Here is a 144,179-nt window from a genome sequence, read left to right as displayed (position 1 = left end):
AAGCAGGATTTAAACCTACCCTTTCTCTTCAGAAATACGCTCAGAGATTAATTTCTGCCGTAATGCCATTGTTGCTTCTCTTATTGGTTGGAAAAATCTATTTGGTTTAACAAGATTATTTTTTTATTGCAGTATCTTTCATTTTATTCTAAGTGTGTTTTACTCCGTGTACTTGGAAAAATCTTCTAATTTTTTCTTAAGTTCATTAAATTAAGATGAGAAAGCTACCGCTGAACTGCTCTTCCTCCCAAAATACTGTTCTCTACAGAGTTGAAAGCCCAGTCTACATAGTTTCTCTCTGAAAAGGAGGACTTTACTAATTATTATTAACTTCAAAACCTTTTTTCTCACTTGAAAGCCACATTGAGTATCTTATTCCACAATATAATAAGAACTGAAAAGAAAACATTCCATAGGGACTACGGCACATATGGTTTGAATACTGGTTACCTTAACATTCTTCCTGTCTCCTCAAACTTTTAAGTAATATGTTCTTATAAGATAGAGAGTCAAATCTCACTCAGCTCCCTTTATACTTTGATATTCTGAAAGTCTTGCACTTCGAAGCTGTAAGTATGAAGTAAATCTGATTTGATCTGGGTGCCAGTATTATACCTGCGATATAAGGCATCCTCTCCTTTCAGAAGTGCTAAGCACTTGCATTTTAAGTCAACAGAAGTTATGAATGCTCCATGCATCTGAAAAGCAATCCCTTGATTTCGTGAGCATATTCAGCACCATCCATTAGAAAATTAAGTAAATACATCATCACATTATTGTTCTTCTTGCACTTTTGAGGCCTGATAATGCCCTATGTCAGGGGTTAGGATTTCTTCCTACCATTATGATTATAACTTTAATATTACTGTAGCATTCAAGGGTCCTGATCTTGCATAAACACAGAAGGACTCATTTTGTGTAAAAAATTCATGAATTAACTCCTAGCAGTGCTATAAAAATCTCAGCCAATACTTTCTCTGCTGTCACCTTCACCAGCAGTATCCAGGGTCATTATCACTCAAGTAAAAAGGTTGTCATAGCAATAGCAGGTCCAGCCTAGAGTAGGGCATGACATATTAAGCTAGCAAATTAAACACGGTCCAAGTCAAGAGGTTTTCTCATATTCAGGAATGCCAAATCAGGTTATCAGTGTGATAAAGTATATTGAAGCCCCACAAATTCAGTTTGCTATAAGACCTCATGCATTTTGTCATTTGGAGTATCTTCTGTCATTAATGTTCTATCCAGTACCTTGTCTGTCAGAGTGTCTGCCTGGCAAATAGTGATGGCTCTTCAGTGTGGATCTAGAGACACAAGTTACAGCATAATCATAGTAACAGGAGTTCTAAAGATGGCATGCACGTGCAAAAGTTCTGATAACTGTCCATCCTGGAGGGGAAACATGGCCTTTATCTAATGTGCCTGATAAAGAAGCTCAGAAAAGAACTGTTTCTCTTCCATTGTAACCAGCATGATCTGCAGGCCGTTGCAATGATTTATACATTGAATTGGGAAACTACATCAAGATAAGCTTTCCAGCCCTCTGTTCAGTTTCCTGAGTAACATTTCAAAGAGGTCAAACCATATCTGCAGGGCATGTAGTTAACAGCCCTCTTAAAACTGCCTCTGCAGTGGAACAAAACCAGAAACAAATACAAAAGAGAATCTGTGTGAAGACAGCACTTTTTTCTGTATTGATTTGCTTTCAGTGAAACCCCTGACTTCCATGGTCTTGAAGAGGCCAGAAGTTTGCACTAAGTCTGGTCTCTCAGGAACAAAACAGAAATAAGAGTAAAAATGAAAATAAAGTTAAAAGGTCTTTCACTTTTTCTTTCTTTCTTTTTTTTTTTTTTTTTTGGCTATGAACACAAGGGTTTTTCTATCTCAACCTATTATGTCTATAAACTACTATGTTACCTTTTTTTCTAATTTTTTCCAGCAGGAAAAAAGAAAAAATCAGTCAACAACTACCTTTGAGTTGTTTCTAGTATTCTAACAAGCTTCACTTGTCTGTGAGAAATATAATTAATAATAATACCATACATTTATCTAAGTCCATTCAGCTTCTGACACTTCCTTCTGCTTTGGAAAGTTTACAACTTGTAATTCAGAGCTACCAAATACATCAGAGATAGACATATGACAACTTCCCAGAAAAGTGGAACATTTATATATTTATAACTATATAGTAGTAATAAACATATCTATTACTAATTATGCGTATGATGCTTAAATATGTACAAGGCCTCCAAAGAAATTGTACTTGACAGATGGAGAGAAACACACCTGTTTGTACCGGGAATGAAAATAGGAACATGATTTTATGGAACTCTAGAAGTGAACTATGCATCATCACACAACTAGACTTATCTGTTTTTCCTTGCACTTTCACTACATAATTTTTTACACATCTTGCTGTCAGTCGTTGCTGGACTGTTTTCTGTCATTCATTCCTGCTATCAGATTAAGAAACAGTTTTGATTGTCTAAATTCTTTGGCTAAATACCCATTAATTCTTAGATCAGCAGTTGCTGTTAAACGTTCCAAAAAATGGCTGATCACTGCAAATAAAAACACACTTACTGCAAGACATGAAAGTCTTTTCTTCATACAAAACGGATTTAATCAGTTGTGCAGCTATATTCACAGGCCTAAGCAAATTCTTAGTATTGAAATATAGCACAAAGACATATTATACTTTAGAAACTGAAAATTCTAAGTTTAAAGACAAAGTCACCATTTAATTTATTTCTGAATATTACTCCCAAAAATATCTTGGAGCCCAATGGAGCTTAACTTTGGCATGCAAACAGTGAACTGAAGTTGACACTAAGAATCCAGAAGATAATGTTGATAGGATTTTGAAATATATGCATATGCATACACTGCCCTTGCAACATGCTCTAGTAGATCTTGTTAATTCCACCTACAATTCAGGAATGCTGCTGGATTCCATACTGACATAATGTTTTGCATAGCTACAATTAATTACTAATAAGTTATCCTTTCTAATATTCCTGTTGGTTTGGAGATAGTACTATCCTAGTGACTGATGATCCTTGTTTACTCATACCTCTATCTTCTTCCATCTGGATTACAGAAGTTCAACAAATCAAAATAAGGCACAAATAATCCTTAAGAAATTCTATCCAGGAAAACTGTCATCCTCCTCTGTCAGGCAAGCTGCACAACCACGTCAGACATATCCTGAATCTTTTTATATACTCTACACAAATATTCATAAAACATAGATTCAACTTCAAAGCCTAGTCATATCTTCAGATTATTCAACAGCCTGGACCAAATGCATCCATGAATCAGCTGCTTGTGGCTGAAGGCTGTGACAAATCTATCTGACCTTCAGCCACCATAAACAAAGCAGGAGACCGAATTTTCGCAGGAGTCACATCAAAGCTGTAGTACCAGCTTCTACAAAGCCATGTATGATATGGTTGATCGGAAAGCTGCCCCCCACCAATTTTCTTATCTAACACAAAACAGTGTGCATACCTACAAAAAAAAATCCCTTGCTCTCAAAAGATGAGCCAAAAAGCAAAACCCTCTAAAAAACCCTTTTGTATTACAGAAGCTTTTCTCCCCTGTAGAAAAGCAGTGAAAAAATAAACTACCTGTGGCAGATCTTCATTCTTTTGTTTCATCAGTGACTTATGGAAGTCATCCCAAATGCTGTAGAGATGAAGCAGTCAGAATGTGAGAAGAGGAGAAAATATTGTGAGGAAAGACTGAGGAAAGACTCTCCTCAGACAGTGTTTTGTTTCAAGGCCTTGCTCAAACTAGGAAATTATTAACAGACAACATTCATCTAATTAACCCATCTTTCAGTACATACAATAATGAAGTCTGGGTACAAGAAGAAAAATAAATTAATGAAGTCAAAAGTGATTATGAAACTTAACACAGTGTCTTCTAGTTTCAAACACTCTCTCTCAATTTCATGACCTATCCAGAGATGTTCATCTCATTCCTTGATCCATCTCCAAATTTCTGCCAGAGGGTATCACATATTTCTGTTTTGATTCATTTTACCATGTGCAATTGAAAAGACTAAAATTACCTGTACTTTCTCAAGCACCCAGGACAGATTTTCCTCATTTACATAAAGCTGAATGTAGTCTTTGGGAACTGACAGAGAAGCCAACAAATACGGAATAACTCACCCCAACCATCAAGAGTCAAGAGGAGCTAATAATGAGCCACACTCACTGTTCCCTTTACAGATGTATATGAAGTCCATTTTAACATATATGTTATATGGGGTTAGAAAAGAGTTTAAATCTCAGTACTACCTGTCTGCAGGAAATAGTTCATTTATCATGGCTAAGTGATTTGATTAAGAAATTTGTTTACAGTCATTTTAAGTATGATATCCATCAGTAGCTGTTATATTCATCTTTGGTAAAAGATTGTTTACTGTCTTGGCAGACGAAAACTCTGTCTAGCTATGCCTATGGGACATCAGAATTTCAAAAGCATCTGTGTATGTCAAGAGAAGGCAAAATTGTAGTAGCTAACAGTGTTCTAGAGGCATTAGAAACTGATGATAATTATCAAGTTGCAAAATTACACGAAAAATGGAAATAAAATACAAATAGTTCCATTTCAAAATAATTTGTCTTTCTAATGTATTTTGGCCTTGCTCTGCTACAGGAACAGCTTTTAGGACACTACTGAACACTGTGAGCATGAGAACACAGTTCAGAAGAGCCCTGATTGCCCAACATTATCTATATTCTTTGTGCACTGGGCAGGAGCTTTGTATTTCATACATTATTCACAACTGGCTGCAGTCACTCAGCAAGGTCAGTACACGCATATCCCTACCATACAGTAATGGAAAAAGATGACATATATTTAGGGAATAAGACAATACAATACAAAAATGTGAGCTGTTCTTCTCTGTATCAGTTTCAAAACCTCAAGTTGCTTTTGAAGCCTGGTTCTGTGTTTAGTTAGAATAGATACTCAACAACCAGCCGCAAGTGACAGGTGGATTCAGTGGGTTGATCTGACTGACGGGGGTTACTATTTGTATCCCCTATCAGCTCCAGGCAGTTAATAACAAGAATAACCAAATATAGCCCAGTTATAAATCAAGATTCACTTACTTACCAGGTTATAACTTCACAACATGCCATATGTTTATTTATACTTTAATCCACTTTTACCTGATTTTGCTCTCCAATATCCTTTGCTATTTATTGTAGGGCTCATTCTAACCTGAAGCACTCTTTCCTTCTTCTCCTTTCAGTGTAAATTTATGCATATTCTACTCAGGGATCACCAAAGTATTCTTTATTATCGTCCCAAGTTCAAGAGTATTCCGATCTGCCCCTCACAGTTTCTTCCAAGTCTCTTTCTGCCATGGCTAACAGGAATACAATTTTCTTTACCTGCCACCACATCTCAGCTTTGACTTAGATGGAAAATCCTTAGGGGTGAAAGGATAACCTGATCTCACTGGTAGTTTCAGAGTGAGGATTCTGCTACCGAAGGAACCAATTGCCACCATTTTCTAGTGCAGTTTCACTGTGATGAGAAATAACAAGAGGAAGATGGCTGCCGGGGAAACGACCAATTACATAACATGGGTGGAACAGGAAATGTTCCCATTCCCTCACTTCTAACATTAATACGTTTTGTTAAAGTATCTTTTCAGTACTTCTTTAAGAAATTACAAAGCATAAAAGAGGACAGAGACTTTTACATGGCTTAACCAGCATGTTTACCGCAGGCTGTGCATTACCATTTAATAATAAGCCACTTGAGCTTATCTGAGGTTTCAGTGGAAGGTTGAAGTGAGCCAGAAGTACTACAAAAGCATTCTGCAGACTATACCAGAAAGCATTTTTATTCAGGGGTTTCTGGGATTATCACATGAGCCATCTCTTAACTGATAAGCAAACTTTTAAAATAAATGAGAGAATAAGTTTACTAAAGAGTTAGCATGACAACAGAAAGAAGCAAGAAAAAGAAACCACATCCTCCACTTAAGCTGCCTCATGTCTTTTTCTTCAGGGTAAACTTCTGGTGAATGCGATTTTACAGAACATTGTACTATATGAATTCCTCCAAGACTGATTTAGAGATGGTATACTAATGCTTTGCAGTTTGTAGGAAGAGTACAAAAGAACTGAGACACTTTAGACTTCGGAGCATTAAGTTTTTTGTTTGACCTAACATTGGCTATTATTCTGAACTAACTTTTTCATAGGAAATATGCTAGTTGCGTATTTTAAGTTTTAAAACAAAACAAAACTTTGATTGCAAGCCTACTACCACCACCGAATTTTCCATTAGATTGTTTTCTAGTGTTTTTTACAGACCTGCGCAGAATTTAATTCTTAAAAGACTTCAAAACATAGTTTCCACTAAAACTTCTCTTGATGTAGCAATGATGTTCAGGGATTTCCCTCCTATTTGTCTCCCAAATTTAATTCTTCATTTTTATATAAAAAATTATATTTTCCTAATAAACCTTGCAGAGCTAACTCTTCAGGCATTATACCACCAAATAATCCATAAGGGCATATTCTAGTTCTAGATAAACTGACAAATCTAGAAGGAGTTTACTGACAGCCTTTACTTATATTTTGTACCTTTTTACCCTACTATAATAATTTTAAAAGCCTTCTTAGATATACTAAATCATTCTGGTTTTATCACAAGTGCATTTCTTTGAAACAATAGAGTTTGTATTCAAGGTTCATGTGCAAGTAGAACGGATATTTTATATATATATATATATACACACACACTCAACAGTCCATTTTATTTTCTCTTTCTGTTCTCAGAGATTCAAAGATCAATGGTAATACCTACACATTGTTTATAACATAGTCAAAATTAGTTCCACTGCAATAAAAACAAGAACAAAAAAAACCCCAAACAATTCAAGAAATGAGAAATAATATTTTTGCAGATCCAAACAATGTGCTGAAATTAGATGAGGCAAATAAATGCCAGTGCAATTCCAAATACAATAAGCATCAAGCAAAAGGAGAAAATAAAAATAATTAGAAGTTTCTTCAGATTGCCCCTTTACTTTTATATTATTATTCCCTACTATTATTAGTCCTGCAAGTTTAATTAGGAAAGGCATGTTGGTATCAGTGCAAGCTTTTGAGAATATGACATAACTTGATATCAAATCTTCAAAAATACAATCCTTGTTTTTCAGGCCAGTTATTTCTCTGCAACCAAAATAATTTTTGTTGTCAAAGAAATGGATACTGGCTGAGATAATTAAAACACTGCCGGATTATAGTGCAGTAGAACTGCTCTTACAAATAGAGTGGATACTAGCTTAACAATTAACAGGTTATTTTTCTAAGCCTTCTAAATGACATGTGTTGTCCTAAAAAGTGGTCAGTACATTAAAATTTTATTTCCTGGGATATAGGCATTTAAATGTAGGTAGAGTCAGTGTTCTGGACGGCAATAGAGCACTATTAATTAACCTGACCAATTTGGATTAACTTCTTGGACAAAAAAATAGCTTTTCTCTATTTTCTTCACTTTTACTCATTTCTACATTTTTTCTGTACTATGAAAAAGCATTGCTCCCAGACAGGTACAGTACCACAAAGTACTCTCCCTCTGTCCATGGGCTTCTGGGCCCAGTTCCAACCTAGTTCCTGCTGCGATAATTAGTGCAGCTTTCACATAGTTGTGGTCTTCGGTGTTGACAGAGAGAACCAACTATAGAGAGAACTAGTTCTCAGCATCTTTGAGGGGGTTCATTACTGTTGCTTTCAAATTATTAGACATGTTATACAGGAAATTGAGGCATTATAAAGATTTTTTAAGTCAGGTTTGCTATGCTGTTATATGTTATACAAGGAAGACCTGGAGCACGTTGAAGTGCGCTGTTTGAGTCAACGCTAACAGGAGTTGCACGTACCTTTCTGCAACACATAAAGGGTAGCTTGTTTTATGGGAGTTAGAGAACAGATTCTTTAGCACATTTTCTTTTCTCTTTTAAAAGAACACAGGAAAAACCACTTATAGAAGGAGGATAAAAAAGAATTTCACAGCTCATCCTGCAGTTCTACTGCATTTTATGTTTATATTTTATCGGCAATTCCACTGCAATTTTGAAGTAATAGTAAAACAAAGAGAAGCATTTAACATTTAAAATAAAAAACGAAGTTTGTTTCAAGTATTTCCCTTAATTTCTGCTTGCTTGTTTTACCCTTATTTGTGCTCTATATGTAGACACTGAAATGTACAACTGAAATATTACCTACAGGACAACAGTCAAAATATCACTATATGCATTCTAATGCATACGTGTATCTTTTATCACATATTTTAAAAGGGCTTCCTACAAAGACTCCTAAAGACTGAATAAGAATACATTTTTCTAAAATTCAAAATCATCCCCAGTACTAGTATGTTGCTTTTAAAATTGAGTATAGAATTTATTTCATTAAAATGAATAGTGACACTAAAAGACAAATGTTTCATTTTATATAATTTGGTAGATAACATCAAAAGAATACTAAGCTGTCACTGCATGATCTTCTCCAGCTGATATATCAAATAAGTAAACAAGTTTATAAATGAGTAAACAGGTTTATTTTCAAAGCAGGGTACACTGATGTTGCGACTATATTCTTTCTTAATCATTTTATTTCTACTATATACAATGACTTATGTTGATCTTACCATTTCTTTAATGAATAAAGGCTGGAGCAGTGAAGCGCTCACTGCTGTCTTGTGTCCTGAATGACGTACAGAATGCAAACATAATGGGTGTTTCAGCCTTTTGTATTCTACCTGATTCAAAAAATTACTTTTTAAATTCCTTGTGTACTGTTGCAATGTGCTTACTCTGCCTAGATGAAGTTGGGGACAGGGGGCAGTTCTTTTAATTCTTTACCCCAAATGCAGACCAGCTCTCCAAAAGTTTGGTGGATTAGATAAATGTCTTTTGGTGAACTAAAGTTCACGATCGTCTTCAAGCAGTAAGCTCATGATTTCTTTAGAAAAGAGAGGAGAGGGTAAAGATGTAAATGTCAATGACTGCAGGTTAAAAATGCTGATGTCTGCAAAAGTAATTTCTACATTTAGTTCTTCCATCAGTGCTGCAGATATTTTATTAACTTGGGGAAATATCTTTAGAAAATCTCTACAACTAACCAAATAAATGGTATATACATGAAATCACGAACCTCACCTATGATAGCATGCTACTTTTCCAGACAGGAGACTCCTGAATAATGGACAATGTGAGAAAGATTGACCGATAAGAGTTATGTATGTCACTGAAGAAAAAAACAACAACAAAAAAAATCAGAAGGACAGGTGAAAGGTTATTAGCTTAGTATGGACCTAATCAAGAACTGAGGTGCAGCAGAGGATTTACTAAACAGCATTTTCTTTCATGATTTTTTAATTGAGAGTTCTCCACAGTAGCTTTTTCTGTCAGGTACACAGGGAGAGAAGAGGTCCAAGATAAATTCCTAGCAAGCAGGGCTCACTGGCTCTCTCATGCACCAGAATCACCCAGGAGGTGGTGAAGACATCACCTCTGCATTCTAACTTCAACTTCTGAGGACAGCACTGATCATAATGTGCCAGATACCGTTACTGTGCCACACAACCGTCTGACTCCAAACAGTAATACCCCGTTCCCTAGAATTTCCATTCAAATCTTAAGCAAATTTCTAGTTAGAATAACAAAATCAGCTTTGCTTTTCTGGGATTCCAACTTCAGCCTAACCAAAGTCTAAATAAGCACTTCACTTACATAAAATAAAATGCTTCATAAAACATAACAAGTTTACTTGTAAGTAAACAAGCACAGTTTACTATGACTGGCCCTCCCTGATTCATATAATTTGAATATTTGCAATTAAAGAGGCTCATTTACAAAAATGGTTTTACAATGCTTCACTGACTCCAGTGACATTGTCACAATATTCTAAAATAAACAAAAACCATCACACACACATATACACATGGCTAGATATAATACAACATAATATAGTGGGAAATATACTTGTAAGATAAATTGTATCATAAGCTGACACATTTGGCCTTGTGACACTGTTGGTTATCACCCTAAATTACTTGCTATTTCAAGGCATTTAACAACTCATTCTTTATTGACACCATTATTCCTCTAAAAGGAATAAATCTGTGATTGTAAAAGGTGCTTCAGGTGAACAGACCACTGATTCCAGTAACATGAGTGAGCCCTCAGGAAGGAGGAAAAAGCAGGTATGTATCTTTTGTATTTTGACATATTTAACTTTTTGCTAAAATGCTCTTTCTCTTGGAGACCACACAAATTTGGGGAAATTTATTTTAGCTTTTGATTGGTAACATTCATGTATTCATTCCCTTTTTTTTAGGCTAAAATAAGCATTATTTTAAACAACAATAACACACTATGACAACAAAAAAGAACCAAGACATTTGGGAAAGCTGCTATTCAAAGGACAGTGATATAAAGCACAGTCTTGAAACAGCCCAGTTAAGAAAAAGAAAAATGACCAATAATTATGGGGGCAGGTAAGAAAACTAAAAGCTGGGAGGAAAAAATAATGCTACAAGGATTAGTCATAGGAAGTACTGAGGTGAAGAGCTAAAAATATATTTGCTGTGCTTAGACACAAAATTTGTGTCCGAAGGTGATATCAAAGCTGTGTTTGCTCTAGATCTCATTTAGCAATCGTCAAGCAAAAGGAATATAAAATGATTTCATTTTAAAATGTGACAGAGTTCAGGATGCTTCACGGTTTAAAGGAGCTTTCAGTTGGATACAGAGGAACAAGTCTAAGCAGATAAAAAGTAATCCTACTTCTTTGCAGAACAGCCCCTTCCCCTTCCCCATGTCTTTACCATACCTTTCTATGTGAGTATCTTTACAATATGCTTTAGGAGAGGCCGTGATTAAAACAAACCAAGCAGAGTCAAAACAGCTACAATCTTGCCAGCATACAACACAATTAAGTAAAACAAGTGATGAGCATAAGGCTAGTGATTTGTATTTATTAAATAAGAGCACTGCATGGGAGATACAATGAAAAAAGCAGTAAGAGAAACAGAATATTGTTTCAGAGTACTAAAATATTCAGTTAGAGGTGATGTTTTGACACATCTGTATTAGAAATATACAAAGGTCAAACAACCACCTGGTTCTGAATTTTATCTCTGTATCCATAAATATGTACTTGCTTCATGGGAAGCCCGTTTTGTATGGATCCAGGCAGGGCTTTTGCTAGCTATCAAACATAGACTAGAGCAGTTTCTATTATTATTCATCTAGGGTGTAAAGTAGCTGTTTGTTCTGTAAGGAAGTAGGAGGCTGATTCAGATACCAACAGACCAGCCCATGGTGAAATCATAGCGCCTGACACGCTCAGATACCCATACACAAGCAAGTTAAAGACCCCATATAGTCCAAACCGTCAGTAGTGTAAGGCACTAAGTAGCACAAGCCTATAGAAAGTAAAAATGAAACACTTCATACTTTAATGAGATCATGAAAGGTAGGAAATATGCAGGAAGAGAAGACAAACTGGCCGTTCTTTTCTTGTGACCTAATGAACAAGAAGGTCTAGAATTCAAATTACAATGAGAAGTTAGCAGCACACAGTGATTCGCAAGGCCTGAGTTTTCTCTTTTGCCCTCCCCAGTCAGCATATCTGAACAGCCTCTGTTTGACAGGGGGTAGAAAGGAGGGGAAATATTTTTTTCCTCAGGAATGAAGCTCTTTCTCTGCTTGAACCCAGGGAATCCATTTAGGCTTTCCATGAGGTTTCCCCCTCAATTATTACAGAGAATCCTTTAGCAATCTCTGCTCTTCCCAGGCACTGACATGAACTGAGTATGTACCATTTTTTAAAGAACAAGTACCTAAAAGTTTTACATTAGAAAAGTTTACATTGAGGAAAAATAAAAAATTTCTCACGGACTACATTTGCTAGCTATGAAAATACATGAAGAAAAAGATGTTACAATGCTGTAGCAAGAGCGGAGGCCTGTTGTACCCATAAAGTAGAAATATATTAAACAGGATACAAATAATATTTGCTTTTCTTGAATTCAGGCATAGGTATTCTAAATTTACATAAACATATACTGTCATTGTATATAAGCATTTTGTAATACAGCTAAGTGTAATACATAGCAACAAAAGGGGCAAGGAATATAGAAACACCAACAGCATGAGAGGAAAAATAGGGAAGGAAGGCTTTACCCACAATGGTTCCATCTTCCCTTGTTGAAGAGCTCAACAGCCTGCTCATCTCAACCTCAGTGACTAAGACCAAGGACCATATCCATCAGCACTAACTACACAACCCTGTGGTACTACCATTAATTTAGGATAAGCTTGTTAATAAGAATTGACTGCTTTGAGGTGGTGATGACAATTAATAATGTTTAAGAACTAACCACTGGCAATATGTATTGTTACTAAATGTCAGCCTAGTACAGTTCTGTTTTGAAGCTTCAAACTGGCCTGATTTATCAGATTCTAAATACTCTCATTGCTGCAACCTCTCACTCTCTTATTCTCTAACTTGGATATACTCACATTCACTTGCAGCTAAGCAAATAAGAAAAACATTGCTGCAAAATAAACTGTGAAAATCTTGAAGCTGCAGGCTTGGAAACAAATTTTTATCTCGCCAAAGTTTACAAGTTTGCATTTCTAGAATTTAGAAGGAAAATACTGATGTTTTTTACCAGCAGTTCTGTCAAGTCTCAAGCTGTCAGTAAGAGACCTTTACTGAGCTCTGATCTTCTACCTGCAATATTGGCATCAACTGAATCTATAATAGGGTGCAGCAGTGTCTCTCCTGCTTTGGGACTCCACGCAACAGCAACAGCCACAGCCCAGAGCCACAGTACTGTGCAGCCCACTAGGGTCTGTGCCCAGAGGGGCTTTGCTGGAAAGCACACCCCTTTCCCATCAAACAGCCGTATCTCCTTCCTCAGGCGTTTCTCTATCACACTCCAGGGCACCTCTGCCTCCCTCCACACCTCCCCCCAGAACACAGAGTCTAAAGGATTCACAATATTCAAGCATCTGTGCTGTTATTCCCCACAGGTATTGCCTTATGGCTTGGCATAAAGTGGAAATTTTATATAATAGTCCATCTTGTTTCAGGAAAGTATTAATAACATTGTGGGAACAGATTTTTTTTTTACCAGGTGGGTCCAAGGAATTTAAAAAGAGGAAAAATATTATTGCTGATAGGTGTGTGTTAATTTAATCTCTAAAGGTCAGGTTAAGCCTGCAGGATATAGGTTATCTGCTGCCCTATACAGCAGCTTACTTTGCTGCTGAACTTCTCATAGAGCATTTACCATGAGAAAAAGGAGAATGTATGTGCATCTGTGGCAACATAGAGGAGTTTCCTTGAAGAATGAAGTTAGACCCCAGACTTGTTCTGTGTTACACCACCAGTACACGCTTGCTGTAAAACTCTGGAAATAATTAGCAAGTACTGTGACCCTCGCCTCTCCATTTCGTGAGCATGCTCCTTCAACGTACAGCAGGCATAACCCTTTCTACAGCAATCACTCAATTTGCTACAGTGGTAGCAAAAAAGAGAAAGGGCAAGCTGACTTATTACTCCTGTCTTGGGCTACACGGTACAGCCATTTGTGGCTCAGACACAGTGTTCTGACAAGGGTGGCCTCTGGATACCTCCAGCATAGTGAAGGAAGAACATATGAAGCAGTAAAGAGTTCAAGGACATATGGCTTTAAAAAGTTTGCACTACTGCTGATGCCGGTTCCTGTGCAGCCTGTATTTGATCATGATACTGTTTACCCTTCTGTGCAAATGATATTTCAATGACAACGTTATGAATATTAAGAGTCATTAGAAGAAGAGAGAATAAATGAATAAAACAAATTAATGAAAAAGCAAAGGCAAGAGAGAATTTCAGTGGAGAAAAAGCAGAGCTTTGCTTACTGATGCTTTTCTAGGTGCAGGGAGCTGCTACATCACTTGATTCATTTTTACATGGCCCCCAAAAGACTGAAGAAAAAAACATAGAAAAGCTTTACCCTGGAAATATAGTGGACTAGTTGAACAGATGATATTTATTTCTCGCACCTGCTCTTCTCTAAAATGTTTCTTACATGTAATGTACTCAATCAGTGCTGTTTACAGAATGCTATTGTTTTATTTTTGATAAACCTGCAAAGAAATTCTGTTTAATCCTAATGCCAGTACAGAGCTCAGCAGTTTCTGCATTCTGTATTCCTTCAGCATTAGGTTTTCTATTTGAAGCAGAGGAAAAACTGTTAAAGAGAACGCGTGTTTCCTGCTTTTAGAGGTAGTCCTCCCCATGCAAGGCAGCAGCAATTAAACAACAAAACTCAAACAGGCGTAAGGAACTGTGGTTCCAATTAAAATTGCATCAGAGTGGCATTGAGAGAGAGTGAGATAGCATGGAGAGCCCAAGGATATAGGAGGTCAGCTTATACATAATTAATTTGTTAATCTTCCATGGCATTTTACTGAAATGTGTTATTTTCTCAAATACATGCAGAAGGATGACAAGCTGTCTTTTCAAGTGGTTTCATATGCATGTGCTCTGCATTCCATATTTCGATAATAAATACAATAGGATGACAATGTTTTAACCACTTTTTAATATCTCTCCTAGCACTCTGGGATTTGTTTACTTTGCCATATGTTACTTAGTGGCACATTTATGATCAATCAGAATGTTCAATTCCAAGAATCTAAAAATACCACATGGCATTTTTTTTCTTCACAAAGAAATCACAGGAAACTGACTCTTCAGAAGTAATTAAGTGTGATCCTTTATGTTTGATGTTACAGGTATTTTCATTGTTTGGAGTTTAATTCAAAGTTCAGGGATAAGAATGGAAGTCTTTTGATTCATTTGACAGATCTGCATTTTTTGTTTTACTAATTATAAACTGAAATGTGTTCTAGGTGTGCCTTAAAATGTAGAATTCGATAATTCCTTAGCACAGCAGAGTGTTAAAACTATTTTGTGTATTGAATACTGTAAGGGAATCATCACTTATAGTGAGACAGATTTTATGAGGAGCACTTCAATAAATGCATGCACTCCTGGACTACTTTGTTATTTTGTGTGACACTTTGCTGCATTCTATTTCTCCAAACCTCTCTGAGAAAAGAATAATTATCAAGATGCTTTAAAAAAAAATCTCTGAGGAAGAGCTATATTATAAAGTGGTTTTACTGAGGTTGCAAATGGTAAAACACATGTTTAACTGAAATGATACTCCAGCACACAAGGCTCTTGGTCTGTGTGTCGTGTCGCAAGAAAAATCTTGCTACAAATGCAAGGAGCAAAGCCAGTGCCTGACTGAATACTGTGAACAATATTAATAGGAAGAACTTGATGCTGACCTTGAACACATAAAAATATCCAGTGCTGTATGTCAGTGCTGACTAGTGGGATGATGTGGACCTACATTAACATTTGATTACCTTTTGGCACTGTTTTTAAGCTGAGCCAAGGTAACATTCTGTCATTACTAATTTCTTTATTGTGCCTGTTTAAAATAGAGCCATCCAGGTGAAAATCAGGCAAAGGAAGAAGAAATGAAATAAACAACAAAATGTGCTTAAATTTAGACTGAAGAGATATGTTAAATATTCATCATGGAGTATTTATTTATGATAATAGCACATTTTTCTATTCTCAGCTACTGTGATCTTTTGTTATGCAAAATGTGATGTTACATAAGGTTTTTATTAAACTCCTTACCAAGTAGCTATTTTCAATACTCCCTATAGCTAATACTAGAAGATGGAGGTAGTACAATTTCAAAGACATATATATAGTTTCAGGATCACTTAGTAAATTACCTCCTTCCAAGGCATAACATTTTGGATTCTGAAGCATCTCTAACTAGTTTAGTAAATTACCAAATGACTTCATACCTAGCATGACAATTGCATTACTGCCAGACTGTCAAGAAAGTGAAGAGCTTCAGGAAGCCAGAAGTCAATGTCCTTAGAAGCATACAGGCATTTAAGCAAAAGAGGGAGTCTAGAGGGCATAATCTGGCCATTGTCATACTCTGAGCCTAATGGTTTCCTCAGCCTTCACTCCAATGTCAACAGCAGAAAACTGTGGTCTGGAGACCTTTCCTCCTTCCTCACTGAGCTTGCCATCAAATATTCGTATCATTCTAGATTCAGAAAACAAAGAGGAGACTCAAGGAGCAAACTAAATAATAGTGACTAGGGAAAGTATATCCACCAGACATAGAATCCTAACCTGAAACCCCAAAATACTCAACACTCGGTTTCAACAGCCAACTGTCAGATCCCCTGTTCTTTTAGTATAGCTTTAGCCCCTTCAGTATTGAAACCATTTTTGTTCTGCTACATTTAGGCCTGCTTATTTAGGAGATATATGGTTCCAATGCAAGAGCGGGAACTTCATCTGTAAACGATACTTTATAAGCCTTTTAAAGCCTTTGTACAGAAGGAAAAAGGAACAAATGCTTACAGTGAGAAACTATGTTTTGCAAATGGAAGAGACAGTTTGAAATTAACATTATTACATCCATAAATACATGAGGAATTACAACAATAAAGCTTTATAAAGCTTCTGTGATTGATGAAGAAAACCACTACTACACTACTGCAAACATATAATTGGAAGGGAATTTTTCTCTTTTTTTCCTTTTTTATCTAAAATTAATTTTATAAGCAAATGGAGTGTATTTGGAATGGAAATAGAGTAAATGTAGAACTACCTTTGAGTACCAAAGATTTTTAGTCTTTGTTAATGAAAGAGGAAAGAAGGCAGGAGACAAGAAGAAGAGTCAGGAGAGAGAAGAGGAAAAGACTAGGTTTATGTTATAATAAATGAACTTTCAGACACAATAATTTAAGCTGATAGCTGTTGAATTTAAATATAGGCAAACACATTGCTTGGAGCCCTATGATCATCTTCCAAATGATATGGTAGAATGCTAGGGTGAAATAGATACCAAAAACAATGCTCGGAGAGAGAAAAATCAATTCCCCTATAAGGACAGACCTATTACTTAGAAAACTTTCTTTTAAAGCCCTAGAGAGTAAAAAATGATAGTTCTTAAATTGCTGGATAATAAAAATCAACATTTCAGTAGAGAATACAGCACTTTACAAAATGTAACTATTTCGAAGCTCATTCTTTGTTTTAGTCTAGTCTTGAAATTTGTAACCAAGCTGTTCCTTTTTTCTTTTCACGGCTACAAAAATATTTAATTTGTGAGCAATAGTTTATGTTATTGTAAGGGTGCTAAGAAGCTTTTTCAGTTGGCCTTTCCTACTGATGATACTACATAAAAAGTAAATTTCAACAGTCCCCTAAGTAGACTTGAACTAGGTTGTGGAAGATTAAACAACTCTAATAAAGCAGATTGAAGACTATTTCTTCCAGATTTTAGAGAAAATTACCTGTCTTTACCAGGTATTCCCTTCTCTCAAATTTACCACAGCTGCTGTGCTTGTTCAGCAATGTCAGAGGAGCTGAACCAGAGATAAAAATGGTAGGCAATGGAAAGGGAAAAAGACTGACTATGCTAGATAGCTCTCAACTGCTCACACAACTACAGGACATAAATTGTAGGAGATTTTTCTCTTCTATGAACAATGAGAAGTCTCTAACATAAATGAAATCTCTCTGATTCTTCTTGAGCATTCCAACTGATAACCATTCAAGGAGTAGTAATATTAGCTTCTAGCAATAATTTCTTTGGAACCATATGAGAAAGTAAGAGTAGCTAAACGTATCTATTTCAGCACAACTTTTAACACCGTACTATTCATCCCAAGTTCATTCAATTCCTTTATTCCTCAACAAAGTTGAAGGATAAGACTGGAATAAAGTATGTCTTTGAAATACCATGGGGCCTTCAAATACTGAGTGGTTAAAATGACATCCTTATAATAAAGGCTGGGAAACAGTGGCATTATAGAACTTCCAAATCTGGGCAAAAGCTGCCAGGAAACCATAGTCAGAGCTGTCAAAATGAAGGGATGTGCCAAGTATCCACTTACCCTGGGTCTGAACTGGCATACTGTGCCCTTTTTGGAGCAGCACAGTTTAAGATATATATGTATCTTGGATCCAAAATAAAATGCAAAAATTATCACTGGGAAAGTTGGATGATGACACAATCATTAGGAAAACTGTAAATAACAAAGACACAGGTTAATCAATATGAAATCATCTGCATCACAAACAAAAGGTCCTACATCTAGAAATCACAGAATAAATGCCAGTTGATGAAAAAAAATACTTATTCTGGAAAGCACTGATTTTGAAAAGAAATTGGCGTTCAGGATGAACAATCAGCTGTATAAACCATCATGCCCTGTGTCAAATGGACTAACACAGTTCTAGTATCTGCAAAAAAAAGAGACTCATGTAGGACTAGGCAAGTCTTATTCCTCTACTACAAGCAGAAGGAGCATGTATGTACATCAAGAGAAGTGTATGTGAGAGAAAAGAGGGGCCAGTCCAAAAGTGCACTTTCCCATAATCTAATTTTCTTTTATTTTATAGATGCTAACAGGAAAGTATGTAGGAAGATCTGTATTCAGAGTCGGTTCTAGTCCAATTTACAATAAGTCGATATTGTAAAGCAAAGTAGTCTTGCTGTATGTAAAACCCTACGGTATGTTCTTCAAAAAGGCACACAAGGGAAGGAATAAAATTCCTTCATCAAGCAGAAAGATTCAAAAGCTTAACAACTAGCTAATGGCCATCATTCCTGGATTTTCAATTACAAGGTCAAATCCAAATTCAGCCTTTCATCTTCTTCATAAACTCTACTTTCTATGAATTCTAACCCTCCTTCAGTAAAACACAAAACTTGAAAGCTCTGGATTACTATCAGTACCACAATACTCCAATTTGCTAGAAAAGCAGGAAATTTATAAATTATGACAAGGAGCCACAGAATGTTGGCACTAGTTCTCTAGGGAAGCAAAACAGGGTGCCCTGTTCCTGCTTTCATTAACATCCGTCAGGAGCTCTATTTGCTTGCTAGTTGCCAATGTCAGAGTCTGGTTTTCCTCTCCACATCAGAGTAGCAATTTTTCCTCATCATCCTACATACAGTGAAGCATCTAGCTGCTACATCTAGCAGCTTTTTAATTCATTTACTGTATTTTGAGATACCTACAAAGCTTGTTTAGTATCCACATTCTCTTCTTGTAATACACTACAGTTACAATCTTTGATCTTTACTACAGCACTGGAGTTGCTATAGGGGGTTGGTTCAGAGCGTGCAACGTAAGTACCCTTTGAGTCTTTTTAAACTGGTCCTCAAACTGTGCCTATGTTTACAATTTTGAGCACTGGAATTGATGCTCCCTTCAAACAAGCTCACTTCTAGTCCTGTGTTCCTATCAAGTACAAAGAAATAACTGAATACAATAAAAACAGTGATGTATGATTTTATTCCATCCATCTTCTATCCAGGTTACAACTATGATTTCATTTCTTCCTTTCAAAGTTCAAAAATTATTTTAATAATTGTAAATGATGATGGGAGAAAAGTAGGAATTGGAAACAATTTGCACCCCAGAAAGTCCTCCCAGCTGAGATAATCAGTAGTCAATATTTAAATTATAGAAGAGATGTATTGCATATACAAACTAATTAAATGATCAACACAGAACTAAGTTACAATGAAATCATGAGAAACATAGAAGTAAAAAATCAAACCAAGAGGAAAAGAACAGCATTTAATAAAAAGAACATTCTTCGTACTTATCCAATCATTTTTCAAGCTCAGAGACAACTGTCCTGCCATGTATATTATAGTTCAGAAGTCTGGTATATCAGAGGCCAAATGAGAAGGAAAACATCAAAGCACGGACACCACAGTCAGTTGCTGTGACTGGAAACTGCCAGAGACAAAAACTTGGAAATACTTGGACAAAGCAAACGAGCCAGGGAGATACAGCAGGGGCATAGACTGAGAAATGAAGGGATGATTGACAGACTTTGTAGACTATAGTATATATAGAAATTGCCTAGGGTGACCTCAGGTATTCCTGAACCCCACAACGTTGTTCCTACAGGAAAATAAGCTGCATGGTGGTATGCACCTTGTGGAGGTCACTGTAAAGTATATAGCATCCCAGTCTTACATATGCTGGGAATAGACCTTCTTTTCCCTAATGGCTGAGTTGCTCCAGAGCTAGTACAGAGAATGCCCCTCAAGCAAACAGCCCTGGCCTCAGGCCTGGCTTTGCATCTATACACACTGCCATTGTAAATGACTCATCAAGGATCCAGGGAGATGGTGGGATGGGAAACCAGAGCAGACAGGGAACCTGGCACTGAAGAAAGACTAGAACTCAGGCACTAGTAAGTGAAAGAAATGTAGTTAGCCAAGAAGACTGAGCCCAGGAGTCGACAGAACTTAGGCAGCAGTCAAGGAAAGAGAATAAATCTAGGGGGTGACTGTAATTCTGGAACAATGGATTACACCTGTGGGTAGAGCTCCTATGCGAGAATGTGCAAGTCACTTAAAACAGACTGTCACATGGCTAATAATTGCATACTTTGTATATTCTGGGTATCTAAATCCCCTGTCTTGAGATCTGCAGAAGTGCCAAATTCCCACAGCTGCAACTGAAATTAATGGGAATTATGCTTTAAGCATACTAAGTGATCATATAATAAGAAGTCTGAAAATTAAGACTCTAGACATTCAAATTAGGCACCTACAGTAAGTGAATTTTTTTTACTTTCAAATTTCTGTATTCTCTCTTCGTACTTCTACAAAAATGAGGTTAACAGTGCTACCCCACTCTGCAAGCACATTGTGGAAATGTATGTATTTTTTAAAGCACTCATATTTTAGTTACGAACATCATTTAGAAGCTCATAAATAAATTACTAATAAAAATGTCATGTTTAAGTAGTGTGCATGTATGTATTTGGGGGAAAAAGAGATGCCAGAAATATTAGAGAAAATATGACATAGATGTTCAGTGAGTACTATCCATCTTGCACCTTAAACAAGAAATGTGCTCTGCAGCTGGGTAAAGGAGCATAATGGGCAGGTATATCATACAATCATACAGTTCGGGTCATGCCACTTTTGTTAAGGTTTGTCAGGTAGCAATACTGACATTTCCCGACTTCTGGACACTAAATAGTTGCAGTCTTAGTCTTCTTTTAATGTAATTTCTGGGGTGTATCTGCAAATCATTCATATTACACAGTGCTTCTTCCTTATGATAAACACTACCAGTCACTTCAAGAAAGGATCTCTTCACATCCATCTCTGATACGCAGAGATATACCTCTCCAAAGCACTTCTAACCTCCATCATTTCCCATGATATGTAACAATTTTTAAAAATAATGTATTCAAGGAGGCACTGCCAACAGAAATGATGATTCAGAACACTGAATAACAAGAAACACAAAACTTCCCTGGAAGAGAAAATCAGGAACAGTACTGTGCATGATACCATACCTCTGGAGAGACTGGGACTTTTTTTTTAATCTATTAAACTGTAGGAATAAAAATTTAATTAATTATGCATTTCTGAATGGGTCATACAGGCAAAGAATCAAATGCCTTGTTGCTTTTCATTTCTTTAATTGTCATGAATTAGTGGGGTTAGATATCCAGTTAGAAAGATAGGACTTCTTTTGCATCAATGAACTGTCTGCAGAGAAAAAAATATACAAAGGACTATGTATTTCATTTTACAAGTTGCCCTAAAAAAAACAGAAAAAAACAACCCACCACACGTTTATCACATGAAGATATTAAGGCAATTTCTCACAGGAGAAATTTTCTACCACCATCTACCCCTACACACAACTCCATGCAAACAGCCCTTATGAAGAAAGTGGTATAAGTCTGCACAAAAGCAGAACTGAGAAGTAAAAAAAATATGCAACAGACATATATACATATTGATACGGCATTGGTTCTTCCATGTAAGACTGAATTAGCACAGCTTTAAAGAATTCTTAAAGACTCTACCACGCAGTGTATCAGAAATGTCAAAGAATATCAATGACAGAAGTAAATGGAAGGAGGGTAATTTTTGTTAGCAGGTAGAATTTTAGAAATGACCAGTAGTCAGTACCAGGAGTATTAGCATATAGTAGTATTAGTAGCAGCGATAGCAGCAGTAGCACAATATTAGTATATAGTAGCAGACAATCTCAGTCAGATCACTAGCATTTTCATCATGGGTGGATTTCAACTTGAACTACCACATCGCAACCAAGCTAAAGAACTGTATTGCACTCAGATTCTGCAACATAAGATTTCTAGAGTAAATGATGTTCAGCACTTGCTCACAGCTACTTAAATCAACGTGGAGGCTGCTATTTGCTTCTTGGCACCCTTCGGTTGACCTCTTAAGCATAACTGTGATCACTCTAATCAACAAATATAAAAAGCACTTTCAACACCTTAATATGCATTTGCAGACATTAGGCAGAGAGCTTAGCTAGCAAGCACACAGTATGGTCCTTAAGAAACAAAGCCTTAATGTTGAAATACAGAAATGATGAAGCAGTTTTAAATTAAAAAAAATGAACACTAAATGATAAAAAAACTACCAGAAATAATACAGCTTACTTCATTATTTAAACCCTTTCTCTAATTGCATTCAGTGTAGCAACCATATATCAGGAACTGAATTTCTTCTGCAAGATCGATCCAAAACAACTGAATATTTGACTGGAGAAGATCAAGACTTTAGTCAGGCATTACTTGCATTGTATACCAGATGCATTTTCATAAGAATTAAATAAAAGTTCATGAATCGAAAGTAAGAGTGTACTTAACACTACTAGAAAAAACACACGTTAATTCATATGAGATCTCAGCATTTAATGGTGTATTTGGTCAATGGATACTTAGGGAAGCGGGGATAGTTGCACTGCCTAATTTTACATACTTAAATTGCATACCCAGTTTAGCAGGCTAGCCTCCAAAGTTCATGTATATATTTATCCAATACAAAAAGGCTCCCACAGAGGACTGTACAAAAAACACTATAGAGGCTCCAAATCATCCACGCAGATGTCTGGATTCCTTAAAGCGATGTTACACCAAATTGTTTGCTAAAGTCCTGTGCAAGTTCCTCTTTCCATTAGTAGGTTGGGGTTTTTTCTGATCTATCAGCTGGTCTGCTTGAAGTCCGACTAGAAACTGATATTGAACCATGCTTAAGGTAGTGAAGACAGGAACAGGAAGCAGAAAACAGTGCTATAAGGTCTACTGTGTGAGATACTGTTAGGTAGAATGAACAGAATTAATAACGACTGGCCATCAGGGGAATGTATAGCTAAAAATCAACTCTAGTGGCAGCTTGGGTATCTTTTATAGCTAGACTGTTTAATGTGCTGCAAGATTCTGATGTCTAAGTTTTGACCAAGGGAACACACTTTGAATATATATGTCAGATAACGTGAATACCTTTTTCTCACCCTTGGCAAAAATAAGAATGTTGTTATTGTGGGGGGATTCTTACAAACACTCATAAAATATAAAATTTTCATTACAGAGGGCAGTCAAAGATTTCTTCTTCCGTCTGTCATGAATGTCAAGCATTCCAGAGTCCTTACCAGAACCAACAATATCCTGTAGAAAAGGCACCTAGTGTGTTAATCACACCACCTCCCTCTCTCAGTGCCTCTTGATCCTTTCAGAGATACCATTCAATTAGGTTTTTTTGGTTGGTGGTTTGTTTTGGTTTTTTTTTTTGGAGAGGCATTGTTGTGCCTGTTGCTGGAATAATTAAGTGTTGAGGGAAGAGCACCTGAACTCAAAAGCCATTCTTTCAGTTGAAAAGGAGGCAGCTGGTACATGGTAACTAGGTAACTAAGAATGCATGAACGTTCATTTCAATGACTCCATCATTTTGGGTAACATAAAACATATTGCTTTAAAGCAAACTGTCACTGTAATCTCTTCCTTATTTCAACCTAAAAAATGTTACTACCTGAATCACTTCTGTTTAGTCATTCTTTTTACATTCTCGTTGTATGTGTACTTATGATATGCTTCAGATATATTTCCTTGCAGACAAGCAGAAAAACTGTGTAATTTTTTTCATAAAAGTGTATGCAAATCACTTTTAAGCTTCTCAAAAATTTATCTTAGAGCTGTCTTATATCTGGACCTCTGATTAAAATTGGTCTTGCACTTTGGGGAATAATTTTAATGATGATAAGCTGCTTTAATTTTTGCAGTATGTTCCTTCTTTGCTTGGGAACTTTTTTTTCTTTCTGCAGAAGAAGAGAGATGGGGATGAAGGGAGCAACATGATTATATTTAAATAATTGTTTGTATAAAATACTGTTAATGTTTATGGAAATATAACAAAGGGGATTTTCTGAATAATTAAGCTACTCAATTAAAAATAAGTTAATGTGCTGGATTAGCAGGGTGTTGGGAAAAGACTGAAACAGTTACCTGGCAATTGATCAAGGAGCCTTGTCTTATAGAACAACACTAGCATAAAAATAGCTCATAAATCTGAAAGGCTGATTACTAAAGCTGTTGTGGGAGCTTTATTTTTTAGAAGAATATTGAACTAATGAGAAATAATACAAAGGGGGAGTTTAATTATTCTGAATAGAATAATTTTCTACCCTAGCCTCTCAGGACGGGTATGATTATGTAGGTCACATATCTAAAATGACTTTTATGCATATTTCATTAAAAGCCACATCTTTTCATGAAGGATAGTAAGCAATAAGCCCTCTTCAGATAGTGCCTCTCTCTCTAGTGCTTTAAATGAAAGCTGTTTCCTTTGTGGTTATGGAGCTGTTAAGATGAACAGTCAATAAATACAAAACCAGGCGTATCTTATTTTTAGGTTATTGTTTTCACATAATAATAAGTAAGTTGTTTTCTTTCTCACTCTCTCCAAAGCCCCACCATCATTTTGAATGTATAGCAATTAGACATTGGACAGGATTCCTAGTGTGCTTGTACTTCTGGAGGGTTACTATCAAACTGCTGAGAATACTAGATAAGCATTTTCGTGTTCATGCAAACAATGAGATTTTGGTTCCGAGCTGTTTTGTAAGATTCTCAATGAAATTTTACAAATGCAAATGAAACTAAGGAACATCAATAATGAAATTATTGATCAAAGATACTGAATTTTCTTAGTTGGCACCCACTTTTGCTGTTTTCAGACAGAAAACATTTTTACATCCCGTTTTAGGTTTTTTCTGCTTTAATTTTTAACTGAATTACAGATTTTTTTTTTTATTGCAATAAAACATTCCTCACCAGATTTACACACATAAATGTTTTCAGTGAAATATGTGCTCAGCCTTTTAATCATTGTTGTCACCTTTTCTTAGCTGCAAGACTGAGATTTAGTGTATTCCACATACAAGAAATGATGAAAATGTTTGGTCCATTAAGCATCAGAAAGACTAATTACAATTTAAATGATCATTTTCTGCTTAACCTTAAAAAGCTAATGTACATAGTACAGGATCAGAGAGTTTGTCAGGTACTATCATACATAATACTAAAACTTGGATCTCAGCTCAGAAATTGAACGTGTATAAAGTCTTAGTTTATCCAACATATTCTACTGGTGAACTGAACTGTACTTCATTACGTGTCTTCAGAACTGAAGGTCTATGTATTGACATACTATACTACCATGTCCACTCAGAGTACTAAATAATTGCTTGTAATATTTAAGTTTAGGAGAAATAAATTCCTGGACATTCCTGTACTCCTGCTTTCATATACACTCAAGCCTAGATATAAATAACAATAAAGATAAAACTGTGTTCTTGTTAAATTATGAAGACACAATTTCTATCACATTTTGGTATAAGTCTTGGCTGTGGTACTTTTGTGTGTGAAATGTTTGATGGAGCTTCTGAAGTATTCTTCCAAAATTCAAATAATATCAAAATTAATTCCATGGCTGTTTCCATAGCTGAGCTCTTTTAATCTTCAATGAGTACTACTTTAAAGAAAGGGTAGTTGGGGTTAAATTGTTAACCAGACATGAGGAAAGAAGGACAACATGCAAAGGATATAATTTAGCTAAGCCGAAACATTATTAATTAATCGGGGAACTACTCAGCACTGCCTCACACAGCACAGATCGTTTCCCTTGGTTAGAGAACTGCCGTCAGTCCCTTTACCCACTGCTGAGATTGCACGGCCCTCCCACTGCAACCTTTTACCCAATTCCTTCCCTCAGTGTACTGACTCTACTTATCATCATCTTTAATGCCATTGTGCTCTGGCTTATCAAGGCTCCAGATCCCTTCTGACCAAAGCGTGTCAGCCATCTGTTACCTGATGAACTGTGGCATTCTGAACTATCTTCTCACCAGACAAGATAGTGCTTTGTTGCCAACCTGCACTGAACTGGCCACGAGGGGAAAAGCTTCCCATTCGCCAGAGGGGCTAACACACTTGCAGCTGACAAAAAACCAAGACACGTACTACATCAAAAGGAGGAAGGGTGGAAGCTACGCTCTTAGTGTGGGATAGAGCTCAAGCTAGAGTGTGTACCGGTTTTGTACACACTTCATCTTGTGTATAGAAACTTGCTGGCTATATCATCAATGTTATTCTGCTTCCCCACACTACCAAATCCTGCCAACTCAAGAGAAAAAAAGATGGAGAAAATGTTCCTTATCTACCCTTTACATCAATGACCTTTATATTCTTCTTCCTACAGAAGCATGCTAAAATCTTCGTATGTCTGCAAGTGTAAGAGCCCCTGGGACCGGTTCCCAAGCAAGAGGTGACATGTCTTCCAAAGGACCCTGGCTTCTTCCCACAAGAATACACAGGGCAAGAATAGGCAAGGTCTACAGTTGGGTCTAATACAACCAAGCGACACTGGATTCACCACTTCTCCTGACTTATTTTTTCCCACAGGAATTCATATTACTTAGCAGATCCCATACTAGCATAGCCCTACAGTGATTCATATACAACACAGCTGGAACAGGCAAGAAATACGAACTGCTTCAGAGTTGCAGGTGATTCATGAGCTAAAGCTTGGCTCTCCTAGGATCATTAAACATCTACAAGAGTGAAAAATTATATGGATTTTCACACGTCCACTAACACAAAGATCCTAATGCTATATGCTTAAGCTTATGGATATCTTCTGTGCTTAACTTTCCATTTGCTTGTGATTATAAGTGTCTTTTTTTTTTGCTTAGTTTTCATATGCTGTCTGTATTTAGGGTATTTAATCTGGCACAGAAATTACTCCTAGTCTGCACAAGACCATATGCCACACTTAGAGAGCAGAGCAAATACAAATAAGGAGCTTTCATTTAATCTCTTCTTTAATTTGCAATGATCTAGACCACTGTAATCTGAAGGAGTACCATATCAACATATAAAATCAGAAAAAGAGTGCAGAGAGCACACCTGTTACATCAACCAGATTGTGCCTGACATCACCCATATATAAATTGTGACTGGACATGATATGGGCAGCTTATCACAGGGCTCATAAGAAATTAACATTTTTCCAGCAATTAGTCCTCTGAAATGAACAGAGGAAACAAAATGGTACCCAGGATCTGTGCACCCCACTGTTTTTAACTGGGAAAAAATATCCCCAAGTTCTTATAAACAGTTAAACTCAGTCTCAATGTTCCCAAAGTATTAGCTTGACAGCTGTTAGTCTGAGCCTAGGAGAGAAACCAGAAGACAAACTGCACTAGCTCTTACGCACACAATTAAAAATGGAGAGATAAAATCATCAGCTTGGCACCACAGGTAAAAAGTAAGAATTAAGTAAACTTTGAATTGCCCAAATAGACATGGGTAAATTGCAGCTAGTTGTACTTATTCTTTGCTACACCTAACTGAGGTTCCATCTTTGACAGTTTAGCTCATACATATTTTCTAATGCTACTTTATGATAGCAATACAGTGGGTGTGTTTTTGTGCAGAGCACCTGCTTCTTCAAGACATCTTCTCAGACAGCATTTGTATCCTAAAAGACAGTCTTTGTTCAATTCTGACTATGACTCAAATGCTGAGATGTAACAGGGATGACAAAAACATTAACACTGGAATATTTTCCAGTATAAGGGATACTTAATCATCATCTGAGCAATTTAACTTTTAAGATTATTGTAGATTATGCAAGGAAAAAAAAACAAAAAACAAAACATATCCTAAAGGATTTTTTTCTTCTGCCTGAAAGTTAAGTGACATTAAAAATTTCTAAGGCTCTGTGTTACTTATACAATAGACAGATGTCTCTTAGCCATTTATGCATGTTACATATGTCATTTACACTGAATGACAGTGACTTAAACGTCAGCAATAGGTGTATGCATACAAGCAAACCAAGACACTTGGGAACATCATACCACTATCAAAAGGTTCCTAAATTTCAAGTCTGCTCACCACCTGTAATTATTAAATGCCTTATCTGTAGAAAAGTACTATGTCTATGCAACAGGGTTATGTCACAATACAGCAAGTCCTTGCTGATTAAGAGTTGATTAGAAATATTATAAATACAATGCTATGGGAGTATTTTTGCATTTTCAGTTTTAGTCATTGAAACTCAAAATGTATAACATAATTCAAAATAATATAAATTTAGTAAAGCATGTGTTTTTAGGATGTGCTTAAGGTTGGGGCTTTTTAGCGTAACTAGGTAATGCGAAGTTAAGAAAATTTTAAGTAATCATCTTGGATTTGTTTTGTTTTCTGTATTGACACTCAACGTTTTTGTTTTAGTCACTTTCCCTCTTTTTATACCTCTGTTCACAGTCCTTCCCCTTCTCTTACCTTCATTCCCCTTCCACTGCTACATGTATAATTAATAAGTATTTGCAGTGTAAACATTTTCTAAGCTACCACTCCAAACTTTCAAAAAAAATCTATAACTGACCAGGTCAGACAATATCAGGACCAATAGGAAAGATTTCCTTCTAGGTAATGTTCTCTTAATTACCAAACAAACACCATTTTTCCTCACAAAGATTGAAAATTGTTTACCAAAAGCATGAAAACTGTTCCATTTAGTCTTCTCTGTGTGTACATAAGTTCTATATATACAAAAATAAATTAATATAAGCAGTTTCATATGCAACTTTTCAACCAACCTATTATTCTGAAGACTAAGGTTTAAAGCTCTGAAATACAAATAGCAAAAGTTTACATAAGTGCTTCTAATATCTTCCTTTACTAGCCTGGATAGCTGTGCCGTCTTTACAAATCTTTGTTGTCTTATGCAAAGCTTCTTGAGAAAGCACCTACTGCTTATCTGTGATTTTTGTCTTATGTGAGTGCCTTTGATCCTGCTTTGATCTTCTTGTTTCAGTCTCACAGAATGAGACTCTCAAGTCACATTAAAATCCTTACCGTGTTTTTAACAGCTATCATTTAATACTTTGGAAAAAGCAAGACTGTTAAAAAACCTTTAGCAAGATTTCTGTAGAGTTTTGATTGAAAGAGGTAGTTTTTAACTTTTAGACTAATGTCAATATATTCCAAAGAATTAATTTTCTAAATCTATTTAGGTAAAACATTTTCTCAGTTTAGAAGACTGAATAATAAAATCAAGATCTTCTAGTTCAGTGTTTTCAAACAATCAAACCATGCAGAATGCCTGGTAATTTCATTTAGGTGAAGACAATTAATTGTGAAATTACATTTTAGAACATAGCTAACCACATTCCTATAGAATCTACCGGAGTAGGGGAACAATGTCGATATGCTAGACCAGTCAGGCTGCTGTTTCAAAGGTAATGTTACTCTTCTATGTGAAGCATAAGTCAAAAGTGTTTGAACATGAATAGGGGTCTATAAGGTAATAAAATTTAGTACTATATTCTAATATATTTTGTCAAAGACCTACATAGTATACATACAAGCATCTATCTGTTTGAAAATCATTAAATTCCAGATATTCTTTTTACAAGCATTTGTACATAGAAACTGGGTTATTTAACGAGGAACCATCAAACTGATATCAACTCCAACTGAAGATTTTCCTACCTGGAAACAGCATAGTAAAAGATTAAGAACCTTTCTCTTTCAAAGCATGCTCACCTCGTCCAAGGACTCCTCAATATCAGATGTGTACGAGATTCCTTTGGCCCATGACCGGTTCAGAAGTAAATATATGCTCATCACCTAGCTAGCAAGTCAAACAGAACAGTAAAATATAAGACCTTTTCTCTGAGGGCAGTGCTAATGTAGGTCTGTCCTCTGTACCACCACTAATACTTTTTTGCCCCAAAGACAGCATGAAATTAATTTCTTTGACACATCTATCCCTCTCTTAAATTTGGATGAAATTACCCAACAACTAATTTCAAAAAAATAATGGGAAGATGAAGGAGGGAGCAAACAAACAATGTGATTGCCTTTTTTCTCCCTGTAGGAAACAGGATCAAAACAAACAACAAGCTAGTCAACCCAAAGACTTCTCAACATAGTTCATCTCTTGTCAGTCTGTTACTGTCCAAGTAGTTCTCCAAAAAGCATCTTTTTTTTTTCTGGACAATTATTTTCAAGTATTTAATGTTCTGTTGAACTTAAGCCTCATACCTTAACAACAAAAGTCCTATACGTGTTCTTTGGCAGATGGAAACAGCATCTTCTCAACTAATGATTCAGGGTGTTATCTTAACCCCTGTCAGAACTTTGTCTGGAGCCATTGTATGCCTTCTCTGTGATTTCTAGCATCCAGTTATTAAATTAAACCAACAGATGCCCACAGCAAATATTTTATTAGCACAGTAAGGACTTCAGTAACTTCCCAAATAACTAATTCACATACAGAATTTGTAAGCCATTATAAATTTATAAGCTTTTATCATTCTCTTCCTGGTTAATCTCACAGTTCTGCCCAATCAGAAATTTTCCTTCTTTTTTATACTATGCCTAACTGCATTGAAGTATGAAATGTCTATGCACAAAAACTGACTATAATAATTTGGACCGTTTTGATCATTTCTATAAGGTGAACAGAATTTCCACTGCAATAGATTTATATGCAAAATATTCAGTACTATTGCCCTAGACAGTGCCAATAACCTATAATTTGATTGTAAGCATCTCAGCACAGCGGAGTGACAGCTATAATGGAATCAAATTGAAAGCTTACAGCAGTCCAAACTGTTGGTTTTCCTGGCTGAATGAATTAGCCAAAACTAATGTTTCAAGTCTGTCTGTGAAAAGACTTTAAGACTTCCTAGTCTACAGGCAATTGTTTTTCTTTCTTCAAATTATTCTTCTAATGTTACATTAATATTCTGAGCTGTAATTTTACACTGGCATTTATTTTGTAACAAGCTCAAACACGAGAAAGCAAATGTTTGCCTTTAAACACAAATAAAAGAAAAATAGAAGTTGTTATGTGAATAAAGCTTTCCTTTCTCTCTAGTCTTCTTTAATCAGTTAAGAAACTAATACACTTGTAGAAAGACAGGAACACTGATTTGTGCATTGTATTATCTAAATCCTGTCAAATATATCATAATAGTTTGTTCTTGACTTTTAGAGAAGATCCGACTGAACTCACACTCCATATTAACTGCAGAAATCAATTAGTTGGGGAAAAAAAACCCATTATATCCTATATGACAGAAGTTAAGTTCTCAAAGGATAGGTGTAGAAGGGAAGCCTCCACAATATGAAGCACAGAATGCAAACACAGCGTGATTCCTTTATGACTGTGCTGGTTTTACTGGAGGATGGCAAGAGGATTAAAAAAGAGGATGCCAGAAGGCTTGCCACTGAGCTTTGAATGTGTCTATCACCTAGGCTTAAAAGGTAAATTGTAGAATGCTCCCATTCCTGATGTGTCGTTCATCATGCGTGGGTTGGTTTGGTTTTTTTTCCTTTTGGGACTAACAGTTTTGAAATTCTGTATTTCTATTTCCAAATCATTTAATAAACAATTAGCAATGCTTCCTTAGCAGCGTGGGGAATATGAAGTCAGCAGAAATTACATTCTAGGGCTGCAAAACAAAGTACCACCAGAAGCGGAGCTAGCCCTTGTAAAATTTTCAGACTACTAGCCTAAGTGCTCATTTATTACACCATTCTATCTGACCTACTCAGCCACTGTGACTTACAGTACTGTTTCTGCTGTGAGAAATGCTTTCCATCTCCACATTCACCCTCCTGATCATTTGCCTGGAATGTTTCAAATATCCATTCAGGTCAGATCGAAGATTGCTTCACAGATCAGCTATGAAGCTCCAGGGCATCTACCTTTAATAAATCCTCCAGCTAGATTCAGGATGGAGCTTAATTGTCTTGCAAAAGGGTCACATGCAATACTGGGGCCAGGATTCAATGACCTTTCCACTCCCACATTCCTCTTGTAAACAAATATGTCACTGAAAATCTGTCATTGTCTATGTTATTAATTATTGATCTTTAAATACTCACTTTGAAAAATTTTGATCAGACTTCAGCTGTTTCACGTAACTTCAGGAACACCATACACTCTGGCTTGGGTGTCTTCTCCAGGAAATCAGAATATAAGTAATTTCCAACAGGTTTGGAGCTGAACAAAGGATCACACTAAAAGCACTAGCCAAGAGCAGTATCTAATTCCAGGCTTAGCTCTAGATATTAACCAGTAAAAAATAGTATTTAATGCATGTATGTTCAATGTGTACACAGATGGACATCACCAGTTCTGTACAACATCCCAAGAGCCTTAACTGCAGTAAGATACATTCACAAAGCATCATTGTTGATTTCAAAACCTAGCTGAAGGTTATACACATCCCTTTGAGAAGTTCTAGTCATTTCTCCATTACAAAAGCGTAAGGTGTAAAACAGTCCCATGTTATATTGACTCCACCAAACCAGCAAATATTTTAATATGACAACAAATAAAGCTTCAGAATAAAAAAATAATAAGTTCTCACAATATTTGTATTAGTTGATATCATTGTTCACAAAAATATGGCTGACGAAATATTCCTGCTGTTTATTTAAATGGCCTGTACATCTGCTAGAGCCAACCTAAGCATTAGACTGTCTGCTAGATAAGGAGAGATGTGAATCAATGAGCAAATTACTTGAGCCACTGCACTGCCCAATTGGAACCAAGAGTGCCCAAGTTGGAAAGTACATTATAGTTGCAAATATCTTCTGCATCCATACTTAACACAAAAAATCTGCAAGATGCAGGTGACTGCCAACACAAAGATGCAGGCAGTTCATGACAAAAAATGGTTGTCTCTACTAAAAACAAAACAAGAAACAAACAAACAAACAAAAAAACTATTTCTTTTTTGTAATACTGGGAGGAAATTCCAAAACAAATCAATATTATATCATTATTTGAACTGCAGTAGTGCTTAGGATCTTGCCATCGTTCTAAGTAGTATAAGGTACTACAGTGTTATCCCAGTTTTTGAATTGGTGAACTCCAAATTCAGTGTGTTTATCTTTCAAAGTTGGTTGAAATATAGGGAAAAATCATATGCATTTTAAAATGCATATTCAAATGAATTATTTAGCTTTTTTTTTTTTTTACAGTAATAATTTCCATTTTATAAACATGTTTTACTCAGGTACTTTTTGATTTTGTTTTGTTAGGGTTAAAAATGTCACTTAACAGAATTTCTAAATAAAATTTTTAAAATATGTCACAACTTGACTGAAATGAACAATCAAAATTATCAATACAAGAATCAAAATGTTCCACAATCTAGCAAGCCAAGATTAACAACAGAAAAACTTAAAAATAATCTGCTGACACACAAAGTAATTAATCCACTGAAAGCTTTCATTAAAATCTTTTAAGATGGAAAGTATTATTTTAATATTTTTTTAAAAAATAATCGTAAATCACGAAAAGGAGTGATTTTGACAAATTTCAGTCAATAGTAGCTCTTTCTCTCAAGTTCAACATATATATTTCTCAAAACTTTCATAAAGAATTTTAAAATACAATGTATATCATTACTTGTACTCACACTGTCAAATTAGCCTCAAATTTTTTTTTTTATATGATATTCCTTCCAAGGTCAGTATTTAAAACCACAGCATAATATAATAGCTGTTTTTTAAATCATTACAGAGAAGAACTGTTTCAGCTGTTCTTCATCTTTACACACAGAACTTTATCTGAGAAGCATTATTAAAATGACAAACTTCACTGGAAAATTAAGGAATTAAAAGGAAGTGCCTAATAATACAAATTCCATGAAAGCTATTCATCTTCAAAAATTCTCAGGAATATCAACTATAGTATAAAATTGTACCTATTTGCTGAAACATAGTTTTGAATGAAATGTTTTGCATAAATTTTGACCAATTCAGAATGAAATATATGTCAAAAATATCAATTCTCCACGAAACAGAAATTCAAAAAGTTTCAATTTGTTCTCATGTAAATGTCAATATTTAACGCATAGTGATAGCAGCAATGCAGTAACACACTGAGATTTTCATAGTGCTTTCAATTGCCTTTTCTTCACTATGAGGTCACTGGCAGATCAAAAATCCATGGATTACAAAAGTATCATTAAATATAATTATGTCTCCCATTTTAAAGTTGCATTTTTCGTACCAATTGCAGATACTGAAGTAGGATACAGCGTGATTTACAAAGGAGAGGATATTAAAGTTACACACACATACACAATTACAAACTTACAAAATCAATTTATATCCTGTTCATCAGGACTTCACCATCATTGTCCACATACTTCTTCATGAATATTGCAAGAAGCAACCATGCCTCAAAACAAGAGTAAGAGAGTCATTTTGGGGTAGTATTTTCTCCTGTAACATCTATCTTCTATTGCCATACTACAGAAAAAAAGTTGAGATGAGCAAGCGAACACAAAGTGGGTGTGAAATTCAAAATGTAATGTCAGTAAAATGAAGCTCTTCAGTAAATCATTCACCTGCTACCTTTCTTGTCTAACATGTTAAATTGGATTTAAGGGACATATTACTCTTTATAGATATTTAATGTTTAGAATAGGGATCTTATAGTCTGTCACCTTACACAGTTCCTCCTACATTTTGAGAGAAACCCTTACCATAGTAGGCTCGTATTTATCATCAAGCTCCTTAATCTTCTGGAGAAAGCCAGTTGTCAATATAAAGATGAAGCAAGCTAAACTTAAGTAGGAACTTAGTATGAGACAGGCATGACTTTATAAAAGTGTAGAAGAGTCTAGGACTAATATAAATCAAGATGCAAACAAATACCCTTTTTGTCTGAGACAAGAAAATTATTCAAAAGTGAGGGGAAAAAAGACAATTGAAACTTGCTTTTATGTTTAAGGAAAAGAAAGTATTGTGAAATTGAAGTTTACGTGGACTATTTTTTCGTAAGGTTCCACAAACAACATAGAACTAAGTGTGTTCAAGAGTCAGAAAAAACCCAAATTAAACGAAGACCCTATTTTTCCAAAGATCTACAAACACATTTCATTTGATATATAATAAATGCCACCACTTCACACTGATGGAAATATAGAGAGACAACATTCCTACCAACTTCGGTAGATTTTATCCATGTTTATAACTATGCATATAAATCTCTCCAGGATCAGGAACTTAGGCTGCTGCAGAAAGTGCTTAAATTGCAATGAACGTTTTTTTCAGCAAATTACTGAGCAAAATTAGCATTTTCCTATATTGCCAGTTATCTGTAACTAGATAATAAGATCTAGTCATTGGGAAATTTTCACAGAGTTTTCTGAACAAATTTTAGCTTTAAGATTTCTTGTGAGGTACACAGTATTTTATATTACTTAGTAATATGCACTAATAAATTAACAGTAGCCTGTGTGATTGTTTTTTTAGATCCCATGATAATGATCCTCTTTTGGTAGATGATGCAATATTTCATTAACCTTTCTTAAATAAATGCAAGATAGTAAGACACCAATTTCTCTTCACATTTACACAAATATCGTTAATAGGCCTTCAAATTCAGTTTCTACAAACTCACACAAACAGAAGAAATGCTGCTTGAATAGTTAGAAAGGAATAAAAACAAACACAAAATTGGACATAGAAAATAATGGTGAATTCCATTCTTACAATATGTTCAACTCTAAATAAAGTGCAAATTTCCAATATTCAGCAACAATCAAAAATCTGTCACATTTTTCACCCATGTTCACCTTAAGAGCCCTAGCCAAAATTCAGCATAGCTGAAAAATTCAGATAGCCTTCTAGATTTTGTCTTCAGTACCCCATTACTCCTGCTTCTGCAAGTCTGATAAGAACACTATGATGGAAAACACCATCCTTGCAATCTCCTGTGTAGATCAGAAAATTGAGGGTTTTTTCTACCTGACATGGCAATTTGTCTTACACGGTTATCGTATGCCTTCATCGCTCATATTCAAGGGTTTGATAATATGGCATCTACACCACATTTGATCTGATATTATACAAAAAACTGGCCAAATTCAAAGGACGTTAGTATTGCTATTGAAAAGTCACACATACATGTTTGCTTGGTCATGGCATTATTTGTTTTTATTGCATGACCTTTCATGACCTAGTCCCCAGGCCCTGATCCTGGTACCACTCAGAGATGCATGTGTAGAACTGTTAAATCTGTGCTTTCATGTTTAAAACACTGGGGTCCTGAACTGCATTCTACTGGTTTTATATGTTTTCCTTCTTCCAACACAGTTGTATTCTAGGAAGAAAGCGATATAATTCCACAATTAATTCCTACCTGCTGTGACAGTGCCCCCTCAGGGTAAAGATGATTTTTTACATTAATACACTGAAAGCTTCCACTGTGATTGACCTTAAAGACACTGACAAATTAATTACTTTGCTAGTCAATATGGCATGGCAGCTTAAAAATTTGAGCAGATACCCAGCCAGTTAACACGCATGCTGCCATCTGCTGAATATAACAGTAAGGGATTTGTACTACTCTCTCTGAAAGAAAAGCTGTGTAGAGCCTTCCAAGAAATATGTTACCAAACCCCTCATTCATAGCTTATTTCACAAGTCAGGTAAAGACTGTTCAGGTTCTGTAAGAGAACTGGTAGTATATCATGTTTCTTTGACTCACAGGTTTAAAATGAAAAAGGAGACTATCTAGAGAATTCATTAAAGCTTCGGGTTTGAGTCCACTGCTTAACAGCTGGAGCTAGGGTATATTCAAAAAGATCGTAAGATTTATACGAACACTCATGCAGTGCAGATGTGAGCAAGGGAGTTCATAGTTTATGTACCTCACTGTCAAGCCTCGGTGTTACCCTTATTTAAAGAGCTCTCCTCTGGCTTGAGATAAAAAAAGCAGCAATAACGTAAAAAAACTGAAGTTCCTGCAAAACAATGGTCAGGGGCCAGCACAGAAGAGTGACTTTTTTTAAAATATTAATTATGAGAAAGCTTGATACCATTCTTACAAAGACTACAGCTATCTTCTGAAAAAAGCGGAAGCGTACCAAAACTCCATACGTTTTTTTTTTTTATTTTCAATAAAACTGCATCAAATTAGAAAACTGAGTAATTTCTACACTACTGTTCCTATAAATAAAAATATACATCAAACTGGTCTAAAGCTATATATATACATAAATACATATATATACACACACAAAAAAACCTATATAATATACATCACATGGGTCCAAAAATATATACTGATGGGAAATGCAGCACCTATTTTTTCTCAGATATGGTGAGGGATAAGATAGGTGGCTCCAAGAAACACATACATCAGAAGAGGCAAGCCAGTTGGGCAGTTCACCACTGTTCACATTGATACGGGATCATAGGATAATTCAGGCTGGAGGAGACCTCAAACTGCTACTCAAAGCAGGGTCAACTGTGAAGTCAGACTTGATTACTCAGTTTTATTCAATCTGGTCTAGAAAACCTCCAAGGATATAGACTGTACCACCTTGCTGGGCAACCTGTTATGCTACTTGACGGTCCTAATAGTGAAAAAGCATCTCCTTATGTCTTGAAACATGTGGTATTTATAGCTTTTACGCTTCCTGAATACCAGATATTGTAGGTATGATTCACTTTTCAGACACATTAGTTGTAAATGAGGAATACCTGTCCAAAAGACCAACAAATTTACTGGAATGCAAACCACAGTATGAGGGAAAACAAGACCTTTTGCTTCAAAGCATAGTTTTATTACAATTATTTATTACGGATTATTTAATCCAATTATTCCCTCTAGAATTTACAAATGGACTGATATCCTACAGAAAATTGAAGAAAACCTTTATAAATTTTCTCTCTAAAGAAGAGATACTGTGTTTACTTTGACCAAGTATCATAGCCAAAGCTATGGAATAAATGGAATCATTTCATCTGTCCCTCTGTTGCTGCTATGCGACAGGATAGAAGTAAAATCAAAACAAAACTAGAGCCAACTGTAGTTGTTACCCTCTTTGGGGTAACACTGGGCAAATGGAATATGATTAAAAAAAAGGGATAATGTGTCCCACATGCAAGTTATAGTCTCTAAATTTTATACTGTAACAAGAAAATAGAAAACAAACAACACTGTGGAATACAGAATTTGCTGAGCTCTTAAGTCTACCCAGTGCAACTCTTAGTCAGTACACCAATACTGCTTCAACACTTGGATGGAGCTAGTTTGGAGGTCTCTTCACTCATGACAATTAGTATATAACCTGGACAATCTCCTCATAAATTAAGAAAAGCAAATACCATTTGCTAATTGTGAAGAAAAACACCAACTTATTTTTTAGAAAGACTTACTTTAGAACCTAACCGAAATACGTTTTTTAAATATTTCTCTTCCTAACATTTACTTTTTAAAAAGCTGTCTCCCTGCTTCAACTGATCTCAGAGATAATACTGACACATACCTTTCACAGCCACCATCCTACATCAGTATTCAAAATCTAATCCTACAGAAGCACCAGAGGAACGCCAGTAAGCATCAGCTTAGATGATTACTGTTTTTCAGATTAGTTATATTCTAGCATCCAACTGGAATTAAAATATCAAATATGTGTCAACTAACAAAAAATTATCACAGCAGTGCCTGAGTTTATGTCACCAGCTGTAACAAGCATCCTTCTTGGCTATATAGGACAGAACCATGAATATTGCAGTGGTACCACAAATAGCACCATACTACTAGGTTCTTTTAAAAACTGAAACTAATTAAAAATCAAAGCAATGAACTACTGTATTACAGAAAACACCCACCTCTTAAGCTCATTTATCTTTGTGACAAGTTCTTACGCAAACTTTTCTTTCTCCATTCCAACAGAAGTTTCTGCACAGAAGACAGACGTGAGATGCTAGATACACTGATGCTTCATTTGGGGAAAAATATCAGGTATGAAGGTAACATTCACAACCTTAGAATAGAACAGAACATAAAATCCATCAGAGTGTTTGCATCATAATTTATAATCATGACCTAATCTTTCTTCGAAGTACTTGTGCCCTTAAGTGATTATGACAGAGACTGGTATTGCAACTGAACTTTTACTAGTGATTCCTTGTTATTATTTTTATTATTTTGAGAGCCAGTCCTATGGGATGCTGAGCCCCGGGAACTCCCCAATGATCAATAGTTGAGGATACGTTGGTCCCACAAACATCATGTTGTTACACAAGAATATTGCAAGCAGCCTCTTTACTATGACACTCTGGTCAATAAATATCCATATATATGCTATAAGACGCAAACTAGTTCCGCTTACGTATAAACATTTAGAGAATTAAAATTACTATCAAAACAAATTCATAAATGTATCATCACACAGCATACTGTTCTGTCTTTGTTACGTTTGCGGTATGTATTTGCAAAGTACGTTATGTTCTAAATTAGAAGAAATATTTAATACTAAAACATTCTACAGATTCCTAAGACTTAGCTGGCGAATTAATTTTCTGATCAACAGCTACTTAGCTCAACTTTAACCATGAATATTTTACTGATTAAAAATTATATTATTCCTACTCACATTGAGTAATCGTACCTTCTTTATTTTCAAAATCTATCAGCCAAACCAAATTTCTATTAAACAACTGATGAGATTTTGCTATCTGCACTAGAATTCTGAAATAAAACGTATTTCAACCTTAGTTCTTCAAGTGTCACTTATTCTATGTGATCGTGCAATTTTAACAACAGAGTCCATCAAGAATACATTTAGTGTCCTCATGATCTTTTGAAAGAGAATCTTAATCCTTAAGTTTTATGATACTTAAAATTATAAGAGTCACACATAACCAATAACATATTTAAAGGCCACCCTGATGGGATATGTTGTATTGTACTTGTCCATCTTGGAAGGGGAAAATATCCGAAAGATTGTGAGCAGAGTTCCATAATTTTCTAGGAAAAACACTTTTGGTAGATAAGCATTCTTCATATATCCTGTCACTTTCATGAAGAATGCCATTCCTACATTTCAAACAAGTGTAATTTTAATTACATGTTTTCATTTCTATTTATACAGTAATTTATATTTAAATATAACTGATTTGTAAATCTCAAAAGACTATAGCCATATGGTGCTCCAAAGTAAAGAGGATGTTAACTCCTAAAAGGCCAGAAAGAGAAAAAAGATTTATTTTACTAATTTGTTTTCAATGCATAAATGAAGTCCTGAATTAAAAAAAAAGCATAAATGATATCTGAAAGAAAAACAAAGTGAACAGAATCACTTTATAGAAATATTTACAAATATTGATATTCATATATTAACTTTATATACAACTTACATTTCCACAGAGTTATGTCTTTGTTGTACTTCATATGAACTCTAAATACCTGGGAATACTTTACTAGGGCAGTTTCTTCACCAATTAAAATTAAGGTCAAACTTAAACTTCAACAAAAGTAAATTCTAAATACAGATCAGTTTTAGAGAAAGAACTGGAGATCTGAAAGAGGCGCCTAACTCACTGGTTCTCTATTAAACCTGTCCACTTCATCCAGTACCTAAATATTTCTGTACATCTGTCACATGCAACTTTGTATACTTCAGAGAAGCCAGTAACAATTATGCTGATTCACAGCTACTTGCATCTACAGTAAGCTTCACACTGGCATTGACAGCAAGCTCACTGGGAAATAATATTAGTATTGCAGTTCTTCAGAAATTTGGATTTTAACTATTTCCAGTGCACTCTTACATAGATATATACAAAGGAACATAATTTTCACAGAAAAGTTCTTAAAAAAACTCTGAGCAAGAAAAATTTGTTTAAAAGATTCACTTTAAGAGAGCAGGGAGTAGGAAAAACATCAACTGCTAGATTTATTTTCAATAATTACTTCGTCACCTTTCAATTTTGATAATGTACAGAAAAACAAAATACATTTTTCAGGTATTAGTAGGATTTTAAAAAATAGTCAGCGTTGACCTAATTTTACAATTCTATTTAGTAAAGTAATCATCACTAGGACAGTTGTGCTGATAAAACTTGCTTCTAAAACCTCATTTCAATATTGTAACTAATATAGCAATGTGGATTAGGAAGTGAGGTTATAGTATCGACAGACTCCAAAAAAGATGACTCTCCTGACATGACGGATAACTATAAAGTATATTTCAATCTGATAGCAAAATCTAGCCAAATATAAGCAAATCTAATAATTTACAGTAGTCCTGAATTTTGTCCCATATCTGCGATATCTCTGTATTTTATTTAACATCTACATACTCTTCACTGGCTAAATTAAATGAATTCGTATTTTACTGATTTTTCTATTCACCTGATTTAACAACACTTCAAGCATTTTGCTTCTCTCATGTTCCTTACAAATTTAATCAAATATAACATCTATCATAAAAGTTTAGCTCTATACCACTGATAGCTTAATTTTGGTTTTATCTTTTTCTCTCTTTAGTCTCATTGAAATATCAAAATCTCTTCTCTAATGAAAGACACGTTTATGCCCTCCAAGGACATTTCAGCTCCATTAAAGTCAACAAAGGTCAGTATTCAACCCCTCTTCCCAATTCCCTAAACTTTCCATTCTCATAATAAATACAGAGAATGCCTAAAATTCCAAATCTGGACCACCTTCCTAACTTAGTAGAAAATTCAACACCCATGAAATATTAGGTGTAAGTATAAGACTGATTTCATGAAAAATTTTCTTGTCTAGAAAAAATATTTGATAGCACTGCAATTAAAAACACAGTTTTCAGATGTGACCTGCTATAAATAATTTAAAGATTGTCTTTCTACAGATGCATATGTATGCTGTCTTTTATCATAACTCCCGTCAGTACTTTCAAGCTGTCAAACTCAGATTGCAGCACTTGGAACTTATTTATATATAATTCAGTACCTATATCCAATTTATCAACTTCAGTTTCCAGTGTACGCAAGTGAACGAGTATCTGTCTTATTCCAACTGCTAGCAATACGTCTTGCAATATGGTGTGAAAAAAAAGTTGTTGTAACTTCAGCCACACACTGAGAATATCCTTCACTATGTAGACAAGCTGTATTCAGCATGCCTCCATTTTGCTAATACTCTGTCATTGATGCCTGCAGGAAAGCTTCTGATATCTCTTTTCTTCTCTCTCATGACTGAGTATTTTACCCTGACTGCAGCCATCTCCATACAAAGAATTCAAAAAGAAGTGTAATTCACATAGAATTTCATGGGGTTTAAGGATGATTAAAAGCTTTGTTAGAGAGAGATCTTCAGAATCAGGTACACCCTTGCCACTTCAGGGCACACAGCAGAAATAAAAACTTTTCATGTGGACTTGAGTTTTGTTTAATTTTTCAGACGCATTTTAACAAACCCAATTATTTCAGGTACTAATTGCTAGTGATTCTCACCTACTCTTAAGATAGTCGTTTCCGATAAAAATGACTTGTCAGGTTGCTAGAGGGTGGAAGAATAAGTCTATTAGGTATTTTCTTTTTCTTCTTAATGGATTGTTAAAATCCAAATTGGGTCACTTTATGCCATCCTTTTGAAACATGTTTTGGTACCTTTTCATATATCAAACAAATTATTAGTTTGTAACACATAAAAGTATCTGAGGAGTTCAGGAGATCTGAAGTCTCACTTTTTTCAGGGGCCTGGGGAACCATTTGTTTTATTTTTAACTTGTACTCTTCAATATTTTACTGATTTCAAAGACAGATATACCAAGCAGCATCAGGAAGTGGACAAACATACTACATTGCTGAAGCTCTTCAAAAAGTTTGCATTCTATGATTAATCTTATAGTTCAGACATTTTGTCAATTTTATCTATGATAGACTGAAGAAACGCAGGAAAGTGTGGGGAAAATAAAGGTGGGGAAAATAAAGGTAGGGAAAATAAAGAGAAGTAGTCACTGAAGTACTCTAAAAAAGACCTAAATACCTTCATACATGCCTTTGTGGCTTTAGAATCTTTGTTCTTTTATCATGAGAAATTGTTTCTTTTGAAAACACCATTCACTTTATCCTTTGGAGAACCTCAGATTTTCAGTGCTTTGGTACCGTTACTTTACTTATGATTGAATCCATATTAATATATGCAGCTGTCCCTTTTTATATTTTTTTATCATTATTTCATAGAAAATAGAGCTTTTACTTTTTTTTTTTACAAAGAAAAAAATTACCTACTCTCCCTTCTGTATCTTTTTCTGTTTTCTTTGTAGAAGGGAATTCAATAGAGTCTGTATCAGAGGGGATTCTCTTCCCATTGTAGACCCTGGAATGTCAATGGAAGCTCATTCATAAATTCTGTAATTCTTGTTATAAGGAACCATACTTTGTAGATCTACTTTCCACAGAAATGAAAGACTGTATCTTTATGAAAGATACTGCTGACCAAAAGGGGGCTTCTCTAAGCCATCTTAGCATAAAACATAAATTTTGATTCACTCACAGAAAAAAATCTAGTTATTTTAATCCTAGAAGAAATTCAGAACTCTGTAAGAAACCACTGCAGGAAAAAATGGTATTTTTGATCTGGGAACATTATGCCACAGATATGCAAACTTCCCAGATAGCATGTGGGCAGAACAGTTTCTGCTCCATTTGTCTTTCAGCAGTGGTCTTAGCTCTTGAAGACAGAAGACACCAATCTTGTAGACTTGGAGAAAGTACGTTAGAAAACCACGCCCTGTCCATACTCCTCCTAATAGACATTCAACCAAAACACCCTGCCCCAGTTTGGATTTTTGTTTTATTTTTTACACTGAAGTTTTGCTTCTTTAAGGATATTTTTATCCTATTTTTCTCTTTGTTAAGATTACATAGCACCTAAAAATCCACAACAACGTTGGCCCTTCTGTGCTAGCTGCTTAAAAGTACACAACGTAGATGCCAGAGAATCTAATCAAGACAAAAAAATTGCCAACTGTAAAGCTAATACATTTTTACCATGCAAAGATGAAAACCTCATTTATAATAAGCTTAGTTATAATCTTATAAATAAGGTTACCCTGACTGTAGGTCATGAGCTTGAGTCTTGTAAGGAAAAATAATTGAAACTTTAACATACTTGGCCCATGCTAACAGGATGGCGCTGTTGTATGATCTACATTTGGGCCATACTCAGCTGTGCTGAACGTGCAACCCTGAGGAAGCCAAATCGCCTCCCGGCCCGTACTTCCTCACCTGCAGCTGTGGGAGAGTGACCGTGAGCTGCTGCACAGGCAGAGCAGAGCCCACACAGAGCCTTGGCTGGCAAACCAGCGGTGTCCGACTACAAACACGCTCGGTGAAGTCGAGAAAAGGGAACTCCTGATAGCAGCTACAGCATGTCCTTGGGAGGGCTCCCAAAGGACTCTTCAAGCAATGACCTCCACCAGCCTTCACCTACACAGGCCTTCCCGCCACCGCTGCAGCCGAGGCAAGGAGACACGACGGTCCCTTGCTGGCCCGTGGTCCAGCTGGAAGGCAGAGCGGTGGCTTTCCCCTCACCTGGGCTCAGCCAAGCCCTGACTTCACCTTCTAGGCGGGGGAGTGAAAGGGTGGGATCCCCCAGAAGAAACCCCTCTCCTCTGACCGCCCTCTCCCTGCTGCGGCGCCCGCAGCCCCCCTCAACAGCCCGCCCTTGCCCCGTTCCCACCGCCGTGGTGCCAGGTGCTCCTCGCACGAGAGCCGCACCTACCCGCCTGCAGCCGACGGGGGAGCGGTACCGGGCTGCACGCTGCCCTCCACGGAGGATGAGCCTCCGCCAGCCACCGCCGGGGGCGGGGGGGAATAACGCAAAGTTGGGGTGAAGGGGCAGGGAGAGCCGCCCCGTCAGACAGGGCACGGCGCGCTTTGGCAGCCCGGGTCGCGCCTCGCCTCAGCCTGCGGCTGCCGGTGCCCCTCAGCAGCCCAGCCCAGCCCAGCCCAGCCCGGCACCGCATCCCCGGCCGCTCCCCACCGCCCGCCGGCGGCCCCCTCACGGCGGCGGTGATGTCACATCCGCCGCCCGCTCCCCGCGCCCGTCCCGCCGCGCCGCCGCCGCCCGGCCCGAAGTTGGGCGGTGGGCCGGCCGGGGCGGAGGGAGGGGCGGGGAGGGACGGGGCAGCGGAGCCGCTCCGGCACCACGGGCAGCGCCGGCCTCGCCCGCCCTCCCCGCGCCGAGGCTGCCCGCGGAATGAGCGTCCCCCGGGCGGCTGCCGCCTCCACTCGGGCTCCGGCGGGCGGGCAGAGAGCGCGGCTGCCGGCGCCGTCGCTGCAGCGGGAGCGGAGTGAATGACCGAGGGGAGCGGCGCCGAGAGGCAGCCCCGGGATCAGGATGCGGGCGCCCGCCGGCATCCTCAACCTCCTGCTGCTGTCCTTGCTGGCCGGCCTCGATCCCTCCAAGGTAGGAGCCGGCCGGGCGCCCCGCGGGCGGCCAAGTTCCCCCGGCCCCGCAGCGGCGAGGCAGGGCAGCGCAGGCGGTGCCGGCCCGCACACGGCGGCTGCGGCGGCGGGCGATGCGGCTCTGCCGGGCGGCGGGGTGGCTGCGGGGAGAGGCGGGTGCGTGTCCTTGGTCGTCCGACCGGCCGGGCGGGAGAGTTCGTGGCGGAACCGGCGGCCCCCCGTGCCGGGATTACCGGCTTCGCCGTGCGAGGCGGGCGGGGAGCGCGGATGCGAGCGGTCGGAGGGGCTGCGGGCACCCCCGCACCCCCAATCTCCTCACGACCCCCGGCACCCCCCCACGCTGCACGGAGCAGAGCGGGCAGCGGGACGGCTGGGCAGGGCAGGGCCGGGCAGGGCCGAGCGCGGCTCAGCCGCCGCTGTCCAGCCGAAACCAACCGCGGTTTACCCGACTGGAGGCAGGGAGGCATTTATAGCGCTCGGAGGCTGCGCCAGCTCCGGGGAAGCGGCTGGGCGCGGGACGCGGGGGTCGGCAGCCCCGAGCGGAGCCGGAGGCATCACATGGAGACCCCGATTTCAGTGCCTCCGCCACGCTCCGGCTGCTGCCCGGGTTCGGTGTTGTCAGGTGCGTTCAGGTCGCCAAAAGATCACATCTGATACATCTGATACTGAAATAACGGTAAAAGTAAGGAATATGTCTTAGCCATGCAACCTGGCTTGCGAAGGTGATTTTAGATTAAATCATTAAAAAAATCAGGATTGCACAATACCACTTCAGAGGAACGATGACTGAAACCCCCTAGGCCTGCAGATGTCTGTAGCGCTGTGTGTCGGAGGTGTAGAACTTGTCTCGTTTGTCTTTTTGTGTCACGCCGTCTTGTAACTGTGAGCATTATAAAAAAGTAACGAGAGAGAGAACGCTCTTATAGTATTGCAGTCCATTACCAGCAGTAGTTCATACCACGTTGCCAGAATTTATGTTTTATGTTGGTGAATGTCATTTTAACGATACCGTTCAGGTACCGGACAAGCGTATGAGGCAATGTTCAGCTCTTCAGGCAGGTTTTTTCCTTTAAAACAAAGGAATTGGACACATAAATTAATCATGTACACATATGTACTGAATTTCCAACAATATGAAAGGGATGTTCCTCTTTAAAAATATAAAGATAGAACTTAAAAAGCAATTCAGTGGAAATCTGATTCACAGCTGCAGTATTCTGACCGCTTTTTAATCAGTAAGGTACAGTGACAACTTAAAAAAGCAGCAAGTGATACAGGATTAATAACATTAGCTAAATAATTAACAATGTTATTAAATAGGAGCTATTCGAAAGCATCAGCTAGTGCTATATCTGCAAAGAGACTCATCAGGCAACACACAGGAGTTCCACATCTGTGTGAATAGCAGCACCTGGTCACACTATAATTACAGGTATCCACACACTCTTTTTTTTTTTTTTTTATTTTTCTATCTTCTGTTACACTTAGCAAGATCTATTGAAGTTAAGAGACTTAAAGAAACTGCACGAAAGCAGGAAAAGCAAAATTTGTATCACTGTCGAGCCACAGAAGAGTAAAACCACTAATGAAGCAAATGAGCTTCAGCTGGTAGAATTACTCTTTTAGTTCAGGTGTCAGAGTTATGTGCCAAAATAACAGTGGGAAGAAATACTCCATCCAGCACTAAAAAGTAGGATGAGCCACTGGAATAAAATGGCATAAATTAACTTTTGAAACTTTGCTTCTAGCCCTTTTTGCTGTGGTATACTGTGCAGAGGGCATAAAAGTGGCCTTTTATTCGTCACTCTGCATGACATTTTCAGGGATACTAAACTGTTCATTGAAGGCTCTTTTAACTTTGTGAAGGGGTCATGAGCCAGAATGCTCATAAGTCCTTAAGATTATGTAAAAATCAGAGCCTTTAATCAAAGTCTGGTGTTTATCAGAGCTAAATTGGGTTTTCGGAAATGAAAACATGAGATCAAATGGTTACTCAGATCCTTGGTTAAGATGTTACACCACATTAAGCATATAAAACATGCCACATGGCAGATAATCATTTAGTTTTGTTGACTATGAACAACAGATTTCATATTTCTGTGAAAAATTATATACGTAAAATGTTTACAGGTTTTTTTTAGCAAATAAGTACAAGTTATGATTGAAATCTCACTTTATAAATGGAAGTAGTGCTCAGTTATTTATCTTGCTTTATGAGAAATTGAAATAGAATAGTAATTTTCTGCCCTGCAGGTTGGGAAGCAAATATATCATATGAAATTAATTGTAGGAAACAAGGGGATGTTAAATTCTTTCTTTTCCAAAAAGAATTGTGCAATATGCTCATGACTAGACAGACAACTTTTTACATGCCCTTGACACTCACAAACTATTCAGCTTATGAAAATAAATCACATCAGATGTTTCAAAGTATACACAATACATTCCTGTTCATGTCCTACATAATTAATATTCAAGTGATAACTTATTTTACTGATCAACTACTTTAAAATAATGCCTGGGAAAAAAAGCTTTGGTTTAGTACCGGGCCATCACTGACTCAAGACTGCTGTCCACAGGCACTCTTATTGTGACAGGGCTTTTATGCTAAACTTGCTAGGTTATTTACTGACTGCAAAGTGTTTAAGTATCGCCATCTTATGGTAAAATATGCAACAAAAAACATATATAGTTTATTCTTGAATCTCTGGAACATTAAGATTTTATTTCAACCATAGTAATTTATTGCCCATGCTTTTGTATTTGTTTGTTTGGGTTTTTTTCCTGCTAAACATGATATATTGACCAGCTCTGTAAATTCTTCTTTAAGAAATGGAAGACAGCTCACTACTGATTAATTTTAAACACTCTTAGTGCTAATTACAGAATATCAATTTTAGGAGACATTAAATGTTTGTTAATTTGATTCTAATTTTTCTCTGTATTTACATAGAAAAATACAAGAAAATATAATTATTAAGGATAATATATTTCAGTAAAGTTTTATTTCCAGCAGGGTGGCTAGATATTCAGCAGGAAGACAGCTATGGGGAAAGGACTTGGAATGTAAAATCTTTCCTTTCTCCTACACTTAAGTGCAGTATCTTGAAAGAAGGAACTATTAAATATTAGGAAATTTCTAAGAGTTACTGCTAGATGGCATCTCTGTTCTGCTGTTCTACAAGCCTAGATTTTTTCTGTAATGACCTTCATAGTATCTAAAGTGGACTTCTTTTATGAGGGTTACTTTTGCTGGCCATCATTTGATAATCACAGTAGTATAACCAAGGAAGCATTTTAGAGGGATGTAATGCTGCTCCACATAGGAATCAAGCCCAGCAGGTTTCAAAGTCTAGGTGGCATTTTTTAAGGTTAATTTTGAAAATGTAAATAGATCTGAAAAATATGTTCATTTTTCTATGCAGTGAATGAACTTATGCCTTAACTTTTATAATGGCTGTATGCCCTCCATCTGTTGGGTTCCAATTACTTGAATTCGCAAAAAAATGTTTCAGAAGACGACTGGCAAGTACAATCCCAAACAGAAGCTCAGTATAGTATCATTAAGGACAGTTACAGAAAGAAACTTATCTATATTAGTTGCTTGGGATAATAGGATGTTTGGGAATATTAACATTAAAAAATAAAAGCAAATTTGAAACCAGTCATCTATTTTCAAATACTTAATTAAACTTTGCATTTTGATCTTTGGAATGGCTGTGTTTCTAGGTTTCAAAAATCTACAATTTTCACACGTAATCAGACTGCAAAACTAGCCACTAAAATATTTATTTTTCCCAGATTTCAAGAACTTGTCAGTAGGAAGAGTGCACTGCTTTAATGTTGCTTCGCAATACAAATTAGTTCATCCCTATTGTAAGATTTTATAACAAGAATACTATGTACAAACAAGGGTTACCACAATACACTATTTTTGTTGGAAATATGACTCATAGTACTACAATAGACTGCAAAATTAAATGGAAATCTCATTAGCTACTTGGAAATTAATTTACCCTGTTTCCTACAGTATTAGTAGTTAGTCACTATGAAAATCATATATGATTATTTAGCCTGCATGACTTAAGAATGCTCTAAATCATTAATTGCTGAATGTGGTAAACTCTCGCTTGGTGTCTGCTCTCCCATTTCTGAGCAACATGATTCAATAGCCGCTGAAGGATATCCTATTGCTATGCATACATCCTGGGCCCTCTCCCAGGTGTCATTCCAGTTAGTTACTCTCAACCTAGTAACTTCAGTCAATGAGTAAAGACCAAAGACTGTTGTTGACACTACTGGTTCTTCCTGCAGTAGTCAATACAATGCCTTCTACCTTTCAGTCCCGGAAAAAAAGATGCTTCATGTATTTCCTATTCATCCACACTCAATGATACACATCCACCATGTGTTATATAAAATCACAGAAAGGTATTCACTACATCATTTTAAGTAACATATATGAAGATATTAGAAGAGACTATGCAAAAAACACGCATGTGAGTGACATCTGTGTGACTGCTAACTCTTCTGGTGCTATCAGAATTTAAGGTCTTTAAGGGCTTTCTAAAACTGTTGATGCTATGTGAAGAGACCTTTTTTTACCTCTGGCTAAAAACAGATTCCTTTGTTGTTCACTACTAATATGACTGCTACTTCTTTGAATGCACTCATACTCTGATTATATACATTATATATAATCTAAAAAAAAAAAAAAAAAGTATATCTATCACAAACATATGTGTATACACGTACTAAGTAATTCTTTTCTCACAGGAAACCATTATTTTCCCATTAGATGCATACGGCCTTCAGGTAACCGGGCTTCCACCTTTCTTCTATATTTGGTCAAGTCATAAGCCAACAAGGGAAGAACAATTCACAAAATATGCAAATTAGAAAAAACTGAAGCAGAGAAGGTGACTGTCAGGACCAGGAAATGCAGTATAACAGCTATTAAAACAACATCCAGCTATAGCTCTAAAAATGGTGGTTCTAGTTGGCTACAGATTTAGCACAGTTATAAATTTCATGTTCTAATCCATGAAGTTCATAAGGGGCCTATTAAGAAATGAACAGGGAGTCCTCAGAGAGGCTCCAGTCTAGTTTGGGCACTGAAATCCCCTTTTTCAATACCATGGTATGACAAAAATGCTTCAGGGCATCACTTAGGCATTCTTACTGGATATTCACTGAAAACCAGGTAAAATTCAAAAGCCTTGTGTAAATCTTTGCAGCAGTAGTCTGGGAGGAGTCCTCTCAAAGACCATCTTTCACAAGAACAGCAATCTATCCTACTGCTTCACTCCACAAGGCAGTGCATTTCCTAAGATAAAACCTAGAGAAAGTGAGGACTTTGTGTGCCTGGGTTTGAATACAGAATTCTTTTCATGAGGGAGCATTCAGGAACAAGCAGAAAACTTCTCTTACTTATAGAAATGAACTGAAAATTTGAGAAATTCTTGCATTTAAGCCTAAGCGGCATAAAAACAGAAAGAAAGAACATACCTCAGAATTCCAGACCAGATCTATTTTTCACATATTTTTAAACCAAGATGTGTGACACAAGCATGTTTCTATCCACATGAATCACTCCACCTAAGAACCTAGCCAGCAGAATTCTTAGTCCTCCAAGCCAGTAAAAAAACAGAAATACAGTAGCAGTATATATTACTCTTAAAAATACTTTGAATGGTCTACAGCAAAACATTCAGGAGTTAAACATTTTAATGTGTTTCAGGAATTCTGAAAGAAGATCAAAGAGCTTAAATTGTACTTGTTTAAATATAAGGATACAGCGTGCACTACTTCCCACATGGTCAGCTAATATGTGTGCACTCAGTTCACCTGCAGAACAGAACAATTTACTGTTCACCTGATCTGACCTCATTTTTCAAAAAGGAGTTCTTTCACAAAAAAAAAAAAAAAAACAGCTCCAAAGCTGTCCCTCTTCAGTATTTTTACTCACCTTTTTTTACTAAGACGAAATGATCTTAATGCATTCACAGGGAGATCTCTTAAGAACATTTAAAGCACACAGCATCAATCTTCATGTACTTCGTCCTGGCATTAATGATGTTTTTGTTGAGTTTGCTAAAAAGAAAAAACAGGCGATAAATATCTTAACCATTTCTTTATTCAGTCACTGGGAAATTTTCCTAACACTAGAAAGAAAATAATTTTCTAGAGGACACAATTACTCTTACTTCAGTACTAAGTTGTCTTTACCACCAATTCAGAAAGTTGGTTCTTTTGTTGATCATATTTGCACTGGAACATTGAATATTAACCAGAAAGGACAGTACGTGTTATCCAAGAAGTAAGAATATAAATGAAACAGAAGTGTAAAGGTGGCTGGTTTGTAGCTGCATAGAACTCTAATTTAGAAATGGACAACAAGTTGGAAGGAGTTACCCTCATCTCAAGATGCAGGAATCAAACATGAGTAGTTCAGTTAAGGGAGCATTTGTCTCTGTTCATGAATTTAAGTTTCATATTACAATGTTTGGGTGATGGTGAAGCCCAACTAAAGACAATTCTGAGATTATTTCTTAATGTTGTACACAGCACAGTGTCAAGAAATGTATCTGGAAAAAAAAAAAAGGAGATTGAACTTGGACATAACCTCTTATGTCACTGCATTACTTCCAAGAACCAGTGACACTCCACTGCAAGCACGGACTGCAGCTTCAGATTTTTTCAGTAGTGACTCCAATCTCAAAGGCAACTGAACTTCTGTCAGCAGCATAATTTATCAGAACACTTGAAACTACTTCAAAAACATTACTATTTTTATTGTCATTGTTTTATTCCTGTCATTAAAGGATTTTAAAGTCTAGGCTTGGTTTTGTTATCGGAGAATTCATATTTCTGTCTGAAAGAGACACCAAGACACCAGAATGCAAAATAACAAGTCCCCCTGTATGGATTATCTTATCCCCGTTCATAAGACCATCTCATTGGGAATAGTACTAAAAGATTTTTTTTAATAAATAGGGAAATAACCTATCCTAAAGGATACCACACATAGCATATACTTTTTTTCATACTATCCTATGCCCTCTTCAACTTCATGACAGAGGTTTACTTATCAGGAAAGCAAATGAAACAACAAGGCGTATTTTTCATAAGTCAGTAAACAATCATAAATTGGAACTTGAGTTATAGCTAAAAGTAGGTTGAATAGGAAATACCAGGCCTATGGATATGGGATTTTGGAAACTCTTATCCAGCTGCTTCTGTATCTATGTCTTTTCACAAGAAAGAAAAACATACTATGTAATTATTCACAAAATATGCACTCCTATTTATTTAAAACTTTTTTCCTCAAGAGAAATTGAAGTAACTTTCATATTCTGACCCCTTCTGAGCCTTTCTCAGACTTTTAAATCACTTAAATAACTAACCTAAATCAGCCCCAGATACCACAAATGTAATTTTTTTCATCCTGCATTCCCCTCAAGAACAGTCATCTGTCTGCTGCACTGCCTTCTAACCAAATAAATCCTTGTAACTGTGAATGCAGATTTAATATTTCTATTTACTGATTTCACTAAAAAGCATATATCAGTCAGCATAACGGTGGCTTAAGCAAATTCTGAAAGCAAGTAGCCCTCTTCACGCCTGTGGTTTTGGGAAACAGTGTTTACATCCTCCTGAAGCTGTAAAGTAACCGATAAGGGGGGAGCCAGAACAACTGGAAGACTCACTCAATTCAGAGGACCACAGCTTCATGAACTCTCTTATCAAATGCCAATCACAACACTGTGAATAATATTACTATTATTTTAATATTACTATTAAATTATTGGTGCATGTTATTAAAAAACAGAGTTTTATAGAGATTTTCACGGACCTCCTTTTTTAGAACCACTCCTTTAGGAAAATACTTTAAAATGTGTTTCAGTATATCCCATTCAAGGAGATAACTAAGCACTTGAATAGTTTTCCATATATGAAATTGTAGATGTTATTTGAGTTTGGACTTCAGTTTTAAAATTGGATTTACAGAAATATGAACTTCAATACATTTAGAATACATTAATACCTGTGGTGACAGCAAATATTATTGATCTGAGATCTCATAAACACAAACCTGTCACACACTTGCTTACTCATATTAAATGGGGTTGTTCAGTCTCAGCCTCCCTACTGCAATTATATTTTTCCTCTTCATTTTGTATAATCTCTTACACATTATTCTAACAAATCTACCTTATAATAACATTCTGTGCATTTTCAATATATGGTATTGAGACTTTTCCAAGAAAATACATAGAAAACAGTGTAGTTGTAACACTAAGCTACTGTACAGAGTGACAAACAGTACATAGAATAGATGATGGCATGAAAAAATTAGATAGAGCTGTAGATACACGCACTCTCAGTTCTCAAAGCAAGTGTGGGACAGGTTTGAATTTATAATGAGCTCTCAGATCAATATTATTTGCTGTCATCAGGTATCTCTGGGCACTTGCATGAAGAATACAGAGGTGCATGTCAGGCAGAGCAGCAAATGAGCATGTTACAAATACGCTTTTTCTGAAGCATAAAGTAGGGAACTTCGACTATTTAGTAATTAATTCATATTTGCAGAAATCAGCTACTGATTATGTCTGGTGTCTTATTACAAAAAAAGTCAGATAAGCTCAGACATCACAAAGGTCCACAACTATATTAAATAAGAAAAATCACAGATATTAAGTAATATTCAAATTATTGCATCAATAAAATCACTGTAGAAATGAATGACAAAATACTGGTTAATGAAATCAGAATTTCTAAGTTCTTATGTTTTCTTGGAGACCTGTGGCCTCCTAAATTATTTATAATATGCCCTGCACATATTTTACTCAGAATGACAACGAACTGAAAGCTTTTTGGAAATACCTTATTCAGAGAAAAGGTTTCTGCAAAGCAAATATAAGTCTGAAAGTTACTTCTGTCACCTCAACTTAGCCAAGGAACTATTTTAAAATATATGTTTCAAAGAGTGTTCAAAATCATGGTTGTTTGCTTCAATGTAAAATTACACTTCCTATGGGATCAGCATCATTCAACAGATTATTTTCTTTTGAGTTAGCCTTTCTAATACACTCAGTGATTTACTTTTTAAATCAGTAGCTATTTTTCAGATACACAAAAAGCCTTGTTCAAGGTGTCAGTTACAACATTATATCCACTTTATTCAGCCTGGACATAATTTCTATTCTGATAACTGATTTATCTTGAACAGCAGTTACTTAACGTACTTTCAGGAATGAAATTACTAAGAGGAGTAAAAGGCTGCGCAGACTTCCCCCACTATCAGTCTCAGTGCATTCCCAGGATCTGTTCTGTGGCTCCGGCTCCCCAGTCAGGATGTCTTCATGACAACAGTACAGTGAAATCTGCCAAAATCAGAACCTTGAATAACTATTTTGGAGGTTACCCCTCCTGGTAATTATTTCAAGACACGCATATATAGAAATTAAATGAAAAAAAAAAAAATTAAGTGCAACTTAAAAAAAAATCATAGTGAAATGTAGTGTAATAAAACTTACTTTCCGGAGAAGAAACACAGGGAATATTAACCTTTCAGTCAGTCAATACCAAATTAAAATAATACTTGGTAGTTGCTCGTTCATGGCAAATACATCCTTAAATAGATGACAAAAACCTTTTCATGAACTCTTTAATAGTCTGAAGTTGTTTTATACAAAACAGGTCATGAAACTTTATCATCAGTGCAATCAGAGATCTGTGGAGGTCTTCTAGTCCATACCACCAACATTTCAGAGCCCCTCGGAACAGCAGCTCTGACCTTCAGCGATTTCCACTAATTTGGTGTCATTCTGCTCCATCATCCTGAAGATGTTAAACGGTATCAACTCCTCAACAATGCTTCTCACTACCAGCTGCAAGTTAGACTTCAAACCACCACCCTTTAGCAATCCAAACATTTTTATGCCTGCCTTGTAATCCACCCATCCAGTTCCTAACTCCCCAGTTTGACTACAACAAGGATGCTGTAGGATACCACGTCAAAAGGCTCAGTACATGACATCCTCTGCTTATGGCTCAGGTAATCTGAGATATCTAGTGGTTTCTTTGATTCTGTTCCTATTTTTCAATCAGGCTCTGTGGGTATGGTTAAAGTCCATTCCTAGAGGTAAAATAGATTTATCCAGTGTATACAAAGAGTAATTGTGAGCTCATACAATTTTGTTTAGGAGTTGGCTTTCATCGGGCCCTAAAAAAAAAAAATTCAGTAGATACTGAACTTTATAAAACTCTACGGCAAAAAGAAACACTGGTATTTTTATACAATGATGATTTATGTCTATATCATTTTCTATATATCTTCACAGTGCAATGTTATCCTGCATAATAGTTTTCAATTGAGAGATTGTGATAACATAATCTTATTATTTGTTTTCTTATCTTTTTTCATTGGAAGAGGAGATACTGATTTTTCCACATCACGGTTCTTATCCTAAGGCCATTAAGACTGAACTTATATTTCTCAAATTTTTCAGCAGCAAGCTAAGGGCCACAAGTACGGACTTTAGTGAAGCTCTTGGATTGGTCAATTCAAAATGACTGGAAAATTTAATTGTTTCATTAGTGAAATACTGAGGTATCTCCTGGGCATTTTTTTTTTCCCATGGGAGATGTAGAAATGTTGTACAATATACTGTGATCCATCTTCTTTACCACTTTGTCCACAACATCTCTTAGTTAACTGACAGCCATGACTCTTAGTTAAACTGAATTCTACCGAATGAGAGTGCTTTTGTATTATTTTTTACATTTCAGAAGTAAGTATTTATTGGTATAAATCTCTCCTTTTTTAGACATAGGATATAATATCCTTGCCAACTTGCACTACAAGTAAATTCAGTAGAATAAACAAATTTACTTTCTGTAAATATTTTATTATTCTTATACTTCTCAGTCTATCCCCTTTCTAAATAAATTTATTCTAGTTCTACTACTCTCCCAGTGCTCTAATACATTTTTCAGCAACTCTTTAGTCCTCACTGCTTGTTCTGCTTACTCCTTTTTGAGGTATTCTGAGAGAAACTTGTTAGATTTTTTGAGATATACATTACATCACATAGGGAGAATTAATCATATCTTTGTCCTATGCATATTCCTGGTCCACATGGAGGACATCTGGTTCATGGATAGGCTTGTTCTCTGACTTGCAGCAATAGTCAGTCCTGTTTGACTGTATCCTAAAAACAGCTCAAGATACAAATATTGCCACTGACCTGTTTTCCATCTTGTCTCTGAATACATGTGCAATTATTAAAACATTAAAAACATATGTGTTAACAATCTCCCATAAGGATCAGCTTTAGCCACAAGCAAAGAATATGGTCTCCTGCATTTCTGTCTTTTCAAAGCCTCAAGCTCTCCTCTGACTCTTTAACCTAAAGGCTAGTCCTACTTCCACCTCTGCCTGCCACGTAACAGGCAGGAATTTACTGACTCCCAGACACCTCCATGGTCCCCAACTCAAATTTTGCAAGTGCTCTCTTTTCTTTCTCTTGGTGATTAATATGTTGATATGAAAATGGTATGGACATTACCATTTAACAAGCTCAACAATACATATGTTAGTAACGCATGCGATTAAACTAGATATGCAAAAATGCAGCGCAAAGGCACATAGAATCATAGAATCAAAGAATCATAGAATGGTTTGAGTTGGAAGGGACCTTAAAGATCATCTAGTTCCAGCCCCCCTGCCATGAGACACCTTCCATTAGACCAGGTTGCTCAAAGCCCCATCCAACCTGGCCTTGAACACTTCCAGGGATGGGGCATCCACAACTTCTCTGGGCAACCTGTTCCAGTGCCTCACCACCCTCATGGTGAAGAATGTCTTCCTTATATCTAATCTAAATCTACCCTCTTTCAGTTTAAAGCTGTTACCCCTTGTCCTATCACTATGCTCCCTTGTAAAAAGTCCCTCTCCAGCTTTCTTGTAGGCCCCCTTCAGGTACTGGAAGGCGGCTATAAGGTCTCCCCACAGCCTTCTCTTCCTCAGGCTGAACAACCCCAACTCTCTCAGCCTGTCCTCATAGGAGAGGTGCTCCAGCCCTCTGATCATCTTTGTGGCCCTCCTTCTGGACTCGCTCCAACAGGTCCATGTCCTTCTTAAGTTGGGGGCCCCAGAGCTGAATGCAGTACTCCAGGTGGGGTCTCATGAGAGGGGAGTAAAGGGGGAGAATCACCTCTCTTGACCTGCTGGTCACGCTTCTTCTGATGCAGCCCAGGATATGGTTGGCTTTCTGGGCTGCAAGTGCACTTTGGCGGCTCATGTTGAGTTTCTCATCAACCAACATCCCCAAGTCCTTCTCCTCAGGGCTGCTCTCAATCCATTCTCTGCCCAGCCTGTTATTTGTGCTTGGGATTGCCCCGACCCCTGTGCAGGACCTTGCACTTGGCCTCGTTGAACTTCATGAGGTTCGCACAGGCCCGCCTCTCCAGCCTATCAAGGTCCCTCTGGATGGCATCCCTACCCTCCACCATGTCAACCGCACCACACAGCTTGGTGAGGGTGCACTCAATCCTACTGTCCATGTTGCCGACAAAGATGTTAAACAGCACCGGTCCCAATACCGACCCCTGAGGAACGCCACTCGTCACTGATCTCCACTTGGACATAGGGCCATTGACCGCAACTCTCTGAGTGCGACCATCCAGCCAATTCCTTATCCACCGAGTGGTCCATCTGTCAAATCAATGTCTCTCCAGTTTAGAGACAAGGATGTCATGCAGGACAGCGTCAAATGCTTTGCGCAAGTCCAGGTAGATGACATCTGTTGCTCTTCCCTTATCTACCAATGCTGTCGTAGAAGGCCACCAAATTTGTCAGGCACGACTTGCTCTTAGTGAAATCATGTTGGCTGTCACCAGTCACCTCCTTATTTTCCATGTGCCTTAGCATAGTTTCCAGGAGAATCTGCTCCATGGTCTTGCTGGACACAGAGGTGAGGCTGTCTGGCCTGTAGTTCCCCAGATGTTCCTTTTTTCCCTTTTTAACAATGGGGCTTATGTTTCCCCTTTTCCAGTCAGTTGGAACTTCACTCACATGAGTAAACTGGAAGGTATATTCCATACTATATCACACAAAAATTAAAGTTTCCAGTCTTACAGAAGTCCCTCCTGGCCCAGAAAACTATACTGAAACCAGAAGCAAAGAATAAGAGAAGTTCCTCTAAGGTAGGAAGGCATAAAAATAGTGAGATTGGCTCTATCTTTACCCGTCTACTGAATTTGCACATAAAACTTCTGGAGTTACGTACGCACCATATATCACATTCTGTGATATTACAGGTTCACTTACGACATCAAAAAATCTGTCAGTCATGGCTGTCACAAGGTTAAATAGCTGATTTGCATTCTAATCCTTTTTAATAAGAAGTTTATAAAAATAATTTTTAATGACTTTCTGCTATACTAGTCCTGCAGATACTGCTAAAATAAATACTTCCGTATTAGCAGATGGTGTAGCAACACATCTCTACCTCATTTCCCCTCCATACTTCCTGCTATGATCAGCAATCTACGCAGCACAATTCAAGGAGTTCAAATTTCTGTGCTGCAGTCGTCGTCTTTTGCTGATCTTTCTTTGCCCTCTGGACTTGCTTTCTTATAAACCCCTGTACATATTCTGTTCAAGTCAGCGAATGTGAATATCTTCACTGCAGTGACAGAGTAAAATCAGTGCATCCAAAGTTCCAATTATTGGCCTTACATTTACATATGGTACCCTAGTGGCTTTAAACAATTGCTGTTGTCCTTATCTAGAGTGAATTGCTATTGCAATTCTCTGAGATCTTTAGAGTTTCTTTCAATTTAAACAGCTTTTAGATATTTCTCAGCACCACAGCTGGAACATTCATTCAGGTGTCTCTTATAAAATAATTTTGTATGTAAGTCATTTTGGTTAGTGCTGGTCCCATGCATTTGAATGAGAAGTACTAGAAATTACAAAATACAAAGACCCCTACTACATCATTTTCATCATAAGCTCTTCAAAGTTTCAGAAAATCTACTTTTAAAGCAAATTTCAGCATCCAGAAAAAAATTAAAACTAGATATACTGTTGTTTATGCTCCCTATGATTATTTTTGTAGATCTAACTTCTGCTGAAATGTTACAAATTTATTATTAATTGTAACGATCTGAGACAGTAAATTGTTATTTTGGAGAGACAAGAAGCTTTTTACAGAGAAATGCTTATGAAAGAGTACCATCACAAATTCTCTTTAGAAAAGATACCTATCAGCCTATGGATTGTGATTCTTTGTAAGATTGTGATTTTATTACCAAAAAATGCAGTGACAAAAACGCTGACCCTTTCTCTGGAAAACGCTAGATATTTACTTAAGAAAAATAAGATCTCTATCTCATTTTACATTATCCACTCTATGCCACCAATTAATCTTTTTCATAATCTCTCATTTCCAGGGACAAGTTATCTTTATTATTTCTAATGTTTATTTCCTGCTCATTTATGAAACATGTTTAATTCACTATATCTATTTTTATTGATTTAAAGATATAGCTTCTATTTTAAATAATCATTTCTTATAAAATTATTTCTGTTGGGGCGTGTGAAGGATTAAGGACTAAGGGCAGAGGAAGCAGCTGGTTTATTTTGGTTTTATAACCTTTCTATAAATTAAACCTTGAGCATTTGTATCAGTCCTTTCAGTCAGAAGTCCACTATGGGAAACATTTATTTCAGAAGTGCAGCATCCTCCATTATGTCCACTGTGTTTGCTTTGGTGTAAACCATTGCTGAACAATAAATCATACTCACATTAGCAGCAATGTCCTGTCCTTTGTTTCAAGCAGCAAAATACAACTTTAGCCTGAGCATATATATGCTTGTTCTTCTCCTCTCTCTCAATGAAAAAGAGGATGCATTTGAAGAAAATTTTCAATGGAAATATTGACTGAAACAATGTTCTCAGAATGTCCCATTTATTTAGACCGTGGTGGTTATCTTTTTTAAATACTAAGCACTCCCTTCTCTAAGGTGGTCTTTCTCACCTCAAGGACTCAAGAATGAAAAACTGTATTGGCTGAAACACACAATCATTAAAAGCATTTCATGAAGCAGTAACTTTGCTTTTGTGAGTGCCAGCAGAGACTAGATTGTGGAATTTTGGAGTGGGCAGAGAAGTACAACTCCTCCTCCCAAAATGCCTGTATTTATACTGCAGTCAGCGGTAGCCTTCCTGCTCTTCCTCCTCCCGCTCTGAGCTACCAGCTCCAGAGAGCAGCACATGAGGAAGAACACAAACGCTACTTATCTGCTCTTCCAGCTCCTCCAACATCATCTGTGTGTGGAGGGATGTACAGGCAGATGTATTCCTCTACTGGTCAGACTAGACAATGAAATTTTCCCTGATGGATATGATGCACAAGGAGAGGGAAGGTATGTGTAGGCTTAATTTGTGTTTCCTCCGGCGTGAATGAGAAGAGACACTCTTCTTCCCTTGGAGATTTCAAAACACTCTCCAAAGACAGAATGACACGGCTTCCCTGATGTCTCTGATAAGGCCACTGTACAAGAAACCACCAGGAGATATTGAGAGCCTTGAATTTTAAATTTTTTGAGAAAATGAAAGGAAAGGGATTTTGATGCAGTACTGGCAGTAGCTGTAGTATTCAAATTTGCCCAGTTCTAGATTTGTCAAGTGAGAAAGCTACACTAATGGCTAAGGTTCACTGCTGTTGTTCATATAGAAGAAAAATTTACCCAGCTGCTACTAGCATTCATATTACATTCACTGGTGTCTGTCAGGACTAGAATGAATTGTTCTTGCTTATAGCGCTCTCCCATTTAGAAATGCCACAGAAATTAAATAAGGTTAAGGCTGGTTAGGTCATTGAGTCCATCTCTGTACAAGGGACATGACCAGTTCATGTTTTCTCATGTCGTTCCACAAATCACTTTCTAAATGGATGGCAATAGTGATGGTAGTTATTGAAAAAAAATCCTGAAAAGCCCTAACTGCCTAGTTCTTCTGTTAAATAGAAACAAGGCTTCAATTTTTTCTCCTTCAGAATTTTCCTGAACCATGTGCAACTAGATATTGTCTAACGCCTACTTTCCCCTCCTCATTAGTATTCTTGGACACATGCTTTTTGTATTTTGTGATTTTTCTGTTTTAATAGCCTCTAACACTTAAGAACAACTGATGTTATCATCTCACTTTCTAATTATTCTGGAGCCCTACCTCCAGAAACTAATCTCTTAGGCAAATTTTTTCATGTCAAAATACCACTCTCTTCTTACCCATTGTCATAAATGTCAATTACAGTTCTAAAGACGTACTGTATCATGTCATCGTTAGTTTCCCAAACATTTGCAGTTTTTAAGAAAGTGAACTAGTAAATGTGATATCTATCTTTTCTAATATTTTTGCTTCCTCTGCGGAAAATATGCTATTATTAGTTAATTTCATACCAAAGTCCTTAGGCTTCTTCTTTCTTCTCCCTCCAAAATGGTAATTGTTATTCTGTACCCGCACACTCTTTGTTTGCAATCTTGGAGTGCTTTCTGGCTGGCCACGTTCCTTACAGATCCCCTTAACTGCTAGGCATTTGCTTTCGCCATATTCAGTTGTCTTTAGAGGATGGCTTCTTTTTCCAGGAACTTTTTTTATATTTGTCAGTTTTGAGAGATTCTTAGGAGTTTTGCTAACCTTTGACATATTCCTCCAGTCCCCTCCATGTCACTTCATAGGCTGAATTTTGTTATTTCTGTTATTATTTTTAATAATAATTGAAACCAAATCCACTGAGCTACAAGTAAGTGCATTTCAAGCCAAATGCACTGTTAACCTAAGGAAAACATCCCAAGATTACAAGAATTCACATGATTATGGTTCATGCACCATATAGGTTTGATTTTACTTAGAAGTCTATAACAGACAGATCTAGTAACTTGTTCATTGGACTGGAAAGACTTTGAGCTATCCTTCCAAGGGCATATACCCAAATACTGGAACAGTTACTCCAATTAGTATCAGTTTAACCAAAATGTTTCATGACAGGCATTGGGGGGAAAAGAAAAAAAAAACACACCACAGCCTAAAGGTACCCTTTTTTTGTATATTGGTTGTTTTGGGGAGGCCATTTTTTAACACAAGTCTGCTCGAACAAAGCATTGACTGTAGCGGGAGGAACTAATGATCAACATACCTCCCACCATCAATTTAAACACAAGCTTAAGAAATATCTTAAATAATCTACTTGGTTATTTTAAACTTTAAAAAAAAATCTAGTCAGACAATTCACATTTGGAGATCAGGCCTGTTATTTCAGAGTCTTTGCTTTTTCTGCTGAACTCTTCTTTGAATTCAGAGCATTTTAAAATCAGCAACATCCTGTTAGAGACATCTTTACACTAAACAAGCACCTCCTCCCTATTTCCAGTCAGTAAGGCCTTGCACTTCTGTTTCCATTAGGACCAGCATGCTCAGACACACAGTCATTGATGCTGGGGGAATTCTTGCCTGACAAAATGACAAGGCTGATTCCATAGTATAAGTATTCCACAGTATCTATTCCATGGTGTCTATTCATTACAAGACTCTACTTGAAGATTAACTTCCTTGAAGAGTAACTGGCTGCAAGGCCAAAGATAACACTAGAAGTAATGGGAACTTCAGAATAAGCCCTTAAAAGCCTACCTGTGGATACAGGCTATGCCACTGCTGACTTTTAAAAGTGACCTCTAAATCCAATTCAAAGCTACCTTCTAGACCACCTGCACTGTTTACCTTGAGGCATGCCAGAGGAAAACCTCTCCAGCAAACCATTGTACAGTCATGTATGTACCCAGTGGCAGTATGGACATTCCCATAACCAGGCAGCTTAGGTGTAGGACAGAAGGAGCCATACAGGCTTAAGAACAGCTGCATATATATATATGTATTGGTGGCCTGTAGTCTTTTTTTGTTGAGAGGCAAGCACATAATCATTTTCACTGGGCCTTTCTTCCCATTAATTTTTTGCACCACTGATTCTGAAGTGAGAACCAGCACAACAGGTACAGTTTCTGGTACATTTCCCTTACAAAATCTGTTTTCTACAAGTGAAAGATCTCTTGGTGACATAGACTGCCTCTAGACTGAGCAGTAGGTACATGCTAGGGTACATCTGGAGGCTTGACTTGTTCATTGTCCAGTGAGGGTCAGTGGGCACTGGGACTTCTATGCAGCTCTCCTTCTTGAGTTTGTCTCCCATTGAAACCAAAGTACAGGGGAACCTGGTTAGATGCCCATTACTAGCCTTATGTGGGCTTATAACCAAAGCCTGTAGCCCGAGCTAATAGCTTGCAAGCACTCTCAAGAGCCCAAACTTAGAAAATGAGAATTGAGCAGATAAACGCATCCAAATGCTTTTTTTCGCTACTTCAGTTGTCACATGGCACAAAAATTGTTTCTTCTGAATTGTGTTGTTTGTAACAATGCCTGTATTATAAATGCTGAATGCATGAAATATCATTCTTATAGGATAAAATACAAAATCAATCTCAGATGAACAGACTGTGATACCATGATAGCTTGTGATGGGAAGAAGGATGGCAGTAATAAGGACTTAGCAGAATGTGCTAAATAGTGGGCACATTGTGAAAAATGTACGAGGTACTGTGAAAAGTGGAAAGAATAGGTTTGGGAAGGGAAGATAACAGTAAACCCAAATGATATGATGTAGGATTAAAATAAATAATTCTACTGGGAACATCCTGGAAACACTGAAAACAGAAATGTCTGAAAAAAACATGATAATATCTTGAGGAGTATTTTGTCTTTCATAAAGGTACTGACCTATTAATAAAAGAGCACATTAAAAATAAGACTAACAGTACCAAAGTAGATTGCGACTGAGATATATTTCATTTAAAAATACACTGCTGTTTGCCTAAAGAAAGCCCTACAGCTATACCGCCCTCTGCCTTCCACCGAGGACAAAACCAAGAGATCTCCAAAGAAAAAGTAATGGCCACAGCAGCAAAGCTAGGTTCATATCTCCTTTGCAACATCAATCAGTTGTGAATTGGAATGTTACCATACTTGTGACTAGGTCAGCAGGCCTATGCCCATCAAAGATTCTCCCTTACTGGACAAGAACATCAGTACAAGATGCCTATGAAGAAAATGAGGATGAAAAAGATTAAATGATTCAATATTTTTCTTTCCTAATACACTGTCCTTGGTAGATAGGAAAGAAAATAGAAATAAAATCTTCCACAAATAGTCATTCCAATTTTTAAACAAACATAGGTTAAACGTTGTTTGTACTCCCTTTCTAGCAAGCAAAATTGATGACAGAGGAGAACGTTAGGTGAACATTGTAATATATTTTTGAATATGAGTTTATAATTTGTACTTGCATTGTATAGGATAACAAATTTTGCCTACCCATTTAAGAAATACCAATATATTTTATGGCTTATCAATCCAAAGTAGCTCAAATTTTAGCATTCAGGTTTGTGAATTACTCATAAAATAGCTATACACCAGGAACTATTTATAGAAATGTTGCTGAAAATAGGACTCTGTCTGTAGACTGGTTCTAGTAAAAGAGGAAACTAATTTTGTTAAATTGTTTAGATCAAATTATCTGCTTAGCCTTATTATTGAGTATACAGCACAGACTATTTTTAACTATGCGATGGGGTGCTCAGCACTTCTCAGAAGAGTGTGATGCAGCGCAGCACATTCCACTGCTGCGGTTTTTTTCCCTCAGTTCTTCATACTCGGATTCAGTCCCTACCGTTGTTTGTAACAAAACCACCCAGAGTTAAGTAATGCTTACAAAGCAGTATCTGTTTTACTGATTACTGGGGAGAAGAAATACATGCTCCTGTTGTACTTTTTAGAAAGTAATTCCATACAATTATGAAAAATTAGAGAAAATCTCTGACTCATTGTATAGACCCAAGGATAAAAAGGGAAAAAAAGGCATCAGTCACTGAAGACTTACAGAAGAATATTAAATACTATTCAATGGCAGAGAAGAGTAAAGGACTAAAAGATGATTGATTTTCCTTCAACATGTGTCTGAGAAATGTGTCAGAAAGCAAACAAAGCAAGGAATAAGCTACTATATATTTGAAACAGAATCCTACACAATGTGATTTACAGCTGTTCCCAGGTTTTATCACTCTTTAGCTAGCCATCAGTCTCAAGTAGTTTGCAACAAAGAAAAAAGCTCTTTCTTACTAGTTTTATAGTTTCTTGCAACATCATTTACTAGATTTTGAAGTCATTTATTCATATGTTTAAATAATGAGCACAATTACATAAATGCATTTTAAAGGACAAGGGGGGAAATTACATGCTTGGATTTTAAAATACTTTTTCAGTTTTATTTGCTTATTTTTGCTTATTTAAATGTATAGATCTTTCCAAGATGGGTCTATATAGATAGGTAGATGGATGCGCGTGAATAGAAGTCATCTTATTAGTCATCATCATAAATGAAAATAGCAATACTATTCTAAGGTGAGATTGCATTTTCTATGCTGCTACCAAGAGAGGAAATAGCATTTCTAACTCTTAGTATTCTCTCACATTGTACTAAGACTTAAACAAATATTATCAGGATATTCCACTAAGATTAAAAAAAAAACCAACAAGCAAACTAGTATCCATACTTATGCTTTCACTTTGTTCATTTGCAAGACCATTTTTGGTATTAGATTTTCAATAGCATAGATATACATACAACTTCACAGTTGCGAGCTTAAGTGTTTTCAGAAATTCATGTTCTTAAATTCAGACAAGCATTTACACTAGAAATACTTGTCCTGTCAGGATTCAAAACTAAGCACATATGACTAATCTGACTGGTCAAAATTAACCATATAAACTGGAATGCTGGATGCTTTCAGAGACAGATTTGTAGTGAAACTTCAAGGCAAGGTTTCAGGTGGGTCAATACCACAGCTTTTGTCAAAAACAATTAAGGACATCAGTCTGGTATCAGTTACTTTGTGGTTAGACAACGAGACCGTGTGATATTTTCTGTGAATGGTCCACCCAGCTCCAACAGTTGTCTTTCTGACAGGTAACAGATACAGTATACAGAGAGACCAGAAGGTGCTTTCCAGAACTTCATGAGACCCAATAGCCTTTTAGTAATATAAAAAATGTTACTAAAACTTCTCAAGGTAACGTCCATGTTTTCTTGTCTACCTGGGAAACAAATGTGCTGTAGGCCTGCTATGAATATGTATTTATGAATGGATCCAGTGTATGGATTTGCTTTGAACTCTACTTTTCAAGTAAATCTTTCATTGTGTTCTTGGGAACTGCTAAGCCATCCTCTTCTGTTTCTGTCCAGATTTTTTTCTTTTGAGGAAATCATACAGTAGGCAGAAGAAACAACAGATAACTTCCATATGAGTAAGAGTAAACAGAGTAAACAAGATGACTGTTATTATGGGGTTCACAAGGGATTTGTATAGCACAATCTCAATGCACAAAACTTCTTTATTCTATAGCTAGAAAAGCAATGTGTTGGAATTAAGTTAGCCTGAGGTACAATTAAAAAACATCAGGACACCTAGGCCAGTGTTTCTGCCCAAGGATCAATGTAGCTGCAAACAATATCTGCACTGCAGCAGGGAAACAGAGGCAAAGGCTAAGGATTGACTTATGACCAAAGAACATCAGAGGGGCATCTGATCCTAAAAGTTCTGTCTTGCAGAACTGGTTTACAGTTTTTATTTATTCATGCTGCAGAGTTATAAAGACATTTTATCAGAAAAATACAATCAATCACATGCACTCCAAATCAAGCCCTTGGGGAAAAGAATGATTTTTTTTTTTCCTATTTCAGTACTCTTTTTCTTTTACTGCCTGAAAAAAACAAAACAAAACAAAACCCTTTTTGAAAGTTTCTCCAAGTTTGGATTTCTTAGCTATTTTTCTATTCTTGCTCTGCCATTTCCAAAGATTCATGAAAGGGAAAAAGAAACTTCTGAAGCTGAGAACTGTAAAAGCCAATGTATGAGCTGCAGGAAAGCGAGAATGGGAATTAAAGTTAATTTCTTCATTAATACCAGACAAAGTGATTGTATTTTAAGTGGACGAGCCATCCACAGCAGATCAATGCAGGCAGCATATTGCTTGGATGATTCTGTGGACTCCAGATATTTTGAATCAAGAAAACAGAATTATACTGAGGATGCCAGAACTTGTAACCCTTCTGATAAGCCATTTCGCTTTGGCCATTCAGGTTGTATACCGTGCACAAGGATAGCATAAAATTACTTTATCTCTGGTCTCTACTTCTACCTGAGGGATGCTGCAGCCCCTGAGCACTGTCAGAAGTCAGACAGGCAGAGTTATACCAGTTGAGGATCTGACCCTAACTAAATTCTTTATCATAATTTTGGGGTGTAACTGAGTCCTAGAGCGATCCTGCCATCCCCAAGCCAGTAATTACTGGCTGTGCCTGGGACTGACACCCACACAGCCCTAAAAAGCTAGGGAGATGAGACAGAATTAGGCCACCATTATTTAACAACCTTGCCCCCATTTTCCTCCTTCCCTCCTCCTCATTAAAGGAATCCTAAGCTGAAATATCAAGACATTTTTTAGAGCCATTTCTGTCACCAGAGGTTCTCAGAGAGGTCAGGCTGAGCCAGGAGCTGGACCCATTCTAGTGCTAAAAAGAAATCTAACTGCGTTGTGTACAGTGGAATCCTCAATTGCCTTTTCTCCTCTGCTTGAAAGATTTTTAACAAAGAAAATCATGCTGCTGCTATTTACTCCCTGTTCATCATTAGCTATGTAAAACTGCTGCATAAATATTTTATTCTAGTAAGACCTTAATATTCAAATAAATCAACACACTCCGACAAACACATCCATTATGACAGGTTGCTCCGAGTTGACCAGGCATGTACAAAGATTACTCCCCGCCCCCCCCCCCGCGCCCCCGACAATAAACAGAATTATTATGCTTTGGAAAGGATAGATCATCCTGAGTGTTTTCGTTCTATTTATCTGGTGAACCAATGAGCAAAAGCAATGTCCAGGGAACAAAATTCTGACATCCCTCAAACTTGTGTAAACAAGGTACTATCCTGAAGACAGTCACTTCAGGTTTACTCCTAGATATCAAAAGACACAACGGGGCTCAGTACTTTTCAAGACTACAGCTAAACTTGCATAATACGCTGACATTTAAGACTCAGAGTCACCACTAACAACCACCTTAAGGCAGGCTCAGAGTTGCATTTCGTACACAGAAAGGCCTATGGAGCTAAACATCATTTACACTTGGTAAGGATTTTTCTCGTCATTTTTCTATTAGTTACCATGCAGATGCTGTTTCATTATTTGCTAACACCAGGACTGGAAAACTACAGAACATAGATACGGTAGTTTTGAATTCATGTCTTTTTTTTTTAGCTCAATTTTCAGAGACTATTTTGAGAACAGTGCAATAGCAGAGTGTGAAAAACAGAATGGTATCTTTTGTTTCTGTACACAGTGGCAGACTACATGATTTCTTTTACCATGCACACTTGCAACCAAGGAATTATCCTTGGTGAACAGACAATACGGAGCAAAATCCTTAATCCTTAACCTGTCTAACTGAATAAGAATTTAGGGATTTAGCTCTGCATAACAATTGCTTCATATTATTAATATATGATTGCCTTTACCATGTTTAATGGTGAAATAGTATGTTGTTACCTAGTGTTTAGTATTTATTGTACATAATCTAGAAACAGAGTGCATTTATGTGATGTTGTCTCATGCATGCACATATATTCTCCATACATTGTGAAGTAGCATATAGACAGGCTACTGAGAGTCACTTAGAAGGTTTATTTATATCATATATAGGATATCCTTTTTATACCAAACCTACAGCTTAGGGACTAGATTTCATCACAGGAGTATTCAACTACAATCAAGAGACATTACATTCAGTTCTACCTCTATTGCAGTCACTCCGGGTTTTTAGGAATTTAACTGTAGTTTCATATCCATAACAAGCACACACACTGTTCATATCGTATGGGAGGTAACGGGATTTTAGAACTCCTCTTTTTTGCTGGGCTAGACTGACCCCGTTAAAATACTATAACATCCTTAGATTATCTGTCTAAATTAAAATCATTATTATTACCAAAGAGAAATTAAGGAGCCATTTGAAAGACAATGAAATGGAAAAGAGTTCAGTCAGACTTGCTCGGTACCTAAATACTTAATGTTTTTCTGTGAATTAAAATTTGGTTGAACAAAGAACCTGAGCTTGGATAACCTACAGTTAACCCATATGAAGTAGTTTTGTGGAGTCCCTCTGAGGAGCTCCTATGGCACCTGGGAGATGGCTGATTAACTGCGCTGCTGGGACAGCTTCCACCTCTGTGGAGTTTCCACAGCATGCCTATCGGGAAACCCTCGCTGCAAAATTAGTCTACTCTTTACTGACTGAACCCGAAAAGATGAAAGTGCAGTAGAATTATTTGCCAAGTGACAGAAATTGATCCCTTGTCCTTAATGAAAATTGTGTTCCAAATCCTTCGAGCTTTTCTAGTGTGGAGAGTACAATTCATTTCCAGGTGATCTAAGACCATTCTTCCTCTCTTTATGAGATTAAGCCTTTGGAAACTATATAGGTCGTCTACCTCCAAATTATGCCCTGGGGATACAATTCTTAATGAGCATTAGATTGGTTTACTATTACGTGAACAACACCGAGAAAGAATTGTTTCTCCCTTTCCTCCCAAAGATGTTAATTATTGCTATTAACATAAGAAAGTATTTACTATTCTCGTCACACTGGCTCATTTTCAGTAGCAGATATCTTGGGGAGAGAAGAGGCAAGCTTGTATCCGTTTTTGTATTCCTCCCTGCCCTGAAATTCTGTATAGCTCTCTGTGGGAAGAACAAAGAACAGGACTCATTCTTCCTTAGTTTCCTCAGCAGTCACACAGCTGATTTCACAATATAATGCTGAGTTCATAATGCTTCCAATGTTTACCAAAATAAGGCAGAGAATGCTGTTTGTGTGTTTGACTTCAAATTATGAGAGATGGCAGGAATGTATACGCCTGCATCAGCTGGAGGAGGGAGGGAGTGGTCCAGAGCTCAGTTTGGTTTTTAATGTGTCTTGATCTTCCCATTCCTATTCCATCCCTGTTTACTAAAGGAATTAACATACAAAAAATACTTGTAAAGGGACACAGGAGGGACCCTTGCTTTGTTCACTCTGACACATCCTTGGCATTTATTTTATCTCAGTTTGGCAAAATTACATTGCAGCTGTCTGGAAGTGTTATTTAGTCTGTTATGAACTCTGCATGAAGTATTTTTAGGTTTGATTTTGTTGAGCCTCCTCTGTTTTAGTAAGTTATTTATAATTCATATGAGTTACATGAACCTGAGAGCTCCATTAACCCTCATTATGCCATTTCTGCAGTTCATAGTCTGAGCTCACATACAAACACAAAGATACACATCCAGCAGTGTCTTAAAAAAAAGATTAAAAATTTATCAACTAACTACTGATTTAAGGAGAAGCTAAGAGGCACAGCTAGCTTATTTATACTAAGATAGCACAGGTCTGTTTGATTGGTTTTAGTAGACCAGAGCCTAGTCTATAGTTTCTGACTTTTCCGTCTTGGTTTCTTGTCAGCTGTATCAAGAAAGCTTGCTTTCTATCACTCTGCTCCCCTCTAAGAACATAGTTCATTTTAATGGTATTTTGGGGGATTTCCCCCCCCTTCAATCGCATATGAATAGAGGAAAAGTCTCTCAGATATTTCACAAACCCTTCTCCTTCCCAGTTCACTCCCTCTACCCAGAAACAAATCTTCTGCTCCCCACCTTCATCAGAACTATCACAGAATCACCGAAAATAAACTATAGACAAAACCTCAAACAGACATATATTCTATTCCTCCAAAACTGAACAATTTAACATACTTGCATGATAAATTCGTGGCCCTGCATCATCTTAGAAATACAGGTGAAACTGATTGCCTTTGAGTGCTTTATGCTGACGGAGGATGTCATAAGAACTTTTTCTTAAATGGGAAATGAACAAATTTGTCTCAAACTAACAAAGACTTCAGGCCATGCGGCTCTTCCCTTTGGCTCTAAAGTCTTCAAAATCACTTTCTGAATTTATCATCCAAGCATTACAAAGTTCTTACTCGTAACTATGCATTGGGCTATCTGATCAAATGTGTAGGTAGGATTGAGCAGATCTAAAATACTGTGCTATGGAAAAGAAAGGAAAAAAGTGATCAAGTCAGTACTGTGCAAAGTGTCATAAATTATGTGTGGCCTGAAGTTCAAGAATGTTATTCTGAACATAACTGGCATGCCTTATGTTCCCCTTAGGTTTTAAGTCACTTCCAGTTCATTAATTTCTTTGTTAGTGTTGCCTCAATTACAAAAGATGATAGCTTATACTGTATTTTTTAAAAAACATAGTACAAAGCAGTGAATTTCCCTCTGTTTCCCAAGAAAAGTTTCTTAGAGTACTTATATTTCAACTGATAGGATGTTACTTGTATTAAAACAACATCAGCCATTCTCACTAATATATCCTCCCTCCTACAGCACTGCAAGGTCTTGGTCGGAAAGTGTGGGTGTTGCTGTCCTCTGGAAGTGCTCTTCTCTTTTGCATGGGACAGGACACATTTGCCTGGAAAGGTTTACCTCAGTGCTCCTATTTCAGAAACCCACTAAAACACAATTAAATATCTTTGAAGTCAACGATATTTGATCACGTAACGATGCAAGTACCAAAGTACTGATGGAAATGATGACACATTTTTAGAAATTCATATTATATTTTACAAAACTCTTTAAAAAGTTGCAGTACAGTTTCCTCAATTCTAAGTGTTCTTTTCAATTCCTGTGAGTAACCAGTAATTTATATATTACTTCAAGAGCAAAGGCAGAACCCATGTTCGTATTCTTGGGCATATTCCTTTAATTACAGGATATCCATGAATCTGTATCACGGGCAGGAAAAAATAAGTGCTGAAGTAACAATCAGTGATTCTGTAAGGTGAAATAAGAGGTTTTCTTTCATAATTTCACTGATGAAATAGTCAATTTGTAGCAGGAAATTCTCTCCAGTTGTTGACTGGAATGAAAGACATTTCACTAGGTACTAGTCATAGGAATCATTATTCATAAGTACATTCCTTTGTGTTTCAGTAAAACTAAATCAGACTTGGGTAGTGTGATTAGTTCATGCATGGAATAAAAACCATCAAAAAACACCACTGTATACAAGATTTTTAGTGATATACGCACACTCCTTTACTATCGATAAGGAACTCAGAAGAAACAGTAATGCACCAGTCCTTTTCCTTTAAAACTGTATCTCGGTACTAGAGCCTGGCATTTCTGCTGCAATTTCCTAAAGATTACAGGTTCGTTCTTCAGGAACCGCTGACATGTATCCAGTAAAAGACCAGAGGAGAGGGGCTAACATGATCATAAATCACTTGCAGTACTGCAGTCGTGGTGTTGTCAGGAGAACCTGCTCATCACAACATAAATCAGAGCTGACTGAAGGCTATGATGCCAGCAAGTGATTGTCTCAGAGGTCCAGGAAGACAGCAAGCAAGAGTGTCATATAACCCAGAGATCTCTTCATGCCGAGACGTCCTTTCTCAGCCAGCACACGACAGCTAGAGAGTCCCAAAGCATCCTAACAGAAACCAGAAAGCGTCTGTTTCGTGAATTTTGTCAGCCTTAGCTCTAAATATTTTAAGCCCACCAGCAATCATCAGCCTCCTTATATTTAGAAGTGCCTGAAAAGAATATGTATTTCATTGTGTTCTTGGATCATTTCTCTATGGGACATTTTGAAAGTACTGATTGATTCAAATACGATTCAAAAAGTATAACCCTAATATGCTTTATTCAGCTATCTCTTGAATTATGTCAGCCTTAGTTCTTACTCTTTTGCTTCATCCTCCCTGTGAAAGAGCTCGATTTTCAGCTACAGTAGTTTTCTTTTGGTAGGTCGTTAGCATATTACCTAGTAGGAACACCATACTAGACTGAGGAAAACTCTTATTAAAAAGGGTCACTGTAGAATAAGGAATAAAGAATATTACCCCACTCAGCTTTCCATAATAACGTTCCAGACTGATTGTTGTAAACCCAAACACCCAGTGCCTCTCTGGTTTCTTTACTTTGACTGCCCCTAGTCTAAGGGAGATAATTATCCATTAAATCTCAGGTTATTCTGTTACTGCGTACATCTCCTTCTGTTTTAATCTGTTATTTTTATTTGTATAATTCTATTTTCCTTCTTCTTCCCTACTTTCTCATTTAATCTTGTATTAGCCTATGTAGTATTTTTGCTTTTTTCCTCTTTTACAATAGATTGCAGACAACTGTTTCCCAACCCAGAAGGCTTAAATTACAGTATGAATATAGATTGTGAATTGCCTTAGATTCTTCATAATTACTAAAGACTGACTTTGTGCAGTAACATAACTGTCTGTATACAGTGCTGGAAGGCTTTTATCCTAATGGTTACATTCATAATGCATAAACCAGTATACTATGTTATAGCTACATTGCAGTTCATATGCCTTTGGCGTAAGTAACGGCTTTAAGTAATACGGAATTTATCATCTGTCCTTCAACATCTGATAAACCTCATTCTCCTTCAGGGCTGCTTTTCTTTTCCAACATACTGATATTCCCAACTGTCAGCCCTTTCAATTTCTATTTCATTTTTAAAGGGTCTGTATGGTCATCGCAGCCACACTGTTTTCTCCAGATTGTCTCAGTGACGGTAATATGTTTGACTATCTTCTCTACAGCTATTTAATATTTAAAATTTGACGTTTCTCACATATAGATTGTAGGGCCAGTTTTCTCTCTTTTTCTATTTGGTAAGTTCCTGGAGAATTGTTTTGTCTAATGGAGCAGTACTTGCATTTTGTGCTCTGAAACAATGTTGTTTCCAGTTCATTACATAAGGAGAAATGAGGCATCTTGTGAAGTAAGCATTAGAATATGAAGTCAGAAAGTCTGCATTGCTGAGCCAGATTGGTCTTTGGGGAAATTGGATATTTCCACCCCACTAAAAAGCTGTTATAATCACATTCTTTTGACTGCCAAGCAAGCTGCACTAGAGACTCCATTTGCTCCCTCCTTAACACATCTGACTTCTTAATACCTCACTTTTGAGTCGAAGCAAGAGATTTCACCATTGTTCTTGCGAATCTCTTGCACCTCCTGATTCTCAACCTTCGTTCCCATACTTGTTTCACTAAATTCTAGTATGTTTGCCAAGTCCAGGACGATGTAAACTTGCAGCAAGGCAGGAATGATATCTTCCGAATTAAACACTAATTCCTCCAAGGCCCAAAGTGCACAGAGGAAGAGTAAAAACAATAAATGGTGTTTATACCTAGATAGTATTTGTAACCTTTATACATTCAACCTTAGCTTTCCAGCTTTATCTCTAGAGCACAATGCAACTGAGGTAAAATCTGAAGTTTCTCATCTATGTAAACCAGTCTTTTCCTATCTCCTCCACTCTGCCTCCTTGCTCTAATGTGTTCAGGGTAGAACTGTCGATGATTCCACATTTCAGGCTTGAGAGTACTTCAGTCAATGCTTCAGGAGTCAGACGTACTTTCTTCTGTACTCGTGATCAAGCCACTGTTATTTTAAACCACCTGAAGCAGTTTGCCTGGGCCTTCCTTACCTTTACCTCCATTTAATTTCCTGTATGTTTCAAGTTAACGATATGCATGGAGAAAGGATAGCATCACACAAATGAGCTCATTTCTGTATGATATCGTGTTATGTTTTGAAAGAAATATTTACAAATCCAATGTATTCTGTTTGCCTCTGGGACTGCTGATCAGCTCAAGGGATTTATAGCCATGACATTTCCCATACATCTAGGAATTCACAACAGGAATGAAAATCATCAAGGAACACTGCTTTGGGATACTGTGTTGTGTTTTGTTGTCTGTTCTAAACATACTGCACAGTCCAAAATTTATTTATAGGCAATTAATCATACCTGCAAGAAACTACTAGGAAGTCCATACTAGCAGGGCTTGGACTTCAGCAAATCTAAGTCTACAGTCTGATATCTCAATTTCTTAATAGAGGTTCCCTCAACCTACAACTCCTAGGAAAGCATTTGAGCCTGCAAGGAAAGATGGAAAATCTGGAGCCAGATTACAGAGTTCTTATGAAAAGAGATCCAGATCTGGGAATCTGATTCTGAAATCCATTGTTCTAAACCTAGAAAGCAAACTGTAGCACAGAAAACTAATACATGGTAAGGGAGTGTTCTACATTCGTGTATGTACATAAGCCATGTAAAATTTTTAGGAAGAGGTCATATCATTTATGAAACTAACTGATAGAGAAAGCAGTTTGCTAAGAGAAAAATTTGGCCATTTATTTCACTTAAGAAACCATAACCATGAGTTCTGAAGAATCAAAAGCACACAAGAACTGCAAACAGCTTCTTCTGCATAGCTCAGACATGTATCTTAACAATAAACAAACATGAAAGACTGCCAGCAGCAAGACATTCGGTTAGATTTCCGGATAAAAGAAGATTGCTTGAATGTCCCCAGTTCAGTGTGTTTTTGCAGTCTGCTTTCCCAGGCTCTAGATCATCCTCACAGGCTGTTTTGCTTTTAGAGTATGGCTATATCCAGTACCCTGTTAAACAACAAAGTACGTATTTTTCAAGTCTCTATCAATTTTTCAAAAGAATTAAAGTGTCTAAGCTGGTCTATATTCTAAACCCTTTGAAATGAGAATTTGTTGTTCAGCCCAAAATATCCATTCATGATACTAATGAACCATTGAATTTATGTGAAGTGACTTGATGGACAAGTTTTCTGTGGATCAAAACGTCATTTGCAACCTAGGGACTTGTCTCTTTAACATACTAACAATTCATTAAAAGGAAGCATTCCAAAATGTTTCATTTTGTATCAGTCATTTAACAAAATCTCCAGCGATAAGTTTAATATTTTAAATTAATCAGAATATTTTTAATTCTTCATACTACAGATAAAAAATGTGCGTGTCACTAACTTTATCTGCTGTTTCCCTTTAACTCATGAAATAATTCGTCTGCATCCTTAGTACACTGAACAATGAATCGAAAATCTCACAGTCCAGAGCAGAGCTTAACCACGTGAGTAAAATTAATCTATCCAAACCAAAAGAATCATGATACATCTCTTGTGCAAATCACGCAAGTCATGCTTTGCCTTTAAACTGATTTTGATGATTTGACTATAATGAGCAAAAGCCATTTGCAAAGTGACTGTCATTTAATTAAGTTTCTCCAGACCTAAAATTTAGCACTTTATTTTAAAACTCCACTTAAATTCTTCCAGGAAAACATGGTATAAATTCAAGCTGGGTTTTGTTGAAGTGCCCTTCACGAAATGGCTTGTATTATCTGTAAAATGTGCATGTAGCAGTAAAAGAAAAAGAGCTCCCAATGGAGATAATTTAGAAAAGTATTATTAACAGTCTGCAGCCTCAAGTGGTCATCCCTTGCATCAGATTTAAGATCTGCAGAAGTCTGTTTCCTAAACAGTCTAAAATAGGCGAGAAGCTGCAACAAGCTAATTATTGGTGTATTGGGTTTATTTCTATTGACAAAGCTAACGACTTTAAAATTATCTGTTACTGTCTATCTATTAGACAAGTTTTCTTGTTATTACTGACTGCACACTGCTGAAGTCATGCATTAATATTTCTACTTTCCTTGCTCCTCTGACCCTTTCCTTCCCCCTTTTGACTGCAAGAAACCTTATGAGAAATAAGAACACAGGCAGCAGGCATTTCTCTACAGCAACCATGTTCTCAAGCTAGAGAATGTATTTTTCACCCCCTTTTTTTTCCCTGCATTATATGTTACATTAAAGAAAAAAACCACCTAATTCTTGCAAATAGCCCTATGGCATCCCATCTGGCCCCAAAAAAGACAAGTATTTTCCCTAAGCACTGGCTGAGGTGGGTTCCATTTGTCACTTTTCTCCTTATTTGTGACAGATTGACTATGTATTATCTTCATAAGAAAACAAAGAAACAATAATTTGCTAGTCCATCAAAAGCAAAAAGTCAATAAAAAAGTATATGTGAAATGCAGTTTCTTCAGCTTCCCACTTGTGACCTCTGCAATATTCTCTTCAGCATCTTCCTATTTCTGTCAAACCATCTCTTTTTATATAGATTTTAAATCATTTTATTGTAGTTATAAATTTAAAACTGATTTCCAAGGCTAAAAATGATGGACCTTAGTGCTTTCTTATTGCTATTTAATTGCCTTAACACCACCAGCACTTTGACAAATTGGCTGAGATGTATCCATTTTTTTCCGGTTTCGTGTTAGTAGTTTTTACTGTTATGGTTTAATGTCTTGGTGCTTTTTAAAAGTCAGTGTGTAGTGGGTAATACATTCCACGCCAGGAGAGCTGAAGCTTGGCTAGGGACATACCAGTGCAAGAGAAAACCTCAGAACAGAATTTTCGCTTGGTTGGGACAGACGGCTGTAAAATACAGAAAAAAACTGTATAGTTGTAATTATTTCTGCATTACACTGCTTAAGCAGCAGAATGGCAAGTCACACCCCTTAACAGGAAGGGCACCTTGCCTGCAACTTGCAGGTAATTGTATTAGGCTTCAAATAATTAAAGGAAAGCTATGATAATTTTATTTAGTTTTAAATACTAAATATTTTAAGCCCACCAGCAATCATCAACCTTCTTGTATTTAGAAGTGCGTGAAAACAATATGTATTTCACTGTGTTCTTGAATCGTTTCTCTATGGGACATTTTAGAAGTACTGAGGGATTCAACTATGATTCAAAAAATATAACCCTAATATGTTTTACTCAGCTCAGGATAAAAGGTACGAAATAAAATTCCAGATATGGTGTAGGCAGATCTTTGAAAAAGACAGTCCACTTCTGACGCACTATCGCCAGTGTTCTCAAGCTGGATTAAGATTTTCAGAGGACAGAAAAGCAGCCAGATTTTTTTTTCACATGGATTTTGCTGGAAATATTAAATACTTCTTAATTTTCTCCTCCCAGGCTCCATTTGGAAATGTAAGCTCTACTTGTTTACAGCATTTCCTACCTCTCTCTTGCTATCAAGATGCTGAAAAAGACAGTTTCACCCCTCTAAACAATGTGTCACATAGAGCACACGTCACGTCCCTGATGTTTTTATTAACAAGGGCATACTGGGTTTCCAGGTGAAAATTGAACTGTTTCTGCTCACTATGAAGACCAAAATTATGATGCTTTGTTTGTTTATGAAAGACATTATTATGACTCATGATACTACATGAGGGTTCACAGAAATCATACAGCAAAATATTTTCTTGATTAAAGTAGTTCACCTTTAGCTCCAGCAATAATGACAACAAAATTTCAACAGTTTTTCTCTGTTGACAACCAAAGTATCAATATTCTTGGTTCTTTCAGTGTATGAATGGTTTGGGGGCAAGAGGGCTATATTTACGTATCTGGATCTTGAATACTATATTCTGTACTATATTATAGAACTGATAGGAGTCTTTTTCCTTTTAAATTACAGAAAAATGCATACCAGATAGTCTGGAACTTAAGCTTTCACGAAATCCAAATAAGCATCTCAGGTGAACTGTGTAACTGCCTGTAGTTTGAGTCATTTCAGTTTGAAGATATGGTGATATCACAGAAATGAATTAAAACTTTGCCTCTGCAGACATTCAGGTTTCAACAGACCTGAAGAATATAGTGATTTTCTTTCAAAATGCTGTGCACTGTTTGATATTAGGTGGGGGTCTTACCCTCATGACCTTTACAGGAATTTGAATTGAAATTTCCATTTCTAGTTTTGCGATCCTTGAGATGAGTTTGTGCATGTTTTTTAAATTATCTTTTTGGGTTGAAAACACTTTTCAGGAAATCCAGCACAAGTTGTGTCTCCAAAGTTATTATTTGCCCTCGTGCAAATAGTTCCTTCACTTTCTGCATCACTGCTAGCCAAGCTGCAGAAACGAATTACAAGATTTAGTAGAAATCTTTTATTAGATTTCGCTGTCATTTGCTAATGAGTTAATTAAATCTCCCTGTAAAATTAATATCAATCTCAAAAGTTATGTAAATGCCTTCGTTAACCAAAATCTTGGCCCTTTTTTATTCATTAGATTTAAAAGCTTATGTAAAACTTCACCAGCTTTGCCTGTGAATTTTATTCTCCACAATCCCATTGCTAAGCAGTCCTTTAAAGACTCACTGACTTTGTGATTCTTAATTGGTGAATTCCCCCTACTTCAAGCTAGAAAGAAAAATGCCTGCACTAAACATCTTGTGGACAGAAACCTTTTCCTCTGGAAATGAAATCGTTGCTTCTAAGCTATTCATTGATGCCCGCTCCTCACACATTTCATATTTTTCTCCTGTGAGATAATAGTCATCTCTACAGTTTTTAATTTTGGTATTGTAAACAGAGGATTACGACTGTACGCAAGGATTAAGTGCTGGAGACTATAAAAAATAGCCTTAGAGTCAAACTGCTGAAAAGACATTTTAAAAATATAGGTTACAGACTGTATGGAGAGTGTCAGTAAACAGAAGGCTTCTGATGTGGTATCGCCTGAGTCTTCATCATTTATACTCCTCCGTTGTCAGCTCACTAAACCCCGCAAAACTGCAAAACTCCAGTCATCTCGTAAATTGGGAATGACCTCGTTTCCTTTGGTCATAAAATGCGACTGTAAAAGAACGAGTATAACGTGACGTGATGTGTACCGTTATTTTTTTAGAATATTTTGCATTTGGAAGCTGAAACGCGAGCCTTTTGTGTGGGCTAAGTCATTGATCAGTTTGATGTCAGAACTGCTTACTGTGCTGTAAAAGCTTTGCTCTCTTCCGCTGCCATCGCCTGTAGCATCATCCATCCCACTGCACGACTGCAAAGCAACACAAAGCCCAACCATTTTCCACCGTCTCCTCAACGTTATTAGTAGGAGACCACAGCTTTCTAACAGGATTCAGTGCCTGTTTTAGAGAGACATGAAAAATGGGGTAAGGGATAACAGATTACAGAGTGAAGAATCACAAGCATTGAAATTATTAACCTTCAAGTGGCTTGCTGGGGTTAAACCACAACAACCACTATGCAAGCCACAGTTATATTATGAACATAGCTGTTTAGACTATCTCTCCAGTTTTTATTTTCCACAAGATTCAAGAAATATTCTACATTTATCTCAGTGTTTACATTGCCTCACAATTTTCTGTGCCTAGATTTACGAGAACTTTCAAAGTACACCACTCTTTTCTAATCAAAAAACATGGCCTCTCCTGAGTTGCTAACTATTGCATATATGGATTTTTCTGAGCATTGTGCTAATACTAAAACTCTGCGAAGTGGTACATCAATCACACCTAAGTCAAACTGCTGGTAGAAATGGAGGAAGGGAAGTCAGAATACAAATGACTTCTTTCAAAACGACGTGGATATCTGTGGTTGTCCAGCACACCTGCTGAGCCTGGGATCCTCGAAAATCATAAGCTATATGAACAACAGTAGCCTTATTTGTCCCAAAAAAGAGGCAACTTCCAATACTAAGAATATTAACTAGTTCAGGATTTTGTTAATTCTCAAGGATATCAAGCCTCACACAGCAAGCAGTATTCCCGAGGTGACAGAATCACCGTGCTGCAGATGGGCACACTAGCATGACAGCCACTGTCCCATGCATAAATACTGAATTTATGAAAAGGTGTTTTGGATTGTCTGTCTTCTAGGTGTCTTTCTTTTGTTACAGTCAAGTGACAAGTTAAGAGGAAAGAGGCAGCAATCCCTAATACCTCACCACCAAGTATGTCTCAGTACTTACAGCACCATTTTTTTTCCCTCTCTCTTCCTCCCTGCAGCTTTCTTTTCCTTTCTCCTACTAGTTTTACAAAGTTATTGTAAACTTTTCATGTTCAAACTAGCTTTTACAATCTTGCTTCTCACGTATAGGCAGAAATCTCAATCATCCATGTCAAAACTTAGAAATTAGCATTTTGTCATTTCAGGAAAATGAAAAATAACAACTGTTTGCTTTCTATACCCTTATTTAAGCATAAAATTATTTTATAGCATCTTTGATCTCAGAGCATGCTTTGTGGCATATACGCGGACTATTTTACCCACTGCTGAAACGCAGCCATCTCTGATGTAAAACACAGCACCTGTTTAATTGTCTTCAAAGCACTCTACAGCATTTAGAACAGATTACAGTATCCAGCTGAAACTGCAGGAAGCATTTTGCTAGACAGAACATAGCTAACTCTACTGGAATTTGGCCATAGCGTTCTGTCTTGCAGGAAAGATCACCTGTGGGATTGTCTCAATGTTCACTTATACTCTTTATATGCTTTCATCCCTGTTTAAAAGTGAACTAGTCCTTCCAGGCTGGTGCTGAGAAACGGTATACATTAAAAATGGATTCGCTTGCAGTGAGACACGTTCACAAAACCTTATTTTTTTGAGGATTTTGCAGGAAACACATGCAGTGCTTTCTGAACAACCACATTTCTCAGTCTTTCTGCCTACTGCCTCGTATCTCAGAAGGGAAATGTTAATGCCACTGTTGTTAGAAAAGCCTAACAGGAAGATGCTACAGCCTTTAAATGCCATTATCAGTGCCATGCTGGTTAAACCTACAAATTTTTGGCTAGTATCTAAATGTACTGCAGCCTTTGGGGTTCCAGACTACTGGAAGTAAGCACTAGTTTAGACTTCTGAGGAATTTTCCCTATTTCATCCTTACAGAGGATATGACAGGGATATGTTAGCGGAGGGAATCAGTATGACATGGCAGTTTGAGAAGAGACTTGCCAAAAGACTGTATGACACATGGTGGGATGAAGGGCAAGTCAATAGGACAACCCTCCCCATTTCACTTTTTCATTCGTCAGTTTAGAGACTCTTGACAACCATCTGCATTAGGAAATAAAAGGAGGATAAAGCCAAGTGTTTCTGTAAGGCAAAGCTGTTAATTTACAAAGAACATACAAGGACCTGTTTGTCAGAATACAGCAGAAATCAAACAACAGTAGATGGTTCCTTTGCTCTCAGTTCCAAAGACAGCCCTTAGCCAAATGTGAATACAACCATACTACTAAATATAAAGGAGATGAGCTGCTCTCTTGACCCCGAGGCACAGCTCCTTTCCACACACCAAAATCACTCTCTTCCCCTCCTGAAATGCTGCATCCATGTCCAAACTATCTAACGCTGAATCATGCCCAGGCATAAAAGGAAAAGGTAATCACAGGGAGTGTGTTAACAAGAAACAAGATTGTTTGCTATGGGCCAGTGTCCAACCCCATGTCCCAGCCCTGTTTTATTATGTACAGACATATTTTATATTTTATTATTTTAATATTATTAATATTCTTTTATTATTATTTTTAATTTATTTTTATTATTTTATTGTTATAGTAATATTCTATTAATATTATTTTAATATTTTATTATGTACAGACAGCCCATTAGTCTTTTCCCAAAGCCAAAATTCCCCTTTTACAGGGAATTTTATTTTACAAACCTTTTCTACTTTTCATTTCTGTCTTTTTTGCGCTCACAAAGATTCAAGGAGATTTAAAAAAGGGACTGAACAAATTTACCTGTGGCTATTAAGTGTGACAGTCCACAGGCAACCTCCAGTTTAGGGGTCTGTGACCACTGTCTGCCAAAAGCTGTGAGCATATATTAACCAGAGGAAGGTTCGGTTATACTGGCCATTTTCACAGAGCCTAGATGGACTTCTGTTCTAAGTATCTTATGTATCTGTTTTCTGACGTCTAATTGCAGTCAGAGCCAGCTGAAACCACTTATTTTATTAAAATACAACAGAATTCACTGATTTTCATGGCTCAAGCTCTACTCCAGGATTATATATGATCTAACTTCATGGTGAATTTCAGCTTCTAGACATCTCAGAAGAACCAAGTTACTTTTTAAATTTATGCTCAATGGAAGCCAGCTCACCTGCTTCACCCACCCTCAACAGAATAATGTGTATTTTGAGGATGGAAAAAGGACAAAATTACACATGGTTAAAAACCCTTAGGCATGAGGATTACTCCAGGAGGAATTATGCATAAATCCTTTTATCCAATCCCTACAGTTTTCAAAAGAACATGGAAACTGCAGTACTGTGCGATGCCCAACCAATTCCAGACCCAGGAGCACCCAACATTGCACCCTGCCATTCAGTGGATGTTCACGGCAAGAGGACGGATCCCAGGATTTTCCAAAAGCATGCAGATTCCCAGCCTCTGTTGAAGGGAAAAGGAGACTCTGCACAATCTTTTGTCATTCTCTACTAAATAGATATCTCTCTATATTTTAGAAAAGAAGCTTTTTAAGTAAGCATGAATAACCTTGATCACCCAGAGGACAGAACAGAAAAGGGTGGTTTCACTGAACTCTTTTTCTCCCATTAGATCCATCATCATATCACACATTTGAGGGAAAAGCTTATGAGGTTTTACTGAGAATCTGATATAAACGTTATTGAAAATTAAAATGGCAGGAAATCAACTGAAGAAGTTTTTGTTTTCATTTCAGTTAGTCCTTCCCTGCCCTTTTTTTTTTTTCCCCAGCTGTTTCAATTAACTGCAAACTTTCCTAAAGCACACTGCCCAGCCTGCTTCTAGTTTCTGGCAATTCTCGTCATGAACTAAGCCCACTGTAGACACACTACTTTGTTACTCTGTCCACTTGGGAATTGCTAACAGCAGAACACAAGAGAATAGGTGGGGAAAAAAAAAATTAAAATGCTCTCTAAGAACAAAGTCTTCCTTCATTCAGGAAACCTGAAAAATGAACAAGCAGATAGCTAAGACCACTACAGTAAGAATGTCACCTCAACAGCACTGGTATAGAAGCATGTAAGGGACAACAGACTTTAAAAATCCTTTGCTCAATACTTTTACTATCAGTGGAGATGTCTGACTGAAGAATGTCACCTTGTAGGCATAGATGAGCCGGCAAAAGGCTATTCTCTAGAAAGGGCACGTACCTCTCAATCTGCGCTTACAAAGAACTTGGATATTACTACTCACAGGTAACACTGCAAAGCCAGAGGGTTTTGTTGAACAAAAACATAGAGTTAGATGAAGAAGTTAATGTTTTCTCAGTGTTTCTGAATTCAGAGAATTGGAATTGAACTGCAAAGGCAAAGATGTACTTGGTCAGTCCACCTGAGCTCTATGCATTTTAATTGCTATTCAAATTCTGAGAACTTTGCTTTACACATGCATTAACCATACGTGAATAATAATGCTCAGGAACATGACTAATGTACTAACATACATTTTTTAAATCAATGTACTACTGAGTCACCTCTAGAATACACCACATGAAGAAAAAGAACTCTAGACAGTATAGACCAACACCGTAACAAGGGAAGCGTTGACTTTTATGCATGAGCTTACTTTCTAAACCTAACCTGTCAAAGTACAAACTTACTGAGATTTAAGATTCCTGACTTTGCTCTGCTTCAAAGGAAGCTATTTAAAAGACAGCTGAGCCATGAGTATGCAATCACTTTGATCTCTATCTGCATAAAATGCAAGGTTTTAGGCAAAGCCTTTATAGCATTTACCCATGAACACAATTTTGAATTGTAAGAAATATTTAGGAATGAGGTAACTTTTTTTTTTTTTTTACATACATTAAATAAGCTGGTATCAGGGTTAAGTGACTGCTGCTGAACTTCACCATTTCTGCTTTCTTACAATCACTGTTTGTTGTCCTCCAGCCAGGAGGTAATTAGACATTTTTCGTGTGTGTGTGTGTTTGTGTTTTTTCACATATTGCTGACTCTTTTGAATATTACAGAACTGGTATACAGTAACTCTGCTAACAACACTGAAATTGTTACAGATTCACATACTTCTACGCAAGATCAAAATACGGCATCTGTAGTCATTCTGTATAAATATTTTAGCTTTTACTGACTTTAGGAGAAGGCAGCTATGAAAAGAGAAAGTTATCATACCAGGAAAAATTTCAGGGTAATAAAGAGTAACGTTCAGATTTTAGAACTGCTGTTGCTTTCTAGCTCTTGTTCAGAAAACTGCTTCACGGTAGTTTATCATAGACTAGAAATGTGAAATTGCACCTTTAAAAAAAAAAAAAAAGGCAAAACACAGAGCTGAAATGAAACACAGATCATAAGGTTTTGTTTCCACTTCCTAACAAGATGAGAATAACTCTTCAGTTTTTCTGTGGTTTCTGGTAAGATCTTTCTATATGTGATTTCAGATGTGTTTCTCACAAAAATTTTCTACTCATTTTTTAATTCTACTGCCATTTTTTAATTTACCCAAATATTTATGGCAAAATACAGCTAAAATTATTTTTAATTCCTTAACAGAGAGGTTTTATGGACATTTCTACAGTTCTGATAAGAACACGAACAAAATATAGTTCCAGTGAGTATTTCCACTGTTCGGGAAAGAAACCTTTTCAGAGCCTATGTCTCTGTTCCCACATATGTCTTCTCTCGCAATACTCCTCTGAAGCAACTATTTGACAAATGGGTGCATGAAATAAGGAATGTTAGATAGACAGAATATTGACTATTACACTGAACAAGTAACGCCCCGTCTAAGGGAAAGGTGTAGCCTATGTAAACAAACCAAAGTTTAGCATTAAATTTGCAGCAGTATAGGACACAGCTGCCACATACTTACCTACAGTCCTAGAAGAGCAGTTTTGCAGCTTTCCAGTGTCAGCTATACTACTGTCAGTCCCTGGGCTAGCACTGCATTAGCAGACTCGCATAGACCTCTACAACCTGCCATCATCCCTGCACTGCAGTGCAAATGTGCTTTAAAGCCCTTGTGCAGTTCTAGGGGATCTAACTTCAGCACCGTGGGGAATCCAGATACCAACTAGGTAGTAATTTTAAATTATATGGCCAGCCAAGAGTGCTAGAGGATTATCTCCTGCTATGCTCTTTAAAGATGTATCTAGCAGCAATACTGTGAATCACACACACATCAGCAGGTTTTCTCTTTAGCAGGTAAACTAGTTGGAAGAAAATAAAGTTCTGAACTATGTTAATGAATACTCTATCACAAGAACCAAGCAGTATGACATCTGCTAGGAATAATCATAATAACCAAACAAACAGCATTCTTTGCAGGAGTTGACAATACACTGGTTTAAGGATAATCAGCAGTAATTATTCATCTGGACTTTAGAAAAGCCTTTTATTGTCTTTTGAATGTACTTTGTCCAAGGTTAAAACAGTCAGGAGGGGACAGATTATGTTCTTTTGTGGAACAGAAAATGTTTAAGAGAAGACAACCAAAAATCTTAACAGCTGCAGCTCAATGTGATTTAAAAAAAAAAAAATCTATCATGACTTTAAGGAAATGTGTTGGAACTGGGGGGAATTAATGTGCTTATTAGACTTCTGAAAGAAGACAGGAACAAAAAAGGTGATAAAACTGGTGAATGACAGTCTTTTTTGTGTTAGGTCTAGGGAGGATACTGAGCTACTTCAGAAGAACCCAATAAAACTATAAAATTATGCAACAGTGCCAAATGTTACCTAATCCATATTGGAAGTAATCAGTGGAGTTACTCGGGAAGCTGATGAATTGCCAATGAAGTGCAACAGTTCAGCAAAAAGCCTGACTCTTGATGCCATCCTGGGCTGTTCGATATGCACATCTGTTCAGTGGACAACTTTGAGCCTATCTCCACAGAAACATGAACTCTGTTTCAAAGACTCAAACACCTCCAGTCACTATGCCCTTCATCATGCTGAGGCAATGCCTGACTGCCCTCTCAGTCTCAAGACACCATATCACCGGTGGCTTGCCACAGGGTCTCTGTCTTCAGAGAAATATACATAATGGCCACCATCACACAATCCAAGCTATTACAAAATTTATCTTCTGAAATACAGAAAATATGCTGAGTAAAACAGCTGCCATTACAGAACCGTGAAATGCAGGAGCGCTTCTGAAGCTCTGGATCCAGCAGCACATCCCCATACCACCACAAGCCGATACCGGCCTGAAACGTGGCACATATCAGCCATGCTTGCACTCTGGTTTTCACAGTAAGGAAACCCAGATGCCTGGCTGGAGCCAGGGTATTGCAGCAGTTGCTTACTCCAGACAAGCAGGAGGCCAAGGCCCTAGAACACACCCCGGGGGTAAGCACAGACACCGCTACAAAAGGTGATTTATAAAACCTAATGCTGCTATTGACTCCTTTGGAATCAGTAGAACAACAGAAAGTAGAGTCACCACTAGCTCTCAAAAGGTACCAAGAGTGTTATGAGATTTAACAAAACTGAGTTGTTTCATGGGCTTGATTACTCTATTTGCAGTATCCAAATGCACCGATGAAGGGTTTTTTTCTATTAAGTAGCTGAAAGCAGTTTGGGTTGTTGGAAGTAGATGAAGGTTATAATTTTTAAAAAAAAAAGGTTTTTCAATGGAAAATTGCAGACTTGGATTGAACACAGCATTTCTCAAATTTGTAATCTAATCATGACTTCTAGTAAGTACGTTTTTCACACAAGACATAATTAAACTGTGGAACTCCATGCCAGCGGATGTTGTGCCTCCTAGAAGTACAGATGAGTTTAAAAGTTACTTGAGAAATTCATGGAAGAAAGGATCATGAAAGACTGTTGAACACAAAGTTACAACCTCTGGCCCAGTAAGTACCACAGGGTGCTGGAAGGTTACACCAAGAAAAGTATTACTAGATGTTTGTTCTCTTCTTACACTCTTTTAAGCATCCACTGCTGGCCATTGCTAGAGGAAGGAACTAAATGGATCAAGGAGACTGATCCAGTGAAACTTTTTTTTTTTTACTGGGATACTTTTTTGGAACTGAGCAAAAAAATCGTGTTTTCTTATTCAGACATCAGTGTCATCAACTACCAGTTCGTATTCTGAAAGCAGTCCAAGTTCTCTGGAGAAAACGGCACTTGTGTGTTATTTTGTCCCAGGAGTTTTGATATCAATTAGACAAAGTATGTGAAAGAAATCAAAATGCATGCAAACAAGTCCATGCATTCAATATGCTACAGGTAAATAAAACCACATGTTTAGTGTTTAATTGATTATCATTTTCATATTTAGGTCTTTTACTGCAATGTCTATGTATACAGAGAAACTAGCAAAAAGCTTATTTTTCCGTGCAGAATCTGTATATAAGCAAATAACTCCTATTCTTTCACTGTTTTCAAAAGCATCTCTTCAGTGAATTAGTTTTTTTCAGCGTTTGAAACATTTCACAGCTCACCTTCCTGTGTAACTCCCAGAAAACACGTAATACTTGGGTGCACAGAATTTTGCTGTATTCTGTTGCTGGAAGACTCCTTATCAGATTATATAATAGCTCTCAATGTGTTTTTCAATTTCTTTTTAAAAAACTGATTTTCCATGTGTCCTCATTAAACTGTAGAGATTTATTGAAATAATTCTAAATGAATGCTGGAAGAGAAAAGTCTAGCCTGAATTTGGTGTACAAGCTCAGAGAATCTGAAAAACTGTTTGCAGGGTTTTAGTATCGTTAACAAATGCATTCATGATCACACACTTACAAAAATGCGTCCTTTCAGTTTCACTACGGGTTTCCTTCATACAAACCACCAAAATTCCTTAAGAAAAATATAGTCTTTTGGAAGCAGATTCAGACACAAAGTCCATAACTGCCTCTGGGAAAAATACAGTACTCTATCTCTGCAAACTTTTAAGCAAGTTCTCTCTAAAATAATGGCCATTCGAACTCCTTGCTCAGCATTTCTTCTATTTAAAATAATTCTAAAAAAGTAAAAATATCCCAATGCCACAATGATTTCTACACTCTCTTTTTCTGGATTCTTCCCCCCCCCCCCCCCCTCGCTAATTTATGATAAAGATAAATTGCTGCTGAACCTGGAGATCATTCTACAGCACTAGAGAACAGTAGATTTAACAGCAGATGAGAGCCAAAAGAAGCCTCAAAATGCTACATGAGCAATCCACAATTTGTCTTCTGTTCCCATCCAAACAGCAATGAAGACATACTGAGGCTGCCAGCCCTGGATGTAATGCAGTAACTCTCAGTATAAAACCTTGTAAACTAACAAGAACATTGAGAAATGTGAATCTTTACTGCCTCAATGTTCTTTCATGAACAACAATCATCTTCATAACAAGATGTGCAAATTATAAAGTCACTGATGTTTGTAATTTATGGGAGATCAACAAATCAAGGAAGGTTCAGAAAGGTTTCCGAGATTGACAGCTTTTGTGTTTCCATGGGCAGGTTGACAGTTCTCCCCTTTCCCATCTGCTTGGACGAGGCTGGTATCGTGTTTAGGAACAGACCTGAGCGTGTTTCTGCCAACGCAGTGATGGGGAGCGGGGGGTTATTTGTGTTTGGGTTTGTGATTCGGCTTTTGCATTTCAGACAGGAACACATACCACTCTGCAGGGACTGAACTAATTAAGTGCTAATTGACTCTCTAGCACCTATAAAGAGGTAATTCACCCATGCCATCTCCCACTGGAAACTGCAATGATTATTAGCGTAGAAAGGACCGCTTATTTAGTGGTCAGCATAAGATAGTCATAAGTATTTGTTAGTAAGACCAGAAAGACAGAGGGCAAGTAAGGATGTGAGTGTTTTTAATGGACGATTACATCTGGGTAGCTCGATCTCCTTTCATGCTGTGGCTGTTGTGTGCTGCAGTCACGCCTCTCACTGCCAGCCTGCGCTGGGATGATAATCAGTCACTATGAAAACTCATTAGCTTCACAGCAATGAGTCCTCCACTGCTGAAGCTTGGTGCTGTTCTTAGTACCATGGCAATGATCTCTAACTGGATGTCCCAAACTCTCCCATCTCTGGTAGGACTAAATACCACCAGAATAACCACTTCAGATACTCTAGTAAGTAGCTGTGATGTGTTGCAAGCCATCTTAATGCTGAAGTAGTATTTAAGTGCCAGCAAAAGCTTTAGTTTGTTGCCTCTTTGTAAATCTCTTTTTAAGCTACTAATCTTCCTATCATCACTTAATGCATGCTTCTCTTTGGGCATCATAGAACTGCACATTGGTTAGCATGTTGTGGTCTTACTATGAAAGGAAAGATTTTAAAATAGCATCCTTAAATATTTAAGAACAAATGCCTTCATCTTGAGCGTGAAATGCTAAAAATAGTACAGCAATGTCATTTTATTTGTCTAGACTTTTTTCCCTATGTTTACTGCTCCAGAAAAATGTGTTGCATTGTTAAGGGAAAAAAAAAATATCTGGCAGTAGGTTTCTTTTTGTCTGAATAATGTTACCTATTAGCTATTCACTACAATATGCGAGGAGTCTGATTCTGTCCTATTTTTCTTTATCGGAGTACAGTTAAGCAAATAAATAGCTGTTAGAAATAAAATAAAATTGGTACTAGGAGGTTGGGTACCAGAATTTTAGAAAGGTTGATATGGGAATAATACAGATGACACAAATATCACTTTGTATGGTTGATGCTCATATAGAGCAACCTCTGTTAATGAAGACCTACAGAAAAGCTGTGATTAACTACTCATGAGAAGCCTAAAAATTAAAGTAATACTTTAACTGGACAAGATGGAACACTATACTGGTATTCATAAATTAAACTAGAACACCATTCTCCTAAATGTTTAGTAAAACACTTTGTGTATCTTTTTGTGTAACTGCAATCAGATGTTTACATAATAGTATGTTATGTAAAAATGTAAATTTAACTATTTGTACAGTAGTACACTATGCTCCAAACTTAGATTTAGTTGTAACTAAAAATGATGCATTTACTAATCAACATCTAATTAACTGAATATACGCATGCAGGAAAAACATTACTGCAGAAAATCACTGCATTTAGGCTTTAAATATTACTACTTTAAAATTAATTAAATGATGTTGTAAGAAAGAATTCTGTTGTGTTTTAGAGCAGCAAGAAGGTGAGAAGACAAGGAAAAGCTCTATTTTATTTTCCTTAAATGCAACTTGTGCTCATTGAACTACAATATATATTGCTAGTTCTTGTGGCAATATGATATTACAAGTAATAAAGTTCCTTATCACATTTAAATCCATGTTTAAGGTTGCAACTGAGTAACTAAGAGATGCATACTAGTTATTATAACACACACACATATATATATCTATTTATACACACACACATATATATGTGTTTATATATATTAACGTGTCCAGATTCCAAGTAGTGTAAACTGTCACGCTTCCCTTGGCTACAACAGAGCACTGCTGATATAAATGCCTCCTAAGTATTATTTCAATAATGCTCTTTGCACGCATTGGGTTGGAGTTACATGCACATTTTGTGTTTCAAGAGGGGTGGCAGGAGTGCCTGTAGAGCTGGGGACACAATCAGAGAAACCTGATTATCTGAGCTTGGCAACATCTGCCAAGCAAAAAAAAAAAAAAAAAAAAATCAACTTCAATCATGTGGGGTTCTTTTTGCATAAAACCAAGCACCCCAAATCTGCTACCTTTTTCTAAACTTTAGATGTTGGCTGAGAGACTTTATGCCCCAGGTGCTCACTAATACTGAGGTCATCACTGACTGGTTTTTATCTGCCATCAAGACTTACCCACTGGCAGCTTGTCCAGCGACCAGTGCAGCTAGTTCTCTCCTAGCACATACACTGCTCATAAATTGTGTATATTGTAGCAGGAAAAAAACCCCAAAACTTCCCAGTTTCCTCCCTTCAGCCGGAAGAATTGGACGAGGTGGGGCCGGGGAAAGGGCCTCCTCTTTTCAGCTCTGTTACAGTCCCAGGATTGAAACTGCAAAACAAACTGAAAAATACTGTTTATAGTTAAGCAACCATATTAAGTATATGTATTGCCATCTGCCCTGTCACTAGGAACAATAGAGGTAACTAGAACAGTTTTATCAGAATATATAGAAGTACAAGTGAAAAAATAAATCTTCTGGAGGTAAGTGAAGTGAGTCTATAGCACAGCAGCCTGCCAAGGCAATGATCAATATTGGTCTTTGTAGGGACTTCTCTGTTTTCTCCAGATTTTCAAGAACTAGCATAATTTACTATCATTGCTGTTCTCCACTTGTTATTTCTTTTCTTGTTTGTTTACTAAGGCCTGTCAGCAGTAAGCCTGCACTTGAAGAGTAGATTCAGTAGCTTCTGTAAGGTTTTGATGCCTTCTAGCTCCTTCCCTGCACGGCACAGCAGTTTGTGCTTGAGGTAGGGATTAAACGTCAAACTGAAAAAATAACAGAGAAAAAAAAGCAAAGTGCACTTACACACACGTGCTTGTTTTTCTCTGTGATCACTCATATTACCCACCCTAATTAATGAAGGAACCCTAATGGCCCAAATACAGGGAACCACAGAATACCACAAAGAACTGTAGCTTGAATTTAAGGAGTAGTATGTGAGCGTTTATTTATGCATGGGCAGCTAATAACCATGCACTCGTATTGGGCCTGACAGTCTCTCACTGTGAGAAATATTTTCCCAAATAGCAGTTACTTTTTTAAATCAAGCCGTATGGTAGACACTGTAAGAAAATATCTGCTAAGTTAATCAATAAAGTTTTTTTTTCCTTAGATAAAGCCGAGAGACACACTCGACAACACTAGAATATATAAGTACCTTTGATAACACAGCCTGGATTACAATGGCTTTACTATAGACGGTGAATGATCCTGATCTCTCATACATTCTCCACTGTAGAATACTTACTTGAATGCAGTAAAACCAGTTGCTACCAATCTAAATGTAGCAGGTATAAGGCTCAAACATACACCATTTTTCATCAACTCATATTAAGTATTTCTGTCCTAAAGGAATTATAATCACAAGCTCTAGGTTCCTGAACTTCAAAAACAATTCCATTTCCTTGCTCTTGTATGACAACGCTGTCTGGGCGTAAGCTCTGCAGAGAATCATGGAAATCGCTAGACTGAATAGATCCTACACTTCGCAAGGGTTACCGGCCTCGATAGGCTTCACTTGTTCAAGCTCGCAATTTTAGTAGCTGCTCAAAACCAATTTAAATTGCCTCTGCAGATGTAATTTTGTTGAGTTTTTATTGTTGTCCATGTCTTAAACTAGATTCCCTTTGCCCTAAAAATTAAGGCAAAGAGAACACCATAGACGCAGCATAATTTAGCACTAAACTCTGGATATGCCTTTCTAGCAAACCCTAAGGCAAGTTCAACTGTCCTCTTTTTACACTCATCTCTGTTATGACACTGTTTTTCCTTGCAAAACAGGGGAACAATACAATTTTGATTTTTCAGTTAACTCTGCAGTAGAAGAGATCACTGCTATCTTCAGTGACTTCTTCAGAAGAGTCATTGTTGTGAGAAGTCTGTGCTCTTTTCTAACCTCAGTCTACAGAGATATTGCACCTCTTCTGAGGTGAGGAACTCTGCAGCTTACCTGCACTAAGGCGCCAGCAAAGCGTCAAAGCTTGCCGGTTTAAATAATCACTCTGTGTGCTGACGCTGAGTACAATTTTATAATATAACTAGTAATCAATTCCAACTGTGTCCAGACCAAAACTACTTCAATGGCACCCATTAGCATCTGTACTATAAAAATCAGTAGTCAACGCTATATTATTAGAAAAGAATAATGCATAATATTAACGTTAAATTACAGATTAAAAAGAAAGTAAAATAATTACTTCTTGTGTCCATTAGTTTTAATTCCACCACCTGAATCTTTTCAATCATCTAATTACATTGCTTTTGCTCATTCTTATGCTATATATTTCTATACGTCCCATTAAATAGACAGATACCTAGTCTCGCAAGGTATCACACAAACTTTAAACGCAGTGCAGTGTTAGCCTGCTCTGCAAGCAAACGTGACTTTCTGCTGTTCTTTCTCAGTGGTGGTGGTGGTTGCTGTAAGAAAGAACCAGTGAGGAATTTCCAGAATTCTTCTGTCCCAGTGAAGGATGTGCAACGTCTTAATTGCCCTGTGCAGTGCTTGCCATGACCCCCATTCACCTACGCTAACCAGGCACTTTTCAGCACTACCCTGCAGCAAGCGTCTCTTCCCTTTGGTGCACGGGCAGCAGAAGTCAATGGAGAAGAGTCTTCTGTGTGCTGCATCTTTAAGAGCAAATCCGCTAACCCACATCCCGACCCCTTCTGAGCCAATTCCCAGTGCGAGTCACATACGTTGTGCTCTCTCTTTGGGGTTTTATATTTGTTCTTTTCTGTCTTTGTTGTTTCCATTAGTCTAAAGTAAAAGTCATTCAGGCTGAAAGGACGCTTGTTCTCTGCTGATGAAAAACTGTAACATCTCTTTGCAAAGAATTAAATCAACTAGCTTGTGCTGAATCACAAGCAGAAAATTGTTCTCATCCACTCTGGAAACAATGTGTGCTGGACACTTCTAGAGAACTATTACAAAGGTGTGAGATATGACAAAACTGTGCGAAACTACCAGTCTAATTAGTTAAGAGAGTAATAGGTGTTGACTACGAGAAACCTCGTTGCAAACATATACTGCAAAAATAAACAAAAATATTCTGAGGTAGTGGTTTTTCAAACAACAAAAAATCACTTCAGTTCCCTTTATTTTTATTTTTCTGTTGTTACAGACTCAGATTAGCCCCAAGGAAGGGTGGCAAGTTTATAGTTCAGCCCAGGACCCTGATGGCCGTTGCATTTGCACTGTTGTTGCACCTGAGCAAAACCTTTGTTCAAGAGATGCCAAAAGCAGGCAACTCAGACAACTACTAGAGAAGGTAAGTCTTCCCAACAAATTCCTCCTTTTGATCACTAAACTTCCCATGGAAATCCGCTCCTTTCCCTCGAAGTTTAATACATAATAGAGTACTGAAGAGTAATCTAATAAAAACATTTCTTCAGGGTATATCCCCTACCTGTGTTCTCACCACTGATCATTATTTGTCTATTTTCCCTGTATCACACCTTTCCCAACCCAAGCCACTTATCTAGCAAACTGACGTTGCATCTTCTCTCTTGTTCACTCCTCCCAAAATTCGTCCTTACACACAGACAGGACTGATTATTCTGTGTAAAAACAGTTACAAATCCCACCTCAAACTAGCTAGTTGCTGTGGGATTTAAACTACAGCTGCTTCAATCATATGAGAGTCTTGAAGGTCATTCCATGTCTCTTATCAACAAATAGCAAGATATAGACATGACAGTGCCTGCAAAGCAGACTGTACAGAAGAGAAACAGTTCTGATTTTCTTTCATTTGTTCTTTCCTCAAATAATATTATTTATTCATTCTCTGGTGGTGCAAATTTTCCCCAAACAACCAAATTCTTATTTCCAGTACTATTGCATGTATAGTAAAACCAGTGAAGTGTTATTTTGCATCAACAGCTGAAAAAATGCTGCAACCATGAAAACACAAACTATCGTTCTGCATTCCCTGTGTAAGTAACCAAGGCTATAGTTATTGTATCACAGCCAGCGGTACAGAACCTGAGGCTTGAGAGAGTGTTTGAACAGTACCAGAAGGCAACATAAAATATAGACTTAAAAATACATTGCTTAGCGTACAATTTTCTGTATTTTTCTAGCTGTAGAAAAATCACTCCAGTACTCATATAGTGCCAGATCCTCACAGAGTTTCCCTCCCTAAACCTCAATGAACTTCAGCGGGGACTTAGTTTCAGGTTGTGACAGAGCCCATACCATGAGGGCACCACCGATGACCCAGCACACAGAGGAGGAGCCACCTCCCCTCATGCTGTCTGTTTACTTAACAGAGGAAGACTTCATTCCCCAGTGGTCTTTGCTCTCGCCTATGTCGCAAACACTAAAATATTAATGTAAAAAAAAAAACAAAAACAAAAACAAAAACAAAACGTTACTTTCTTTTGGGGTGGGGGCTGGAGAGGCATTAAGATCTCAACATCTCAACAGCTCTTCTCTGAGCTGCCGCAGAAAAGAACCTAAATCATCAGTCTCTAAAATTTATTTTCTTATGATTAGGACTGTGGCAATTATGGGAATGTAAAGTCATATTATTACTTCACTAGGTCCATGCACAGTCATTTAATTAGAGCCTCTATGTGAATACATCTTCTGCCAAGTGGAAACACTCGAAGTTCTTCCAAGACCTGAAGGACTTTATTTGCCTGCTTTCAACAATTAGAAAGCAAAGATAAAAGAGACATTACTTTTTCCATTAAAAGTACTTTCTAAGAACCGCTAATGGCAACTGTGCAATAACTAATGTGTACTATTTTTAAGAGTAATTTAAGAGCATTTCCTGAATCCACACATTCTGTAGGTCACAATATATTAGTTCCAGACATGAATATCAGTTCAAACATTGCATACTCTTGCAAACAACAGGAATACTGCTGGGTTTGTCTTTTATTAGGAAGGTAGAATTATTTTTTTGTTTTTTTGCTTGAGCCAAAATTTCAATATGGTGCCTAACACATTTACAGCAGTCTACCTTTTTCATGTTTTGGGAAAACAAAACACTTACTGAAACAGAATAACTGCACTTGCAAAATGTGTCATTTTTATGACTGGCAAGAACATTGCTTTTATAACAGATACTGTTAAAAATATATATAATTTACTCTAGATGACAGTTATTCTTGCCTCGTTGTGGTAAAAGTGCTCGCTATAGCTATAAAGTCACTTGCTACAGAAAAGTTACCTGAACGTTCACTACTTCTCATCTGTAAAAAAATGTGGTTTTCTACCAATGAGACAATTGGATAAAATTTCTAATTTTATATCTACTTACAAAATCATGAGCAAACACCTATTCAATGACGAGCACACCCCAGCTTATCTCTGGATAGTCTCATGAATTCCTTATACTGAATTATTATATAAAAGCCTACTAGCAATAAAAATCATGCTCTTAATAGTAACCAAAATCTCCAAATCTCGGTCCTGTCCCTCCCAAAGTGCTCAGGAGAAAACATGTGCTACGTAGCACATCCTGAAGAACAGTCAGCACCTATTACAAGTGACGAAGTAGACTCCACTGCCTAACAGCCTTTTTTGAGCCCATTGATAATGGTGCTGAAAGGATCGATCGATCTCTGCCTCAAAGAAGCTAGCCCAGATCCTTTACAGCTTCACGGTCTTGCTCCTGATAGTCCTCTGTTAGCCCTGTTCCCCAATTTTTGTACTGTCATGCAGTTATGGAATTTAAAATTATACCGTGGCATAAATGTCTCACAACTAAAGCATTGATATAAGCACATTTTATTGCCTGACATTTAACTACCTAACCAGAAAAAAAAGTAAAGCAACAAAAAGTGCATTTAGAGAGTGTTCTTCTTTAACAGGTTCAGAATATGTCCCAATCTATTGAAGTTTTAAATCTACGGACTCAGAGGGATTTCCAGTATGTTTTAAAAATGGAAACACAAATGAAAGGGCTGAAGGCCAAGTTTCGGCAAATTGAAGATGATCGGAAGACATTAATGACAAAGCATTTTCAAGTAGGTTTTATTTTAACACTAACTTTGAAAGCCTGCTGGAAGCAATGTACTAAGCAGCAATGCATGGACTGCTAAGATCTCAGCTTGAAATGCTCATACAAGAGCAACATTAAAAAGAAAAGCATAATAAATCTTCCTTTATGATGATAATCTTTTGCTCTGTTCAATTTAATTGTAATAGGGAGTAACCATTAATTATTAAGTCATTAGAGAAACGTCACTATAAACAGATTCTTGTTTTCTCTGTATCAATGTGCATGTCATACTGAGAAATGTATATTCGTTCAAGCTCCAGTGATAAATGGGGAGATCCAATGGAATTAGTAGTAAACAACTAGAGAGTTCTGCACTTCTGTTGCCTGACATTTACTGCAGTTGAAGGGAAGAAACCCTGTAATAAATCAGGTTATTGTAATTTTTATCCAGTACAATTAAGATCTAATTTCATGTCTGAAGGCTGGCTATTTTGAATTTGGGATAGGGGAGAAGGGCAATCATTCCCAGGCACATTTGTGTGATTAAGAAAAGACTTCCAAGGAATTTTAATGACAACAAAAACCACAAGCCAATCTTTTTGTGAGGAAGGAGGGTTGCAGAGATTACAAAATAGGATTATGTATTCTGAAAAAGCTATCTGAAGTACTCTTAAGGAAAAAAATGTTACGAGAACATATTTAAGTTCTTTAAATATCAAGTCTGATAAACTGATATTTCAAGACTGCAAGACAGCAAGATAGGATCTAGAAAATACATTCTGAGGATTACATTGTGTTAACCAAATATACATTTTTAAAGTGTTTATGAAAGTTCACATAAAACGGACTTCATTTTCTAATTGGTGCTAAAGTTAGATACCTAAACAATGACATAGCTAAGGGGTCTAATTTATTTTTCAGAGACACTGAATATCCAATGGGTCTTAATAATATTGGGAATTAAGAACACTAATGATCTGACTACCAAAATTTATTCTTTATGTCATCATTTTAGTTTAGATCAGAGTTTGTGCACATACTTCCAGTTATTTTCAGGTAGTGAGAAACCTCTCCTCTTTTTTTCCCTTCATCGCTCATTGCTACAACACCACCACATTTGTATAATGCCATTATATATTCTGTATTCTCATTATAGTTTTCCTTGGGAACAAAATATCAAAATTTGAATGTCTGATACATAATATCAAAGGCAGCAGATTTCTGCAGTGCTCTAACCTTTTAAATATTCAATATTTGTATTGGCCAGTCATTTAACTTCTGTTTGACAGTTTGCCAAAAGTAGAAAACAGACTTCCAGCCAATCAAATTATAGAGTAATTTAAAAGGTCAACATAATACAATATGCTGCTGGCTTTCTGAAATTTGATCTACTACAATTCCAGTGCTTTATCTTTCCTGAGACAAAGAAACTCGTTCTGGAGATAGCATAACCCCTCATATCAGCAGGCATGAGGTGCCAGAATATGTCTACCGCCTATCCGTGTTGCAATACAAATTAGTTCTTGTTCCGCTCATCATAGCGGCAAGCTAGGAGTGTCAGCAGAAACCAATAAAATTATTTTCTTTATCATGAAAACGCCAAAACCATCTTTATATCATTTACTGAAGTGAGATATTCTAACGCTGTGGTTCCACATTGATGACAACCAAAGAGTACAAATTTGATCCAGATCACACTTGAGCATATGGTCACACTTCAGTCAAATCAGCATTTATGCCAGGCAGGAGATACCTGATCACCACAAAAAGTTAGAGCAGTTGGCTCAAATGATACCTCATCTGGCATAAATCCTATCAGGAAGAAGTTACCTTCACTAATTCTCTTAAACACGTTTTATCTTCCTGAGTTTTTACAAGCTTTGCATTTTTTTCCATCATGGTTTACCCATGATTTTTGGTAGTTCACTGCCCCACAGAACCGAAGCCTAAGTTCATCATTTCAAAATGAAGTAACAAAAACTTTGGCTTCTGGAGCTCTGCTTTCTATGTCAGAAAGCCTACTCTCCTTGTCATCAAGGAAAAAATAACTGTTCATTTTCACAGGCATAAAGTAGGCTCAAGTTAAGTTTTTAATAAAAACAGTCAAATAAAAATAGTTTTAACTGTAGACAAAAATACTCTCCACTTCTATTTCAGTAATTCTGCTACTAAAATATAATCAGAAGACCCTTTGAGAATAGAACCAATAGAACTCCTAATACTCTCAGATCCATTTATAACGACATATCTGCTTATAGTTTAAAATGTAATTTTCTAGCTATTAAGATGACCTGCGTTCAAAATATGCTTCCTAACAACACATATAAGTCTTTATTTTGAGTAAATAATAATTCCCATGTGAAAGCAATTGTTAAAACAATATGGGTATATTAGCCAGGTGATGAAGAGGTACTGCAGAACTCTCAAGCTGCCTTAGAACGTGTAAAGAAGCAAAAATTCAGAGGTAGATCTTCAAGCAGCTCAAATGCTGACCCTGCCTATCAGCTTCTTTCACATCTCCTTAGCAAAAATGCATTTGGCACCGTCATGTTATTTATTTTGGAAATGTCCTACCCTGTTTACTGCATCCTTTACTACAAGTGATGTAACAAACTGTACGTGTGCGTCTTGGCACGCCTCAGTGACTATGCTAACCTCTAACCACATTTGCTTCTGCACCTCTTTCTTGTGCTTGGGCTTCCATTTAGTTCTTTCTGCTTTCCCTTTTAACCTGCTGACTACTCCCAGCTGTTCTTCAGGACTCAATTTTTTAACTCCTTCAATAGCCTCTCCCTGTGTGTCCTCATCTGTTCCCAATCTCCATTACCACCTAATGCTAGTAGCTAACAAATCTTTATTTCCATCCTTTGCCTTGTTTTGTCCAGGCTTGCATCTCCTTGCGTCTCTCTGGCATTTGCTCATGGAAGTCCTGCTGTTTCCTCAAATCATAAAAAGATATGCAAATCTCTATATACAGATCTATATACATCAGGGACAAACCTGTCTGCTTTTCAATAAAGCAAAACCTTTTGACTGCAAGGATTCTTTGAGGTTTTCTACAGAGTAATAACCAAACAAAAAACAACCTCAAACAATTAGTTTAAATTTAATAAAGCCCCTATGATTAGTGCATTTAAAAGAATAATTAAGAAATGAAAGATAAGCAGCCAGTATAGGTTACAAGCTGTGACAAATTCTCAAAGCATATGACTCAGCAAAAGTCTGAGAAAGGGGCAACCCGAGATTCCAAAGCAGAGCCTTATTTTATTTAATCAGTGTTTAAGAACAGGATTGGCAACGCAACAACAACTGTGCATGGCAAAAAAAAAAAAAGATTCGTGATAGTCCAGAAGAGAGATCAACTGCAGAAGTGCAATGGCACCTAGTGATAGAGCAGGATGACAAATACAAAGCACAGTTAAGAAACATGGATTTTTTACTTTGGAAGAAAGAGGTGTGTATCACTGTGGACGGAAGGGAACTAAACAGTGTTCAACAGCCATTGAGAAAAAAATTAATACAGTATTTCTAAGGAGTGAAATAGAAATTAACAGCTCACCCACTATGACAGCACTGTAAAACAGGTATGATCTCCTTGAACATCACTGCGTGTTCAGGCCTAATCACCTTCTCTCATGAAAGACATACTTAGCGGGGGTTTACCTCCTCTGGATGGAAAGTCAGACCTTCAACAGGTTTGGTTCAGATCACTTGAAGGTAATTGTGTACTTTCAGTAGAAAAACTATGCATTTTATCTACTGCTTACTACCATTAACTCTGAGGTTTCCAAGACTTTCACAATACACTAATAACAGATCTGTAACTAAAATCAATAATCATTTTCAAGTCATTTTAATAATCAGGCACAAATATTACATTAAAAGGAATTAGTGGATTGAACTCCTTTAAACCGCTCTGACGCACATTTGATTGCCTTTAACAGGAGCTGAAAGAAAAAATGGATGAGCTCCTGCCACTGATCCCAGTTCTGGAACAATACAAAACTGATGCCAAATTAATCACCCAGTTCAAGGAGGAAATTAGGAATCTGTCTACTGTCCTCACTGGGATTCAGGAAGAAATCGGTGCTTATGACTACGAGGAACTACACCAGCGCGTCCTCAGTTTAGAAACCAGGCTTCGAGACTGCATGAAAAAGCTCAGTAAGTTAACTATTTCATGGCAAATTTGGTCCCTCGGCTGTATATTTTTCGTTGTCTCTATAGAAAAACAAGGTTTTCTTTTTTTCTTGTTTGATGAAAGACTGCATTATATTCTGATCTGTGCTACCCTAATAAAAGTCAAGAGTAACTCAACCTAAGGTCAGTCATGTCATTCAAAGTTTGCACCAGTGTATCTTATATAATGATCTGCCCTACTGTATACAGAAGGAATTTAGATGGAAAATTATAACGGACAGCAACTTTGAAATCGAAGAGATTTACAACTGGTTGGAGAGCTACAAATATTCTTTCAAAAAAGCTCAGATGGGCTTTGCTACTTAGGTCATCTTTGGGATGTCAGTGTGAAAAAAAAATTAGTGGGAAGTAGACTGGAATCAGTTTCGAGATGTCCACATCATAACTCTGTCATCTTGCTATGACACCTGAGAGGCCACTCTGGCTGTACTGTCTTCAGACCTGTAATATTAGCATTAGGAGAGATGTGCCATTCTCCAATTCGCAATACAACATAATCAAGCATTACAGCTAATGTAAGGGAACAAAGCATGACTTTTGTAGGAAGCACAGCAACAATCCGTTGTGAGCACTGCACTAGATTTACATCAGGCAGCTTCCATCTTGTTTGCTCACATGCTGGCTTTAGTTAGAAAAAGTCAAGTGTTCAGCATCTCCGAAAATCAGCGCTAGCTCAGTATCATTACCAAGTGTCAGCCTTAACTTCCATTGCCCAAAGAGGGATAATTAGCACCTACCTGCTTTACAATCGCAATGCAAAGCCTCCCTCCCCGCCCAACCTGTCCGTGTGTTCTGAGACTCCGGAATGGATCACTATTGCAATCTGGATTGCTACAGTCAACAATCCAGCCCCTCTATGAGAAATAAATGCTTTGTAAGTTAACACTGAACATGAATAAACTAGAAATTCCAAGGTTCAGTCCTGTGATTGGTATCTCAGTTATCAAGCGGGGGGGGTGTTCACTTTTAAATGCTACACATGACATGAAATATGTCATTAACTTGATAAGCAGTGCCTCTTTATTTTTGTGAGGCAATGGAATGAGAAAAATCTAGGTTAGGTTAGCCTCTTAAATTATTTATTTTCAATTTCTTTATTTTACACTAGAAATAACACAGCGATGATGCGCTAAAATACATGAAAGACTTCTTCAAACAGAAATTTCTTATGATCCTATTTTCCCCTCAGTACACAGACCTAATAGCACGTTACTGCATTGACGGGAGGCAGTCAGGAGAAAATGGCTGCATTGCAAAACCGCAGCAAGCAAGAAAATTCATAGAAATAGACAGTATTTTCTGGTAGTGAGTGTTCCAGTAAGTTTATTAGACACCAAAAGATCGTCAACTTATCTTTAATGAGTATCTTGTTTTTCTTTTTTTTTTTACGGCATATGCTTGTAACATTGATTAGTGAAGTAACTACAGTACAAGATACATTTTATACATCAGAATGACTACGTGTATTCACAGGGGTTATTTCCTTATTTTTCATCCACCTTTCCCCTATCTATCCTGAATTCCCGAAACACATTCTATTTCTCTTGATGTACTAATGTAAAAGAAAACCTATTAAAATTATGTATACTAACAATAGAGAGAAAATTTTTGTACGAAATAGATTATTAAGCACATCCATTATTAAAAGGGGTTTGGCCTTCTTAAGCTCTAATACAGATTTGTTCATCCTTATTGGCATTATTCTCTGGTGTTAGATGCTTAAATGACTTTTATGCTCGCCTACTAATGGACTGGCTGTATTTCTGGTCTACCTGTGTGCCTTTTAAAGTAAAAACAGCTTCAGTTAGGCTTACTGTGATTAACCCCTCAAGCTGGTACCATGTGTTCAGATCAGCAAGCATAAAGGAAAAAGAGCTTTCGTGCATACACCACCTTCTCCCTAGCCACATTCACCACGCTGGAGATGATCCAGCTGGGACGGTCCATGCCAATCTGATGGCCAGAAGCCTGTGGCAGCAGAAAGCAGACTGGCCCCAATGTGCCACAGGATCTGGCTCGAATCTTCGCAGATTTTGTTGCATTTCACAATATAATTATCTAACCAGCATGTGCAATAGCTATTTTCCATTCTTCTCCCTAGCAGGTGTTTTTCAGCAATATAATGCATTATTCATATTGTCCTGGCCACTTAAAAGGGATCTTCCATCTGCACTGGCAACACTTTCAACACTCATTAACATACAGTAAGCAGTTGTCTTACTTTCACTGAGGTTTAATGATTACCACAGCAGTTGCGATGACTGAAACTTGCTCCGTCTCTTTGGAATAAGAGAAAATTCAGGCTGAAGCTGCTGAGAAATTTGTCCACAACACTTTAAAAGGGTGCATGAAATTAAACACATAGAAATAGAGTGCATGTGATTGCACACACCACAAATTCACAGGCACTTATGCATGTATGGGTCCTTTGCTGGCAGTCAGGTAAGGCATGTGCATTTATAAGAAAATGCAGGTTGCACAGTATGCTTGGGACCCTCATGTTCTTGTCATAATGTGTTTATGAAATTGGAAAAAAAATATATGGGTAGCATTCATAGAAGACAATAATCTGCCAAATGTTGCTTACAAAATATGAAGAAATAATTAGACACATTGGATCCATTTGTAACTACAACTGATTATAATGTAGAATCTAAACAATCGACAGTAACATTTTTTATTAGAAATTCAAAAGCAGAATATTCTATGTATCCAAACAAATGCTGTTACATCAATGGCAAAAGAGATACTGGTGCAGGCATGAGACTGCGGTGGTACTTGTACTTCCAAAGCATCCTTTCCTTTGGGATTTGAAGAACTTTACAAATATCATTTAGTACCAAACTGTGCAAGAGAGACATATATTGTTACCCCCATTTTGTAGATTAAGGAACCAGCAGCCCAGGAGGATAAATGACTTTCCCAGAGATTACACAGCAAGTCATTGCACACATGCAGAAGAATTCAGAGGCTTCTTCTCAGCAAGCTGTAATAACTAGGCTATTGTGCTTCCTGGATTTGCATTATGTAGGACAACAGACATACACCCATTAAGTAAGAACTAATTCTTCATTCCCTCACATTACAAAGTAATGTTATGACAAATTTGATCATAAGCAGGAAAGCGCAAGTATTAAAACACTTGAAAGTCATTTGTGCAACCACTGAAAAAAATACTCACTTCATTTTCCCTTATTTATTACCTACAATAAATAGAATAATGATGCTTACAAACACTTCAAGAGAATGTTTTGAGTTTATTTCCCTTGCAAGTCCTTCTACAAATCATACACTCACTCGCTGTATATATAGCAGCTACCAATATTCATTTGCATCGCAGAGAGTGGGACTATCAACTACCTATTCCTAGCTAACTTCAAAACGGCTCCCATCCAATCGGTCTATCACAACCTCCTCCTGGTATTTGCTCACTTTGGAGAAGCTTTCCAGATGCATTCTGCCCCATAGACTTTCCCAGCCTACAGGGGCAGTACACCTGCTTTCTTTTTTAATGGTGACTTCATGCTCAACTTCTTCCTTAATATAAATAAATACAGGAAATCACAGACTTACTGGAGTCCACGGTACAAAACTGTTACAAGAGATGAATCAAGCCATAAGCACCCAGAGTGTGCACGATACGATGTTCCTTCTACAGTTCAGTTTAGGATGGATAAACACTCAGAGGTCTGACTTTCCAATTGCTACAATCAGTCATGGTTGGGATTTTCTAATGTAGGCAGCTGCTTCTTTCAAAGTCAAGGGAAAGAGACTAATACTGAATACTTCTAAAAATCCCACTCTTTTTCTGCGTAACCCCATCTGAACCTCTTAGTGGTGGGAAAAATGCCTGGAATTATCTTTTTTTTTCTTAGTGTTCCTGAACTTCCTGACATTTGCTAATATGGATACATATTTGACCTGCCTTCTCACTAGCATGTGGTGCTTCTCCTGTCAGGGAATTAAAGAGCAGAGGTTTTCTATAAACCAAAACTTTTCAACCAGTAAAAAAAAACCTTTCCCACCATCACAAGACTTATTTCCACATCCTCATATGTTCTCTTCTGCCAGGAAAAAAAAAAAAAAAAAAAAAAACAACAAAAAACAAACAACAAAACTTTTTGGCCATGTTAAAAACAACAAAAAAAAATACATAGGGCAGTTTTAATTCTCAGCCACCTCACTCCTATGGAAAATTCATAGCCCAGAAGTGTTTCCCATTTCACATGACATTTGTCTATGTCCTATTTCCCTACATACAAAATGAGCTAAAGAAAAGTCTCAACTGGAAACTAATTGGAATGTCTTTAATTTCAGACTCCCAGACTTGCCATGCCACAAAAGCGTTAAGTAAATGATCCTGCTTTTCAGTATGTTAGTATCACCATTCCCTAGAAAGAAACCTCAGCATGCAAGATCAATTTTAATATAGCCACATCAACAATTATAAGGTTCATTCTGCAGCTAAGAATATAGGCTGGGATTAGATCAAGACATTTTACACTTAAGTAGACAAGAAGAAGCTGTTTCCAATTCTGGTGGAGGACTGAGGAGAATTTCTTGCACTGAATGCAAAGTTGGAAGTGCTTACAATCACACAGAAAATTCACCTTGCTTTGTCAGTGAACTGTTAAACATTATATTGAGCTTTACTCTTGAAAGAGTTGTCATTCATTTAACTTGTGTATCAAATGCAAGATCAGGCTTGAGCAAGCTATAAGGGAATTATCTTTATAAAGTCAGTATCGCTAATTATTTCAGTGTTAAAAAGATTGATAAACTGCATATTGTAGTAACATGTCATCAAAATGCTGTGATATTCATCTGGAATAAATTATTTAATTGTATTAGTAAGTCAATAATACTTCAGCACAGACAGCACACTTCCTACTTTATAATGAACAAAACATAAATGATCCCGTATTCTGCCAATTTTTATAGGTCTGCTGTAACAAATGGGTAAACACATTTGAAGGTAGGGCTCGAAAAGACAGAAATGGAAAAAACAACAATACCTTTCTCTTGAAGAATGAGAAATGAGTTTTACTGTTTTCTTAATCGCATTCACTTGATTCTCTTAACTTCTGATCAAATATTGGAAGCAATCCTGCATTAGAGGGCTGTCTGAAGGGCTGACAGAAAAAAGTGTCAACTGAATTTCAGAAGGATTTCAATGAGAAGGGGAGAACAATTTGGCCTCAATTACTTTTTCCTAGTCTCACATTTCCCTGCATCATCAATCAGCAATAGGCTCACTGTATTCTCAAGACCAGTATTTAGCAAGCCAGTTGATTTGTGGAATACTTGGGACAATTTACTTCTACAGAAGTTACTTGTGCAACTTTAAACAGTTCAAAACAGCATGAGCTGATTTATCAAGATGACCGTTCAGCCAAGACTTGCTCTGGGGCCTTGTCCTGTTCTTTCAAGCAATTATTTCTGACCTCAGAGGACTTACTGATAAGGGTTTCCAGTCCGCATATGACTGGAAGAAATGGTTTGAGTTCTGACTACTCAAAAGAAAGGAGAGATGACACTCATGTACTTGGCCCTGAACATTTTTCAAATTAAGAGAAGAGTGGGATCCTGAAACAATCTTCGTTGGATTAAGGGTAAGGGTAGGCAAGTGCAAACAATATTTCCCCATTTTTAAAATCATGTGAATAATTTTATAGAAAGGCTGTCTGCAAGAACAGGCTACTGGACTTACATGACTAGAATTTTGGCAGAGACTTCATATGTTAAGCTCCTGTGCCTAAGGATCTCCCAGCTATAAGGAGGCTGTGATGACAAGACAGTGGTGGGCACTGACAGCTCTGCTGCTTCCTTCTTACTGCCCACGCTGTCCCCAAGTAGGGCAACAGACCTCAGGTACTGCTGCGGTTTACAGCAGAAACCTGCTGATGGGGTATGAATTACTGCTACGATGGGAATGGCTCACCATACATGGAAAAGATACTTGTAGTATTACTCCTTAGTTTTAAATACCAGTTCCACCAAGTTACACAAATAGGCAGGTGCATGGGTTTCTGTTTAATGAACAATGAAAAGAAAAGATGGGACATACTATAGGGCAGGAGAAAAAAGAATCCTCATGCCTCCTACAAGATGCTCTGTTTTGTTATGCTGAAAAGAGAAGCTTTGTCACTTTTTCAGTCAGCTGCCCCTTGCTATATAGCAACCCTCCTGACAGTCTTCCTTTCTTGATCACTACATGCCATCTGGGAACAAAAATATAATCACATAAATATACCCTGACTCAAACCGCCGATCATTTAGTGGCTGAAGTACGTCATCTCTTTTTTCACATTGAACAGTATCTCAATACATTTTGAAAGATCATTCTCTAAAATCATCCGACTCCCGTCACAGGGGAAAGCTGCTCGGTTCATATAGTTTAAACCAAATCAAGACTGAAGAGGTTTATTAATTATTAACAACATGTAATTAACTGGCAATCAGTGAACGATACAATCAGGATCGATACAAGTAATACAACAGATGAACCATGGTACTAGACACTTAAGAAACATTAATAAACCTACAAATTTCTGAATGCCCTTTTCTAGAAGAAAGAGTGTTTCAGAATTCCAAATTCTTTCCTTGTATTTTCCTACTAATGGCAATACTGTGCTTTAAAGGCACCAATTAGTATATCCTTTAACTCATACATTCATTGTATTTTAATTATCTTAATAACTACAAATTCAGGAGTAATTAACTTTTTCCTGATTTCTTTCTACTTATTATAGTTTTCTGCTAATTTTATTCCAAATTAAATATTCCAAATTCCAAATTAAACCCCTCTGAAGGTTTGAGTTTACCTCATGCCCATTTCTGATACTATTTACTAACATACAACCTAAAAATAAAAGCCTTCACCTTGATAGAATATAGTCCTCTACTTTTGAAGCTGATAGCAGTTCATTGCTGCAGAAAAACAGCACTCAGCACACAATACTAGCAGCCTATCTACAAAAAATTCCAGAATAAAAAATTATGTACTATGATAACCAGCAGTAGAAAGCCTATAAGATTCTTTAAAATGAGAAATTCCAAAATATCTTCAAAAGACTGTAAGACACATAGATTGAGATATGTAAATAATAATGCCTTTGAATTGACCCAGAAACAGACACAGCCTATCCTGCTCATTGAGGTCTCAGCATGTACTCAGTTATCTTCATTTCCATTACACCCCACTTCTCCCTGGCCGTGAACGAAATCCCCGCGAGCAGCTCGAGTTGTCACCACAGCATTAACCCCTTTCTAATTGACTGAAACAGGCTTGCACAATGCAATCCTTGCAGTTACATAAAGTAGAAAATCCAGGCTTGATGTGACCTTCTCTTTTGGACTGAATAAATTCACTCTCAACACCAGATACAGTTTGTTTTCCACATTTCCTAGATAGACAGCGTTATACAATATAGCACAACCATGTATCACAGAGAAGCGCTTATTTTTAAACTAAAAAAATACACGTGTCACTTTTTACATTCTTATGGAACATCCTTTCTTCATAAGCATGCTATTTCACGTAATCTCCTACACACCACTACATGATATTAAGCCTCTTGGTAAACATATGAATTCCACCAGGGGCTTGTTGCTAATAGGTACGTTATTAATGTCCCCTAAAGTATAGATTTTTGGATTGTTAGGAAGGTCAGCATCCAAGATCATATCGACTCTCATTATTTCCTCCCAGACAGCCTAATATGAGACAGCCTAATGGATTAGAAGCCAGCCGATACAGCCAAGGTTGCTGAGTAATTCTCATATTCGCTTTCTTAACTTCAGACAGGCCCCTAGTACTGGAACAGCTCTGTGTGTGTAACCACAGGGCAGACAGACACAGGCATCTGTGGACAGCAATACGTTTTGTGTACAAGCTCATTTTTTCCTGTCTGCCCTTAACCTCCTTGTTACCCTGGTCAATGGAAAACCGAAACATCCATCAATCCTAGCCTTGCACTGACCTTTCTGAAGGCAAAAGTGAGGGGGGTTTATGTCGTCTTCTCATTTATTATTAAATGTTACTCACTGCAGCTCAGAAGATATTTTACTAGGTTGTATTTTTCTTTACGCCCAGAAAATGTAACTGTGCTTTAAAAATATAAAAAAACAAAAATATACACAAATAAATTTTTATTTGTATATTTTTACACATTTATATTACTGCTCGCTACGGAAAAGTTCATGTGGTGAAGATGACAATCCATCTTCAACATAAGCCTGAATCCCCTGGAGCCACTATTTAGTTTGTCTTGTGCTCTGACTGATGTCAAGGAGAGTTGTGTAATTATTTGCATTAATGCATTTGTTTTTCTAATTTCAGCATGTGGCAAATTGATGAAAATTACAGGCCCCATTACAGTCAAGATATCCGGAACCCGATTTGGAGCCTGGATGACAGATCCATTAGCATCAGAGAAAAATAACCGAGTATGTTAAGGCACTGAATATCTTTGTGTCCTTCTGGAGTTTTACTTGCTTTATTTTAATCTTTAAAAAGATATTTTCCCCCTAGGAGGTTACACTCACAAACATGTTTATTCTACTTCCATCATTTTCACTGTTAAACGTCTTCAGAGAAATAGCAACAGCGTTTGTGTAAAAATATCCAAAGACAAAAGTTAGCTAAGCACCTTTGTGCCATTTCCTTCAACTGTTTCAGGGATGGCATACACCTATCTGAACCGACTGCACGATTTTTTTCTTCCTACCATATTTAATTGAGCTTGGGTCTTCAAGAACCCAAGTAATATAACATGAACATCAACATTTTTACCCAAGAGCATAAACCATAATGCAGCACAGTCAAAATTTGCAGGATTAGGCCCAATATAAGCTGCATTCAGATCATTTGCCACCTCGGATCCAAGTTATGTTCTTGTTTGGATCTGCAATAGGATCTCAAATTGGCCACAGCTTTGAGGAGGTGCTCCCTCCATCAAAGGGCTATTAAAGTCAAAACACTAGGTTTCATTTGTATGAGACCCAGAAGGTTCATTTTTTGAATACAGAAAAAAACAAAGGCAATAGAAAAGGCAACATACAAATAGTAATAGCTAAAGATTTGCGTGCAGCTCTCCTCTGCCCACTGTGTCCGTGCAGGTTTACTACCGACCCCAGGAATCTCATTTACCTTTAGGACAGCAGCAAACTCTGCTCAGCCCCGTCTTGTCCTGAGGAAGCTTCTTCTGCCACCGCAGAGAGCCCGTGGCTGCTCCAGAACCATCCCCATGGGCCCTCGCCTCCGCCAGCACTCGCTCCCCGCTGCGGCCCCCTCCCCAGGCAGCTTCCATGTTCCCTCCTCCGCCACCCTCTTAGAGCAACACAAAGCCTACCCGTGTGCAAGCAAATTAGAACAATCCACATCCCTCAGAGCGTCTCAAGTGATAGGAAGATGGAGAGGCTGAACTCGCGTTTATACAAATGTTTTGTTAATGCCAGTTTTGAAATTGGCACACAAAACATCTCCAGAAATTATGTTCTTTTGTCAGTCAGGATTTGATTTGTCCTCTGACAAACTAAAAGGAGAAAAGGCAAAATGCATGAAGGAAAAAATGGGGGAATGGAAGCTGGCATACAGAACATTGAAAAAAAAGTATTGATTTTGTTTTCTTTTGTTTTAAGGGAAAAAATGGTTCCTAAACTTTACTGGTCTCATTGCTGTTATATTTGGTTTCTTTACTAAGAATATGCTGTTTTTCACCGATTAGAGGTTCAGCTGAAGAAAATTCAACCAAATCTATTTCTAAGCATAAATCTGAGCTTAGCTCACATGCCATTTCCCATCTCTTGCTTTGATTATTAGTCTCTGGAAATATCTTTAAGCAAGCCCCATATAGCAGAGACCCAAACACTCAATAATCTAAAATTAAATTGCTCTGAAAATGTAGACACTGTAGTTAGTAACAGTCTTCTTGAGAGTTCACCTGCATAGGTAAGTTTTGATTCAGAAATTCAAGAGTTCCTCATGCTTTCGTAACAGGAACGTGGACCGTACTGTACTTTGATAGCCTGCTGCACGCCTAAAACATTTTTTCCTTCTTTTTCTGCAATGTATGCATCATGCCATATCATGATCATGGACCACAGATTGTGTTCCAGGTGTTTACTCCCAATCTTTGTTTTCTTTCCAGGTCTGGTACATGGATAGTTACACTAACAATAAAATTGTCCGTGAATATAAATCAATTGCAGACTTTGTCAGTGGGGCTGAATCAAGGACATACAACCTTCCATTCAAATGGGCAGGAACCAACCATGTTGTCTACAATGGCTCCCTCTATTTCAACAAGTATCAGAGCAACATCATCATCAAATACAGCTTTGACACTGGGCGGGTGCTTGCACAGCGTAGCCTTGAGTATGCTGGCTTTCACAATGTCTACCCTTACACCTGGGGTGGCTTTTCTGATATTGACCTGATGGCAGATGAAATTGGGCTATGGGCTGTGTATGCCACCAACCAGAATGCAGGCAACATTGTCATCAGCCAGCTAAACCAGGATACACTGGAGGTGCTGAAGAGCTGGAGCACAGGCTACCCAAAGAGAAGCGCTGGAGAATCCTTCATGATCTGTGGCACCTTGTATGTTACTAACTCTCACTTAACAGGAGCCAAGGTCTACTATTCTTATTCCACAAAAACCTCCACTTACGAGTATACAGACATTCCTTTCCATAATCAGTATTTTCATATATCCATGCTTGACTACAATGCAAGAGATAGAGCTCTCTATGCCTGGAATAACGGACATCAAGTCCTGTTTAACGTCACCCTTTTCCATGTCATTAAAACTGAAGATGACACATAATTTTCTTTCCCTTCCCTTTCCCTCACTTCCCTCCCTCAAAGCAGTGTCATTTGTGAAAAACTCTAAAGCATCCACCTCTCTCAGTTCCTTTTAATTTACATGTCTTTTTTCATTAAGGAAAAGCAACATTTTCTACCATATAATGCATTTCAAATATGGCTGAGCCTGTCAAAAATGACCTGATGGAAATAAAAGCATCTTAATTCACGATTCTACAAGGTCTGTCAAGACCTTGTCTTGAAAAGCACTAAAGAGGATTTAAGTGGCTAAAGACAGTTTTAAAAAGATTATGATCTGCCTTATTTTAGAGTCAGAGACTAATGGTGGCTTAAATGCATGAATGTCTTTTTTTACCTCATTTTTGTTTTTACTTTATTGCTCAACTTCAGGAAATATTTTGGTAGTGTCAGACACATATTGCACATTGTATTTTTTTATTTATTCCAAAAGAAAGATTTAGGAATTTAATTTACTTGGACATGGAGTATGATTCATTTTGCCATCACCCGATTTCAGATGTGGTGCTGTACAGTATGTTTTTAAATCTCTTGCAAACATTTTATCGACAGTATGTATTTCTACCATTGTAACCACCATTGTGCAATTGTACCTCTTCACTTATGTGAAAGTAAACCAAGTACTATTTTTTATAAAATACATTGAAGCTTAATTGCAGTTCTGGCTATGGGTCAATTGAAAGTGGTAAAAATCTGAGAAAAGGTTGTTATTTCTGAGAAAGACCAATAGTTTCTCAGGTGCGTGATCCCTATTCTCAGCTTTCCTTGGTAGACCTCTTCTTACTCACCATTGGTTCTTACTGGCAAATTTGCAACTTTGAAGCCTCATACCAGTCCCACGTTTACAACTATTTGCCCTGCCCAATTTTTATCTTATGCTGCTGGCTTCTCTCTCTCAGCCTCTGTTTCTCCTACTCTCTTTCCTTCCACCATTTTATTTCCCTTGTTTATGCACACTCCCTGATCTGGGCTTTACAGGAGAGAATCTGAAAGCGGGCTGCTTCCCATGCCTCCAGCCCGAACGTGAGAGTGCCTCCCCTATTTGCGCTGTTCTGGGGCAGTGAGGAGCAGTGTTAGAAGTCAAGTTGCTTTCCTTAGTCTGCCTGTCGTCTTACTCATAATAGAAGAGCATTTATCTATTGACAAAGCTCTTCTCTGGGACGACAGTTAATCAGGGAGAAAATACAAAGGAAAAGTTTCAAAGCCTAAATGATCAGTGTGGCACCTGGTAGCCACCATATTGCTTGCCCTTGCTAAAAAACAGCCACCATACTGAGGCCAACCTCTTGCAAAGAGGTCTGGGGTTTGCTAGCAGTAGTATTGTTACTTGCAGTCAAAACTGATGCCTTTAAGAAACAAATATTTCTGAAAGCTATGTGGCTTGCTACACTGTTTCATTAGAAAATTGGGGGGGATATTTTTGGAAAGAAGCTAACATTAAGAACTAGTATAAGACTTTTTATTAAGCTGGACTATCACATAATGCAAAAAGACAGTATCTGAAAATTTGTGCGAAAGCTGTGTTCCTCACAAAATCCGAGATTCTCCTCTTTAAACCCTTTGAAATTGGGCTCATAGAAAAGCAAGAACATTTACAAAAATGTTCCTGTTTAAGAACAAGAAAAAAAAAAAATTAAATGCACTGACATTTTGCCAGATCTATTTTGAAGACATTTGATTTGCTGATTCTTCCAACATACCAGCTGAGACCACCTTAAGCCTCATGAATGTTTTCATTATTATAAATACATATGTCTATATGCATTTACAAGTCTGCTTTACGATATAAGCCCACATGAAGCTGAACAACAAATTGCCTTATTTTTCATACTGGGTACAAAACAGAAAACTACTAATTTGGTTTCAAGAACTGATAAAGGGGGAAAAACCAATAAACTACATTACAACATGACCAGAGAAAAGTTACTTTCCTGCCTCCGTTTCCCCCCTCCTGCCTAGCTGAAATGATAGCTGTTATCCCTCACCATCAGTTACACAGGACTTGGAGATGCTGAGTTCAGCTAAACAGACAAATTAAACCACTTCACTCCTGTAACCGGCTTTCCTGTATTGACAGTGAAACCTCCTCTGTGACACGTGAAAATACATACGACTACTCATTTAAAAAGGTATTTTATGTCATATAGGAATGTTTTATGAAAATGAAGTATGTTCAGATTTTTATCAAAAGCCCTAAAACAAACCCTAACCTCTCCCCAACACAGAGTAACTTCAACAAAATAGAACTTTTTCACAAATACAGCACTCAAAAACATTAGTCATTAGATGGAGAAATTAAACTTCTTCCTACTCTATCATCATAAACTAGACTAATAGTCATGACATGAGGATCACTTCATCTGAAAAAAAAATGGTTACTACCATATTGTTTTATAAGAATTTCATACTGTGTTACTAGCATGCACGCGTTAGTACAAGCTGATAACAGTTCTTACAGTAGGATTAATCTCACCTGATTTCCATGCCATTTAGCCACTTAAAGGGTAACAGACTCCTATTAGTCAAAGGAAGGAAAGAAAGAAAGAGACACTATTACAGGGTGCTGGAGATGGGTGGATAAGAGGGGTAGGAAAGGCGCCTCTGAAGGGTGATTTGTCTTACTGATGAAGCTACTGTGCTAAACCACAGAAGTCATACCTAGATAAATCCTGCTGTTCTAAATTACTAGCAATGGGTTGGATTCCAATACCTTTAAACATGAAATAACAGCTTGCACAGCATCAATACAACAAAACCTGGTGAGACATTATCAAGTAAGTAGCACTGCTTCCCGCTAAGGAGTGTTCATTTTTCTGTGAATCAGTGTTGATCACCTGTCTTTTCCAAATTGGAAATTCCAGTCATATTCCCAAAAGGCTGAAAACACCGTGCCTCATATAAGCAAATTTGTGTTACAAGCTTTGCCTTCATAATTGAGCAGCACAAGCAGAAAATTTTCATAATATAACAGCAACCTACATATCAGCAAGTAAAGTTTTATTCTTATAGTTGAAGCGTAGGCTGTTTGTTATGAGAAGGTACTGATACCAGAAGGGAAAAAAAAAAAAAAAATCTCTCTTTAAACATTAGAAATGTAATTGTAGAGCCTATTTTAATATCTTAGTGACCTCCTGCTTCAAGGAATAAACATGTAAAAGGACCACGTCATTCCTGCACCCAAAAGAGAATTCTTAAATTTCACAAAGCTGTGCTGCCAGAAGAGAGGGATGCACACAACCACAAATCTAGCGCAGGAACACCAGCCTGCCAATCCACCAGGCATGCCTCTCCTGAGGGAGCCTACGGAACGCGCGCGATGCACACCACAAAGCCCACGGCTTTCTCCCTGGAACAGGCTAACCATTCCCCACGACAAAATGGGTAGAAAAACCTCCCCAGAGAAAGCTTCCTGAACAGTAATAATCTTTTATAGTCCCTTCTGGCACCTTTTTCCAGTGAGTAACTACCAAATCTATTGTTACGCACACCGGCTGTTCAGCCTGCCCTATCTGCCACAGTGCGCTAAGCAGACCACCAGCACAGTGACTCTGTGGAGCCTACTCAGCACTGTAGTCACTGCTAGCAAAAGACAGTATTCAATCTGAAAAATTAAAGGAAAATAGCTGAATAAGACAGAGTGATACAATGCTTTAATCACAGATTGCTTATATCTGAGAATATTCATTTCCAGACAAGCTCAGGGGTGCTAGCTGTCACTCAGCTCAGCAGGCTGGATCCACAGCAAAGGAACACGGGATCTTTGTTTCATGACACAGCCTGAATAAATATGTTACCTGGTAATTTGTCATAATAAACAATTGCTTAGAAAACACTGGAGTAGAGATGAACAAGCCATTCACAGCAAATTATTCATCTGGTAAAATTTTATCCTTTTCCAGTTCAAGAATTGCCAGGGAACAGTCTTGGTTCCTACTAACTTTCATGCCAGTCAAAACGTCTTTGGAAATCATCCAGGTGGGCGTGTATCTTCCTACAAATCATCCAAGCATTCCCTGCTGCGAATCTTACTCTGCATCCTTGGCATTCGGGAAGCAACGTTGAGCATTCGGGCATCTTTTCCACAAGCGGCTGACGAGGGCTGCAGCTGCAGGGCTTTGGGACAGAGCTGCGCCTCAGCCCGTTGTGCTGACAAGCTCCCCTCAGCACTAGTTCCGAGGAGACCGACTCCTGCTCCACGACATCCCGTAACAACTGCATCCCACCAGAAGCTCACACTCAAAAGGACTCAAGCATGCAAAGAATAACTTCCACAGATCATAGAGCCAAGTCCTGAAACTCACTTCCCCACCAACAGAGACCATCTTATTGCCAAAACAAAAAGCAAAGCCCATTTTCTAAGCTGAGCTTTCCTCAGTGCTTCTCCCACACACGACCATATACATGCACATCAACATACAAGCACATAAATTAACTATATGCTAATCCTAGAATAAGGTTATTCCTCTCACAGAAAACAGACCATTTAGATTATGCAAAGATCATTATTACTGGGGTTTCTACATTCTACTAGGAAACTGAGGAGACGCAGAGTTACCCAGCACCAAGTTCTGGAGACTACACAAAAAATAACTTTTTGTGCAGTATGGCTTTTGCTGGGCTCTAGAAAACGGACATACTACATTGACGCAATAGCTATGATCACAGATTCACAAAACTGAGATGTGCAGGGGTTTTCTCCAAAGTGCAAACAGATCATCCACCTGATTATTCTGGTATTATGATTAATTACCACTCTTATTATCTGTGAACTCCTGTAGACTTTCAGTTGCTGTCAATCAGTGTGTTTAGTAAGTATTTCAAGACAACTTCCAGCCTTCCACATCTCTTTCTTGTTCCTCAGAGGCCTCTGGCATGAGTAGCACACATTGTGTCAGACAAGTCGCAAGGGCGATGAACACAAGGGACGCATGCTTTCTGCAGCTCTCATTCAAGTCAGCGGGGATTATTCATAAATGTAGAGATTGGCCCCAGATATCAAAACTCTATTTCCTCTGAAACCACCACATGGAGGAAATCCTCACTATAAAAATACAAATCATGCTGATTGATTTTATATCAACGGGAGTTGCACAAGCTTCTCATAGAAGTGTTCAGCCTCTTAAAGGCTAAGGATATTTGTCTCTATCTCTGAAATGGAGGGAGGGAAGAAAACTCACATTTTCTTTAGAATCAGAAATTTCTGCTAGACTCATAGACAGCTTTCCAGCTGAGCATCAGCAGCAGAGGCTGTGGAGTTTGCCCGTACCTACTGCTTCAGACCACTCAATTAAAATATATCACAGAAACATTTCAGCAGTCTAAGTGAAACAAAGCTTCTTCAGGATTTTGTTTTAAAAGTAGCAGAGTTTTAAACACGGCCCACTATAAACGCAGATAATATTTACATCAGCTGCATTCTGCCTCCACCTTTGAGTCCACAGTACAGAAGTCCCATTTTCCCTGAAAACTGTGCAACTGATATACCATGGCAGCACAGAAAAGTATATGAAGACACATGAAAATGACAGCTAACTGGTCAGATTTGGCATCTCAAAACACAATCCATTTTACTGTGCTTTTTATACAGAAGCTTGAATTCATATTTACACAGTTCTTATGGTGAACATGAACAGTAAGAATCCACTGGGTCAGAAATACTTCGTTTATTACTTCAGCCTGCAGTGACACAGTACAGTGCTCATATTGCTTCATGCTGTAGGCTCCGCACCCTGAGCAGATATTCCCAACATTTGCTCCCAGCAGAAAACGCAGTCAATACCCCCTCAGACAGCCTACATCGAAGCCGGCAGCAGACCGTTGCATCTTTCTGAAGCTAACGAAATCTTCCTCACCAACAGTTTTTCTAAGCTTTTGCACCACCTCAGTATTTTAAGCCCTATCCATTTCACAGCGGAAATTATGTTCCTAACGTGGTGCCCCTAAAGGTAACCCAAAGACTCTTCTGGCTCTGGTAATCGTGCTGGGGTACACGCACTTACAGCTTTCCATTGAAAGAGTCCAAATGAGCTCACAAGGGCCTCCACATTGCTGCAACTGCTTATTTACAGACAGGTCACGTATCTTCAAGCATTGTTACACTCAAAGGTCCTACTGGCAGGTACAGTTATCTGTAGCTTTATATGCGTTGTATCATTTAAGATTATTTTTGTTCTTCGTTCAAAAGAACTCACGATACTAAAACTGCACTTACAGTGGCATTTATAAATTGATTAAAGTGATTGCTGTATATTTTACTCTATACTAGGTTTGATTCCATGTCCTTTTGTTTTGTTTTGTTTTTAACATAAATGGTTTGGAGCCCTTTAAGATGAAAACATTTACTGTTAACACAAGACACTGAAGCATCAAAGAAGCCACTAATTTCAGACTTCTGTAAAGAGTACTTCCCAATATTCTCCACTCCTGTCTGGTCCCTGTGGAGAGAATAGCTTCTTTAGGTTTCTAGTGAGTGCTACTACCCCAGCCAGCTCATGAGGAGGTGGAGGAGAGAGAGACAGGGATCCAGAACAGGGTACTGGGCAACTACCTGCAGCCAGAAGGAATGGAGTACTTCCATGTTGGTAACCCATGGATGCTGCTCCCTCCTGCAGATGCACAGGCCTGAGTCCAAGCTGGGCTGCTTAAGTAAGTGCAGTCAACCTGCAACCATTCATTCCCAATCTAAGGCAATGTGATCTGGTGTACATAGATGAGAACTCTTCTACGCCAAAGAACTGTTAGCTTCGAGTCTCACTGCTTTGAGTTTCTGTGAGAATATGGAAAATGGATTTTTGTGCAAATAGGTGTCAATTGCTATACATGATTTATGTAGTTATACATTAAGTTGGTTTGAAAGGTGACAGCATGAAAAACATTTGGAGAAGAAAATACTTATACAGCAAAGTTGTTGTTTTAAAGTAATCTGAAAGCAATGTACCATATTGTATTACTGAATTTTGTTACTCCTTTGATTTTCTTAAGCTTCCTCAAGGCATTCCCATAGTTTTCCCTCACACCGTATTAGCCACATGTACAAACAACTCCAGATTACTTTTCTTCACGTTTTTTTTTTCTTTTGTTTGTTCTAATCTTGTTGATCTTCACCTAAACCTGCCCCAACCCCTCTCATCTTGCAGTGTGAATTTTAATGAAGGGCTGTTCAGACAGAACTCAAACTGCACAGAAGATTTGTAGCACAGCAAGCTTCATCTGGAGAAGGCCTAAATTTATTTTCCCAGTTATGTAAAATTTAGCTCTAGCATGCCCATAAAACTGCCTACAAGCACTACTGACTGTATATCACGGGTTGCTCTACAGAAATAATTTAAAACAGATTCAAGATAACTTTCTTCCCTTTTACTTACTTATTTTTAAGGAAATTTTTTTTTTCATATCTGCAACGGTGAGAAATTAAATTAGAATCATCTTTGTCCAGAGCAGGTTTAGACATCCATTTCCCCCTTCTGGATCACACCCTCAAGGTGGTCAGCAACACTTCCATCTCCAGGAGATCGGGCATCAGAGTAATCGAGTGTGCATCCTGTCAAAGGCACTTAGGCCTTTTGAGTTAAGCTCCAAGTCTGTGTCACACCATGCAGACAGGCCATTTATTTAGGCTTCCCTCATCTGGGTAAACCAGGCTTACTGTCACCTTGAAGGACATCACAGATTAATGGTTACTCAGGACCGTCACTGTCAGTGTAGCACTTCGAGACAAGTGCCTTTTGGAGTAAAGCACCCAGGAGAACTGCTTTAACTCATTCCTACAGCTCTCACAGTAGCTCATTCCTGGAGAAAGAGCACACGCCACCTGACATCCCTGTAGCAGCCACCTCCTCAGCACTGCAAGGCAATTTACAGACACCAATTAACAGAGTTTCCCACTCGTCAGGAAAGAAAGGAAATTTTTACAAATCTCATTCTTCAGGCTGAGCAGTTTGGACAGAGAACAGCTCAGCTTCAGCCAGCCAGGAGCTGATGTTAGATTTCCAATATCTCAAGTCAGCGTATCATTCATTAGCTCTCCTGCAGACGCAAATATTTGTGTCCAAAAGTTCAGTCCCCACACCACTGATTCTTTAATGGCTTTTCCTATTTTGTTTTCAGCCTAGTCAGGAGGTCTTTGTTCATTAGCAAGGTGTTATTTTTAACCCGTCTCATGTATTGCAGAGGTGGCTGGTTAATTCATAATCATGGCATGCCTGTCATGGATAACTGCCTCCGATGATTTCTGAGGAAAAAAAAGTCACTTCTACAAGGAGTTACTTTGTTTCCCTTCATGAAGAAGGACTCCGAAGGGTGCAATATGGGACTATTTTTATGCTGCCTGTATTTTGCATACCTGCAAAGGTCTACCTTTCCTACAGACTGACTTACAGTAACTCCAATACTGCTAGACTTTACCAGCTACACTTGGTCGTGAAGAGGAGTAGGCACAGCGCAGAGCATTTTATCCAGCCCAAGATGCTCCCATGGCAGGGCAGCGTACGGGCTGGGGCGTAACCTCGTGCACAGCCCTTCGCACAGCTCCGCACGGATCCGCAGTACCGCACATACGCGCTCAGAAAGAACAGCGCGTACCCACCTAAACATATGTTAGGCTCTTGCATCTCTGGACTAGCTCTCTTCACTTCAGAGCACAAACCTCATCAAAGTATACACAAAAGCAATTCTGTTCACCAGACCAAATGAGGGAGGAAAACACGGCAATTTTTATATGCTTTTACACTGACTTGAGAGCTGAAGTAGGACTTGGGAGATTCACAGGTCTCATCCTGGCCCTATGCCCAGGAATGAATTTCACTGTGAAAGACTAAACTGCACTCTTACAGCAAATGGTAATATGCTGTTATTCTAATAGTATGGCAATATCATGTTACAGAACAGAAAAATGACACCATATGCAGCAGAGCCCCTAACCTGAAAGACAATAAACACTGTAAAATATAACATATTAAAATAAAATTATCCCAGTGGACTGTTTCACAATACATCCTCTAGCTTAATAGCACTCAGTTATAGTTATTCAATAGAATATACTAAATAAATAGCAACTCAGTTGATTTTATTAGTATTTACCGAATGTCAAAATATGCATGACATATGCCTAGATAATTATGAAATTCAATATTTACGTACCATATGAAAATGGATATTTGTGTCATTCGACCAGCTCACAAAAATAACCAGAAAATCCTGGAGCATGGAACACGGCTTATTTGCCATATTAAAACAGAATACGAAAATATATGGAAATAGAAATATTTTACACCACAGTGTAAGATGATACTTATATTAAAGATATAAATTAAAAATCAGTATATACAGTGCATCAAATACATCTGGATGAGAGAGCTACATAAATTTCAGTTTTATGTTCTCCTTTCCAAGTTGCACTTAGAAAAAGCACAGAACTGATTTTACAGATAATATAGACAGAGATGCAGATGTAAATACAGATACATGACTGTACCCGAGTTCTACATGGTATTTATGACCATGCCTGGAGAGACTATAGTATCTCTAGACAATCACTTACACACTGACTGAAGCAATAACATCCAGAAAAAAAATCCAGCAACGCGCAACGTAAGAAAACTACCCCCTTGTTACTCAGACTCCCTGAAACGGAGGTATTTCTTCTACCTGGAACAAAGTTGGTCATGCCATGCAGGGGCTGCAGCCTGCCAGAGACAGGGGGACAGCCATGGACCCCAGTGCCCAGGCAGCTACCACTGTGCAGTGCGAACAGCAATACGTTCATCCTATGGAAACTGTAAAGCTCTCAGCAGATGTTCCTGAAAAATCATAATGCTCCTCCTTTGCTCACCTGAATAACCAAAGGAACCTTTTTAATAAAGTCAAGCAAACTGTACAGTGTCACAAGCTTTGTAAGAAAACAATCTTAGTGTAAACAGCTTCCGTCTGACAGCATAAGCCGTTTGCCGAGTTCCACGCCACTGCCCAGCTAGTCCACTTGGTGGCACAGGCTCACGAACAGGGCATTTTTTTCCATGTTTGCCACCTGGCCTCCCAGGAATTAGGTGAGGGAGATGGGAGAGATTTATTACAGAAATTTTGATAAATGGGCAGACAGCTACAGCAGGCCTAGAAAAGCTAATTAGGCTTTTTTACAACTTTTTTCTAATCTGTATTCTTTTGGGATATCTTACTCATCTGCTACTAAATAGGGATTCTTCTGGCCTGCCAAGGAACCCATTTAAATCAGCATACATTTACATACATTGACATACAAATTGGCCCCACTGTCATGTTTGGATATGGTCTTGTCTGAATCCACCTATCAATATTATCAGCTGAATTATCATTCACTGATACTACTGGACCCACTCCTGTAAAGTTTTTGAGCCCTTTTACAAGGTGTTTCGCTAAGTTACAGACAAGGAGCTTTAGGATTTCAAGGAACTAGATATCAGTTTAGTAAATGCTCTGTTTTCCATTTCCATTCTTACATAAGCAATACTGTCCATTAATTTTAAAAGGGACATTAAGGAACCACTTCTAAAGAGAAAACATTTTAATATCAGTAAGAGTTGTAAAAGAACTGACTGAGGAGACTTCTGTACCCAGCGATGCTGGCTATGTGTGTGTGAACTGTCAGAAGTTACACCTCAGTCTTGCTTCAGTCAATCCCAAACTATCGGACTCAACAAGGAGCCCATACTGGAGTCAATTTTGGAGAAGTGTAATGGTCTGTGAAATAGGACAGGTCAGATTAGGTGATACATTATTCATGATAGCCTTAAACTCTGACTGCACAAATCTCTGACATATTTAGATCTAAAGCATTTATCAGGGCTTTTGGGTGCATTCTTCCATTCAAATTTATAAAGACTGAATATACACATAGCAATGCTTCAAGAAACATAAAAAGGTCAACATCAAAACATTGTCCCATTGATTCGCACTTTCCTGCGCTTATTGAATTACTGATCTAGAAAGTCACATGTATTTACGAAAGTTGTCATGAATAACCCTTCGTGACTTTGTGCTTTTCAAAAGCAGATAATATTAAACAATGGGTACTTTGGGCTGTCTTTTGGTAGTACATATAAGATACCAGCATTTAATAAATTTTTAACAATTTGTCCTTAACAGAAAAATCATTAACTTTGGGGATTTATTGGATAAGTAACTTAATTGGAAAAACTGTAGAGTGATTTCTGTTTTGTCAATGACTGTTACAGACTTGGCATGAATCAAGACTGCAAGCACGAGTTTCTACAAAGAGAATAGTTTCACATTCCATTTTCAGAAGTAGTAAATCCAGTCAAAGAGCTTCCCATCTTTCTCTCCCTGTCTGTCTCCATCTCTCTGCTGCAACTCACAGCCTGTTTGAGCTGATACAACTGTTTGTGGGGTATGCTGTAAAACTGATAAATGGAATAATCTAGGGTTAAGTAAAAAAAAAAAGGGGGGGGGGGGGGGGGAGAGATAAACAACTAGATAGATATTCCCACATAGACCGGGAAAAATAGCCAAAAGTGTCTCGTGAGGTAGAAAAATGAAGTACTCATTGATTTGAATTAGAAATTAAGTTAAAGAGAAAAGAAAGATTTAGTATCCACTATAATTTTAGAATATGATTACAAAATTGGATATTGAATTGTAACAAAATACAGACCCTTCCAGACCTCTATCTCGACTATATAGTAAAGTTAACATTGCACATGGAATATAAATGTTAAAGCAAGAAATACAGAAGCACCAACTACAAACAGCAGGATGCAGCAAACTGACTCTCCCAATTTTGGAGAAATTTTAGATAAAGTTTAAAAATTGCCTTGGTTAAAACAAAAGCACGTTACAACAGCTACAGAGAAGATCACGGTGAGCTACTGATGGATTTGGCTGAGTAAAACTTTTTGGGTAAGGAGAGAAGTGTTAAAGGGCTTGTCTGAATTCCACCAGTCCCCCACACTGGCGATTCTCCTGGCTGGCTCTGCCCTGCCGAGATGCCTATCCGACAGGAAAAACAAACCTCAGGCATACTGAGGGGATTCAGCCTGTCTCGGTATGGCTTAAAGAAACCCAAACAGTTTGGAAAAATACAAGCCAGATAATTTTGACAGATATTAGCCACCAGATAACTTGACCTTTACTTCTACATATTTATGAGTCAAGAACTGGCTGTTTATTCACTTCAGTGCATACCGTGGTGTATCTATATATGACGCTTGTAAATAACAGCCATCTTTCCTAAATGCCACCTTTTATTTTACAAACATACAAGAGTTAGAGGCCTCCATATTTCCATTGAATTTTATTATCAGAGAGAGAAGCCCAATTATTGTTATTGTACTTTCTTGCTTTTCATCCTTGAAGATGCAATAGTAGTCCTATGAGAATATTTTCTTTGTCTACTCAGCTTCCAAGACGGTATATTAAATGCCGTGGACAGAAATATTTCTAAGAGAATATATGAAGACACCAGCCTCGCCTTCCTGAATATCTCTGAGGTATCCAAGTTCTTTCTAAAATAGCTATCATTCCTTCAAGAAGTATTTTTCTAGATTAATTGATCCAGGGCCATCCACCTAACTTCAGCAGAAAAGGCTGAAATAAATACCTTTCAAACTCTCTTACAAAATTACACGGAATGTAATTTAGCAGATAACCATGAATTTACACAAAACACCTATACAACAAGTCACGTTATTAGACAATTTTCTGGCTCAGTAAACCATCTTCAAGAATCTCCAGACCTCTACTAAGTAACCGATTGTTGCTGTTTCACTGACTCAGCTGACAGACATAGCTTTTACTGCATTAATATTCTAAAAATTCTTCCATTCTTTCAATTTTACAGAATGCCTCCATCAGTATTCACTTACAACAATACTGTCTGAGATGCTATCCTACCATTCAGCTATAATTTCCAGAGGTACTAAATAGGTTTTCTCAGGCTAATGATTTGTTACAGAAGCTGAAGTTGCTAGACCATATCAGTTGTGTTGTTCACAACCACTGAGGCTTTTTGGGGGGGAAAGATGGTGCACTAGCTTCACAGCTACCTTGTGGTAGTATAAACCTATATAACTAGTCGGTTTTACAGCTAAGTTTCTATCTGCGTTGTCACACCAGGGTGCAGCAGCTATATCAAATCTGTCACTCATGGAAAGTGGAAGACATTCTCAGGATCACCGCTGATAACAAACACACATCATATGGAGGAGGCTCCGACTGTATGAGGATGAGTGCCCAGTAGTTGATGGTTACTTCATCATTCTTTATCGTTGCCCAGCTGTGGATAATTTCATTCCGTTTTACTGGGACTATATTAAGCATAAATTCAAAGAGTGTATGAAACGCAGTCAATAACAAGAGAGAGAACAGACACTTCAAAGCCTTAAAAGAAATAAGCCCACATTTTATCTTCATGAGTTTAGTATGCAGCTTCTAGAAAGGTCTACATTTAAATACAATAATACTTTGATGGGACTTGCTTTCTATGCTTGAGAGCTGGATCTCTGTTTTGTACACTTTAAAGTATCTAAATGCTAATAAAAATATCTTTGGGAAAGAAAATTCCCACTAGAACTTGCATATTAAGTTAAGCCTTTCTACCGAGAATATTAAATCCCACTATATCCTATTTCCATTCAGTCATCAGCAGCTCTGTGCATAAATAGATAGAAAGAATGCTATAAGGGATTATGTTTGTGAAAGAACTCTCAGCTATCATTCTTGGCTCATTCTTTAGCAACAAAATAACGACGATTGTTTAAAAATTAGTTTTAATCTCCCTAAATCAAGAGGTTACTGACAATACTATTTAAAATCACATGAGTACCTTTAAGAACTTTAGCAAGATCAAACCATGAGAAAAACTCCTGGAGATAAGCGTTTTTCTTATGGTAACTTGCTATGTTAGTAGCATAACGGTCAGGAATACAGAATGAGGGATTATATCAGATTTGCCCCAAAATACTCTGAGCATTGGTGGAAAATGAGAGATGTCAATAAACACATAGAAAGAAGTATGTGAAGAACCTGTATATTTTTTTTTTTGTTAGATGGTATGAACTTATCCAACAGGGAGAGAGATTTCTTCCGAAACACTTTTTTGAAAGGAGAAGAAAGCAGATGCAAGACAAAAATATTTCAATAGCTTTAAAACAATTCCAGGTCAAACATGAAAAGACACTTTCACCCCAAACATTCTTCCACACAGAGATTTAACTTGTAGAATATTATGATACTTCTGATTAATATCTTGCTTCTGAACTACTAGTGCAAACATATTTCAATTCATGTAAGTAAGGGAGAGAGATTTGTTTTGCCATCACAAATGAACAGGAGTTCTTAACCTTATGAAGAATGTCATTCACCCAACAATTGCAGCAGTTGGCAGAAATTAGATACAACACAAACAGCTTATAGGGAATTGCACAGGAACTGGTAGACACATGTTGATAAGCGGCAAGGAGCTATCTTTCCAACTGCAAAAGTCACTGACTTAAGTGTCCGGAGGGATTCTTCCATCACGGTAAGTGGAAGAGTCCATTTCCACACTACCAGCAACAAACTGTTGGCACCCCTTCTTACAACCCATTTGTCAGCGTTTTCTGCCAGGAGGTCTTAGCCCATTCATGTCACTCGCATGCCACTTCAGGGACCAGACATGGATTAACTCACTCTCTGTCCCTGCTCCTCAACAATCGAACTTGGTAATAGCTCACACTAACAGCAAGTTAAGTCCTTGAGAGTGCCTTTAAGGCACATGGGTGCCTTAAAATTATCTTCCCATAGGTCCTGCCTCTGTGCCTACACATCCTACTTTAATACTTAAACCTTAATTACTATTTCCATACCCTCCCTCAAAGACCAAAGGGAAGAGTGTGCCTAATCCTGGCATACTTCACTGTCTTTAGCCAGCCAAACCTGTACTCACTCAGGACAGATCCTGAACCAAGAAAATATTCCCTGTTGGCTGTAGAAGAGAGAACAGATCGAGATTTACTCATCACCTCTCAGAATCGGAGGGGGACAGACTCAATATTCAGATGTCATGAAATTTATATATATTTTGAAATATTGCATTTGTTTCATTAAGATTTGAGATCTTCAATATACTTTCATGGAAATTGCCCATCAGAATGCCAGAAAATTCTCAGAGAAAGTTCATTTACCTCACCTAGAGCAATTTTTTCTGATTTAGCTATTTTCCACTCTGATACCGGCTTCAGAACTTGTGCTGCTAACTGCATGCTACACACACTGATGATTTCAGGGGTTCTGGAAAGAAAATATTGGGTTTGCTGTTATTCTTTCTCCTCTCTAAGGATAGTTGCTCACCCAGTGGCCTTAGAAAATATTCAATTCAGTATCAATACTGAAAGAGCATTTCGTTTCCAGTAATGCAGTGATGGTGGCTGCACAAACAGTCTACCTTTGCTACATGAATAAAGACAAACATTTGGAGCCAAATACATTCCTTGTTCACAGAGACTGCAAATTAAAAACATCTCTGTGGATGTACATATAAAAACTCCAGTGTAAGTCTTCAGCTTTCTGAGGAATTTCCTTATGGCATTTTCTATGTTGACTTTCCCATAGTTAAAAGTTTCGTATTTTATGTTTTTTAACGTACCTTTGCAGTTTCATTTTGACAGCTGACTTTAACAGCTTTTTCCTACATACTGTAGCAACTGCAAATGCTCTACCTTTATATATGGCTACATTTAGGTTCAGACAAACTTTCCCAGTTTCTTCACATTTGCTAGCAACAAGTATTTTCAATTAATGTTTGGGGGATTCTTAGTTTCTTTTTAAGACAGTATTGATAAGACAGAAATGGTGGATTTTTGTGCTTTTATGGAATTCAGATTACACATGACTGAAAACGACAATGAAAGAGAGCACATCGTACCACACAGGAACACCACATACAGTAATAAATCAGATTATTCAAGCAGCATAGAAGCATCAGACCTGAATTTAAACCTACATTATTTGTTTAGCCTAGAAAACATAATTCAATAGCATGTGCTGTTGGAGCTAAAACCCTGAAGGAAACGAAGCTTTAGTCTCTAAAATACTAAATAAGAAAGGAGAGAGAGATGTGCCAGTGTGTGTGATATCAAGAGCAGCCCTCTCCTTCCCGAGTTTGCCTTACGCTGTTCTAGGTGGACCTGCTTTTAGACCATTTCCTTCAACAGTTTCCAAATTCATAAGACTACTAAAAAACAAAAGTGCAGCAGCTGATAAGATGATTAGGTGATAAGATACAGCAAACTGTATAGTTTACAGGCTATTTCAAAGCCAATCAATGAAGACTAGGATGCAGCAAAGAACAGAATTTGCTTTTGCCAAGTTCAATGTAAGCTGTACTTCCTAGCCCCACACCCAAGCCTAGCTCGTAACGAAACAAAGTTACGTTGCCCTCAACAGGAAAACTGCAGGGAGCTAACACCTTCTGATTACTGTGCATCATACATGCTGCAAAATAGCACCACAAACACGTTCGATTTAGACCTGAAGGGACCCCATGTTGGCTGTGGATAAGTTATTTTCTTGCCATACCCAACAGCCAGAAGTAACACAACACAGGATTCAATGATGTGGGGAATCACTACCTGAACAAAACACCCAGAGATGTATTACAGTTAAAAGCTACCAACATTTAATGCCTACCACCTTTTTCTGAATTAAAGCAATTGTCTCCATCCTTCTACCTACTCTAGCTTCTGCCAGGAAGTAATGCAGAATCTTACAACTATCAGATAAATGTTGGATATGTAGGACAAATATGTCTTAGCACTTACTCAAGCCTTTTTCAAGCATTGGAGAAGCAGAGAAGTATGGCTGGTAGCTACAGGAAGCATCATAGATAGAAACATGAAAACCAGAAGTTCCATACCTTGAACAGCATTGATCATGGGGATAAATACGACAAATAGATTAAATGTTCACTGTAATGTCAATTATATTCATAAAATGAGAAGTCCAGTGAAGGTTAACTAATACTGAAGTCCATTCATTCACTTCAGTGCACTGTAAAATCATCAGCTGTAATTACTTTATGCATTCCATTAACATAGCTAATTTACTCTACAAGGTGTCTGGTTAAATGAAATTACTTTAGCAAAATGTATAGTTAAACTGTAATTGACAGTATTTTTGGCTGTGACTACAGCAAATCTGTATTTTTTTTTCACCAGTACTTAGGCTCAGATAAATGTTTATAATCCTCCCTTCCTAAAGCTGTGACATTTTTCTATTCTGACCTTTATACAGCATTTATGATGGATAAATATTGCATTGACAGTACAACCATACATAGGTTTAAACTGTCACAGCATGAAGAAAAAACAACGTATTAAGAGTAGTCAGAAAAAACCTGCCACCTACAGTATCTATTCTTTTCCCTTGTTGCTTTTTTCCCTTCTTCGAACTAGAAGAGCCAGTAGCTATATGCACTTAAAATCCCTGGCTTTCTTTAGAAGATTCCATGCAAATTATTTTAAAAAGTCAAGGTGTCACTATCACTTTTCATCTATGGAAAAACAAAAGGGAAATTTACAATATCTATAGGCGTAGATAGAGAGACAAGCTGTATTCTTTACTTTTCCCTCCATGAAATACTAAACATAACTGAAAAATAAGTGTTCTTTAGCTATGTAGTATCTGGTGATGGAGAATAAAATTATTATGCTGATCAAATTGCAAGAAGGAATATTTAGCAGTGTTTACTTTGCTTCCTTTTAATCTAGCTAGTAGTTACTATGTTGTGTGCCAAACAAAAAACAGAATAAAACCAGACGCAATCAATGTTTTCTCTAACAACATCCATTTCTAATTAACCAGATTTTCCTGCACTCCAGTCTGCCAGAACTAATTTGGTTTTTTGTAACTGCATAGTGTCTCCCCTGCATTTCTGTGCTTTGATATAGAGTGCACGACAGACTTAGGCAGTTTAAAATTCCCTTCTGCAAAGTAACGAGAGGAGGATAAATATCTGCCTTAGCTATGGAACAAGGAGTGCTTTGCACTCATGTGCTCGTACAGCAAACTGAAGACATCAGGCAGGTTAACGTCTATTCTCCCTTCCTTCATGACCCCCAGTCTACTCTGAGTCCTGTTGGTTTTCCCTAACCATGCTTAGCCTCTCCAGGGCAGGTTTCCTTACACACAGTGAGAAATAGTATACACGTATGCTAAATATTACAACCTGGAATTCCCATGTCATTGTAGAGAAGAAAGGAATAAGAGGATAAAAGAGGAGGAAATAAATGCTGCCTTCACTTCACTGTAATTCCCATTTATACATCGAACCTGAGGGCTACAAAAGGCAAAACAGATCAGATAAATTAATGAACAATAGCCATCCACATATACGTGCCATGCCATACCTCCTCCCAGAGACACTGCCTCTTGCTCCCCCTGTCCCATGAAGACAGTGGATGATACAGAGCTTTGTATCATTATCTCTTCGCTCATATTTCAGTAGATCAATAAAGACTCTAAAAGACTCTTTGTTCCCTACTTCCCTACAGCTAAGCATTGATTTACAGTCACTAGAGTAGGTCTGTCAGTCTCTGTGCACATCTCTGGTTCTACATGATAAAGGCACTTTTTGTAGATGGTGAAAGATTTTATTATGCCTCATCACATGGTGTGAAGATGTTGGCAGTCTCTGTGAAACACAGCATGATGTTAAGCATGGATTAAAAATAAATATGTGGCAAACTTCAAAAATGCCTACCTGTTTTCTGGGAATTGAAATTATATTTACATTTCATAGCTGTGGCTGTACAGCATGTGTACACTTACTAACTTTTGGGATATACTACACAGATCATCTTTCATCTACAGAACCAGACCTGTGGAAATAGTTTATTGTAATTATCTGTCTCTTACAGAAGTTTTTCTTGCAACAGATGGAAGTTAAAGTTATATCCCATAATAAGTCAATGGAAATTCTTCCCCTGAGTGGACTGTCAGAAAAACATTCCACTGTTAGTTTTCTAATAAAATAAGTAACTGAACATCTGATGTTCTGATTCCCTAATTGAGAAAGGAGAATAGACTTCATTCTTACTGGCAATTCACGTGTTACCTTTCATTGACCTGTATTTCAAATTCACTTACTAAATGATGACATCTCAAATGTAAATTGCAAATGTGTATTTTTGTCTATACATATGCTTATTAAGATGTAGATTGAAATTAATATCCAGGTTTTCCAAACAAAGTAATTAATTGAGCATTACAGAAGCTCAATACTCATCCAATTCATGTTTGAAAGATAACAGAAAAGCAGTCCATGCAAAATTAACAGAAGTTTCAATTCTGTTCCCTCCTCACCAACATTTAGAAGAAAAGGGAGAGATTGAAATATTATTTGGATAGTCTCGACTGATACCTGTTGTCTGTTTTCACAGGCATCTGAAGTGTTTTCAAAATTCAGAGCCATTAAGAATAATACCTGTCAAGTCTGCTGACAAACTCAAAAGCCTGATGTTTTCTAAAAGATCCTTCTGCATATGGTTACATCACAGCAAGTCCTTGAGGACTTCTGCTTTTGCCTTTCTGGCAGCACTGTACATATATGTTGCAATATCTGCATATTAGCTAAAGCATAATTTCAAGAGAAGCATGCCTTTTGTTATGCAACCACAGTAGACCACGGGTTTTTCCTGTTAGACCATAAACTTTATGTTCGGGTGTATGCTCAAGCTACAGCATTATGAGAGTGGCTAACAGATACACTGGCCAAAAGCTACAGCACACAGAACAGCAGAGATGCTTGGAGAGAAGTATTCCATGTGAAATCTCTTAAATCCCTTACTCTGTCTACATAGGAATCAGAGGGGTTTTTTTTCAGTTGGCAAACCTTATATCTGGAACTCAAATACTGTATATTGGAAATTTCTTTCCACAAAGAAAAGAGTCAGTTACGTATGACTTCATAAAATAATTGTCAGATACGTACAGAAACAATACAGAACTGACTCCTTAAGCTGGCATGGTTACCCTGCAAAGAAATCAGATCCATAATAAACATCTGTATAAAAAGCACTGCTTTGGTACCTCTGCAAAAGCACCTCTGTCGCTGCACATATCTGCACATACTTATGCTATTTTTCTAATCGTTCAAATCTAAGAACATACAAAGCAATATCATTAATATTCTTATAATAGATGTAAGAATTTTTGTAGAGGAAAAGTACCACATGTAAATACGCACTTTTGAATGACGGTGAGAAGCAACATTATAACAACTTTGGAGCTAGTTTGAATGTTCTCTGGCTGAACACAAGAGTGGGATCAAAGATGTGATAAATTTGGGGGTTTACTATTCACTTAATTATGGAAGCCAGCATTTATCCTAATGTCTGTCTAGGAGGTATTGACTCCCTTACCGGTGAAAGAATAAATTGCACTTCATCAGGAGGTAAACCTCAAGACAGCACATCAAACAAGGCTTTCAGTTGTTGAAATTTTCAAATCTGACTTCTGGAAACTGCATCCAGTGTTACATCTAATTTTTGGTGATGCGGGCTGAAGTCCATGCAACACATTACGTCAAATTGGTGGGAATTAGCACAAGTCTATAGATGTCAAAGGAGCAGTATCATGATAGTGTCACTTTACCTCCCCCGCCTTCCTGATTCATAATCAACTGCCAAAAAAAAAAAACAAACAAACAAAAAAAAAAAAGTTGCTAAATATCTGCTTCCAAAATGCAAATTCTAAAGAAAAAATACTACCCACTGAATGCACTATGACTTTCTGAAGTTTATGTGAGTGCAAAAAACGGCCTACTAGTCATTTTCATTAGAATATTTTCAACTTAAGACAGTAACATTCACATTTCTACAGCACTCCTTTCAATTTCATCCCTCAATAGATGAAAAGACCACATTCAAGTACTCAGCTGGTTCACCAACTATAAAACAGTTCAGTCTGTACAGAACAACGATTAAGGATTCCAGTTCTCTTAATTTAACCATGTCAAAGTAGCTTCCAAGCCTTCAAGAATATCTAACAAGTAATAATTCAACAGGGTGAATACAAGGGCCCAAGGAAAGTGCTAAGGTATTTTATAAGAATAACATAGCTATTTGACAAAACAAAACAGTCTGATGGTTTCATTAATTTAAACAGTTCATTAGCTTTTCCATAGTAAAAAAAAAAAATCCATTAGCATTAAGAATGCAAAGAACATTTTTAAGCGTGAGAGACAACTACAGCCACACTGTTAGCAAACTGAAAATTCTAGTTAGGGCCTTCTCAATTTTTCCCATTTGTGCCTCAAATACACATATATGCCAACAATAATTATTTCAGCAACGTACAGTGTCTCCTGTGTGCCTGATATAACACAAAATACCCATCTCATTCTTAGTCAATGTTTATTCATTTCCTCTCAGTTTGCATAGTTGAATGAAATGTTCGTTCCATGCATAACGAGAATTGTTCCAAACCTCCAGACAAACACGTTGCCTCAAGCACAAAGTAAAGGAGAATCTTTAACGAGGTATTTCAGAGACACCTCGTCTCCAGTGTATTGCCCATGAAACTACTCTGCTTCTTAAATCTGCTCATTTATCACGTACGCAGGCATCATATATTTCATGGTTCATCACACAGATATTGAGCTTTAAGAGGCCAAACTGATTCTGAGCTTGTAAGGGCAGTCCCATTGATTAGACCACAAGCATACGAGCATAGGCTCCCTCAGGATGCAGGAGTGCAGAGGAGCACAGTCGTGCTTCTCTACAACTCCATTCAGTTTTCCGAGTCTGGAAAATCATAGGCTGACAATGAGTTAGAAAAGAATTAGAACAGTAACTCCAAGGTCCAAATCAAAGACGGGGTATAATCAATGTTGCAGCGTATACTGTTTCTTGGCTTAGCAACATACATGAAAGAATATGTTTAAAGCAAATAAAACCTCTAAAATTTTATATGTTCTTACACAGAATATTAGCAATCATGTGCGATGTTCCATTAAAATCTGTCCTGCTACTGATATCCCATAGACAGAGTTGATGCAAATGATTTACAAGTGAATTTTTTTGAACTTAATGTTTTCAAATACCTACTGAAGTGAGTCTCCACTGACATCTCCTCATAGACAAGTTTTAAATGAATAAAACTAGTAACATTGGCAAACTGTACTACCAAGACATCTTAGCAATATCTGAAGTGAATTGGACGTGTACTTCCCATTCTTGTTAATACTAGCAAATCATGCGCTGTGCTGAAAACAACTTCCATGTAGCACTTTTTGTTTGTATCAAACATTTTTGCTGAAAAATCTTCCTACATATGTGAGGCACCTATATCTGACTTTCTGCCTTTAGGTCAAGCATAATGGGTAGTGTAAAAATATTCCTGACCCTAGACTCCATGCATACAAATTAATTCAAAGAGGTAAAACCACTAAACATTGCCAAATCCAAATGCAGCCTGATAGCACCTCATTAAAGTCAAATGATTTTAGCCAGTTCTGCCTAGATCCATTGCACCTCTTTAAGGACCTAACCAAAATGATTAACCTAGAAACGTGGTGATCCTAAACTGTGTATACATATCAATTCATCTAATTCCTCAGGATAACAACTTCAGGGAGCTCTAATCCTAACTTTGGTGCTGCAGTTACCTGTCTAGGGTTAGGTGGGCTTAGCTGATCTCCCATCTGCATCAGTACAAGATTCAGGGCACATGTGTATATTCAGTCAAGGTCTCTGCCAGTGTCCGTGTTTTGTGGCTAGCCCCCTTGAAAGGAATTGTGGAATTATTTAAAGCACCAAGAAACTGTGATGGTGAAAACTGTTAACATTCAACTCAGGACACTGTATATTTTGCTACTTATGAAAATAATACAATTATCAACGAATAAAGGGGAAGATTACCCATAACATTTGTCTAAGGAGAAGACATAAGCGTATAATACGTCACATTGTAATTTGTATTATTCCTATAAAATATACAGGAACTATTCAACAGTTGCCTGACATTCTCTGTCAATTACTAAGAACCACCGACCTTCCCTCCACTGCCTGCCATTCACCTGGTCCCAGCACCAGTCTGGGCACACAGCACCCACACCTGTTGTGCCTGAGGAACAAAACATTTCTAAGGAAGAGATCGACATTTAGATGACTCGGTTCTAGCCCCTACCTTCATTATGAAATGCTGCTTCTGTTCTGCTTTCATTTCTGTTTTGTAGACACCAGGCATTTATACTGCACCTCTAGAAGGAAGCATGAACTTCCTTAATTCCCTATCTACAGCCCCTTTAGATGCCAAAAAGTAGCAGTCCCTGAACTGGCAAACACAGTAGCTGTTTATCCATGTTAGTTGCATAGCTGTACCATCCCTTCCTCTAGCAGCTCAGGTCCTGAATGCACGGTGTCACGGGGAACCAGCAGCTTTTCTGGATAACCTGATGTAGTCATCAGCTCATTTAACGGTTCCTGGACAGTCTCCTAGCAAGTGCTGGACAACTCCCTGCCACTGGCCTCGCTATTTAGCCAGGATGGATTTGAAAATTAAAGGAAGTTTTCTTCCATGCTGCATTTTGAGGGTTTCCATGTGTTTGGCAGATGTTCTGTATGGTTAAAAAGAAAAAATTCAGCTGGAATCAATGTTACCTTCTCAATGCCACGTCAACTTTTATTTTGCCCAGATTCACAAACCAAAGGCTTGCTAAATTTTTTACTATTGCTGATAGCACAGCAGATCCAAAAAAAGGCTGGCATACTGTTGGGAAGCGTAAAGCTCTCTTCTGATGAAGCTATTTCTGATGAAATAGTATGAAAAATCTTGGAAAAAAAATTGTCTGAAATATATGCAATATAGTGCAATGAGTGTGAGTACAAAGTGCTATTTTCAGTCTGCTACGAAAATACAGGATAGCGATGACAGGTGTTCTGTAAAAAAAGAATATGGGGTTATTCTTGACCTCCAGCTGAAAGTGAAATTAAAACTCTCCTCCTGTGAAAAAAAAAAATCAACTGTACTACTATGCATGTTGGTACACATCACATACAAGTAGAGGTGTTGGATGTAAATACAAGAACTAAGTCTTACAAGCTCTGGAAATTCATCACATAGGCTATAATGCTGTAGTGATTTACAGCATCCCGTTCAAGAAAGATGAGAAACAACTGGACAAAGCCCATAGAAGTTCATCAGGTCATCTGAAATCTAGAAAATACGACCTTTTCTTGTAAGAGTTAGGTTTCTTTACTGCTTGGGAGAAAAAATTGAGGATTCACATGGTGACAGGTGATTATAAGAGACTGCTGTGAAGAAAACAGAAGTAAACTGTACTCTGTGTTCATTGTGGGCAGGACAAGTAACAAGCTTAAGTTGCAGAAGGAGATTTAAGTTATGTAAAATGTTCTCACTAAATACATAAGCAGCTCAAACTACTGTCTCCACCCTAATCTATTTTTCTGTTAGCTGAACATATTTAATATGTGGTCAACACTTACATATTGTGAAGTGTACAAGTTAATTAAAAAAAAAAGAAAAAAAAAATCAGGCACGAAAAAGGTGCCTAGTTCACTAAAGACAGCAGCAAAAAATCCTATCAACTTTTGCAGGTTCAGGATTTTGTCCATAAGATTCAATGTTGATATGGCTTTATTTGCATTTTCTTTCCTAGTTGGGCATGTGTAAAAAGAGACAGAGTAAGAAATATTTTAGTAAGTGCATAATCTCCGCAGCAGAAATTAATGTTACTAGCAGTAGCTGCAGAATTGATTTATATTTTTAGCCAGTGGTACATCAAGAGGGACTCTGTAATGCTCGGAACAAATGGGATTAATTTTTTCCTAAAATTAGAACCACAGCTGTATTTTGCAACACATAAAAAGCAATTACTATGCTGTTTAATAGATTCCATGTTGACTGTGCTACTGTCTTCAGACACCTTGGTTTCCTAATACAGAAAAAAAAAAAAAATCAGAACATTCAGGAAACATCAAGTGTTAAATTGACAATTTATGGTTTTTAAGGCCACTAACCATGTGCTGGCAGCGTGAGGTTTTTTTTCCTTTATGGTTCATTTTGCATAAAATCCAATCTTACTAAGTTTTCTTAACTGCCCAAAAAGCAATATCCTGGTAAGAACATTGTTGAAAACAGTAATTGAGTGAATCAGCTATGAATCCTAGCCCTGTGCTCGTCTAGCAAATACACAGCATTACAGAATAATTGTCTTCATTTTGCAGTTACACCAAGAGCAATATTTTACAGATAAAGGCAAAAATACAGGGTAAAAAAAACACCTTTATTTTTCAGCCTTACTTGGACAAGAGCTCAAACCATGCTCTGCGAGCTCTTAACAATTTTGCCCCCAATTTTGTACATTTACTATCAGGCAATTTCAAATCAAATCAGGCTGAAAGTTTGTATCTGGGCTATCAGTTCAAAACTGATAGGATTTTTGTTACAAAAAGGTTTTCAATTACTTGTTTGTACCTGGGCTATCAGTTCAAAACTGATGGGATTTTTGTTACAAAAGGTTTTCAATTACTTGTCTTTCTGAATTTATAAGGAGAAAAAAGCTCCTCCATTTTGGGAGCAGATTTAGATGCACATTGCCAACTACAGTGCCCTGACTTGATTTTTTTTTTTTTTAATATTCTATTTTGAAAGTACAAAGAATTTTTAGATAATAAATTGACTAACCTTAGGGTGGGAGGCTTTCAAAACACCAATAACAAAGGATATTTAAATATGAACATTAGCAATTTAGTATAGAATATTTTACAGCTAAATATTTGATCAAGCACTCAAAAAAATTAGCAACTTGCTGAAACCTTGTGACTACATAATGAACCGTGATGAGTGAAGCAATGGTTTCCATTTATACCTATTTTATTATACTGGTTTGAATCAAAATAAGTTGAATGGATTGTATTTCTGTATTTAATGTGCTGTAGCTACTCACAAAGCAGACATCCCAGTAAAACCAAGACAAAATTGGATTCTGACTCATCCATTCCTCCTTAAAGTTCAGAAGGCAATGGTGTTGCGGTGGCTGCCGAGACAACGATCTGTTCTGAAGGGTGAGCTGCATGGAGACGATATCCAAGGGTGCCTGCGGGTCTACTGCCCTGCGGCAACAGAGAACTGTTTCCATTACATTTTCTAACTGATCAGGTTACCTGACTCTTCTCACTCTCTCTGACAACATGTGCTCATCTATATCAATTACTGTGAGAAGTGACATAGTGTTGTGGATTGACACTCTATTGAGGCTACCTAGCCATAACTCTACATAGGCTTTATATACACCGAACTTATTCTGAAAGTATAACATTCCGAGTGATTGGCAGATTCTAGAGTTCAAACAAATACATGTATAAGCCTCTGCAACATTGGGGTCACAGTTTTAAGCTTGTCTCTCCACCCCAATTATCATGTTCTTAGCCCACCTTTATGTTAGGCTGCTCTATACTGCTATTTTACTGGTGAATAAGTGATGATTTTATATTATGTATTAGGATTACAAAGCGCACCTTTAAATGCTAAAACAGCACAAGCGAATGATGCTTGCAGATGTTATGTAAGCATAACAAACATCTCTCAGGTTTTCATTTAGATCTTGTCGATATTTTGTTAATTACTGCTGAGAACTAGCCCTTATCAAATTTCAGGTTAACATATGCTTCTGTCTGCTTATCTATAACAAAGTCTCTAGAAGTACACTTTCACACCTACCTCCCATTGCTTGCAATTGAAGGTTAGATTTTAAAATTCTCTTGGGGATTTTGTTCCCTCTCCCACCACTCTTCACCTGTAAAATGGGGACAGAATAATTTCCATTTCCACCTTATTGTAAAACTTAAACTCTTTCTGCCTGTCTGAAAAGATGTGAATTTACAGAGTTTTACTGGACAGGCCTCTTCATTTTGAGAGCACAAATACCGCATCTTCAACATGTCTTCAGGAAGCATTCACCTCTGTCATCGATTTCAGTGAGCTATCAGCTGTATGCTGATGACGCTTGTTACAATATTTTGGGAAAGACAGTAACAAAGTTTGTCATTTAAAAGAGACACCCCTCTGAAAGAAATATTTTAGTGAATATTGCTAAAATGCATCTAACCATTCTCTTGAATTCAGGCAATAAAGAAAAAATTGTATACAACACTATGCATTTCATTAGGTCTTCAGTGTATTTTGTCTGCTTCTTTAATCAATAAATTATGAAGACATGGGGCCAATCTGTTCAATTTATTTAAACTTGAGATCCTTTTGATTCAAAGATATTTGATTTTCTATAGTTATATATCATTCATCCAGTTCATATATAGTCTATATTCTATCTATCATCTTACTGAAGTGCTGCTTTGTTACTGTGTGTTAGAAGTAATTAATGCTGCAATAATGTTATGGCAACACACACATACTTGACATTAATGGATTTGTTTTTATTGCTTTTGGATCTCTCTCTACATGACCTGACAGCTTTAGTCTAAATTCAGCTGAAGAATAAGAGTCAGTTCTACTACCAAGAACACAATTCATTTATTTCTAATGAGGTGTTTAATCAAAATATATTTTATATGATAGCTGAGGAAAGTAATACGGAATATAATGCAAGCACAGAGTCAAACAACAGGCCAGAAAATATCCTTGCCTTTTATCCTGAAATGTTTATGAAGCAATTGTTTCAGACCATGAATAACTTGTAATCCTGACCACGGGACTTTAAAATAGCATTTAGATAAACCATAAATTAAACGATACCACAAATAAACTGAAGCATCTGCCAGGATGTATTACACACCCAAACAATTTTGAACCTAAAGATTAAAAGTTGCTTTAAGAACTTCAGAACTGCAGAAGCGACATGGATAAATTCCAAGATGCTAGAGCTGTGTTTGTTCTCTTAGGAAAATATTTTGTGAGTTAGTATTATGCTGGCACTACATTCTGCTTATTTATCTCCAAGGACCAAGAGCTCCCCATAACAGAGAAAGATTGTCTATTTTTAAGACAACAATGCTTTCCCTTTGCGATGACATGACCTGACAGCTGAGCAAAAGGCCTGTACCAGACCTGCGTACAGACCAGCGAGTGGGAGGCAGCTGCCAGAAGCTGGATCCAGGGTGAGATGCCTTGGAGTTGTCAGCTGTGCTACTACTTACATATTCCCTTGCAGGCAGGATGAGAATTGGCAGATAACTAGCGAGAAGCCATGATGCTATAGTCTACCTCCTCTCTATTTTAATACAGTTCAAGCTGAAAGGAGGAAAGTATGAAGGAAACACAAAACTTCCATTGCAGTCTACAGAGTACATTTAAGTTCACCCTTAATGCACAACTGGTGAAAGTAAAGGAGCAGGTTGCTATGTGATTTTTACAAAGGCAGATCTCAGCCAAGAAACGGAGAATAAGAAGGATGAGAAACTCCTAATTCTGCACCCGGTTAAGTAGACAACACCATATCTACACATATGCTAAAATAAATTACAGATTTTAAAACATCGGCAGGGCCTCTTTGGCCTTTTAGATTCCTCCCAGCGTAACAGCTAGAGATATAAGCAGGTGTGAAGAATCAGATTCTGTATGTTCTCCAGATACTGACTGCTTGCAGCTACCTTTAACTTCAGCAAAATTTGACTGTTATCAATATTTCTCAATGGAATGTAGCAATATGGCACTAAAATATGATTTAAAACCCTCTACAGTTTGCCCCCAAATTTCTTCATTTAGGGTCCTTTATACAACAATTTGTATAGCTAATCAAATAATGCCGAGTTCTACTTATTAAATGGCATAAAAATATTATAAAAGATGATGATACGTTATGCTTTGCTATAGTATATGTCAAAGAAAAATGGATTCCGTCCTTAGGCGTAATATTCTGTGAATATTGTTTCCACTGTTTCCAGTACGCCTGTACAGAATGCTTCCTCGGAGACTCTGGTCAGTCCTATGTCTCATTCCAGGCGAAGGAAGATGAGAGCATATGTCACCTCTTAAACACCCAACATTTTGCAAGTTCTGCACTTTTGTCTTTCTCTGGATGCCCTGCACAAGTAGAGGGAATGAAGTTAAATAGAAACAGCAATTTCTCTACTCATACTTTTAGCAACTATACTGTTGCACGATATATATCTGTCTGGAGCATTACAAGTGGAGGAAGGGACAAATCAAGAGTGAGCAAAGAGACCACATTATGGCCCTTAGTATTTAAAAGATAAGTCTGAAATATTGCCTTCATTAGATTCAATGGCCCAGTTTTCAGTGGAGACCCAGAATACACTTGAGACTGTAATTGCTTGCTGGATAGCTAATTGTCCATGAATATTGCAGGCATGGAAATAGATGGAAAGGCAGGTGCAACTTGACATGAATAACAGCACTCTAATGTTGATAAAAATACTTGTTTACAAGCAAATTAAAGAAGTTGACAAAACACTTTCACACAATGTCAGCAGAAACATATAAATCACTGGTTTCTAACGTGACATTCGGCACCCTTCAGAATGATACAGAGATTAGAAAATTTTTAAATGTGCTAAAGAAAGTGTGGTGCTGGCAAAAATAGAAACCGCTTGGTATGAAAATTCTGCAAGATGTTTTTAGGTACAATATTTTAAAAAGAGATTAAAATAGGGATTGCAGATATGATCAGATATCCTGTCTGTTGGCTTCTTCTCCTTTCACCCCTTCTCTTGCTGGAACAAAGAATCAACCAGCAATCCACATGCTATATGCTATAGCCCATGCAAAATTAATAGGACTATAATCATGACTCAGCCAGCTCTCCTCAGTTACTAAATCTTCTCATACTCAAGTGTATTTGGAAATCCCATCTGCTGAAGTCACAGGCACAGCTAAAGTTGTACTTTACTACTGATAAAATATATCTAAGGGATAAGACATGTCAGTCCATGATTAGGTTAGAAAGTGATTAGTGACTTCATCCACCTCCACTTGTGGATGCCCAAAGCGGGAGACCTTAAAAGAAATATTGGTAGGCAGAGTTCATTCAAAGAACTTTCCAAAACCCATAGTGTATTGAAAATCCAAGAAGTCTTGGCTTGAGGATATAGACAAAACCAGAAAATATAAATGAACTGTCATTTGCATAGCAAAGGAACACAATTCAGGGGACAGTTTCATCCCCCCTCTGATGCTTGTAAGTGCGCACACAATCTGAACAATTCAGGCCAGCGTTTCATTCCCTCTCTGATGCTTATAAGGACACACGTACAGAATCTGAACTGTAAAACCAAAAACTGGATTGGTCCCAGCTGTACCTTGCACTAAGGATGACCATGGTAATATACCCATTTTCCAGCTCTTCTACATGTACCATTCACGCAGTGACCTTGCAGTATTTTGTTTTGAAAAATGGAAGTGAAAGAATAATGTTTGAGGGTGGTTTCATATTTTATTTTTATAAGGAATTTTACAGTTTCTGAGACAGATTCATTATGACCAAGCCCAAAGGATTCAAATTATCGTATTTTTTTAAAAGGTTTTCTGCAGAGGTCAGAAAAAGTGGATTATTTTGACCCACTAACAAAAAGCCTTTCAGGGACACACTGAACATGCTTATTCTCTAATGTAAATCAGAGCAGCTTCAAAGCTACTCTAAATTCCACTTTGTCTGCAAAAGCCAGGGAAATTATGCCTGCCAGAGGCTGCTACGATACAGTATACTCTGCAAATGAAGAATAGAGCAGACAGCTAACCTGCTGCCTTTTTTCTGCATGGGGATTTATCTTACCAGTAGGCAACCTTAGCTGCCCAATTAAAAATAAGAGTCTAGAAATTGTTCTAATACATTGAATATATATAATTTAGTGGTCCCGTACATGCAAATTTGTTTTTGAACAACAGCATGATAAAAGGCTATATG

General features: G+C 37.5%; 1 protein-coding gene across 2 annotated transcripts; it reads left to right on the top strand.

Annotated features, from left to right (window-relative positions):
• The first annotated feature begins 45,400 nt into the window (after positions 1 to 45,400).
• Positions 45,401 to 115,101, top strand: OLFM3 (olfactomedin 3). Of its 2 annotated transcripts, none has more exons than XM_087731575.1 (6): positions 45,401 to 45,753; positions 95,437 to 95,583; positions 98,135 to 98,290; positions 102,210 to 102,429; positions 110,807 to 110,913; positions 112,617 to 115,101. In XM_087731575.1, exons 1-6 carry the CDS (start codon positions 45,685 to 45,687, stop codon positions 113,292 to 113,294), a joined length of 1,377 nt encoding a protein of 458 aa, XP_087587701.1. In that variant the 5' UTR covers positions 45,401 to 45,684; the 3' UTR covers positions 113,295 to 115,101. The 2 variants fall into 2 exon arrangements, with proteins under 2 accessions (XP_087587701.1, XP_009466570.2); XM_009468295.2 differs by lacking the exon at positions 45,401 to 45,753 and adding an exon at positions 90,616 to 90,744.
• Positions 115,102 to 144,179: the final 29,078 nt, after the last annotated feature.

Source organism: Nipponia nippon, unplaced genomic scaffold (assembly GCF_047370975.1).
Source record: "Nipponia nippon isolate SJK-2023a ecotype South Korea unplaced genomic scaffold, ASM4737097v1 scaffold_5, whole genome shotgun sequence".
NCBI classification, from domain to species: Eukaryota; Metazoa; Chordata; class Aves; order Pelecaniformes; family Threskiornithidae; genus Nipponia; species Nipponia nippon.
The sequence above is the reverse complement of the archived record's forward strand: the minus strand, read 5'-3'. Positions and strand labels throughout refer to the sequence as shown.

Bases quoted from the DNA above. Each gene is read 5' to 3' on its own strand.
- OLFM3 (XM_009468295.2), top strand. From the start codon at position 90,616: ATGAGTCCTCCACTGCTGAAGCTTGGTGCTGTTCTTAGTACCATGGCA. The intron at 102,430-110,806 runs GTAAGTTAACTA...TTCTAATTTCAG, and splicing joins AGACTGCATGAAAAAGCTCA to CATGTGGCAAATTGATGAAA. The intron at 110,914-112,616 runs GTATGTTAAGGC...TTTTCTTTCCAG, and splicing joins CATCAGAGAAAAATAACCGA to GTCTGGTACATGGATAGTTA.